Source organism: Pleurodeles waltl, chromosome 2_2 (assembly GCF_031143425.1).
Source record: "Pleurodeles waltl isolate 20211129_DDA chromosome 2_2, aPleWal1.hap1.20221129, whole genome shotgun sequence".
Classification (NCBI taxonomy): Eukaryota; Metazoa; Chordata; class Amphibia; order Caudata; family Salamandridae; genus Pleurodeles; species Pleurodeles waltl.
Window position 1 is genome coordinate 908,751,520 of NC_090439.1, and position 144,179 is coordinate 908,895,698.

A 144,179-nucleotide genomic window follows, 5' to 3' on the forward strand; every position below is an offset into this window, starting at 1 on the left:
TCGACCATTAGGGAGTTTAGTTTAGGGGCAGAGGTGGACTTAAGGATACTGACTGCTGTCATGAGTTCTGAGAATTTTTCAGTGTGGTCCTGCAAGAAAAGCTCCACTGCTGTTTGCGACAGGTCCGTGATGGTGTGCATGTGGACACCGTCCCTACCTTCCCCTGTCTTTCCTTCAGCTATCATAAGATGAAATAGGATGGTCAGTGTCAATGTAGAACAGGGAAGAGACCACCAGTTTCAGGCCAGACAGTGTTAGCACATATAAGCTGGCAACCAATAGTTTATGGATCAGGCAGTGTCCCTTCCCTCACTTGCAGCACTCTGTGTGGGCTTTTGTCCACGCAGGCGGTGCTTCTAAGATATGAGAAGCATCAGGATAACAAGTCTAGTAGTGGCATCTGTGAGCCCAGAGCTAGCAAGTGTCCTGGTAGTAGGTTTATGCTGACAATACTTTGGTTAGATGAGTAGCAGGGGCCCCCATTCCATGAAGCAATCACACGGGGTGCATATGCCTTACCAAGATCGGGCGAATAAACAGTGCAGGATGGGGTCCCAATGTGAAAAGCAGGCAATGGAGAACAATCAGTTGGGCCTAACCATAGCCTCCCGGGACACGGCAGATGAGTGTGTCTGTCACAGTTTGGTTGTGGGAGGAGGGCCCTTAGGGGAGATCAAGCCATACCTCCTATCACACACAGTGGGGTCATTTGCCCTCCCCGATCGACATGCCTCATGTGTGCAGTCCCATTCACAGTTTGGTGCCCCTCTGCAAGCACCATCAGTCAATCCTCTTTGGGGGCACCCTGCGGCTCTCGACAGTCCTCCATGTGTGTGTCTGGCCGCATAATGAGGTACTCCCGTAAGCTGATTGCCAGGTGTGGAAAGGGCGCGTCTTGTATCTGCTCACAACATGGGCCACCAGCCGCAGCCACGCAATCTATAAGCGCTCGCTCTAACCTCTTTGTGCTGTGTGAATGCCTCTGATGTAGGCCACTGCAGTGCTCCCCACCTCTGTTACTCTGACAGGACTGGGATGTACTGAGGCCCTGTGTTCCAGTCACCGGAATCCAGCAGATTGGCACCGCAGACCACGACAAACAAACAGAAGTGCAGGCCGTGACCCCAATTACCTTGGTGGCACCAAGTACGATCAAGATGCACACACACACACTCTGCCGGTGGGGCGCAATCACCTCCACCCCTTTTCAGTGATTTGCAAGGGAGGTGAAGGTCAATAAATAACTGCAGCGGTCAGAATTCACGATTAGGCAACTGTCCCAATCGTCATTTTGGACACGCCCTTCTCACAATATCCCTTGATAAACCACAACAGCCCACTATGTCCACATTCAATGAATTTTTAAGTATGGTGGTCAGGCCGATGTGATGCTGACACCACAGTGGATGGACCACCATCACTGGCAGCCATGGCCACCTTTAAAAGTGTGCTGAAACATGGGGGCAACTTTGGTGGCATGCCCATCTTGAAGAGGTACGAAAATATATGGACCAACCTGGTTGGCTGTCATGTTAACAATTCCCAAAATGTCAATCTATGAGGCCAATGTTGCCTCTAAAGTGCATGTCAAACAGATAATATGTAACCAAGGTATTTGAGTACCAGAATTTCCCTTCTACTATGGGGACAGTAAACACCAAAGCCTGGCAGCAATGTTTCAGCATTCCTCATTGATAAACAGAGTAACTGGCCATGTGGGCTTTCCTACAATGTTTCTGCATACACTGAGCACACCCCATAGCATTGCTACTACATTTGCACTGGGTGTTCCTGATACTGACCATAGTTCTTAACTGTATTATGTGATTCTAAACAGGGAGTAACAAAGAAAAAGTGATGTTGCACCAAATTATTTCCTGAATTCCACGCCATAGGCTGTATAGGGCCTGTGTAAAAGGCTGCTTAAGAGGGTGTCAGAATGAGTGTTGTAGGCCCACTTATAACATTTCTTTTATAGGACCTGGTAATAGGTAGTATCACTTTCTGAGGCACTTGCAAGTGAATTGAATATGGCAGTTGGGTGTAAGTCAATGTTACTATGTTTTAGGGCGTGGACACACACACTTTACCACTGGTCAACAGTGGTGAAGTGCACAGAGACCTCTTCCCAATAAAAACAAGATAAAAAAATCAAGGAGTAAGGCAAAGGTTTGGGAGAAGCACATGCTAAGGCTGATAGTTCTAACTATCTAATGATTGAGGTACTGAGACAAAGTGTGACCTCTTGCCATGAGAAAAGCATTAGCACACATATCATGTAAGAAATATGTCTATGTCAACACATATGATATAGTACAGACAACTTCAAAAATAGAAGGACTTTGATCACCATTTCTACCTTGTGGAAATATTATTCTGGAAATGTAATGACATGTTAGTCAATGTTCATGTTACCATCTGTGGACAACAGTGACTAGATTTATTCTTATAGTTTGTTATTTTTTTCCCACCTGGTACTATAGACTGTTGCAAGGATTTTTAAATATATGAGTAACACTGTTATATTCATACAGTAGTATAAGATGTAAGAACACACACACACACATATATGCCATCATAAAAGATATATATGTCTCAAATTGTACACCTCACAATTTTTTTAGCACAGCTGGGTGGATCTGAGACTCCCTAAGAGAAATGGATAGACACTTTTAGGGCGTATATACTAGCTTCTGGAAGAGATAAGCTAAGATGACAGAAAACACGCCTGAGAATTTATCACACTCTACCACCCATGATACAAGACGAAGGGGAGCTATACTATTGTTGTGTGCAAAACTATTAAAGCAATTAGGGTTGTATTTGGGCAATAGAACTACTTTTATTTTAAAACATTATATATTTGTCTCAAGAGGTCAGGGGTAAGAAGAAATCAATTGACAGTGATATTACTGGCTGAAGAGCTTTATTAGACAAGTGTGCTTTCAGAGGTATACAAGATGACATACATGATCAATTAATGATGCACAAGTTCAACATAATAATTCAAAAGAAGTTATGGAATGCATGGAATTCTCCTTTAAAAGCAGCCTTTGAACTTGCAAGGGGAGAAAAATTGACTAGTACATGTGTTAGACTCATCAATGAAAAAGGACAAGCACAGTAATGTCAAAAGGTAAAAATTTTCAAAGGGAATCTGCTAGTGAAAAACACACTGGGCGCAAACTACTTAAGAAGAATTACCATCAGGGAACATGTTTAAGATGTGGTAGTTTTGAGCACTTGGGTGATGAGCCCCAGTGTCTTGCTAGGATGTTTACTTGCTTGACATGCAGGAAAAAGGATATTGCACAGGGTACTTAAAGGTACAGATGGAGGGATATCAGGTAGCAAAAATGTACATTCACTGGATGATGTTGGTCAGAGTGAAGGTTACATTGTTACCACAGACATAATGAACAACGCTAGTGATAGAAAGCAAGAGAATGTAGGATTGGATCAAGAAATGTACAGAGAAAAAAACATAAGAGACCCAAAATGTATTATATCCATTGATGATGTATAATTTAATGAATTGGTGGATGCAGGAGCATAATATTTCATTGAATAAATTCAAAGAATAATTTCAAATTATTCGAATAATTTCAAATTATTCAGAATGCTGCAGCCCACACACTATTAGGTCTTCCAAAAATGCAGTCAGATAGAGAAGCTCTAATATCCCTTCATTGGCTGCCCCTAAGCCACAGAGTTCAGTTTAAGGAACTTTTCATTGTACATCGGGCCAAACACAGGGTGGGTTCTAAAGTTCTTCATCATCTGACCACACCGTAGCAACCCAATAGGGGTCTCAGATCCAATAACCTTGATCTTACGTCTGTGCCCAAATTTGAGTACCCATGTGCTTTATAAGTATGGTGAATAGAATTGTACAGAAAAGACTGTTATGACATTTTAAATTTGGTACACTGAGATGTGCATAAGACTAGCATAAACCTGAGAGGTTACAGTGACAAAAGGTTTGATATGGTTGAGTACTTCTTGCCAGATAATGCTTGTAAGAATGGGAAGATACAAGGGAGAGTTTATATAGCTAAGAAAGGTGCAGTAATTCCCAGTTAAAGACATCCAGCTGCCATGGCAATTCAGCTACAGCAAGAGGCAAAGGAACATATCATGCTGGTTGAAAAGTCAGAAGGATCTGAATGTTGGATAAAAATATATCCATAAGTTTTTAATGAGAACAGGAAAATCGTTGGGTTTTGAGCACCAGATTGTATGGTAAAGGAATGGGCAACCCAAACTCCATAAAGTTTGAAATTTTCCCCTAACTATCAAAGAGCACGTCAAGCAAGAAATCAAAAAGTTATGCTGCAACAATATTATAGAATACATTGAATATTCAGACTGGGTTGTGGCCATTGTTGTGGTAGGTAAACTGGATCACTTGGTGAGGATGTGTTTCGCTTTTCATAAGCTTAACAATGCCATGTGGGTTGATAGCCATGCTTTACAGAGTATAAATGTCAAGTTTTTGTTAGACCTGACAGTATTAGGGTGGACTGCCACCAATGATTTGCCTGCCTCCCTCTATTTTTCTGATCTTGTTTTTGCTGGTTTTATGACTCTGCACACTTTACCACTACTGACCAGTGCTAAAGTACCTGTGCTCTCTTCCCTAAACATAGTAACATTAGCTCCTACCTTTTACCTGTAAGTCCCTAGTAAAGTGCATTAGATGTGCCCATGCACTGTAAATTAAGGCCCTGATTTATATTTTTTGACGCCAACCTGCGTTAGCGCAGGTTGGCGTCAAAAAGTTTACCACCGGCTAGAGCAATTCCTGGATGCCAGCCGGGTGTCATATTTAAGGAATGAGGCTAGCCGGTGGTAAGGCCCGGTTAGCGTCAAAATAAATGATGCTAACTGGGTGGGGGAAGCGTAGGGGAAACAGGGGGATGTGCGTCGTCAGGTTAGAGTCAGAAAAAGGACGCTAACCTGACTAGCGTCATTTATTGATGCACAACCCCCATGGACATGGCTCCTGTCTTAGTAAAGACAGGAGTCATGCCCCCTGCCCAATAGCTATGCCCAGGGTACTTGGGCATAGCCACTGGGCACAGTGCCATGTAGGGGGGCTCAAGTTAGCCACCCCCTGGCACTTGTAAAAAAAAAGGTAAAACTTACCTGGACTTACCTTGGATGGGTCCCCCATCTTTAGGTTTCCTCCAGGTGTTGGTGACTGTGGCTGTCCGTGGGGACAGGGAAGGGCATCTGTGGACTGCTTCAATGGTCTTCAACCATGGAAATGAGCCCACAGGTCCCCTAACACCTGCCCTGACCCAGACGTTAAATAATGGCGCTAAACAGGTTCAGTGCCATTATTTAAGGCCCTACTCCTCCTGTGCGTGAGTTTTGCACTGGAGTATAAATAAGGGGCAAGAGGCCTTAGAGTCATTTTTTGCCCAGGAACGCCTACCTTGCATCTCATTGATGCAAGGTAGGTTTTCACAGTAAAACAATTGCTTTAACTCCAATATTTTGACGCTAGACGTGTCTAGCGTCAAAATATACATAAGGAGTTAAGTTTATGCCAGATTTGTATAAAAAATTTACGCAAATCCAGTGCAAACAGAGTATAAATATGCCCGTAAATGCTGCTAGTGGGCCTGAGCACTGACTGTGCCACCCACATCCCTAGCCCCTTAACAATGTCTCAGGTCCGCCGTTGCAAGGCATGTATGTGCAGTTTCACTGGCACTTCATCTTGGCATTTAAAACAACTACCCAAGCTTTAAACTCCCCTTTTATCACATATGTCACCCCTAAGGTAGGCCCTATGAAGCCCATAGGGCAGGGTGCTGTGTATGTAAAAGACAGGTACTTGTAAGTTGTACATGTCCTGATAGTGAGAAACTCCCAAAGTTGTTTTCCACTATTGTGAACAGGCTCCTCTCAAAGGTCAGCATTGGAAATTCCCTTATGTACTTCTGATCTGAAAGGAGTGGCATTGTCATATTTGGTATGGTTGGAATGGCAGTAAGGAATACTGCTTACTGGTGAAGTTGAATTTAACATTACTATTTTAGAAATGCCACTCTTTGAAAGTAGGAATTTCTCTGCACTTTCAGCTCCCCTTGTGTAGTCCAACCAGAGAGCCATAAACACAGGACACTCAGCTGCATCTGCATTCAACTACATACTGATGGGTCTCCCTGTGCAGGAAGGATGGGGAGGGCTCTCCATTATACTTCAAAGGCTAGTGGCCTCACCCCACACAAAGGACTGATAATCCCTACAGAGCTTCTGGAAGACATGATTGAGTTGAAAAAACTATTTGAAGTCTCCTCCACTTCAAAAGCATATTTGGGTATATATACTGGTTCTGTGACCCCCTCAAATCAAACACTTCTGGACCTACAACTGTACCCAGTCAGAAGGGCTGTGGTGCTGCCCAAAGGACTCAACTGGACTGTTTTTTTAGCTTGCCTCCTGTTCCCAATTCCCAGGGACATCAAAGACTTGAACCATCTGCACCTGGACTCTACAAGCTGTGGGTCTGCCCTGCTTTTGAAGTGGGTCTAAAGTGCTCTACCTTCTGTGGTGTTCATTGGAACTGCTGTGAACCAATGCAAAGCCTTGTTGGGCAGCTGCCAGCCTCACCGGACTCAATGCCCCGCATCACGAAGCCCCGCAAAGCCTCGATGTGCAGCTACTAGCCCATCGGAACTTGCACACAGTGATGCTAAGCCATACAAAGCCTCGCCGCACAGCTCCCCAGGATTGACCCAAAGTGATGCCAAGCCCTGCAAAGCCTTGCCGCACAGCTCCCTGGGATCAAGGGCAAAGTAACGCCAAGCCCCTTTAAGGATTGACACAGAGCTTCTCAGAACCAACACCGGACAACACAAAGTCTTGCAAAACAATGCTGTCCAGACCGCACACCAGGATTTAGAGTACTGGTTTCAGTGGGCCCAAGTGGGTCCTTGTAGCAAGCCCGTGCTCCATCACAGTCATCCTGAACATGTGACTTTGTCTCGGTCCAGCAAGTCCAGATAACCACAGTTGGCACTTTACGCTATTGGATTTTTGTCATCTTGGTCTTGTTTTATTTATAAAATCCTAATCTATTTTTCTAACCTGTGGACTCTTTATGTGGTGCTTTCACTGACTTACCCTGTGGGGCAATGCTCAAATATTTTACACACTGCCTTCTAAATTAAGCCTGCATGCTCTGTGCCAAGCTGTCAGAAGGTGAGCACTGGATAATTTAAGCTGTGTTGTGACTTAACCTGAATAGGATTGAGGTCCACAGTCAATCAATCAGTCAATCAGAGTAGTTGTAGAGTGTGCTACTCACCCGTGAGGGTCTCAAGGCACTTTGGGGGGGAGCTGCTACTGCTCAAATAGCCAGGTCTTGAGGAGTCTTCTGAAGGTCAGTAAGTCCTTGGTCTGCCATAGGTGGATGGGGAGGGTGTTCCAGGTATTGGCCGCAAGGATCTGCCACCGAGGTATGCACAGAGACCCTACTAGAGACACAATTTGTAATATTGGTGATCAGCAGTGAGGTTAGAACTTGTGTATGTATAGTGTCATACAATAGCTACGTGTTCACTTCCTACACACATTTAAAGACAATTTTTTTCTTCTTCTGCAATTTTCCATGCTTTGCATTTCTTTAAACCTGTACATCATGTCTCTGGCTGGTTCTACAAGTGGAACCATGGGGCCCGGACCACAAATGTGAACTTACACTTTTGATCTACGTTTTCTACCTGTTTGGAATTCTCAAAGGTAAGTTACAAGGAGTATCTTTAAGTCCACACTCAGGTGGGATGCTCCGCACTCAGGGTAGAGCATCTGCACTTAATGAGGAGCATCCTCACTCAGGGCAGAGCATTTGACCCAGGGGAGGAATTATTGTAACCACATGCACCTGCACAGTATTAATCCCACCTGGAACACAGACCCAGAAGCCAGATAAAAGCAGCACACAAGCAAGGCATTGTTTTCCCCACTACCACACTGTGCCTTTCCTACAAATTCTGACGCCATGCTTCCCACCAGGAGGAAAAGGAATTGCACAGAAGAGGAGAACATCATGATGCTGAAATTTGTTGTCAGGAACTACAAGAGACTGCATGGTCTCCCGCCCTTCAGCAGCAGTTCCTCTGAGAAGGTAGCCTTATGGCAGCACTTGGCCACGGTGGTACTGCATTGGAAGGGGATATCCGGACTGTTAATGACATTAAGAAGAAGTGGCAGGATGAGAAGAGGAGGGTGAAGAAAAAGTACACCAGGATAGCGGTGGCTAGAGCCCTCCCTGGTTTAGAAACTGGAGCCCACCTCTGACTCACCCCACTTGAGAGGGATGTCCTCTCCACCATAGACCCCCACCTGCTGCATGGGCTACCTGTGACTGATGCCCGCAATGTGGTACCAGGTAAAATGCAATGAAACTAACAATGACACCACATTATTAATGTTTGTGATACTCTAAAAATGTGTCCATGAATGTTGTCCCAAGTAGGTACACTCTGTATGGTGTCTCATCCTCATGGGTCTCAGAAAGTCCAATACACTACAAGTTCCAAAATCCTTTGAAATGCCAATTGCAATTTACAATACCTCAGTCTCAAACAGTGGCCCATCTCTGCTGTCTCATTCACTTAACACTGGCGCATGGTAATAGATAATGTCCCTCATTCCTTTGCCACTGCTGTTGGCATGCAGATTCAAATGTATAGTATTGTAACAGGTTGCACATAAGCAAACATCTTGGTTGTGTCTGATGACCTTTCCCTTTTGTTGAAACATGCAGCCTGAGGACAGTCGCACACAGGAGCACAGGTCACTGCACCATCAGGGAGGCAATGTTTTGGAGCACAAAGACCCATACCATCAGCACAAACTAGTACATAACTATGGCCAAGGGAGGGTATCATCTCCTACATTGTTACCAGTTAGGTCACAGCTACAATACAAGGCATTCATGAGCTGTGGTAAACCTGTGAAATGAACTAGGTAATGTTGTGTATCACATGTGCAAACTAGTATAGTAACTTAACACACACATAGAATTGTAGGCCCTGTGACATTGTCCAGAGAGAAACAGCCAGCAGTGACCTCTGCAACATGTATGGGTGTGACATCTAGTCAGGCACCACACACTGGGCGGATGTCAGACACTGGTAAAGAAATATAAAAATGACTCTCCCAAATGCTAATGCTCCTAAACTGTCATGTAAATGTCAGCAGTGTGTGAAGTGTGTCTTACGTCACTGTTTTCACTTATCCCCATATGCTCCTATATGGATCACAACAGTATACCACAAACTGACATGTTGGCTAATGATAGGTCTAACAATAATGCATATATACAGTACGTACCTAAGGGTACATATTGCCCCTCATGTAGGTGGATATTGATTGGGTAGTGAAGCAAGTCAACATGTAACAGAACTGTGTGCCTCTCTTCAAAACATATAAGGTGTTTGTTCTCTCACAAGTATACATGGTTTTATAAATCTGGGGAAGTGTCACAGCTATTCCCATTGTACATTGAATGTGATTCAAGTGCAGAGTAAGGCAACACAGTGACTTGCTCAATCATGACACATTCCAAGAGGCCTGGCCTAGTAGACATGAGTTACTGGTGTGCGCAGCTGGAGTTGCACAAAGGTTTATCCTCAGGTGCCTTGTGGCGCTCATAAATATGTCCCCAAGTACATCATGTAGAGGTAGAGGCACAACCTATTTCTGAGTTCATGGATGAATACCAAAACACAACAGCTAATGCAATGATGTTGGTGAGTGTTGTACTGATACCAGCAGGCTTGCTGTTTGGGAATGTCGTAGTGGCTGGCAAGTTTAGTGTAGAGGGGTGAAGCCTACACATCTAACCCCAGACGTATGAAAAAGTGGTGCATCAGCACTGATGTGCCACTTTTTCTGTGCCCCCCTACCTGCACCTAACAACACCATGGTTGTGCCGTATTTAACATACGGCACACCATGGCAGTAGTTAGATCAATAGCATAAAAACTTTTGACACTATTGTGGTGCTTTGCTACACTAGAGTCAAAAATGGTGACGCTAGTGTAGCAAAGTGTAAGGAGGCACATTGATTTAAATGGGTGTGTAATTTTAATGCCTGCTCTGAGCAGGCACTTAAAATGACAGAAAAATAGGCACAGTGAAATCTGTTAATTTCACTGTGCCATGTTTTTGGGCCTCCTAGCGGCAGAACCGCCCCCTTGCATAATGTGGCACAAGGTTTTCCAAAGTGACACAATGAGTGCATTGCGCTGCTTTGTAAATATGGGGTGGCATTTTTGCCAACCTAACGCCACATTAGAGTCAAAACATATGACACTAATGTGGCGCAAGTTGGCGCTAAGGCCTTCTTAAATCTGGCCCCTAGTGGTTCAACTACACGATGTGAAAACAGTAACTGTGGGGATCAGCCCAGCTTTTCCACTTGACCAATTTGTGAGATCCTAGATCTATGTTTACTTTACTTTGCCAATATGATCACAAATGGGTGAACTCCTGAATAGAGGACTACACTTTGTGTAGTGTACATGGCCACACACAGTGTCAGGTAAAATAGACCATGATGTTGTGCACATACATTGGAAACACAGGCTAAATGCGAAGTGCACTGCAGAAATGGCTGACCTTACAGTAAAAGCCTAGTACTGTTGGGGATGGAGGGGTATATTAAAATACCTGTAACCTATACCTTGTTAGATAATTGTGTCTGTCATACATGTACTTGTCAATGTACTGACTAAATCTGATGTGCAAAGTTCATACAGCCCTGCATGTTCTGGAAGACTCGGATACAAACCAGCAGATGTCACATCATACAGAGGATGCATGATGCCACTGAACTTGTAGGTGTATCCAAAGTTGGCCAGTGCAGGATAACCAAGTTATTACTGTCCTTTAACTCTCAGTAACCGCCAATCAAATGTTTGCCGGTTATTGTGATACTTGAGTGATATGAGGGCCACCTGTAACTTGTAGATCACTGGTCCATACCTCTGAAATTTACATGTAGATTCATCACCACCATTCTTGGCACTCAGTAATGGATACGTATGTTACATTACAGCTGCTGCCAGGACTACTTCAGTGATTCAGATGACACCATCCAAGGGTTTAGGAGACATCCTGGCTGCAGCAGTCAAAACCACTGCCATCCATCCATGTCATGTACTGATTGTGTGGAAGGAGATGAGCAGATATAGCAATTGTGGCACCCTCCTGTAGTTGGTGTACAAAAGATACACAACACGTTCAGAGATGTATGTTGCTGGTGTGCATTATCACATATTATACATTCTGAACAGTAACCATGTTGTCACATGTTTCTGAAGCAGCTGGATCAGACCAGTTCTTTTGCAACACATCCAAGGAGCCTTGTCTAGCAGTTGACACTTAGGGGGATCTCAACACCACACGGACCTGTGCTGTGAACTGGTGAGTTTGCATTTGCATAGTACATCTGCATTATACATCTCAATGTCACAGTGTGAGCTATCACGTCTAAGGGTACACAAACCAGGTCACATGTGTCACATCTGTTGATGTGCAGATTAATTGACTCAATCCCTGTGTTGCACCACATCATGCTGCAAGCCAGTTACTTAGCCTGTTGCAAACTCTGTCTCATACGTGGTGAGGAGAAGGAATTGAGGTGGGAGGAAGCATCATCAACCAGTGACAGGCGCCGGAACCCACTCATCTTCCAAGCTGCCTTGTCAGCCACCAGCACAGCACCCGAGGAGGAGGAGGATGAAATACAGGAGGCAGGCGATCAGGGCCTGACTGCAAGTTATGTGGAAGCCAGTACCCTGAGCACACATGTTGGCTCATGCAGATCTGCTGTGGTTGGCATGGTGCCTCCTCCTACACCCCATGGGATTGCCCATTCCCCACCTACCCCAACCTCACTTCTTCACAGCCCTAACATCCAGGGTTCCCCTACACACTCCTACCCTGACACTGCCTCCCAGGCCTTCACTCCAACATCTGAAGAACATGCAAGCCCAGGTGAAGAACAAGTAGCCTCTAGGCACATTTCCGTTCCTCACAACCTCCCACTTGCCACTTCCTCACCTGCTGGTGGACGTGCTGGTCACTTCCAAGACCATAGCAGGTGGAGAGCGCTGGCAGATATTGATGTTGGAGAGTGGGGTAATGATTTCATCTAGCACCAGGCAGATGTGAGGCAGGACATTTGTGCCATTGGGGTCACACTGTCAGACATGTCTGCCTCACTACACAACATGCGCCAAATCCCACAGTTGGTGCACAGAATGACCCAGGTGTTAGAGAGGATGGATAGATCCTGGGAAAACATGGAGAAGAGGATGTATGACATCATAGTCATACAGAGGGAAGAGAGTGCAAGACACAATGCATTGGCTATGAGGATGTTGGAGGGCATAATTAAAATGATACCAAATCCTTCACAGTCAATGCATGAGGGGGAGCTAAGACAGCAGCCTGCATCTTCTCACCCCAACCGCTGGTCAGGGATCCTGAAATGGGCCCACAATAATCCACAATGGGAGCACACTCCTTGCAAAGGCCCTCAACTGAACATTCACATTCTCTCCCTGTACAGGGTCTGACAACCCCTGCCCAGCCACCCCCCCTCTATAGGGATCACCATGCTTTATCCAGGTAGATCCCCTCTCTGTACAGGGATCCCCACGCCCTGTGTACATAGACCCAAACCCTGTGCACGTAGACCCAACCCCTATGCATGCAGACCTTACCACCTGTGCACATAGACCCCGTTGTGCAGGTAGACCCTCCCCCTGTGCAGGTAGACCCTCCCTCGATGCAGGTACACCCTCCTCAGTACAGGAATTACAGCCACCTGCAACTAAGAAATCCAAAAATATTGCTGTGTCACAACGATCCTCACCACCTCACCTGAGAAGATGCAAGAGAGATCCCCCTTGAGCAATGTGATATATGTGTGCACAGCACTGTGTGAATAAAAGACATACTCCACATTTAAATTGAGTTGAGCTATAGTTGATGAAGGTCAGATGCTTATTGTGGCTGTAGGCCATATATGTGTTGTTGGAAAATGGGCTATTGGTAAGGGCAGGTAGGTTCCTACACTTAGCAATAGGCCACTAACCTCCAGTTAGGTCCAGTTAGGTCTCAGTAAATTAAACCCAGCTCAACCCTTGGTAGCTTGGCAACGAGCGTCAAGGCTTAACTTAGGAGACAGAGTGTAAAGCATTCAAATATCACAAAACAGTAATTAAATAAAACACAGGAAACAGTATAATAATCCAAAACCAATGTATAAAAATAGATTATATTTTTATCTTTAAAATGAAACAAAAACGAATAAAATCGGTTAAGGGGAACCGGAGATGTGAATTTTTAAAGAATTATTACTTTTTTAGAGCCTAGAAACAAAAAGCGCCAATCGGGTCATCTGGTTGCATATCGACCGTGGCAAAGTCAAAGTTTCAGGCCGACCGTGATGGAGCCCTGCTCGGCCACCTTCACACTTAGGGGGTCATTACAACATTGGCGGTAAAAGCCGCTTACCGCCGCGCAGAAGACCGCCAATACACCGCCGCTGCCACGGAATTCCGCCACAGCTATTATGACAAACATCTCGGAATCCGCCGAAATTCAGACACCCACACAAGTCTGCCACACCAAAGGTCAGTGATAAACTGGCGAAAACAAATCCTCCACCGTCACACCAACAGAATACGCCAGTATTCCATTGGCGGTACACACCGCCGCGCTCAAAATACACACACATCTCCAAAACACCGCCACATTGGACAATTCAAAATACACACACCTGATACACATACAAACACCACTCCCACACACCCAACACAATATAAAACACACATCACCCACAAACCCCTACAACTAAAAATTAGAGACAAAGGCGACAGAGAGAGCACAGCAATAGACAACCCCACCACACAGAGGCACACAACACCATCACCCACCACATACACCACCCCACACATCACCTACACCACCCAATGGCACACCAAAGACACCCCAGGTTTTCGGAGGAGGAGCTCAGGGTCATGGTGGAGGAAATCGTACGGGTAGAGCCACAGCTATTTGGATCACAGGTGCAGCACACCTCTATAGCTAGGAAGATGGAGCTATGGCAAAGAATCGTGGACAGGGTCAACGCATTGGGACAGCAGCCAAGAAATCGGGAGGACATCAGGAAGAGGTGGAACGACCTACGGGGGAAGGTACGTTCCGTGGTCTCCAGGCCCAACATCGCGGTTCAGCGGACTGGCGGCGGACCCTCACCTCCTCCCCCACAACTAACAACATGGGAGGAGCAGGTCTTGACCATTATGCATCCTGAGGGCCTCGGAGGAGTCAGTGGAGGAATGGACACTGGTAAGTCAAATCTTAACTATCATATCCCCCCACCCTACCTGCATGCTATCACACATCCCCACCTTCACCCCCTTTCCTATCACTCCAACTCCTCACTAATGTACTAATAACACAAACCACACATCCCAACACCAAGCCCTGCATGACACAACAAAGCATGGACACCCATCACTAAAACATGCCCACTGCACATACCCAGAACAACCCCTAACCATCATCACACAAGCCCCCACACAGGAATGCTAGCACTGGGGTACACGCTCACCCACCCATTGCACACCATGACACACACAGATGCAATAATCATGCTTTTATACCCCTGCAGGACCACTACCTAAGGTCACCAGACAGGAGGGTCCAGACATCTCTACCCCACCCACAGAAGAGGCCCACAGTGATGACAGCAGCTCTGGCCAACTGGATCCAGATGACCAGCCCGGACAATCGCGGGCCTCGGGACAGTCGGTTCCCCTCGCACAGGCACAGCCCAACACTGACCTTCCACCCTCTGGAAACACCAGTACAGCACCCACCCAGCGGGCCCATACCTCCGTCCCCAGGACACGTCAATCAGCTGTGTGTCCACCACTACAGGGAACCCAGGATAACCCATCACCCCAACAACAACAGTGACCTGGGGGCAGTGGTAGTGGGCACACAGTCCAGGGGACAGAGTCCCAGGAACACAGGGGAACTGGGAGGGATGATGTGCGACAGGGGGCGGACAGGCCAAGGAAACCCACTCTCCACGAGGCCCTCTCCTCCATCATGGGAGCATACCACCACTCCCAGGAGACGATGGCTATGGTCCTGGCCAAGTTTCAGGAGACCCAGCGCCTGAAGGAGGAACAGTATTTGGGGTTCAGGGAGGAACTCAGAACCATCAGCCCAGGGGTGCTGAAGGACATACAGAACACCATGAGGGACACCGTGGCACTCCAAGGGGCCCCTGACACTAGCCTGGACGATGAAGTGCCCACCACCTCCGCTGGCGCTAGTGGACAGGACGCCCCGCCACAGGACCACCTCACCAGCACCCCACCCCCTGCAGACAGAAAACCACCCCGCAAGCTGTCCCTGAGATCCAGGAACAGGACAGAGCACGATGGCAAGACCCCCGCCAAGAAATGAGACCACCCTGATTGTCATCCCACTGTCCCACTTTGTAACCCTGTCCATATTGGAACTGCCCCAGCTCCACTTCCTATGCCCATATAGGCAGTGCACCTGTGAGACTAATAGACTGGACTCTGCCATGGACATTCCTCCACCATCACCCATCACCATTTTACCACCCCCTCCAATAATTAGCACTTCAATAAACACCCTTGAACCACAAAACAATCTGGAGTCAGTCTGTGATTTTGAAAATGTGTATTAGCTATGACAATGACAAAATCCGTTCTCAATAGTTATGTCAACATACCTATGTCACACATCACAAGTCCATGATGGATGCAAGCAGATGACACACATTGGTAACCACACCTGTGAAACCGTAATGGAAATGTACAACTCAGTTACCAAATACTGCTTGAAATTGACAGACAGGATAGAGGTAGAAGTTTGAAAGTACTTGTAGTAGGCAAGAAAGTGTTCTCACCTGTGTGTCACTGGAAATATTGCTGTATGACTGAGTCCCTGTTGTCAGTGTCTTCTTCCTCTGCTTCCTCCTCATCACTGTCCACAGGCTCCACAGCTACCACAACACCGTCATCTGGACCATCCTCCTGCAGAAAAGGCACCTGGCGTCGCAAAGCAAGATTGTGAAGCATAGAGCAGGCGATGATGATCTGGCACACCTTCCTTGGTGAGTAGAATAGGGAACCACCTGTCATATGGAGGCACCTGATCCTGGCCTTCAGGAGGCCAAAGGTGTGTTCGATCACCCTCCTAGTCCGCCCATGGGCCTCATTGTAGCGTTCCTCTCTCCTGGTCCTGGGATTCCTCACTGGGGTCAATAGCCATGACAGGTTGGGGTAACCAGAGTCCCCTAATAGCCACACCTGGTGCCTCTGGAGTTGACCCATCACATAAGGGATGCTGCTATTCCGCAGGATGTAGGCGTCATGCACTGAGCCAGGGAACATAGCATTTACCTGCGAGATGTACTGGTCTGCCAAACATACCATCTGTACATTCATGGAATGATAACTCTTCCGGTTCCTGTACACCTGTTCACTCCTGTGGGGTGGGACCAGAGCTACATGGGTCCCATCAATGGCACCTATGATGTTAGGGATATGTCCCAGGGCATAGAAGTCACCTTTAACTGTAGCCAAATCCTCCACCTGAGGGAAAACGATGTAGCTCCTCATGTGTTTCAGCAGGGCAGATAACACTCTGGACAACACGTTGGAAAACATAGGCTGGGACATCCCTGATGCCATGGCCACTGTTGTTTGAAATGACCCACTTGCTAGGAAATGGAGCACTGATAGCACCTGCACTTGAGGGGGGATTCCTGTGGGATGGTGGATTGGTGACATAAGGTCTGGCTCCAACTGGGTACACAGTTCCTGGATTGTGGCACGGTCAAACCTGTAGGTGATGATTAAATGTCGCTCCTCCATTGTCAACAGGTCCACCAGCGGTCGGTACACCGGAGGATTCCGCCATCTCCTCACATGTTGCAGCTGACGGTGCCTAGGAAGGACAACAGCGACCACAGAGTCAAGCAATTCAGAGGTATGTACCCACAGCTACAAAGAACACGAAACAAAATCCAAAAAGTTGTCTGTATGTGTGTTGAGTCCAGGCCTAGGTATGTGTGACGCAGTTGAAAATGAAGCCATGTGGGCCCCTGAAATGGCGGATGCCTGACCTCTAAAGTGGGACAATGGGATGTGAGGTGCCTGCGCTGGCATTGTACACCGTCGCGGTATGCGGTCGTATAACCACGGCGCAATGCTGCATTGGTTAACATTGGACCCTATGGGTCCCAGGAGCCAATGACGAAGTGCGCAGGCAGTGATGATACGCACCGCCGCGGATGAGACCGCCATTTTCTATCTGTTCAATCACTCGATACCTGATCTTTGACAGGAGAGGACCTACACTGCAAGTGCTGCTGTGACCTCGGTCTGGAAGAGACAATGGCACGTGCGTCTGGGGAAAGGGCCCCTGCCTTCACTGCACAGGAGTTGGAGAAGCTCGTGGACGGGGTCCTCCCCAATACATGCTACTCTATGGTCCTCCAGACCAACAGGTGAGTACATAGAGTGCAAGTTGTATGGGCTACGCCTGGGTGGAGAGGGCTGGATGTAAGAAGGAAGGGGGCAGAGTTCTGTGAGCAAGAAGTAGTGTGAATGCATGTGCCACATGGCAAGGGCAGGGATGTGGGCCACTCACTTCGACGGTGCAGTTGGTAATGACTTCTCTTCTTCCCCTGTACATGTCATGTAGGTCAGCGCCCACCAGAAGAAGGATATTTGGCGTGCCATCGCCAAGGACGTCCGGACCCTGGGGGTCCACCAGAGACAGAGCACCCACTGCTGTAAAAGATGGGAGGACATTCGCCGCTGGAGCAAGAAGACGGCGGAGGATCAGCTGGTGATGGCCTCCCAACATGGGAGGGGTGCCTATTGCACCATGACCCCCCTGATTTCCAGATCCTGCCGGCGGCCTACCCAGAGTTGGATGGGCGCATGAGGGCATCACAGCAGACACAAGGGGATGAGTACACTCTCATTCTGCTGACTTTGCGCGCAGTGGAGGAGTCTGGGTGGGGGAGGAGGGCTGTGGGTTTCCCTAGGCCAGGGCGAGTTCCGTAGGCTAGGCCCCTCCGTAATGCAGTCCATGTGCCACTCCACCCCACCTCTGTAGAGTGCCAAGTACAGGTATACACGCCCCTGTGTCATCTATGTGTGCAGATGTCCACCATAGCCATGTAGGCCATATCCCAGATACTGCATCTGTAGAGCCCAAGAGCGCGGCGTAGTGCAGGGGGCTGCTGTGTCTGTATTGTCCGCCAACGGTATCGGTAAGTCATGCACTCAACCTGTCTTTCTTCTGTTTCCCCACCCCTTTTTGTGCTCTCCCTGTTCTTTTGTGCATCAGCATCATCAGGCGGAGGTACAGTGGCACCAGAGCACGAGGGGGCTGCATCCCACATGGCCATGGAGGGCCACACCACAGACTCAGAATACACCAGTGGGACGGAGGGCGAGGGGAGCTTCACGGCGGTCACCGGATCAGCAACCAGCGACACGGAATCGTCCTCCGATGGGAGCTCCCTTGTGGTGGCGGCACCATCTGTGCCCCCCACTTCTACAGGTACAGCCGCCACCCCCCCTACCAGCACCGCCCTCCCAGCAGCCCCTCAGCCTTCGCCCCGTGCCCGCTCACCCAGGAGGGTGGGCATCACCTTTGCCCCAGGCACCTCAGCCCCTGCCCATGTCACCCCTGCTGCCCTCAGTGAGGAGGCCATTGACCTCCTCAGGTCACTTACTGTTGGGCAGTCTACCATTGTGAATGCCATCCAGGGTGTAGAAAGGGAGTTGCAACACACTAATGCATTCCTGAAGGGCATTCATTCTGGTCAGGCTGCCCATCATCGAACCCTGCAATCTCTGGCCTCAGCACTGATGGCAGCTATTGTCCATGTGTCTAGCCTCCCCCCTCCAACTTCCTCCACCCAGACCCAATCCCCTGTACCTCAGCCCATCCCAAGCACACCATCAGACCAGCCTGCACACACCTCAACACACAAGGGCAGCTCAGGCAAACATAGGCACCACACATCCCACAGGCACTCATACAAGCATCACCCACATACAGACACAGCAACATCCACTGCCTCCACTGTGTCCCCCTCCTTGTCGTCTCCCTCCTCCCTCCCAGTGTCGTCTACACTCGCACCTACATGCACTACCACTACAGCCACTAGGACCCACACCAGAACACCCAGCACCACACCCGCTCACCTGCACTCACCACCCCCACTACCATTTACACGTCCCCTGTGTCCTCTCCCAGTGTGTCTGTGACGCCACCTCCCAAAGTCCCCAAACACGGGCACACACACACCCAACATCCATCCACCTCACGACAGCCTCCAGAACATGCACCTGCACCCAAATCATCAAAAGTTACACCTCCTACAACCACCTCCTCTTCCTCCACTCCCAGACCCCCTCCAACTACCCGTCCCAGTGTTCCTAAGAAACTTTTCCTGAGCAATGTAGACCTCTTTCCCACCACCCCCCCTCCAATTCATAGGTCCTGTAGTAGCACCTCAGCCAAAAAATCGCCAGTACCAGTGGTGCCTGTTAGAGGTATGTGGAGTGCACCGGGCACCAGGGCAGCCAGTGTGACACGGAGACAAAGCACAGCCAGTCCCCCCCCTGTGAAGCACCAGAAGTTGGACAGTGCCCGACAGGAAAGGGTGAAGACTCCTGCCGGCAAAGCCGCTCACAAGGGTCCCGGGGGGAGTGTCGAGTCAGCTGTGACTCCTCCCAAGGTGGAGAAGGGGCAGAAGAAAGCGCCAAAGTCTGGGAAGAGCAGCACGGCGGAGAAGGCCGCCATCATCCCCACTGCCCAGGACGCCACCGCCAGCCCCATTGTCACTGGTCAGGAGACCACCGCCAGAGTCAGTGCCCAGGAGGGCAGCCCAATCGTCACTGGTCAGAAGACCACTGCCAGAGTCAGTGCCCAGGAGGGCAGCCCAATCGTCACTGGTCAGGAGACCTCCGCCAGACTCAGTGCCCAGGAGGGAAGCACAATCGTCACTGGTCAGGGGACCACCCCCAGAGTCAGTGCCCAGGAGGGCCCCGGCAGCCACAGCCCCGCTTGGCAATGAGGAACCGCCATGGCACAGACCGCTGCACAGGTCAAAGACAGCAAAGTCAAGCACCGCTGAACAGGGCAAAGACCGTCAATGGCAAGCACCGCTGAACAGGGCAAGCACCGCTGAACAGGGCAAAGACCGCCATGGCAAGCACTGCTGAACAGGTCAGAAACTGAAAAGTCAAACACAGCTGAACAGGGCAAAGACCGCCATGGCAAGCACCGCTAAACAGGGCAAGCACCGCTGAACAGGGCAAGCACCGCTGAACAGGGCAAAGACCGCCATGGCAAGCACCGCTGAACAGGTCAGAAACTGCAAAGTCAAGCACCGCTGAACAGGGCAAAGACCGCCATGGCAAGCACCGCTGAACAGGGCAAGCACTGCTGAACAGGGCAAAGACCGCCATGGCAAGCACCGCCAACTCAAGCATCGCTAGCCCATGTGCGGCAGGGGCAGTGACGGAACTGGGACCGTCACGGGGAGAGTGATGCACTCTGGGCACCAGTCCCCCTCCAGAACCAGTGGAGAACAGCATCCACTACCTCAGTCCTTAACAGGATGAAGCACTCTGGGCACCAGTCCCCCTCCAGAACCAGTGGAGAACAGCATCCACTACCTGAGTCCTTAACAGGATGAAGCACTCTGGGCACCAGTCCCCATCCAGAACCAGTGGAACCTGTTATCCACTTGAGAGTCGGTGGCTTTACACTCCCCAGGATGGTACAGTGGGCAAACCACCCACTGCAAGACTTGTGAGACTGTGGCTTTGGACTCCCCAGGATGGTACAGTGGGCAAACCACCCACTGCAAAGACTTGTGAGACTGTGGCTTTGCACTCCCCAGGATGGCACAGTGGGCAAACCACCCACTGCAAAGACTTGTGTGACTGTGGCTTTGCACTCCCCAGGATTGTACAGTGGGCAAACCACCCACTGCAAAGACTTGTGAGACTGTGGCTTTCCACTCCCCAGGATACATCAATGGGCATGGAGCCCCGTCGTGGAACTGTCATGGTGCTGTCATCCGGCTGAGGTGCCCCCTCTCCCTTCCCCCTGAGGTGTCTGTTGTATTTCTATCTGATGCTCCTGCAGTTATCTCTCCGTTTCTGGACAGGTATCGTGTGTGGGCCTCGCCCATGCATTTTGGGCCCAGTGGTCCACGGACATTGAATGGTGCATACCTGCACTACTAATCGTGATGTATATTTTTGGAATGTGTATATATTTCTGTATATATTAGCTTACTGTATTTTGATACATTACAATGGTTGTACTCACTTCCTTTTGTCTTTGCATTCTTCCGGGGGGGTTGGGGGTTGTTACTGTGATGTTTGGAAATGCATTGGTGTGTGTGTTGTAGTGTGCGAGGGTCGGGGTGGGGGTGGGGGTGTTGCGTGTGTGTGTCCCTGACATTTGCCTCCCCCCTACCCTATGTCGTAGGTGCAGTACTCACTGTTGTCTTCGGCGCCAGAGTTGCTGATGTTTGTAGAGGAGCAGGAACACTATCGCAGGGAGTATTTGGAGTTCCTGCTCCATGGTGCCATCCTTCCTCGTGGAGTGTGTTAAGGTGAGCATTTTCCCATTGAAATGGCTGTTTGTGCCGTGTTTTTATCCACAGTGAATCCGCCCCGGAAAAGGTGGCGGATTGGCCTGTTGTAATACTGTGGGCGGTACTTTGTCTTCCGCCTGTCTGTTGGCGGTGACTGCCGCGCTGCTTGTCTGTACCGCCGTGGCGGTCGGAGTGTTAAAGTGGCTGTCTATGTTGGCGGTTTCCGCCACGGTCATAATTCCCTTTTTTTTCCGCCAGCCTGTTTGCGGTATTACCGCCGCTTTAACACCGTCCGCCAGGGTTGTAATGACCCCCTTAGTCTCTTTTTCGAAGATTTTCTTCAGCGGGATGAACCTGCCAGTCCAATCCGACCTCCTGGAGCCCTTCTCCGGATACGCGTCAAGGGAATCCTTGGTGGAGATTTTTACCTTCGGACTTAGTCGTTTTTTTCGAGGTGAAAATCCTTCGACTGGGGTAAACTTGAATCTTGATCTGACGTCCCTGGAGACCTTCTTGGATAGACTGGCTGGGAGGTCCCGGTCAACTTTTTACCTTTGGACTTAGTCTCTTTTTCTGAGATTTTCTTTACCGGGACGAACCAGCAAATCAGGCCGGGTCGCGGTTGAGGCAAGCTGGCTAGAGTTGCGGCGGCGGGTCGGTCCCTCTATGGAGCTTTTTTTTACAAAAGTTCTCCAAACTTCTCCAAACATCTGGGACTTTTCTCATATGTCCTTTTAAGGTTCTTTTGAGGTCCACAGCTCACCCCAAGGGTCCAGAAGCTCTGAGGTGGTCCTTGGGGCTGCGGACTACAACTCCCAGAATGCACCTGGCGCAAACTCCTTTTTGGCCACTGAGCAGTGGCCAGCTGGTTGATTTCTTCAGGGGTTAGTGTAGAGGACTCTGGTTAGCAATTTTTCACCTGTACCAAACAGGGGGTCCCTCCTTGAACCAGTTGAAGCCAGGCAAAGTCTTTCTTGTGCCCAAGTGTGCAGCTGGTGCAGTCCTTCTGAGTGCAGATTCCAGGTGCAGGCCAGGGGGCCAGCAGGGCAAAGACTTTAACCATCCTGGACTGTTGAAGCTGTGAGTCCGCCCTGCCTTGGATCACCTTTTCTGGTGTTCATCGGAAATGCTTCAAAGCAAAGCCAAGCCTCACAAAGCCTCGCTGCACAGCTGTCAGCCTCATCAGGCTCAATGGCGGGTAGCATGAAGCCCTGCAAAGCTTTGCTGCACAGCTGCCAGCCGATCAGAACCAACGCACAGAGGCACCAAGCCCTGCAAAGCCTCGCTGCACAGGTCCCCAGGATTGACGGAAATCGATGCCAAGCCCCCCAAATCCTCACTGCACAGCTCTCCAGGATCAACACAAAGTGACGCAAAGCCTTGCCGCACAGCTTCTCAGAACCGATGCCAGACGACGCAAAGCCTCGCAATGCAGCTCCGCGCAGACTGCTTACCAGGATTTAAGGTACTGTGTTCAGGAGACCCAAGTGTGTCCCTGTAGCCTGCCCCCGCTTCATCATGGTCGACCTGAACTTGTGACTTAGTCCTGGTCCAGCGCAACCAGATAACCACCATTGGCACCTTGCACTTCTATGCACTATTTTCACCTAAATGTTTAAAGTTGCATATCTCAGGATCCACGTATTGGATTTTTGTCATCCTGTTCTTGTTTCATTCATAAAATCATAATCTATTTTCCTAACCTGGTGTGGAGTCTTTGTGGTGTTTTCACTGTGTTACTGTATGAGTTATTGCACAAATACTTTACACATTGCCTTCTAGGTTTAGCCTGCCTGCTCTGTCCCAAGCTACCAGAGAGTGAGCACAGGCTAATTTAGAGTGTGCTGTGACTTACCCTGAATAGGATTGTGGTCCCTACTTGGCCAGGGTACATAAGTCTGTCAACCAGAGACCCAATTTCTAACAGTTTTCTACTATCAATTTATCCCTAAACCGCCTTCAGATTGAACTGCACCCATCATCCTGCATTTAAAGTAATGTATTACACCATTTGGTGTAATGCAAACATTCTTTAGTGATTTATCTGAAGTTTCTTGTTTTCATATTTTCAGGATGACATTTTAGTATTTCCAAACATGATAAACTAAGGGAATTGTTTTGGGCATGTTGCATTTTGGGTTAACAGTTAAAGCTGAAACGTGCAAGGTGAAAGTAGATAGTGTCACTTATTTACTCATCAATGCAAGAGGCATTAAACCCCGAAAAAAATGGTAAGTAGCATTCAGAATGCTGCATCACCAGACAGAAAGGATGATTTGAGGACTTTTTTAGGTGTAGTTGGATAATTATTACAAATTTGCAAGGATGTTTGTTGATAAAACATAGGCATACTTTATTAAGGAAGGGAAATACATGTTATGGTGTCAAGAGTGCTAGTTTAACAATATTAAATGTGAGATCAAGGAAGCACCACATCTAGGAATGTTTGACAGTAAAAATAAAACAGTACTGACAAATGATGCAAGTGGCCCTGGCTTTGGGAGGTGCAGCGTATGCCCAGTTAAGCCAAATACAATACAACAAAGAAATTGCCATTGCTAATAAGTTCTGTATACTGAATGATACTGAGAAACACTATTCCATTATCAAGAGGGAAACACTTGATGTATTTTATGCATTTAAACATTTCTGGAAAAACTCATGGTAAATTCACTTTATAGTGCGGTCAGATCATAATCTTTTAATGCACCTTTTGATGACCAGGGTGCCGGGTTTGGTCTCACGAAGGATTCCATGGAGGAATTCAAGTTAGTGCAGCAAAGTGCAAGGAGGCCAATTGATTAAATTGGGTGCATCACTTTAACGCCTCCTTTGAGCAGGCATAGAAAATAACGCCAAAAATAGTGCAGTGAAACCTTGTAGATGTCACTGTGCCATTTTTAGGGGCCCCTAATGCCAGAATGTGGCCCTTACATACATTTTCCCTTACGAAGGTATAATGTGGTGCAAGGGATCGCACATTGGTAAAATCCATGCATTGTGCCTCTTTGTAAATATGATGCAGTGAAAATTGCCTCCTTGAGCCACATTAGCATAAAAGAAATGACGCTAGTGTGGTGCAAGGAGGCACTAGTGCCTTGTAAATCTGTCCCAATGTGTTTGCGGATTGCCTATTAGGAATAAAAGTGGCAGAAACATACAAACAAGGAACTGGCATAGAGAGTACTATGGAACAAAAATGGGTGGTTAACAGAACTAATTTGATTTGAATGCTATATTAGAGGAAGAATGGAGTCAGGCATACAATGAAGATGGAGAGATTATTGTATTGGCAAAATGAGTGCAATCGGGGTGGCCCAATTCTAATAAAGGTTTTCAGAGATACCATTGTGTAAAGGGTGAGTTAAGCAAACATTTGTGGTATTTGAGGAGGTATAGTACATTTATATCTACACAAGCATTGAAAAGCAAACTAATTGTTTTTGCTTATCAAGGTGGTATTTGAAGAAGTAGAACCAAGAGGAGGTTGAGAGAGATGTTCTGGTGGCCAGACATGGATAGAGAGATTGAAGGTGAAGTTAAATAATGTGGTTTATATAGAAGTAGTGATAAGATAGATAAAATGCACACTAAACCCTTGTAGCCATAGGAATTTTCAGTGAGTCCTTGGGTCAAAATTGCCATCAATATATTTGATCCAACGAAGAGGATAGAAATGCAGAATAAAATTATCATGATGATGACATGTATTTTCCAAATGGTTTAAATTAGAATTTGTAGGATACATCTAATTCAGGGAGGTATTAACATTTTTAGAAATAATTTTCATGAGTCAGAGTTATCTGGAGATATCTCAGACAATGTTACCCAAAACTGTTCTGTTGCAATGGAGAAATATTTTGCAGATCACAATCTAGTGTACTCAAAAAACTCATGTTACAACATAAAGGATAATGGCTCAGTACAAAGGGTTAAACGAGCCACTAAAGACAGTAAATAGTTAGCATATGTGAATGGCAGGACAGCTACTGAATAAGTAAGTCAGACTGTGTGGTCATATAGAACAACTATTCATGATACCATGAAACATACTCCATTTGAAGTAGCAAGTGGTAAGAAACCTAAAACAATGTTGGTGATTGGTGTGTAGATTTGATGATTCGGAGCAAATGTGATAGTAGTGATGCTGGAAGGAATATGGTATAGTAAGAAAAATAGTGAAATTGACCCAAGTTTGTGTTAGTCAAAAGGTATGAGTGAAGTACTCATGGATGGCATGAAAAGGTGAAATAAAATTCTCAGAACCTATGGAAGTGATTAATGTGGGTAAAAACATGTCAAAGTGAAGGATGGACTGTATGAACAAGAATAGGATTGTGGTGGCTGAGGACAAAAAGAGTAATAGTGAAGGTATAATGTTAATAGGAAGGGAAGACACTAAAAGTGAAACACGTACATGTTATAAAAAATGGAAAAGAAGGATGCCGATTGGGGAACAACTAAACTTTTATCACTAAGATTCAAAGAGTATGTGTTGAAAGAATGAAGTCACACATGACATCTGTTATTTGAGGTTCATTAATAACAGAAGGATAGGTTAGATCCTGGCTTTGGTCCTGATTTAGAGTTTGGCAGGAGGGTTACTCTATCACAAATGTGATGAATAGCTCATCAGCCATATTGCACTTCCATTATAGCCTATGGAAGTGGTAATAGCGTGGACAGGATTTCCATCACATTTGTCTCGGGGTAACCCCTCTGGCAAACTCTAAATCACACCCTTTATGTTGAATGTAAAATTCCCAATCATATTTCAGAATATTGGAAAAGAAAGTTATCATATGACACCATTGTCAAAGTGGTTGAATGGGATGCTGTTGATAGCTGGCTGCAACGGTGGGTTAATTTAAATAAACCTTAATTATGTTTTCGACTTCTTCATTGTGAAATCAGGCTACAATAATAAACCATGAGGATTCATAATTAGATTACTTAATTAGAACAACTTCCTCATATATGCAATTTCACCAATGTGTGTAGGATCGAACTTACAACAGTAAATCTGTAATTCTGATCCCCTGCCCATATGTATGCACCTTTCCCAATGTTTACCATTGCACTTATATCTGTGTTATGTGTTATGTTTATATCAAGCAAAACGAAGGGGGTAAATTCTAAGCAGCAGTTGAAGTGCCATTCTACCAGCACAAATTTCAATCATAGACACTGTCTGCATATATCATCACTAACTTGGAGTACCTGCTTGATCTTGCCAATTAGCAAAGAATGATGAATGAAGGGTGCTACTGTTTGGCCCCTCATTGGATAGCCAACTTGGAAACCAAAGTCTCCTGCCTTCTTGGATTAACTTTACCATTATAAAAATCCTCTTTGTAAGAAATTGAGTTATTGGTTTAGGGGACAGAAGCCACACTCAGGCAACAACCACAATACTTGTCAAGGTGAACCACAAAAGTCACTAAATTAACCTGTGCTTAACCATTTGGTAGCTTGGCACAAAGAAGTGAGGCTTAACTTAGAGGCAAAATGCTAAGTATTTATGTAGCACACAACTAGTAATAAAATGAAAACACAACACAAACAAAATCCAAATCAGTTTAGAAATGTAAAGTATAATAAATGAAATGATAACAGAATTAATCAATTCAGTAGAACGTGGGATATTCAATTTCAATTTATTTAGGGAGATAAAATGCCCTGAAGCACAAAGCACTACTCATGGTTATCTAGTTCTACTACAAAGTGAAAACTCCCAAGAGTGGCACAGATACGAGAACCAGAATAGTTCCATTGAAAAAATTACCTTTGTAAAGTACATGTTCCATTCGCGGTGGAGAATACCTTAAGGAGCAGGGAGGAGAGTCATGGATGGCTGTCATTGTAGCACGAAGAGCAAGACTGGAATTGTAGACAGTCAGCGCTGTAGTACCTATATCTGGTCATGCGTCACAGATGGTCATTTCACTTTCTTCCACAGGAGAAGCTCAACTGTTGCCAGCCAGGGGTCCAGGACCTGGGGAGCCACTTCTTGCAGATAAGGAAAGGAACTCACACCTGCAGAGGTCAGCTGTGCTCAGGCAGGACCAGCTGCTGGTCCAGGCAGGCCCAGTGCATCAGGTCAGCTGAACAATTGCAGGGAGGACTTTGGAGCTTGTTGTGTCCCTATAGCTCAGGCAGGAATTCAGCAAACTGACCCTTGGAGTCACTCAGGTACCCTGGTATGAAACGAGCAGGTCCAATTTTCCTTCTCAGAGAGCAAGGCAGTCCTCACGGAGGAGGGTAATCCTATGGAGCAGCATGGCAGTCATCTGAGGAATAACGCGGGTCTCAAGCAGCAGGGTACAAGGAGCAAGTCAGTCCTTCTTCTGTAATGTCCACAGGTCCAGGAGTGCACTGAAGAGTGGCTCTGGAGTACTACTAATTATACCTGGTATCAGCCTTTGAAGTGAGGGGACTCCGTATACTCCCCCACATCTTGTTCTGAAATGTTTTTCACTTCACCTCTTTTGTGATGTCCGGGGTGACAAAAGACTAGTGTTCGGTTTTTTGTGTGTGTGCAGGAGGCACACGCCTTTCAAATGTTAGTAGAAATAGGTACAGCTCTGCCACCAACCATCCTGGCAGGATGGCATATTCTGTCCACGCTTAATTTACAGAGACCCCAACAACAGAGCGATTCACAGCCATGTTACTGAAGACACTGGCAGAAGACACAAATGGTTAGGACAAGAAAATGCCAACTTTCTAAAAGTGGAATTTTCAGAGTTGTGACTTATGACTGAAAAAACATATATAAAGCACACAGCTTCTTCCAGAAGAAGCATCCTGGTGCTCAAACCAGTAGGCAGATGGTGTCCCTATGACACGATTAAATTTCCCTGAAAAATGAGCTTTTAGTCTTGATTTGAAGGCAAGCTCAAAGTCAGTTATTCTCAGAGCTTTTGGTAAGAATCCCATAATTGTGCTGCCAGGAAAGAGAATGATCAGCCACCTTCTCTTACCATCCAAATTCTTGAAATGCATAAAATACATTGATTGGAGGTAGGACGAGCCCTGCGCGGCATATACATCCTAAACTTCCCTGCAAGCATTGAGGCCTTTTTTAGTGCAGTGCTCTGGAGGCAATCCGCAGGACCTTAAATGTAATTATTTGATTACTCATATGCCAATCCAATTGTTTGAGGCTCTCCCTTGTATAGTGCCTCTTAGAGCATTCCAAAATCAGGTGAGCACCAACATTTTGAACCAGCTGTAGCTTGTTCAATAGTCTTGCCGGAAGCCCAAAGGAAAGTAAAGTACATTTGCGTAATTCAGCCTAGCAGTGACCAGTACATGCACCACCACATTCCAAGTATGCCCAGGAAGGTATAGCAATGTCTCGCAGTGTCTTTTGGAACAACCTGAGCATTGAGAAACATGTGGCAGTAATTGGCCTTACTAGAGGTTTGATGGTTATCCTTATCAAATTTGATCCCAAGCTCTCTCACTTCAGATTAAGCTGTTGGAAGTTCACTGGCTTCTTCAGGCCACAAGGTTCAAATAGGTGTGGAGTAACAAACAATTCATAATTTCTGACTTCTCTGAATTAAGTTTCAGAAAACTGGATTTCATCCAATTTGCAACTGTAGAAAAACAGCCATGGAAATCCTCCACAACCGAGTTGTCTATTCACTGAAATTATGACATCAGCTGGGTGTCATCTACATAGGATATTAGGTTAAAGCCCCATTGCATTACAGTTATCATCAAAGGAACCCTATAGATGTTAAATAAAGTTGGGCGTAACATGGAGCCCTGAGAGCGTCTTATGAATTTCTTTAAAAGTTGATGTGAAAGGTGGAAGATAGACTACCTTCTCCTTTTCAGATAGAAAAGTCTTGAGTCATCAGTTTTTTGTACCAACTGTCCCATACTGCTCCAACTGCTCCAGTCAATAGGATGTCATGAGATAGCATAATAAAAGTGACTGAGGGCTCCAAGAGAATGACTTCTTTTTTACTGGCATCTAAGTTGGCTTTAAGAAACTCAGCAACCTCTAAAAGAGCAATATCCTTGATGGAGCCTGTTCAGAATTCAGATTGGATATCATTTGAAGTCCTTCTCCCAAATTGGGATAGCTGTTTATTAGCCACCTTCTCCAGAATTTTCCCCAGTGCTGGAAGAAGAGGAATGGGTCTATAATTACTCAGACAGTCAGGGTCTGCATTGGTTGTTTTTTATAAGAGTAAGAGCACTAACACTTTTTCCAGATTGCTTGAACTTTGCCTGATTTCAGAGTTCACTTGCATAGACAGTTATTATGCTTTTTTTAAATTGAAACTGCACATTTAAGCATTTTCATGCTTAACCATTCTGTGCCTCTGCCTGTCTGTGGAATCCACGTCTGGGTCAGACTGACAGTTGGACTGTTTGTGAATTCCCTCTAGACAGTGACACAAAGGGAGTTGAGGTGTGTCCTGCATATCCTGATGAGTCTTCTGGGCTAGAGTGGGGAGGTAACATCTGGCACCTGCACCTGAAAGGGCTCCACCTGTCCTCACACAATGCAGTCTCCAACCCCCTAGGGTGTGTCTGGGGCCAGGCTTTAGCAAGGCAGGATCTTGTGAATATCAGAGACTTTCCTTTGAAGTTTGCCTACTTCAAAGGCAGGAATGAGTATAAGTAGTAGACCCTAAATCCCAGATTTTTAGAACACTTCTGAATCAAGAGGAACATCTGCCAAGGAAAGGAGCTCAAGAGGTAGAGGAGGAGCACTGCCTCTTTGCTGTGTCTGCTTTGCTGGGCTGGCCTGCAGTTGCTGCTTCTGTCCTAAAGAGGACAAAGACTGGTCTTTGCTGTGTATCCTGCTTATGAAGTTTCTCCAAGGGTTTAGACTGAGCTTGCCTTCTGTTAAGAAGTCTCAGGGATATCAAAAACCTCACCTACCAGCCTCTGGGTTCTCGTGCTGTGGACCCTAACTCACCAAGTGGTGTCTATTCCAGTTTCTGGGCCCTCAGAGCGAAAGGTGGCCTAAAAACAAGAAGAACCAAGTGCACCAACTCTGGAAAACTCCAGGACCGATGCAGCTGCCCGACTCCGCGACTGCACCTGCACCCGTAGCCGTAGTCCCCACTAAAGTGGTATGGCTGCAACTGACACCGCAGGCCTGGAGCCACTGCAGCCCTACTGACGTCCTGTGACTCTGTGAGTCTGGAGTGCCGTGTCACCATCTATGACACCCGATTCTGCTGTGGTGCCTGTGGCCAGTGGTGTAACTGTGACCCCAAGAGGTCACCCAACGTGTCTTGACCTGCCAGAATCATCGACCCCACCGGATCGTCAGGAATCGATGCCTCGCACTGAAGCCGCATCACCTCCCCTGCTCTGCGATAAGAAACCAACACCACACCGGATCCAGTGACACCTCACCTCCCTGATTCCATGCACCAGCTTGTTCCCTCATTACCTGGGAGTCCATGAAACTCCTTGACTTGAGCCCCCCTTCTGGTGAGTTGCATCAGATTGTTGGGAACTACTCTGTCAACTACGCCGTGATAGCCCAAAGTGGAGCTATTGTGCTTCTAAGCGCGATATTGAAGTTTAATCTTTCAAAATTTGTATCTTTACTTGTGTGTGTTGGATTTTTGACATTCTGGTCTTGTTGTATTCAGATAAATATTGGCTATTTGTCTAACCTGGTGTTGTGTACTTTTGTGGTGTTTTCACTGTGTTACTCTGTGTGTTGGTACAAATACTTTACACATTCCATCTGAGATAAGCTTGACTGCTTGTGCCAAGCTACCAAGGGGGTGAGCAGGGGTTATCTGAGCTGTCTATCTGCCTTACCCTGACTAGAGTGAGGGCCCCTACTTAGACAGGGTGTAAACTGACTGTCAAATAGAGACCCCCATCTCTAACAATACACTTTAGGGCTTACATTAGAAATGGCTCATCAGTATGAAAAAGGAAGGCTTAGGCTTTATTTTGCAAGGTCGAAATGGCTGTTTAAATTGGCAATACAGGCTGCGTTGGCAGGCCTGGGACACATTTTGAAAGGTTTCTTCAAATGGATGGCACGAGTGCTGCAGGCTTTCAATCTACTGGCACTAGGCACATATAGTACTATTTACTACGGGCTTGCAAGTAAATTAAATGTGTCCATTAGGTCTAAGCTAAAGTTACCATGTTTGAAGGAGAGAGCACAAGCACTTCAGCACTAGTTAGCAGTAGTAAAGTGTGCAGTGTCCTGAAGGCAACAAAATCAATTTCAGAAAAACAGGAGTGAAAGCAAAACGTTGGTGGAAATACCATGTCAAGGATTTGAAGTCCAACACTCATCCTTTGGACCTGACTATATTTCAGTATCCTGCTTGGGCACTAACATTAGACATACCATTTTGCTTAAAAAAAATGGGAACATCCACAGCGATTCTAGCTTCACTAACTAATGTCCCCACCTGGACACATTTTTTTTTTTTTAAAACACCAACTTCCATAGTGATTCTACATTCAGTAACTAATGTCCCTACCTAGCCACCTACAGCTAGACATATAGGAGACGGAAAGCAATCTCTAATTTCCCAAATAATTCAAATAACCTAGTCAGCTCAACTTGATGCCAAGAATGGTAGAGCCCACCTAATCTTATTGGTTGATCTACGCCAGCCACTATCTATTTTAAAAATAGAACCATCTGTTCTAAAACCAGAGCCTTTCCTCTTGCCAGCACCTCGATAAATCTTGAAAAGTCATATACCGCTTTGGAAACAAGTTGAATGTCTCCAACAGGTTAGTACATAAGCATCCTTCTCGCTTCATACGTTTCTTGACACAAATACTCTTGTGTACAGCATCCACGTACATGATTCTGAACACTCTGAAAGTTTCACCTAAAAGGCTTCCCTTCCCACCAAGGCGGCCTTTCAACCAAGGTAAAAGATAGTGGAAGACCGCAATACTGGAATAAGTGCTGCACACAAATGGCAATATCAGTAACAAAACTACCTCTTTTTGGCATGTGTAAATGTATGCAACATGAATGAAAAAATAATGGCGGAAAAGACATTGCACAGACTGTAAATTAGTCACTAGCTAGAATATATTAGACCCAACCCAGGACCAAGAGTCAACACATGGATCAACACCAACACCATCTTATAAAATACAACCGTGAAAAAGACATGTATATGTTGTAAAAATAAACAACACGGGTTGCTGTATCATATTGCATAGCGTGGAAGAGAAAAAACATGTAATTAAATATCCAACAATTATGCTCAAATATTGTTTGTTGAGATTTCCCTGAACTCATTCACTTTTTAAAAATAACTTTCCATCTATCTTTTGGATGTACTTTAAAAAATATGGTGTACAATAGAGAAACTGATGAACACTTCCAGTGCTTCGCGTTACATTTCTTAGTGAGCATTAGGCAATATTAGAAATCTAAAATAATAGAGACATATAATATTTTTCAAAATGTCTGTAGTTTTTTAGCATTTTCTAAATATAAATCTTCTTTTGCATCGAAATAGTTTTGTTGTTCATGGTCATTACACTGGGAAATTCGGTCCATGAAGGTATTTAAACTTTGCACGGGGAGAAGGAGAGGGGGACATAAAACTTGCTGTGGAATCTTTACAAAAATATTGTGTAATGTATTTAACAAAATGTATTACACTTTAGCAAAGCACTATAGAGATCAAATTCCATTACACATGATGCAGATGTTCTACCCTTTTCAATTATATTCGTATTCCCCACTCGTTCCATCTTGATTTAATTATTTTTATTATCCATAATTAGCTGACAAAGCATTCTGTCTGCGCATGTACAATGTCAATCCCGTGTGAAGTACTGAGGCCCATAGTTAAACTTTTTTTGCGCTGCATTTGTGTCATTTTTTTACACAAAGGCGGGGCAAACTTACAAAATACAATTATAGTTTGTAGGTTTGCGACGCTTTTGCATAAAAAAATGACGCAAATGAGGTGCTAAAAAAGTATAAATATGGGCCTCGCTACTTAAACCTGGTCAGCAGGCTGCCTGGCATGTGGAACATAATTTAATGTGCCTGCTTCTTATTGAGGGAATTCATTAGAGTGAATATTTAAAACAGGCATTAGGCAAAAAAATCATATCGCTCCTTCATTCTCTTCATTTTGCCCCTTTTTGACTTTCTCTTTCTTTCTTTTTTCCTTTCTCCTCTTTTTCATTCATTAATTCTTTCTCTCTTTCTTTTTTTAATTCTGGTGTATATAACTCCTCCCAGCTCTTAACTTTTATATACAACACTTATGTCAAATATCTCTTCGCACACATCTTGAACAATATACATTGAAATATTTGCTCAACCTTTAATTTGTGGATCCGCATGAACAAAGAGTGAATAAAGTCACCTTCTTATTTCCCTAGATTTTGCCTCTTGAATACATTTCTATTGACTAATATGGCTTAGAAATGCAGCACTTGGTTTTAGAGTTCAGTGGATGAGCTACTCCATTACAAATGTGACACATATCCTGTCTGCTGTATTCTAAGTGCCACTGGATATAATGCACTTGTAATAGGGAGGTGAGTGTATCCGCTTCGTTTGTGACAGAGTGTTAGACCTATCAGACCTAGGGCGGTCTTCCCTCAAACATTTTGCTTTCCTCCATTTTTTTTGCTGATCTTGTTTTAACTGGCCTGAGGACTCTGCACACTTTACCACTGCCAACCAATGCTAAAGTGCATGTGATCACTCCTTAAAACATTGTAACATTGGCTTATACTCAATTGGCATATTTAATTCACTTGTTAGACCCTAGTAAAGTGGCACTACATGTGTCCAGGGCCTTTATATTAAATGCTACTAGTGGGTCTGCAGTACTGGTTGTGCCACCCCTAAGTAGCCCTTTAAACATGTCTCAGCACTGCCTTAGCAGCCTATGTGTGCAGTTTTGAAACTGCCATGTCGACCTGGCAAAATAAATCTTTTGACAGGCCCAAACCTTTCTTTTTAATTCATATGTCACCCCTACAGTAGGCTCTGGACAGCCCAGAGGGAATGGTGCATTGTATTTAAAAAGTTACAGATGTACTTTTAAGTTACACATGTCCTGCTAGTGAAAACACTCTGAAATGTGTTTTTCCTAGCAGCAAGACCTACCTCCCTTGCCATTTAGTGCCTGCAGCCTGTACCTGGGTAACATGACTGGGTGTAGCTGACAGTTGAGCTTTGTATAGTCCTCCTAGACAGCCACACAGAATAGAGAGCTTAGATATGCCTGAATGTGCCATCACTCGCAATATGGGGACGTGGAGCTAGACACAGCCCTACTTACACTTGTATAGGTTGTGTCCTGCCTCCACACAAAGGGATGCATATCCCCTGTAGTTAGACTAGAACCAGGACATTGGATGCAGGATGCCTGGGAACATCACAGGAAAACACCTAGATGCCCTCCCATATCTCAAAGGTGCAACTGTGTATAAATATTGGACCTCAGACACCACCACTTCAAAACACTTCTGGACCTGTGCATACTATGCCAGTAAGAAGGACTGCTGAGCTGCTGAAGGACTGCCACTCTGCCAGTCTGCTGCCCTGCTGAACTACTGCCTTGCTGTGCTGACCTACTGGCTGCTGCACTTTTGCCTGGATGAGAAGAACTGGAACTGCATCACTTGAACCCAAAACCCCAGATTGACACCAAGGGCAGCTGGCTGGCCTTCCAGCTTGAGCTTCACGGACAGAAGGCTTTAACAACCTTGACTCATCACCTGGACACTGCCATCTATGAGACTACCCTGCCAAGTGGTGCCACTCCTGTCCAGGACCCTTGGTAGTGGGCCTAAGGTGCTGTGCTGGCCTCTCTGGATTTAGCGGAACTGACTCATCTCCTCTGCTACACGGCACAACCCAGAACCGGTGCATCACTGCTACTGCATGGATCAGAACCACCACAAATATGTGCATCACAGCACATCACCGCACTAGAACCGGCACTGTGTAATGCATCCTCAGTGCAGTCCTTTGCATCCCTTGTTGATGACAGCCTCAACGACAATGCAGGACTCCGCATCACAGTTTTACAAATTCTCTATTCCGATGCATCACCTGGAATGTTTAGGGCATCAAAGACTTCGCATTGCAAGCCTTGGTGAATGGGCTCCTTCATGATGATGCACTAACTTACATTGTAGCCTCGTCACATCTCAGAACCAACGCAATGCTTTGGCTGCATGGTGCATCTTTGATGCAGATCCCTGCAACACTACGCAAACCAGGATTTAAGGTATCCTGTTCAGTGGGCCCAACTGGGTCCCTATATCCAGTCCGCAGCCTATGGCAGTCAGCCTGAACTTGTGACTTTGACCCAGTCTGGTGAGACTAGATATCCAGAGTTGGTGCCTTAGACCGTTTGGCTCTATTTTCTTTCAAATCTTTAAAATTGAATACCTCTGGTTCTACTAATTGGATGTTTGTCATTTTGGTCTTGTTTCATTTATTAAAAATGACTCCACGTTTTGACATAGGCTAGTTTGTTTCACTGTGTTACTGTTTTAAGTGTTTCACAAATACTTTATACATTGCCTCTGACTTAAGCCTGACTGCTCTGTGTGCAAAGCTACTTGAGGGTTGAGCACAGGTTAATTTAGGCTTGTGACTTCACCCTCAGAAGAATTGCAGTTGCTCCTTGAGAAGGATGTGACCCAATTTCTTACACTGAGTAACCAGCCGGCAGAACTCTAAATCAGGCCTGTACTTAGTGTGTTATTCTGTGCTAAGCCAGGAAGAATACTGGTCTCAGTTCCCAAAATACTTCATCAAATTAATTAACTAACACAAGCCAACCCACACCTTCATTTGGCTTCTCATAACTGGAACGCCTGTTCTCCTTTCAATATGAAGGGTTTTGGTGGGGAAATTCATGGAACACCAGTCCACATGCAAACGTCTGGATTAAACTGGGCCCATCCTTCAAACACAGTAAAGGTGTTTCAAGTTCAGCAGAGAGATAAGAACTATCTAGTTTTACTGGCCTTCACAAATACACCTTCCTTAGGCAGATTTGATAGTGAATATATCTGTGAATCAGTGAATCCCTAATGTACTTAGCAAATGGACCTAAGCCTGCTGTAATCAAACCATAACCTTCTTCCTCAGCCATTAATCAACCTCTGCTTTCTGGACGAATCAGAGGATGAACACATACAATGGGCCCTACCCACAAGTATCTTTTTGCAAGTTATTTTTGTAGTGCCCCAGGCTTAATCCTGGCAAGACATTACACTGGCTTAATCAGGAATTCCAGGAGAAGTCCAGTAATAGGTGGTGTTGATTGAAGTGTAGTGGGTTTGAGTGGATTAGAGTGAGTGTGCTGAAGTAGAATAGAGTGAATTGGAGTGAAGTGGATTGCAGTGTTTAGAGTTGAGTGGATTATAGTGGGTTACAGTGGGTGGATTGGAGTGGAGTAGATTAATGTGGACTGGAGTGCATTAACGTGGATTGGAGCTCATCAGAGTGGATTTGAGTGGATTTTATTATAGTGGCATGGATTAGAGTGGAGTGGGTAGGAGTTGGTTAGAGTGGTGTGGATTAGAGTGGCGTGGATTGGAGTGGATTAGAGTGGAGTGAAATGGGTTAGAGTGGATTGGAGTGAATTAGACTGGAGTGGATTAGTGTGGATTGGAGTGGATTATAGTGGAATAGAATGGATTGTAGTAGAGTGGAGTGGATTAGAGTTGAGTGGACTGACATGAATTAGAGTGGAGTGGATTAGACTGGAGTGGACTAAAGTGGAATGGATTGGATTGGTGTGGATTGGAATGAAGTGGCTCAGAGTGAAGTGGAAATGAGTGAATTAGATTGGAATGTATTAGAGTGATAAGTGGATTGGAGTAGAGTGGATGGGAGTGGAGTTAAGAGGGTAATAATGGAGTGGATTAGAGTAAAGTTTATAAGATTGGATTGGAGTGAATTGTATTGAATGGGAGTGGTGTGGCCCCGAATAACTCAGAAGTACAATAGCTTACTGCTGAATTCAGTAGTACACTGGCTCAATAAATGACAGCTATTCATTACAAAACTGTTGAGAATCGGCCCACAGTCTCAGGACAACATAAATGGCAATGCAACTCTCTGACATCTGTGAATGTAAGCTATTTTGAGCTTGTGCTCTATCTTTCATTCCCCAATGTATCTTGTGAACAATCTCTTTTTCTTTCTTGTCACTCTGAAGTGCTGTTCTAGTGCCTCATGATACAACAAATATATTTACACAAAGGGGATAAATGAATATTGTTATCTCAACAATGAAAATATTAATTTATCATTGGATAGAATTCTACTTCTTTTGACTCTTTTATTTACCTTTCTTAATCTGTGTCTCTTTTTGTATTACTCCCATATACATACAACATAAAAAAACATAGAAAACATGACTAATTCCCTAATTTACACACCATATACAAAAACCTTTATAAATATACTATTACATATAGTTAGTGAAGCAATTTAAAACAACGATCTATTGCACCGCACCTTTCCAGTTAGCAATTCATAAACAAATCCGCTGCTAAGCCCTTTCCTCAGGTAAGCAATCTTTGGAATTAGGTAGTCTTGTTTTGGTACCAACTTTAGTAGGATATTACTTCCTGTTGTTTATGTCTGGTACTGTCACATTCTTCTTTTTTACTTAATAATTAACTTGATGCTCCTCATTATTGTGGTCGACGAGTTTCGGCCTTACATCTTTTGGCCTCCTCAGGACATCGGAAAAGGTGCCTATATATACAATATTACGCAAACTTACACAAAATGACATACTCATATCATTTTAAAAAATAGTTCTAGTGTTTCATGGCACCTAATATATCACATATAAATAAATAATATTGCTGTTCATATTGACATTTCAGTAAACCTTATGTCGTATCAGGCCAAGAGCGGTGGAAGGACCTCAATTATGTTTTTTTCTTTGCCATTCTGGTAACTAGGAGGAGGAATGCGTCCATTCATTCTTTCTGCAGTGTGAAAGCACTCTCTACGGAATCTCTTGGATATGTTTAATGAGTCGGAGAGCGAATGTCCATCACTGGCCTTTTGAAGTCTCAAGGAAGGAGAAACCGACTCACTGTTGGGAGCTAGGTGTAGCGTCCTCCACAGCCTGGATACCTGCCAATGACTATTCGACACACTGTGTTGTAAATCACACATCTTCATTATTCTGTGTGTACCTGTGAACTCCAACATTCTAAACCAAGCTTTCATTACTCCGTATTCTAGTGATTATGTCACACTGCTATGGAGTCTGTTTGGCGCTAAAAAGGTTCCGTCATAAAACTTGCAAGACATTACACTAGTTAGGATCTCGACAGACACTGGCAGTATGTGGTGTACTTTTGAATTTACTCATAGGATGGGGTTGTATGGAAAAGTGTGGACATGTTCTAGACCAAACCTCACTGACTTTCTTGCTCTAGTGTGATGTAAATGTTAGGTTAGTAGAGTTTTGTTAGTTTGCCAGAATTGCTCAGCAATAGTGGGTGGTTCATTCCTGCAGCTCTCATGAATGAGTCCAAGAGATAATGTAGATGTCCAATGAAAAAATAATCCTTCTCCCTCACTTATTGTCTTGAAACAACCCTTGCATCAGTGGCAGGCAGAAGGATCAACTCTGGCATGTAGTGACTGGGAAAATGACATTGAATCCAGACTATTTGTGAGGACTGACCCAAATGTGCTCCAATTGCATCCCTGCCCATAGATTTGGGAGGTTGTCAGAAGAATATATTATTGGATATGTAGTATTGGAAATACCAGTGCTTCTGGAAAATAGACTGTGAGCAAAGTCTGAATTGGGCACAGTCAAATTTGATGCTATGTCAAGGCTGCTGGTTACCTTTATGCATTCTTGTTGTCGCTTTAAGCAGCCCTTTAATAAATAATAATGACACAACTCTTCCTTGCCAGCTAAGTGCCATTCTATTTTCTTATTCATATTTAGCTTTAATGTTGAAATGTGAATAAAGATGTATGTAAAGTTTAAAGATAACTTCTCTGAAAAGCCAGATTATTGGTTTGGTCAGATTATTTGGAGTACGTTAAATTGCTTAAACTTCACTGCTTCTATATTGGCATGCAATCGCATATTGGCAGTTGAGGGAAAAGTTGGGAACTTTGTACATGTGGTTGTTTTAATGGGCCTTTTTGATGTTGAGTATTGTTTAGGGTGACTAAGAGAACTACCATGATAACTGCAACTATTTTCTATCTGATATTTAATGATCACCCAACTTTAAGTGTGGTACATTGCATTCAAGATTAGGAATGAAGGAGACTGGAAAGGATGAGGCAAGTCAGGTTTTGTGTTAGTAGGATAAAAAGCTTTATGGTGTGGTGTGGATAGCCAATCTTGATAGATGGGTTTGAATGGTGATGGGCGAGTGTGAGGTGGATTTGAGAGAATTCGCCCCCCAAAAAGTGGAAAGTAAATAAAATGGAAGAGGTAGTTAATTATTTTTGTCATGCATTTTGGGTTTGTATTTCTTTTGGTAGATGGACAAACAAGGGCAACTATGTCACTTGGAGGTGTTTTGGAAGTCTTCAAGAAATAAAAGGAGGAAGTTATTGTTCTCTTCAACTGTTGTGTAGTGATGCAAACAGGAAGAGAGAGGAGAACTGGAGGATTGTGTGGGCAGGAGTGGTCTGAGTCTAGACTTCTAATTGTGCCAGTGTTTAGTTTTAATGGGCTTCTTGGAGGCAGCCGCAAAAGGTGTTATGCACAATATTAACCTCTGTGTCTTTAATAAAATTCAGTTTCTTCCTCACTGGAACTTAGATAATCTATATTCTCAAGTAAGTCTATCCCACTGAGTTGTGCAATGAGTTGTACAATGAACAAATGCTGAAATACTAAAGATACTGCAGAAAATAAACTCATCACTTGTATATTTGGGATAAAGTAATGTCACAATTAGGGCCATTTTCACAAATGTTTTTTTCTTGTTGCTGATAAATTTGAAGGCCTGTGTGTAAAATGTATTTGATCCACAATAAATTCAATAGATCTTGACCTAGCCAATGCTTGTAGAGAACTGTCCGGAAATACACCTAAAAAACGTAATCTAAAAAAAAGCTGGTACCTCCAAGAAATAGAAGCCTACACTTAGCCAAATTCCTTATACTAATTGGGAAAAGATGAGAATCTGCAGGTATGCTCACGGGGACCTTTATGAGCAATTTAATCCTTCACCACGGGTCTTCTTCCATAGCACCCCATTGGGACACCAGCAACAACTTTCTCCCTGATGCCTAAGAAGTAGTCTCCAGATCATTTGTATACCACTACAATACCCTCCTCTCTATTACTCAAGCAGTTGCGCCCTAGGTTTCTCATGCTAATGTGATAGGAGCCCCTACAGACAATTGCATTTGATGTAAGGTACTGCAGATCTGTAGTAGACAGCAAATGAGCTGTGGAATGTTGCTAGGTTTGAGGATACATGTGTGTGTGATCTGAGGCAGTATAGTACAAAGAAACCATTGTGAATTGTGTCAGTTAAGGGTTGTGATGGCAGTTAAGAGGTACCGCTTTACAAAAGGGCAGATACAAAGGAAAAGCACTGTGTGTGGACCAGAGAAACATAGGTCTGACCAAGCAGGCTGTAAGCTCCGTATGCCTGTCCAGTGTGTGTGGGGAATGGTGATGGCAGACAGTGTGTGCCATTGGGGTGCTTGAGTAATGCATAACACAAGTATGTGAACAAAGAAAAACAGACACACATCACCAGACATTTGTCACATGAACACCTCAGCCTGGAGGATATTTGCTGCAGCCCCATGCCACCCCTCCCATTGATTTATGTCAAACAATGTAGGAGCTACAATTCTGGGTCATAGACCTTCAGCAAGACCACCAGATGCAAGAGAGCTAGATGGAGCTGTAACCAACTGATTCCATTAAGATGAAACAGTGGCCATCTTAACAGTCAAACCTTTGACCTCTTGAGTCTTAGGGCAGTGAGCATAAGTACAGAGCAAGCAGGAGGTGCAAACACAATCCTGCCACTTGCAATGTGAGTGCAACAAGTGCAGTTATGATGCAGAATTCCTTTTCCACTATTATTGAAGTGCTAACTTTCATCAACAATAAGTTGTTTTCAGGGTGGCAGCTGGGAAACCTTTTAGGCATGCATCTGTTTTTCCATACTGGACCTCAGACAGAATGGGTCAAGGAATGTTTTAGTGTAGGTCAATGAATTTTTGAAAGTAGTAACAGATGAAATAGCAATAGCAACTGTGCTAGATTTTGTGTTTCTATAAATTGCATTAACCCATGCATTTGCATTTGCATTTGCACAAACTGATGGCCTTCATGGAATAGTGGGAAAAACCTTTAAGATGGCTGCCCAACACTAACATGTAGAAATGTGCACTGAAGAACATACCTCAGTGCATATTTATGTTGGGTTATGTTGTGTATGCACCAAGAAACATGTCACATGTGTGACGCAAACCTTACATGTGATTTATGAAGAGACACAAGGCCACCTTGCATGGCCTTGAGTGTCTCTATAAATATGGAGTAAGGCAACGCAGTGCAAATTTCTGCATTGCCTTGCTATTTTTTGGGAAGGTGTTCCCTTGGAGTTGCACAGGTGTTCCCACGCAACTCCCATGGTTTCTAATGCATTCCCAGATTTAACAAGACTGGTAGACATGGGAATGCGCCAAAAAGATACACCTTCTCAGGGGAGGCTTAACAAGGAGAAATATCTTTATTTCTCCTTGTTACTTCCTCTTTTTCCCAGAATGAGTCCCTTCCTGCACAAAAACAATCATGGATGCAACTCAGGCACCCTTGCACCATGATGCAAGGGTGTCTGCATTGGTTCTATGCAGCCTATTGTGCACCAGCTCTGGGGAAAAGGACAGGAATGCCCCGTATTACTTAAAATACAGATCAATCCAGCCCTATCCCTGTGACGCAGTGCAGCAAGGTGGCTTGCTGAACTGCACTGCGTCACATTCTCGTAAAGAGGCCCCTGGGAGTACAAGTTTCATGCAAGGCACAAAACTTTTAGGGGCATATTTACAAGAAACTTGTGCATCAGTGCTGATGCTTCAGTTTTCTTGCTTCGCCCCCACCCCATATAACGACATCATGGGTGCAGGAGGCCATTGATTAAAATGGGTGCGTCATTTTAATGCCTGCTTTGAGCAAGCATTAAAAATGATGCTAAAATGGCGCAGTAAAATCTGGTAGATTTCACTGCACCATTTTTGTGGGCCTCCTAATGCCAGAATGCCCCCCTTGCATACAGTATGCCTGACAACGGCATAATGTGGCGAAAGGGGTCGCAAAGTGGTACAAAGCATGCTTTGCACCAGTTTGTAAATATCACACTGAAAAAAATGCCTCCTTGAGCCACATTAGTATAATAAAAGTGATGCTAGTGTGGTGCAAGGAGGAGCCAGGGGTTGTAAATCTGGTTCTTAGTATCCTATAACAGCACACTACTAGCATGAGTGACGGGGAGGACATCACTGGCGCAGACTTTTCATAAAATATAGTGGAACTCATTTTTATGTCATTGGTGCATTACAACACTCTGTACTATACTCTATATTGCGGCGTCCATGATTATTTTTTTGCATTTGTAGTAACTTTTTGGTTTTATTCAATGCAACATTTCTTATATGTTTTCTCTATTTCTTTTGGCAATAAGCAGTACAATAACAGCACAATGTTTTTGAACATACTCCATTCTATGTGCGTGTAAATCCGTTTGAATGGCACGGGCAACTCTTTAATCTTCAATCTACATACCGTGCTGGCTTGTTTCTAGGATATTGGATATTTTGTTTGTTTCCCAGAAATTATTATACATATTCCATTTGACACCTATCATAAATAATAAAATTGGCCCCTTCACTACTTTTTGTTACCTAGTACTATTATGGCTCTCTAAGATTACGGGGGATAAGGCAATTATTCCTTTTCCCGTGCTGGCTGACTTGGTTCTCTTTTGATTAGTGAGGTATATGGCAGGAATTGGATTTTGTTGCATAAATATTTTCTTTCTACATTTATGCATGTTTTTTATTTTTGGCACTTTTTATTTCATTAATCCACCCTTTCCTTCAAATTTTAATATCATCTTGGAGTCTTTCTTTTTACTTCTGTGATAATAATTTTGTCCTCCATTAATAACTATTCCCGTACATTTTCTAATGCAATAGGATTAGGAACTTCATTTTTTATAGTCAAACATATCATCGTTCTATGAACTGCTTTTCATACTTTTTTGATACACTGTTTTCCTCGAATAAGCTTGATTTTTCACTGTTTTTTCAGACTTGAATTTAAATATTGGATTACTTCACACTATTTTTTCCAGGCCTGATCAAAATTTTAACTATGCAAGTGAAAATCCTGGAATTCACAAGTTTCATCTTACATGAAAATCACAAAATGTTTCGAAATTGTGCATTATATCATTTCGCATAACTTTGTTAAGCAAACTTGTGCCTTATGTAAAATAATAGATTTAATGTATTTATTTGATTTGATACTCATCATAATTACCCATCTTCAAAGCCACCTCAACACTTATTAACCCTAAAGACTACCCTTCCCTGAACCCTAACAAAACTCTTACTACCCCTATAGACCAGTCATCCCTGAACCTTACAGCCTCTTTATTGGCCCTATACACTACCCATTCCGGAACCATAAAACCCTCTTATTACTTCTAAATAGCACCATCCCTGAACACTAAAAATTCTTAACTACTGCTACACACTAGCCATCTCTGAACCCTAAAAACTCCATACTACCCCAAAACACTACTCATTTTTCAACCCCAAAAACTCATTACTGCCTCTGAGCACTATCCATAAACCTTAAATAATATCCTAACCTTAAAAGCTCCCTACTACTCATGTACTCTACCCAGCCATGCACCCTACATGCTTCTTACTACCCCTAAACAATACCCATCCCTGACCTTAAAAACTCCTTACTACACCAATACTCTACTCATCCATGTATCCTAAATATTCCTTACTGTTCCTGTACACCACCCATTCTTTACCCCTAAAATCTCTGTATGTCCCCTATGTATAATTTTTCCTTGATTTCTAAATAATCCTTACTACTCCTGTAAAAACCTGTTCCTGAACCATAAGAACTCCTTATTATCTGTATACGTTACCCATCCCTGAACCCTAGAATCCATACTATCCCAGACATCTACCCATAGCTGAACCCTAAAAACTAGTTAATACTTCTGAACACTAACTGCTGTTGGGCCATATAAATTATTTTCTACCCGTAAGCACTACCCATCTCTGAACCCAGAAACAGATTACTAAAACTATACACTACCCATCTCTGAACCCTGACAACTCCTTACTGACCACAAACACTACCCAAACTAAAATCCTGGAAAGCCGTTGCAACCTCTAAACAAGCATTTTCTATGCAACAGGTCTCGCATTTGCTTGAGTTAGAGCTATTAGCGTTGTAAACTCCTAACCAGAATTTTCTTGCCACACAAGTTAAAAGAAAAAAAACCGCATACGATCGCACTATGTAAAATGCAGAATGATCGTGCTGAAATTGAAAATGGAAAAACCGAGTGCAATCGCGTTATGTAAACCCCAGTGCGATCGAGCTGCGTGGAAAATAAACAGATAAAGTAGTCCGGACACCATGCTGAAAACATCGAACATCGAGCCTCATATGTTTTCTGTAGTTTACTGGTACCTTGTAGGTGGCTAAACACTGGAAAAGGTATGACGTATGCATGCCCTTCACAAATGAAAGCAAGCTGATTTTAAATAGCAAGCCCATGAACCAATGAAAGTGACTGACGTGACATGGGCGTGGTTGGAAGCCCAAAGAGAGTTTACTACAGGGGACAGAGGGCATTGCGTTCGCCCCTAAAAAATGTATGAAACATAAAGCAGTAACCCAATATTAAATTATAATTTTAAAATATTTAAATAAATGAATGTTTATAAATAATAAGCAATCCTATGTTTAATAGTTTATTCTTTATAAATGTCATACCTTGAATTTAGTTATGCAAAATGAGATTATTTTTAACAATTGTTTATTTTTAACTCAAATTGAATTATGAAGTACTATTACAGGGAATGGGGAACCTTAACAATATCTGTGTACACATGCACATGTGCACACAAGCACACACACACACACACACACACACACAGTTAAATGTATAATAATAAACAAGTAATTTACCAGAAAAGTAAAAACCTGTGAATCAATACCTGAAAATGTACCCACGAAGTCAAGACACATGATCTAACTCCCACAATGTAATGACTCCTAATGTGGAGCCTGCTAAGTAATGCTAAAACACCATTTATAGGATATACATTTTCCTTTTGCATGGCTGGATCCATAATTGTGCAAGGTTTATAATTATGCCTAGTGGAATGCTAACATCGTTTACATGTCCCACAAAATTGCTTCTTTTTTTTCCCCTGTGGATAAACTGGTTTCCCTGGACTCAGCAAAGTTTGAGTGAATGATTGTTCATGCATTGTTATCCTGTTTTCTCACAACTGGACGTCTATCAGTTTCTTCACAGGATCTTGTTGGGTGTTCTGTAAATCTTTTTTGATTCTCTAGGATTTCTTATTGTTTTTTTTTTTCAAATCATTTTGTATCTTTCCCAGCTACTCTAGTCATCAGATTTGATATTCACTATCATCAGATTTTTATAAGACTTTGAGGTGTTTTGTTGCTTTTGTAATGCAAAATGTTTTGATGCAATATTTATTTGTCTCTAATACACAAATGTTAATATTGTAATCTTTATTTTTGTGTAGAATCCCACAGAAGGCAACCTTATACTCAGTCTCTAAGCTAAAGCAATCTTTTGAGATGGATGACTATTAATGCCTGATTTTGATAGAAGTTCCAGATGATCCTCTACCTTTTACCTCATTCTTTCTCTGAGAATTGGGAATTGAGAATTGAGAGTGATCAATTACACACTGAAATTAAACAGCAGTGGTGACACAGCCACCTGATTCAATGATAGTGGTTTAGGTCATCATCGCCAAAATATGACAGCTAGAGATCAAATCATGTGGAACCAATCAGAAATGGCCTCACGGTGGTGTGGCACCGTGGTAATTCTCTGGAAGCAAAACTCCCCACAAACAAAATGGGAAAGCAAGTCACAACTTATTCTTTGCTAAACAGCGTGGTTTTGTGCCCCACCAAAGTCTGGTGGCACAAATGAGAGGTTTTGTTTTCTTCCTTTCTGACTATTAGCAAATACAAACATCAAAGCTAAAAAGGTGACTGTGAGAATGTGGATTCTTAGTATTCTCTATATTCAGACTTAGTAACATTTCATAAAGTCACAATCCTTTTTATGGGGGAAAGTGGATAGTTGGATCCAACTGGCAGACGTGGCTTTAGAGTTGGGTCCAGTCTCTGCTGGATTCTCTGGACTAAAAGGTCTGAAAAAAATTCCAAAAATCTAGTTTTGAACGTTTAAGGTTCGAGGAGTAGACTCTATCACAAGGGTCCAGGATCTTGTCAGAACCACTTGGGGGGTTAGGACTCACATTCACAGAAGCCACCAGCAGGGTCCACAGCAAAACCAGCTGGAACTGTTCAGCTGGGCTCTTGGAAAATATCAGTTTTTTTGCAGTGTGTGTGGCCCTGTAGCTCAACAGATGGTCAGCCAACTGACACTTGGAGTCCACTTCTTTGTCCTGGGTACACGTGGGAGCAGGTTCAGCCTTGGGGTCTTTCTCCACAGGTTCAGCAGGAGGTACAGTCCATCTTCTCTCCTCCACAGGTCCAAATGTGTTCTCAAGAAGGCATCACGGGGTGCCATATTTATGCCTGGCACCACTCCGTGACCAATAGGGGAAAAGTTCCTAGGACAACTCCACCCACTTTGACACCACTTCCTAGAGGGGTGGCCCTAAACATTCACACAGTTCACTGCTCTGCCAAAATCTAACAAGGCAAAACCTTTATTTTCCTGGGCAGAGCTATGGGCACAACCCTGTGGTGTGTCTAGGGCTATGAGAAACACCTCATGCAAACACGTTCAGAGACAGGTTTTCCATCCGCTGAGACTGGTCCCAGCTACCTGGACAATGGAAATGGCAGTCCTAGGTGTGAGTTACATCTGCCTGTGTCAGGGGATGCCACTTTGAAGTTTGTGAAGTTGGTGGGCACACCCTAAGGCCATCATATCAGGAGGAAGTAACACCTCTTCCCACCCAAGGACCTTTTGTTTCCTGTCCTGGAAGCCATTCACACCGCCTTGCAGGGGGCCACTAGGCTGCCAGGTGACAGTAGATAATTTACTCTGGAAAGGCTATCAGAAGCTTAATACAGAAAAATAGTGACTTTCTAATGTCGCTATTCCTGAAATTTTGACTTTAGTATTAAGATGAATTTTGTTTACCCACAAAAATTAGTGTTTGAAGTATTTTCTTAGCTGATGAAAATCTGAAGTCAACTTTATTAAGTATAACAAAGTACCCCATTGTTTTCTGTGGCACAGCCAGTCTTGCTACAGTAAAAAACAAGTTTGGGACTTTTTCACTGTAGGGACATCAAAAAATATTAAATACATATGTCCTACTTTTAAATATCATACACTCTGCCTTAGGTCTTATAAGGTCTGATGAGTCTGATAAGGTAACTTCTCACTATTTAAATGGAAGGTTTAGACCTCTTAAAAAGGTGATTTTATCAGATCAAAAAGGCATTTTTACAATTGCCCAACTAGGCTGCTGTGGCAGACCTAGAGTCATGTTTTACATGGTCACTTAAGTAGTGGCACAATGAGTGCTGCAGTCCACTAGTGAATTTCAACTTGCTGGCCCTTTATATGTAAGGTACCATTTACTAGGAACGTATGTAAGTTAATTCAGCAAGTTTTTAGGGGGTCAGAGCACTAGTGCCAGGTTAGCAGATACCAGTGTACAGAGTCCAAACATCAACAGCATCAGTTCAAAAAAGTGGGGGTGATCATGAAAAAAGGAAGCATTTTCTTAAAGTGATATTTTCCAAATTCTAACATTTATTCTCTACTAGTGGAAGTGATCTGAGTCCCTTAGCATAGACATGGACATAAAATAGGGGTTCTCAGGGGTTGCAGCTGTCACCCCTGGCACTTCCTTTGCAGCCCCTGGCTTCAGAGGTGGCAAACTCAGCGCCAGGAACACAGTGACAGCTTGTGCTTATGGACATCAGTTGGGACTCGCTTTCTTTGCTTTCTGTCAATTTGTATTACAGTCATAGTGAATAATAACATATCATTCACTATGAGTGTAATAAAAAAGGGACAATTAGCTTGAATATGCCCTTCCATGGCAGCTGAGGAAAGTAAAAATGTTTTCAAATATAGGGGGTACATATGCTTGTGGGTCTGAGTGTGTTTATGTGAGAGAGTTTGTGTGTAAGTGTGAACTCATGTGCATGTGTAATTATGTGTCTGTGAGTGAAATTGGAGGTGAGAGGGCTTGCAATATCATTTCTGCTACCCCTGGCATTTTGGTGACTTGACATCCATGGATCAACCTAGAGACCGCTTTCTTATTTGAACTGTATATCCATTCTGTCTCTAACCTTAGGGACAAACATATCTATTTAAAACAGCCATTTGGTGTATGATTTCACAATACATCTCCAAAGCCCAGCAGAAATCATCAAACAGCAATAACTTAAAATGCTTGTTGGTTTTGTTAGAGATGTATTGCTAGGAGAAGATAATTGTTATTTTCTTTACACTTTGTGGCCCTTTTAAGTAAGCCTGTGTGGAACTCGTGCAGTATAACTCCACAGAATTCCACGAAGTTAAAAAAACACTTTGGGAGATTTCATGGAATGCTGCGAAGGGGCTGAAATAGGCATTCCACGCTGTGTGCGCTGTGATATGGTGAGGGAGCTTGTTCCGCAATGAAAGAGCAAACAGCACCACGTGGCACGCCAGAGGGTACAACTTCTTGAATTCAGTTTTGTTGTCACTCAAGAAGATTTTCTTCTCAAGTGGCAGCTTTCAGACTGCAAATAGTCGTGACCTCCTGATCTCGCTGAGTGCCCTCCTAGTGACAAAGAACCGCACTAGGAGACACTAAGACTTGCCTGCGCTTTCCAACTTACCAGTTGCGAGTCACACATAAGAATAAACTCTGCCACGCAGTCGTTGATGGAATTTGGCCGGAGCTCCTCATAACAAGCGTAATGCGGAGTGGCTAAAACTCCACCAGCTCTGCCGATGGGCCATAATATATCGCCCAACCCTACTTTTAAGCACTTGCCTGCATGCATGGTTGTAGGTCCGAATGAGCACAGTCTTTAGCATTCTTTTAGATAATCATGTTCTTCTGGCTCACCCTAAGCACAAAACAAATGACTGTGTGTGCAGGTGAAGGATCAGCACATGGTGGACACTCTTATGCTCTCAGAATATTATGTCCCAGATTTATAAGAACTTGTGTTATTCTCGCATCATACAGTCAATGCAGGGCCATCGAAGTATTCAAGTGATATTTACTAAGCCATGCAGCGCATGGTTTGCTTTGCCTTGAATAACTTTGTAAAGAAATGTAACACAATGCAGCAGCTTGTGCGGCATTGCCTTACTTTTCATCGTGGTAAGCATTCCTTGGGTGGAGCATGGGAATACTCCTGCATCCATCCACCCATAGAATTTAATGCAACACTAGATTTACTAAAGTCTGTAAACCTGGAATTGCACCAAAATGAAGCTCCTCCAGATGATGTAACTCACATACAAAAATAAAATTACGTCTTAGGATAGATTTTTTACATTTGTGTGCAAAAAAAAAACATCCTGTCTGTAAAGCTAGCACACTTGCACCATGGCGCATGGGTGCCTGCATTGGCACGTGGCAGCACCCCAATGCAAGGATGGAGGAGAAGTGCAACCATTTGTTAGTGGATATTGTAGGAAAGTACCATCTTGCCTGGCATGTTACCCCCATTTTTCACTGTATATATGTTGTTTTAGTTGTATGTGTCACTGGGACCCTGGTAACCCAGGACCCCAGTGCTCATAAGTGTGCCTGAATGTGTTACCTGTGTAGTGACTAACTGTCTCACTGAGGCTCTGCTAATCAGAACCTCAGTGGTTATGCTCTCTCATTTCTTTCCAAATTGTCACTAACAGGCTAGTGACCATTTTTACCAATTTACATTGGCTTACTGGAACACCCTTATAATTCCCTAGTATATGGTACTGAGGTACCAGGGTATTGGGGTTCCAGGAGATCCCTATGGGCTGCAGCATTTCTTTTGCCACCCATAGGGAGCTCTGACAATTCTTACACAGGCCTGCCACTGCAGCCTGAGTGAAATAACGTCCACGTTATTTCACAGCCATTTTACACTGCACTTAAGTAACTTATAAGTCACCTATATGTCTAACCTTTACCTGGTAAAGGTTAGGTGCAAAGTTACTTAGTGTGTGGGCACCCTGGCACTAGCCAAGGTGCCCCCACATTGTTCAGAGCCAATTCCCTGAACTTTGTGAGTGCGGGGACACCATTACACGCGTGCACTAAATATTGGTCACTACCTATATGTAGCTTCACAATGGTAACTCCGAATATGGCCATGTAACATGTCTATGATCATGGAATTGCCCCCTCTATGCCATCCTGGCATAGTTGGCACAATCCCATGATCCCAGTGGTCTGTAGCACAGACCCTGGTACTGCCAAACTGCCCTTCCTGGGGTTTCACTGCAGCTGCTGCTGCTGCCAACCCCTCAGACAGGCATCTGCCCTCCTGGGGTCCAGCCAGGCCTGGCCCAGGATGGCAGAACAAAGAACTTCCTCTGAGAGAGGGTGTGACACCCTCTCCCTTTGGAAAATGGTGTGAAGGCAGGGGAGGAGTAGCCTCCCCCAGCCTCTGGAAATGCTTTGTTGGGCACAGAGGTGCCCAATTCTGCATAAGCCAGTCTACACCGGTTCAGGGGACCCCTTAGCCCTGCTCTGGCGCGAAACTGGACAAAGGAAAGGGGAGTGACCATTCCTCTGACCTGCACCTCCCCTGGGAGGTGTCCAGAGCTCCTCCAGTGTGCTCCAGACCTCTGCCATCTTGGAAACAGAGGTGCTGCTGGCACACTGGACTGCTCTGAGTGGCCAGTGCCACCAGGTGACGTCAGAGACTCCTTCTGATAGGCTCCTTCAGGTGTTAGTAGCCTATCCTCTCTCCTAAGTAGCCAAACCCTCTTTTCTGGCTATTTAGGGTCTCTGTCTCTGGGGAAACTTTAGATAACGAATGCAAGAGCTCATCCGAGTTCCTCTGCATCTCTCTCTTCACCTTCTGATAAGGAATCGACTGCTGACCGCGCTGGAAGCCTGCAAAACTGCAACATAATAGCAAAGACGACTACTGCAACTCTGTAACGCTGATCCTGCCGCCTTCTCGACTGTTTTCCTGCTTGTGCATGCTGTGGGGGTAGTCTGCCTCCTCTCTGCACCAGAAGCTCCGAAGAAATCTCCCGTGGGTCGACGGAATCTTCCCCCTGCAACCGCAGGCACCAAAAAGCTGCATTACCGGTCCCTTGGGTCTCCTCTCAGCACGACGAGCGAGGTCCCTCGAATCCAGCGACTCTGTCCAAGTGACCCCCACAGTCCAGTGACTCTTCAGTCCAAGTTTGGTGGAGGTAAGTCCTTGCCTCACCTCGCTGGGCTGCATTGCTGGGAACCGTGACTTTTGCAGCTACTCCGGCTCCTGTGCACTTCCGGCGGAAATCCTTTGTGCACAGCCAAGCCTGGGTCCACGGCACTCTAACCTGCATTGCACGACTTTCTAAGTTGGTCTCCGGCGACGTGGGACTCCTTTGTGCAACTTCGGCGAGCACCATTTCACGCATCCTCATAGTGCCTGTTTCTGGCATTTCTCTGGGTGCTACCGGCTTCAGAGAGGGCTCCTTGTCTTTCTCGACATCCCCTCTCTCTGCTGGTCCAATTTGCGACCTCCTGGTCCCTCCTGGGCCTCAGCAGCGTCCAAAAATGCTAACCGCACGATTTGCAGCTAGCAAGGCTTGTTGGCGTTCTTTCGGCGGGAAAACACTTCTGCACAACTCTCCACGGCGAGAGGGATCTGTCCACCAAAGGGGAAGTCTCTAGCCCTTTTCGTTCCTGCAGAAACCTCAGCTTCTTCTGTCCAGTAGAAGCTTCTTTGCACCCGCAGCTGGCATTTCCTGGGCATTTGCCCATCTCCGACTTGCTTGTGACTTTTGGACTTGGTCCCCTTGTTCCACAGGTATCCTAGATTGGAAATCCACAGTTGTTGCATTGCTGGTTTGTGTCTTTCCTGCATTATTCCTCTAACACGACTTCTTTGTCCTTAGGGGAACTTTAGTGCACTTTGCACTCACTTTTCAGGGTCTTGGGGAGGGTTATTTTGCTAACTCTCACTATTTTCTAATAGTCCCAGCGACCCTCTACAAGGTCACACAGGTTTGGGGTCCATTCGTGGTTCGCATTCCACTTTTGGAGTATATGGTTTGTGTTGCCCCTATCCCTATGTTTCCCCATTGCATCCTATTGTAACTATACATTGTTTGCACTGTTTTCTAAGACTATACTGCATATTTTTGCTATTGTGTATATATATCTTGTGTATATTTCCTATCCTCTCACTGAGGGTACACTCTAAGATACTTTGGCATATTGTCATAAAAATAAAGTACCTTTATTTTTAGTATAACTGTGTATTGTGTTTTCTTATGATATTGTGCATATGACACTAAGTGGTACTGTAGTAGCTTCACACGTCTCCTAGTTCAGCCTAAGCTGCTCTGCTAAGCTACCATTATCTATCAGCCTAAGCTGCTAGACACCCTATACACTAATAAGGGATAACTGGGCCTGGTGCAAGGTGCAAGTACCCCTTGGTACTCACTACAAGCCAGTCCAGCCTCCTACATTGGTTGTGCAGCGGTGGGATAAGTGCTTTGAGACTACTTACCACTCTTGTCATTGTACTTTTCATAAGAGAAAAATATACAAAACAAGGTCAGTGTATATACACATAGCCAAAAAGCTTTGCATTTCCTCTTTTCACTCTTTTCTAAGTGCTGAAAAGTACTTCTAACTTTCTAAAAAGTTCTAAAAAGTTTTAAAAGTTTTTTTTCTCTGTCTTTCTAAAAAGCTCTGACAAACTTTTTATCTTTTACTATCACTTTAACTCTCTCTAAAAATGTCTGGCACAGGCCAAAATGTTGATCTGTCCAAACTTGCATATGATCACCTTAGCTGGAAAGGAGCAAGGAGTCTCTGCATAGAGAGAGGTTTGAGTGTAGGGAAGAATCCTTCCTTAGAACTGTTAATTAACATGCTTAGAGTACAGGATAAGGCCATAAGTGCCCAATCTGTAGAAAAAGTAGCTAATGGTTCTCAATCTGATCCAGGGACTCCCCCAGGAAAATATTCAGGAAAGAAACTTCTCAGCCTGCCCATTACTAGACAGTCTAGCATAGTTGGTACAGAGGTTGAATCACACCATACTGATGGTGTGCACTCACATTATACTGTTAGCCAAGCTGTTAGGGTGCCCTCTGTAAGGGACAGGTCTCCTTCTGTCCATTCTCACCATACTTCTGTGTCAAGGCATGTCCCTCCCACCCACCCTGATGACAGATTGTTAGAAAGGGAGCTCAATAGATTGAGAGTGGAACAAACCAGACTGAAGCTTAAAAAGCAACAGCTGGATTTGGATAGACAGTCTTTAGAAGTAGAGAAGGAGAGACAGAAACTGGGTTTAGAAACCCATGGTGGCAGCAGCAGTATTCCCCATAGTCATCCTGCAAAGGAGCATGATTCCAGGAATCTGCACAAGATAGTTCCCCCTTACAAGGAGGGGGATGACATAAACAAGTGGTTTGCTGCACTTGAGAGGGCCTGTGTTGTACAAGATGTCCCTCAAAGGCAGTGGGCTGCTATCCTATGGCTATCATTTAGTGGAAAAGGTAGGGATAGGCTCCTTACTGTGAAAGAAAATGATGCTAATAATTTCCAAGTTCTTAAGAATGCACTCCTGGATGGTTATGGCTTAACCACTGAACAATACAGGATAAAGTTCAGAGAGACCAGAAAGGAGTCTTCACAAGACTGGGTTGATTTCATTGACCATTCAGTGAAGGCCTTGGAGGGGTGGTTATATGGCAGTAAAGTTACTGATTATGACAGCCTGTATAACTTGATCCTGAGAGAGCATATTCTTAATAATTGTGTGTCTGATTTGTTGCACCAGTACTTGGTGGACTCTGATCTGACCTCTCCCCAAGAATTGGGAAAGAAGGCAGACAAATGGGTCAGAACAAGGGTGAACAGAAAAGTTCATACAGGGGGTGACAAAGATGGCAACAAAAAGAAGGATGGTAAGTCTTCTGACAAGGGTGGGGACAAATCTAAAAATGAGTCTTCATCAGGCCCACAAAAACACTCTGGTGGGGGTGGTGGGCCCAAATCCTCTTTTAATCAGAACAAGGAAAAGAAACCATGGTGCTATTTATGTAAAATAAAAGGCCATTGGACAACAGATCCCAGTTGTCCAAAGAAAGGCACCAAGCCTCCTACCACTACAACCCCTACTGCTACACCTACTGTCCCTACTAATAGCAGTGGTGGTGGGAGCAAACCTACTAATAGCCAATCCAAGGGAGTAGCTGGGCTCACATTTGGTAATTTAGTTGGGGTTGGCCTTGTAAGGGAGGCCACAGAGGCTGTGTTAGTCTCTGAGGGGGCTATTGATTTAGCCACCTTAGTTGCTTGTCCCCTTAATATGGATAAGTACAAGCAGCTACCCCTAATAAATGGTGTTGAGGTTCAGGCCTACAGGGACACTGGTGCCAGTGTGACTATGGTCATAGAGAAACTGGTCCACCCTGAACAACACCTACTTGGTCACCAGTACCAAGTAACCGATGCTCACAACAACACACTTAGCCACCCCATGGCTGTTGTTAATCTCAACTGGGGGGGGGGTTACTGGTCCAAAGAAAGTTGTGGTAGCCACAGATTTACCTGTAGACTGTCTACTAGGAAATGATTTGGAGACATCAGCTTGGTCAGATGTGGAGTTGGAGGCCCATGCAGCAATGCTGGGCATCCCAGGGCATATTTTTGCTTTGACAAGGGCTCAGGCCAAAAAGCAAAAACGACAGGGAAGCTTGGATCCTGGAACAATGGACCAAGTGCTCCCTAAAGCTAGGGCTAGTAGAAGCAAACCACTTCCTACTATCCCTCCCTCTACAGTGGATTCTACTTCTGAGGAAGAAGAATTCCCTCCCTGTGCAGAACCTACACCAGAGGAGCTGGAAGCAGACACTGCTGAGCTTTTGGGTGAAGGGGGGCCTGCCAGAGAGGAGCTGAGTGTGGCACAGCAAACCTGTCCCACATTAGAGGGTCTCAGACAGCAAGCTGTCAAACAGGCTAATGGGGATGTCAGTGACTCTCACAGAGTTCACTGGGAGGACAACCTCTTGTACACTGAGCATAGGGATCCTAAACCTGGAGCTGCCAGGAGATTAGTGATTCCTCAGGAGTACAGAAAGTTCCTCCTAACCCTGGCACATGACATTCCCCTAGCTGGGCACCTGGGTCAAATGAAAACTTGGGACAGACTGGTTCCATTGTTTCATTGGCCTAGGATGTCTGAGGACACAAAGGAATTTTGTAAGTCCTGTGAAACCTGTCAAGCCAGTGGCAAGACAGGTGGCACCCCAAAGGCACCCCTTATTCCACTGCCTGTGGTTGGGGTTCCCTTTGAAAGGGTAGGGGTTGACATAGTTGGCCCCCTTGACCCTCCTACTGCTTCAGGCAATAGATTTATCTTGGTGGTAGTGGACCATGCCACAAGATATCCTGAAGCTATTCCTTTAAGGACCACTACAGCACCTGCAATGGCAAAGGCCCTCCTGGGAATATTTTCCAGGGTGGGCTTCCCAAAGGAAGTAGTATCAGACAGAGGAAGCAATTTCATGTCTGCATACTTAAAGGCCATGTGGAAGGAGTGTGGTGTAACGTACAAGTTCACAACACCCTATCATCCACAAACAAATGGACTGGTGGAGAGATTTAATAAAACTCTCAAAGGCATGATTATGGGTCTCCCTGAAAAACTCCGCATGAGATGGGATATCCTTCTACCATGCCTCCTTTTTGCCTACAGGGAGGTACCCCAGAAAGGAGTGGGCTTCAGCCCCTTTGAACTTCTTTTTGGACACCCTGTTAGGGGTCCACTCACACTTGTAAAGGAGGGTTGGGAACAACCTTTAAAAGCTCCTAAGCAGGATATTGTGGATTATGTACTTGGCCTCAGATCAAGGATGGCTGAGTACATGAAAAAGGCCAGTAAAAACCTTCAGGCCAGCCAAGAGCTCCAGAAGCAATGGCATGATCAGAAGGCTGTTTTGGTTCAGTACCAACCAGGGCAGAAAGTGTGGGTCTTGGAGCCTGTGGCCCCAAGAGCACTCCAAGATAAATGGAGTGGTCCCCACACAATTGTTGGAAAGAAGGGAGAAGTCACCTATTTAGTTGACTTAGGCACTGCCAGGAGTCCCCTTAGGGTGCTCCATGTCAACCGCCTGAAACCCTACTATGACAGGGCTGATCTCACCCTGCTCATGGCAACTGATGAGGGACAGGAAGAAGAAAGTGATCCTCTACCTGATCTCTTCTCTTCCACAGAACAAGATGCTATGGTGGAAGGTGTAGTTTTGGCTGATTGTCTTACTGCTGAGCAGAAAGACAATTGCATAAACCTCCTAGATCAATTCTCTGAACTCTTCTCTACTGTGCCAGGTACCACTTCTTGGTGTGAGCACACTATAGATACTGGAGACAGTTTACCTGTCAAAAGTAAGATCTATAGGCAGCCTGACCATGTCAGGGACTGCATAAAGCAAGAGGTCCAGAAAATGTTAGAACTAGGAGTGGTTGAGCACTCTGACAGTCCATGGGCTTCTGCTGTGGTACTGGTACCAAAACCCCATTCCAAAGATGGAAAGAAGGAAATGCGGTTTTGTGTAGACTATAGAGGTCTCAACTTGGTAACCAAAACTGATGCTCACCCTATACCCAGGGCAGATGAGCTCATAGATACACTGCCATCTGCCAAGTATCTAAGCACTTTTGACTTGACTGCAGGGTATTGGCAGATCAAATTGTCAGAAGATGCTAAACCTAAGACTGCATTTTCAACCATTGGAGGACATTACCAGTTTACTGTAATGCCTTTTGGTTTGAAAAATGCACCTGCCACTTTTCAGAGGTTGGTGAACACAGTCCTGCAAGGGCTGGAAGCTTTCAGTGCAGCATATTTGGACGATATAGCTGTCTTTAGCTCCAGCTGGGATGATCACCTGGTCCACCTATGGAAAGTTTTGGAGGCCCTGCAAAAGGCAGGCCTCACTATCAAGGCTTCAAAGTGCCAGATAGGGCAGGGTAAGGTGGTTTATCTGGGACACCTTGTTGGTGGGGAACAGATTGCACCACTTCAGGGGAAAATCCAAACAATTATTAATTGGGTTCCCCCTACCACTCAGACTCAGGTGAGAGCCTTCCTAGGCCTCACTGGGTATTACAGGAGGTTCATTAAGAACTATGGCTCCATTGCAGCCCCTCTTAATGACCTCACATCCAAGAAAATGCCTAAAAAGGTATTATGGACAGCAAACTGTCAGAAAGCTTTTGAGGAGCTGAAGCAGGCCATGTGCTCTGCACCTGTCCTGAAAAGCCCTTGTTATTCTAAAAAATTCTATGTCCAAACTGATGCATCTGAATTAGGAGTAGGGGCAGTCCTATCACAACTTAATTCTGAGGGCCAGGATCAACCTGTTGCTTTTATTAGTAGGAGGTTGACCCCTAGAGAAAAGCGTTGGTCTGCCATTGAGAGGGAGGCCTTTGCTGTGGTCTGGGCTCTGAAGAAGTTGAGGCCATACCTGTTTGGCACTCACTTCATTGTTCAGACAGACCACAAACCTCTACTTTGGCTAAAACAAATGAAAGGTGAAAATCCTAAATTGTTGAGGTGGTCCATATCCCTACAGGGAATGGACTATACAGTGGAACATAGACCTGGGAGTAGCCACTCCAATGCAGATGGACTCTCCAGATATTTCCACTTAGACAATGAAGACTCATCAGGTCATGGCTAGTCTTATTGTCCTTCGTCTGGGGGGGGTTGTGTAGGAAAGTACCATCTTGCCTGGCATGTTAACCCCATTTTTCACTGTATATATGTTGTTTTAGTTGTATGTGTCACTGGGACCCTGGTAACCCAGGACCCCAGTGCTCATAAGTGTGCCTGAATGTGTTACCTGTGTAGCGACTAACTGTCTCACTGAGGCTCTGCTAATCAGAACCTCAGTGGTTATGCTCTCTCATTTCTTTCCAAATTGTCACTAACAGGCTAGTGACCATTTTTACCAATTTACATTGGCTTACTGGAACACCCTTATAATTCCCTAGTATATGGTACTGAGGTACCCAGGGTATTGGGGTTCCAGGAGATCCCTATGGGCTGCAGCATTTCTTTTGCCACCCATAGGGAGCTCTGACAATTCTTACACAGGCCTGCCACTGCAGCCTGAGTGAAATAACGTCCACGTTATTTCACAGCCATTTTACACTGCACTTAAGTAACTTATAAGTCACCTATATGTCTAACCTTTACCTGGTAAAGGTTAGGTGCAAAGTTACTTAGTGTGTGGGCACCCTGGCACTAGCCAAGGTGCCCCCACATTGTTCAGAGCCAATTCCCTGAACTTTGTGAGTGCGGGGACACCATTACACGTGTGCACTACATATAGGTCACTACCTATATGTAGCTTCACAATGGTAACTCCGAATATGGCCATGTAACATGTCTATGATCATGGAATTGCCCCCTCTATGCCATCCTGGCATAGTTGGCACAATCCCATGATCCCAGTGGTCTGTAGCACAGACCCTGGTACTGCCAAACTGCCCTTCCTGGGGTTTCACTGCAGCTGCTGCTGCTGCCAACCCCTCAGACAGGCATCTGCCCTCCTGGGGTCCAGCCAGGCCTGGCCCAGGATGGCAGAACAAAGAACTTCCTCTGAGAGAGGGTGTGACACCCTCGCCCTTTGGAAAATGGTGTGAAGGCAGGGGAGGAGTAGCCTCCCCCAGCCTCTGGAAATGCTTTGTTGGGCACAGAGGTGCCCAATTCTGCATAAGCCAGTCTACACCGGTTCAGGGGACCCCATAGCCCTGCTCTGGCGCGAAACTGGACAAAGGAAAGGGGAGTGACCACTCCTCTGACCTGCACCTCCCCTGGGAGGTGTCCAGAGCTCCTCCAGTGTGCTCCAGACCTGTGCCATCTTGGAAACAGAGGTGCTGCTGGCACACTGGACTGCTCTGAGTGGCCAGTGCCACCAGGTGACGTCAGAGACTCCTTCTGATAGGCTCCTTCAGGTGTTAGTAGCCTATCCTCTCTCCTAAGTAGCCAAACCCTCTTTTCTGGCTATTTAGGGTCTCTGTCTCTGGGGAAACTTTAGATAACGAATGCAAGAGCTCATCCGAGTTCCTCTGCATCTCTCTCTTCACCTTCTGATAAGGAATCGACTGCTGACCGCGCTGGAAGCCTGCAAAACTGCAACATAGTAGCAAAGACGACTACTGCAACTCTGTAACGCTGATCCTGCCGCCTTCTCGACTGTTTTCCTGCTTGTGCATGCTGTGGGGGTAGTCTGCCTCCTCTCTGCACCAGAAGCTCCGAAGAAATCTCCCGTGGGTCGACGGAATCTTCCCCCTGCAACCGCAGGCACCAAAAAGCTGCATTACCGGTCCCTTGGGTCTCCTCTCAGCACGACGAGCGAGGTCCCTCGAATCCAGCGACTCTGTCCAAGTGACCCCCACAGTCCAGTGACTCTTCAGTCCAAGTTTGGTGGAGGTAAGTCCTTGCCTCACCTCGCTGGGCTGCATTGCTGGGAACTGCGACTTTTGCAGCTACTCCGGCCCCTGTGCACTTCCGGCAGAAATCCTTTGTGCACAGCCAAGCCTGGGTCCACGGCACTCTAACCTGCATTGCACGACTTTCTAAGTTGGTCTCCGGCGACGTGGGACTCCTTTGTGCAACTTCGGCGAGCACCGTTTCACGCATCCTCGTAGTGCCTGTTTCTGGCACTTCTCCGGGTGCTACCGGCTTCAGAGAGGGTTCCTTGTCTTGCTCGACGTCCCCTCTCTCTGCTGGTCCAATTTGCGACCTCCTGGTCCCTCCTGGGCCTCAGCAGCGTCCAAAAACGCTAACCGCACGATTTGCAGCTAGCAAGGCTTGTTGGCGTTCTTTCGGCAGGACTCTCCACGGCGAGAGGGATCCGTCCACCAAAGGGGAAGTCTCTAGCCCTTTTCGTTCCTGCAGAAACCTCAGCTTCTTCTGTCCAGTAGAAGCTTCTTTGCACCCTCAGCTGGCATTTCCTGGGCATTTGCCCATCTCCGACTTGCTTGTGACTTTTGGACTTGGTCCCCTTGTTCCACAGGTATCCTAGATTGGAAATCCACAGTTGTTGCATTGCTGGTTTGTGTCTTTCCTGCATTATTCCTCTAACACGACTTCTTTGTCCTTAGGGGAACTTTAGTGCACTTTGCACTCACTTTTCAGGGTCTTGGGAGGGTTATTTTGCTAACTCTCACTATTTTCTAATAGTCCCAGCGACCCTCTACAAGGTCACATAGGTTTGGGGTCCATTCGTGGTTCGCATTCCACTTTTGGAGTATATGGTTTGTGTTGCCCCTATCCCTATGTTTCCCCATTGCATCCTATTGTAACTATACATTGTTTGCACTGTTTTCTAAGACTATACTGCATATTTTTGCTATTGTGTATATATATCTTGTGTATATTTCCTATCCTCTCACTGAGGGTACACTCTAAGATACTTTGGCATATTGTCATAAAAATAAAGTACCTTTATTTTTAGTATAACTGTGTGTTGTGTTTTCTTATGATATTGTGCATATGACACTAAGTGGTACTGTAGTAGCTTCACACGTCTCCTAGTTCAGCCTAAGCTGCTCTGCTAAGCTACCATTATCTATCAGCCTAAGCTGCTAGACACCCTATACACTAATAAGGGATAACTGGGCCTGGTGCAAGGTGCAAGTACCCCTTGGTACTCACTACAAGCCAGTCCAGCCTCCTACAGATATGGCGTCTTTCTGCTTTCTGTGGTTCACTTAACTCAGAACAGCAACTCCCCTGGCTGCTTTGAGTTGCATGAAACTTTAGTGACTTTTGGCCCTATATATTTTAGCCACGTGTGTCCAGTAACAGTGAAATGAAAATCATTTTGACTAAGGGGAAATTAAAAATGTAACATGAAGGCTAAAGAGCAATACTTGTATCTGTTTTCGAATGAAAACACTGAAGTTAATCTTTTCATATTGTTCCTAGAAGGTGCCTGTGAGATATGCTAACATGCTTGGCAACTCTTTCTTGGAAAGATAGAGGCTAATATAACTGAAAACCCACCAAATCAAACAGAATGCATCCAAGATTGACAAAGGAGGTTGGGATGGAAATGGGAGTCCATTTTTTGATAATAGTCTCTTCATTCATTTTTTCAGAATCCACCCCCATGGATTTAAATACAAATTTGGAAAAGGAGCTCTGTTTTGAAAAAGACATTTAAAACTTCCTTGGGAACTGCGGATTCATTTATGTATGTTTTATCGAAACCAGTTGAATCTACTCTTCCATCATATCAACGTAGGGCACCTGCGAGCCACATGCAGGCGTGAACAGCTGAAGGCATACAACTTTTATTTGTGTCTTGGACATAGAATGCAGCCCTGAGAGGGTGTGTGTGCTGTAGACAACAAGGAAGAATGTTTAATTTACTGTTCCTCTTTGCAGCGGATAGCTGCTTCCAACTTTTTTTCTAGCCACACCGTTCAAATTTTTAGGTTTTAGAACTTGACGAAGTATGGAAATGCTTTGCCAAATGGTAATTTCCTCTGTACCCGAAGCCGTTTATAATTAAATAAGATTGAAACTAGTATCTAATTCATACATTTATCCTAGCTATGTCTTTCAATAAATCCCATGGAAGGAGAGACCTGATTAATTTTTGGGGTATCTCCTTATCAGCCTGTGTCTCATTGAAACTGACAGAAACATTAAATTAATCTGGGATAATTGGATTACACAACATTTCTCGCAATGAACTGATTCATGGTAATGTGAGGTTATCACGTCAACCTGAATGAGCTTCTTGTTATTGCATATCCGCTAAAGAAAAACAAAAGGTGAATATTGCCATGAGAGTCAGTGAATGAGAAAACAACTTTACACAGGTCGCAGTACAACATATGTTCACCTCCGATTTTTGTTACTAATATGTTAATTTCTTTTATTTTTCTCTTCATCCCCCGAGGATATTTTGTAGCCACATAGGGCCATATGTACCAAAGGTTACCGAACCATGAATCGGTTGCAAATGTGTTTGTCGACAGTAAGGGCCATATGTACGAACACATTTTCCCATTGACACAGAATGGGAAAAACCCTTTGCTACATCTAGCCCTAAATTAGTAATTTGCAATGTACTAAGGCTTTCTTAATATGCGTGTTTCTTCATTTTTAACACAGAAACGCCTCTAACGAATCACTATTTGGAGAACGATTTTACTGAGTTGCAAAATAGAAATGAGAACTATGGAATTGTCAATGATATGTAGGAAGCATTTCTTTACACTGATTTCCTAAAAACAATGTAGTTTGCCCTCACAGAATACCATGGATCAGGGGTCAGATGTATTAGTGGTTTCAAACGGAGATTTGGCCCGTTTACAATCACTAAAAAGCATTGCAGTATGTACCAACCCTATTTTGCGAGTCTTAATCTCTTACTGACTCTCAAAATAGGGGATGTACCATTGTTTTGTCGACTGGGAATGCGGTGGCAAAACAATCACAGTTACCAACAATTTCAAATGGTAGTAACCCATTTGCAAATGGAAAGGGGTTCCAAAGGGACCACTTACCCTTTGTGAATGTGGGCATCAACATTTTTCAGAGCAGGGAGTGGTCCCACGAACCAGTGCCTACTTTGAAAAAATGAATATGAAAATTGTCATATTTTTACTTTAAGGAAAACAGGCTGCATTAAAAAAAACTGCTTTCTTTAAAAAGCAGTCACAGACATGGTGGTCTGCTGACCCCAGCAGGCCACCATCCATGTCAGTGCTGTCCATTCCCAAATGGGTCACAAATTGCGACCTGCCTCATGAAAATTAATAAGGCAGGTCCCTTGCGATCCATTTGAGAATCATAAACAGTGTCTGAGACACTGTTGTACATCAGCATTTGTGATTTGTAAACTGCAAGTCGCTAAAAATCACAATTTGCAAGTTACAAAAGCTGACCATCATACATCTGGCCCCAGATCTCTGTGGTAAAAAGAAGTACTTCAAATAAATAATTATTAATTATTTTAAATGATTTGGAACATATACTTTTATAATGAAAATTAATCCAAAATGGTGAAAACTGCATACAGCAATCACTATATATATATATATATATATATATCCCAGAATACAATTCGGTTTGTGGAAGCTGTACTGCAGCGGTCCCAGACGGGTTCCAGAAACTCCAAACACATCTATTCAATTCCTTACGTACAAAGAAAAGTCGGGACACTTTCGTACTGCTGTGAATTTATCACTTCATGAATACAGAAAAAAGTTTCCCCTCCAACTCCTCACCGATGGCGCGGGAATACCATTACACATTTAAATAACACAAATAAAGGACAATATTTTGTAAGCCATACAATGAGCCCTAGAACGGTGGCAGCCATCTTAGAACTGTGTTTCATAATGTTCGTATAGTAATTAAATATATTCATTGTGGGATTCAAGTTCACATCCACCTACATAAAATGCATCTTTTTTAAACATACTCATATTATGATGAAATCAAAGCCATGATTGACAATAAGCCATATAAGTTACCAATGTTAAATAAAAGTGCAATTTTTACTAGTTCTAGTGTGTGTCACACACTCCCTGATTCTACATATGACTTTTCATTTCATCCCAATCTAGCCCCTGTGGGCACTTCCCAATGTCATTTCCAGATATAATGATTTATATATGAAATTGCAAAAACAGCTACCCTATGTATTTGATAATGACTAATCCTATCTCTCCCTACCTCACCCATTGGAAAAATCCAATAATCAATCAAACCCAAGTGGGCGACAACTAGATTAAATGTCATATTTATAATGAGTAGGCAAAAAACATAAATACCCAGAATAGTTGTCCAAATGAATTATTCCAAACTGTTCAAATCACAGAAAGAACATTGGTGTAGATAAATTGACCACTTATAACTGACAATAATATTCAAAATGTATAACCATGATGATCAGAATAATTCACCATAATATCAAGATCACATATGTTGATAAATCGAACACAAAGCAGTACCACCAACATTCAGATTATCATCACTTGTGTAAAGTAAAAAAACATATAATGAAAACTTCCCCACACACATAATAATATTAATAAAATTCAAACATCTTTAAAAACTTGTTCAAAGAAGCTCAATGCATTAATCCGTAATTTATCCCAGATGAATACTTAATTCCTCACTCAAGTACAATCCCAGGGAATCAAGTGTGTCAAAGTTTATTATGTATTTAGACTCCAATATTCTTAAACCATGCTCTCCTCCCAGAATATTAATCTCAATCTGGTCAATCACTACAAATCGAAGCAAACTTTCATTTCCAAAATGATGTTCGTGGAAATGTCTCACTACGGGTAAACTCTGATCATTTTATTCTTTTGTTTCAATATTCTTTTCTTTGCACAGTGAATTATACTACCCACATATACCTTTTCACATGAACATATTAAACAGTATACACTGAAATCTGTGTTGCAAATGTAGTGTCCTTTAATATGATGTTCCTTGTTATTGTTTCCCACTCCTAGTTTCTTACAGTGGTCACTGTTCTTACAGGCATGACATTTCATACAACGATAAAACACAGATGGGAGTGTATCATGCTCATCATCTCCCTCTCACTTGTCACTATATTGTGACTGATTTAATCTCTGAGTGATTTACTGTTGCAAAATGTAATCTGCGGTGTTTCATCTATATAGTGTCTTAATATTTGGTCAGTTTGTAAAATATGGCAACTTTTTTCAAAGATTCTTCTAATATTATAGGATTGGTTATAGTAAGGGGTAATAACTTTCACTGTACTAGTTTCCTCCTGGATAACACCGGTCTTATGTAATACACTTTCTCTAGAGATTTTATCAACCTTCTGTTTAGCCTGCACAATGGTATTCATACCATAACCTCTTTCCTTGAATCTCTTCCACATGACATTACTCTCTACTTTATAATCCTTTGTGGAGGTACAAATCTGTTGTGCTCGCAGTAACTCACCATAAGGAATACTGTTAATTAAACTGGATGGATGAGCACTCAGAGCATTAAGTAAGCTGTTCCAAGCCATCTTTTTTCTGTGTAATCTTGTGGTCAAAGAATCCTTATCCACCACAACCTCTAATCCAAAAACTCAATATGCGAAACACTATTGTGTTCAACAAATTGTAAATTGCAATTGTTCTGATTTTATTACAGTCTTGCAATGTTGACTTAAAGTGGCAGTTCCATCTTCCAAAACTGCAACTGTGTTGTTGATGTATATGTATGGATATGTATGTGTAAGGGACTATACAGAGATTAGTGCTTCTTTCCACTTTCAACTGTAGTATAAAAATGTTATACAAGAGAGAGATTTTGTCACAGAGACAAATTTATCCTCATTGTATACTGCACACTGCTGTCAGCTGGAGTAGATGGTAGATTTTTGCACATTTTTGTATATCTGCTTGTCACTCTGGAGACAGCTTCAGTGCTAGCGTCTTTCTCGGTGTACACCTTACCACGCATGCCTGTCCTCATAAAGAGGTGTTTGAGAGAGAGTTGAGTGTGTCCTTACATTCAAATATGCATGCTGGTTGTCCAAAGCACATTTGGTGATGGAGAGGGTGCTCCATTTTATAGTTTACTAATGACAGCATTCTACCTGTACCTTAGTCTGTATGCTTGTCATCCAAGAGAAGCTTCTCTGTTTAGAGCTTAATTTCTTTCTGCACCCTAGATGTACATCTATCCTTTTACAGAGGTGTCTCAGCAGAGAGGCCAATCAATCAATCAATATTTGTAAAGCGCGGCTACTCATCCGTGATGGTCTCTAGGCGCAATCCATACCAACACACTACTATATATCTACTCATGATCCAAGAGGGAGATCTAAGGATCGGGGCAATCGCACCCCCTATGACATGCACCTGTCATCCCAGACAGAAGTCTTAGTGAAGAGTCCAATACCTCCTCACACCCTATGAGGTACACCTGTGACCCTATCGTGGTCTCAGTGTAGAAGCCAGTTTCTTCGTACACCCTAGTATACACACTCTTCATCCAAGAGAAACTTCTCAGTGTTGAGGACAGTCATTCCTCAAACTGAATTGTGCATTCTTATTGTCCTAAGAGAGAGGGTGCGGCCTAACTTCCTGACCTGCCGACTTCGGTGCTAGGGAAACCAGGTTCAAGTCAGTATCAGCTCAACATCCCCAGTTTCTGGGCAAATCACTTGATCTCGCAGTGCCTACAATTCAGCAACTTGAGACCCTTACGGGTGATCTGTTGCACGTTACAAATCCTTGATTTACTTATTGCCCTGGTAGGAGGTCTTAGTGGAATGGTCGGTCCCTATTATAACCTACTATGTAGAGTGGTTATCCTGTGATAAGGTTCTTTTGAAGAGACCAGTCTCTCCTCTCTACCTGCTATACAGTATTCTGCTGTTATACTGTAGAAGATGAGACTAGAGTGGGCACTTTTTTCCTAAAATTCTAGGAGAAGGAAGTATAAATTGTGAGTACTGTAATGAAGGAGAGTGTCCATTATGTGACTTAATCAACTTTATGATCTTGAGAGAGTCTTGCAAGATCATCTTTCAAAAAAAGGGCAGCAAAAATCTGGTGCATGTAAATTATACCAATTATGACTGGGTATGTTCAGTGTAAATGCAATTTCAATTATAAAAGTACAGTCTTGCAAGACATTTGTGAACACAAGCACAGCCTCCTCGCAGTAGGCATGGAAGACTGTGCACCTGACGTTCGTGAGAAGCTTGCGAGAATCACCCATGCTATGTATGGGAGCAACATGGCTCTCACAAATGACTCGCAAGAGTCATCAAGATGGAAAAAAAAGAGGTACATTCTGCAAACAACATACATCATGAAAGTGTAGGGTAGCTCTGAAAATAACTTTTTCAAGTAACATTTTGAGCAACTGTATTTGTGCTTTTTAACATGTTTAATTTTTTTTTTTTAAAGGGATAGAATAATAACAAGAAAATGGGAGTAAAAAGCTAAATCTTCAAAACAAAGAGGAGAAAAATGTAGAAACAATATAAAAAAATAACTCTGTTGGGTAGGTGGAATTTCTGATCTTGGGCAAGCCTTTCCTGTGCAGTCCTACTTGTCTCAGAAGAATAAATAATATGCTTGCATAAGCACCAAAAAAGGGCTTTTTTCAGATATGCCATGTTGTTATCTGCTTGCACAGTGAGTACCTGGGCAGACACACTGTCACAAAGTTGAAAAGATGTGGATGCCCGGGAGAAGTTATGAAGCTCTGCCGCACGGGCTAACTCAACCCGAGTAAGGTGTTCAGAGCACATAGCGCCCACATGTCACCACATCCCAGAGGTGGTTATGGAATATAGCTGGTTCCTGGATGCCCTTGCTGAACTCTTTATTGCATATGTTATAAATTGTATATTTGGCAGACACTTTCTTCCCACCTAGCCTCATCTGAAAAAATTGCCAGACCAAGGACTACCTTGGTGGCTGAGATGGCTCACTTACAGTAACAGGAGTAGGGTTCTCATCTGAATTAGATGATGACATTCTGATCACAGAAAATCAGCAAAGTCAGAGAGATAGCGAAAAAGGTGTAATAACAGAAAACCCAAAAGGCAAATGATGGAATAAAGAAGGAATCTTTTTTTGCAAACTAATGACATCCATATGAACAAATCACAATCCTTCCTTAGGATGTCTTTCTTCTCTCTGGAGTCTCACAGGTGTCTCACGAGAGGCCCACGAGATCATAAAAAACAGAGAACTTTATTATTATCTCAAATGCAACAACACATCAAATGTTTTTTAGTTTAAACAACACTTATCATGTTTTACTTTCTTCAGAACTGTAAGAATAAAGTGTTATGAACTTAACTCCAGAGATCGCAAGAGGTGGACAGGAAGTACAGTCCCCTGTAGTCCATTCAAATATTTAATACAATATACATACTGTATTGACTTTATTATAAAACATTAGTATTAAATAATAATAGACAGGGTGGAAAAGAACACTATAAAAAAGATAAGAAAACATGTACAACTCTGCGATCTCTCAAAAGAGATGCACATTGTGAAAAAACTGATCAGTAACTTTCTGAAATATAAATATGAAGTTTATATAAAGAAACATACAAATGCTATGGAAACTATGTTGGGAATATTTCTGTATATGTGAGTTGCAAAAACTAAGAAGTTCAACATTCTCAGTGCAAACATTATTGAAGTAGTTAGTGTCTTTGTATTTTTAACTATATTTTTATTTAAAAAAACAAACCCTATAAATTCACCAAAAAAAGCCAAATTTAAAGTAACGTTATAGTTAGATGTAATAAAAATATGAGTTTCCGATTAATAAAATGAAGTTCACTGAAAAAAGCAAAGGTTTAAATAACATTATAGTTAGGTGAATTTCTCAGTAACAATGTTAAAGTTTTGAACTGAAAAAACACAGAGATTTCTCTGTTATAGTTAATAGAACTAACTATAACTTGTGCCCCCACCATGCAGTTCTTATGACCTCACATATGACATCCCTTATGACATGTTCTATGCCATCATTTATGAAATGACAGATGACATCTGAAATACCATCGCTGATTACATCATGCAAGATTTGTTTTCTCACATATTGCCATATAAATTGCTTTGGCTTTACACATACTATAGTTCACATTCATAATCAACTACAGATATATTTGAAACCCTCATTGAGTATGGTGTTCAATCTGTATACACCCGTTCAGAGAAAGCCAACATAGTGAATGCCACTTCCAAAACAAAGCCCTACTATGGGCAGTTTGTATCTGTATGAAAGCCCTGACAGCCACTTAAACTACATTATGACATGAAGTTGATATCAGTAGAGAACAGAGTATTGTGAACAGTGTTTACTTAATGGAAACAGGTCTCTCTATACCACACTGTTTGCAAACAGTGAAACTCTCATGAAAAATACACCACAGAGTACTCAAAAGAATCTACAAAGAACAGTGTACATTCTATGTAACAGTTCTAAAAGAACTACTATGTGCTAATAATAACCAATATCTGGAGGTTACAAAGATGAAACTGCTGCACTCTTCAAACTGTGCTCAAAACTTCAGAGATCCCCCTTCCTCTAAGTACAAAAAGCACACATACCTAGGTTAGTGCCTAGTTGGTACCTGGTGCACACACTTGTCCACGCTAAGTATAAATTACCATGCTGACATGATTCTCTCTAATAATTCAAGGCTGCTTTCAAAAGTTAGAATCTACCATGTAGAATCTTTTTCCTGTTAGAAACTTTTTCTGCATAATGAATGCAAGACAACTGTCACTTGCACACAGAGCTACTCTTGATTGCAAGCATTTATAAAATGTTCAAACCTTTATACAGCTATGGTGCATGAGGAACACACATCTTTTGTAAATACTTACACCCATTGGCTGCACCCAAGTTGTACAAAAATATGTATGATTAATGTGGAATTTACTTGCCACTAAGTAAACTGTAAAACAAACTAGCACACTCATTGGATGATGTAATCTGTGATGTAATCAGTGATGTCATCAATGATGTTATTTGATATGTCATCAGCGATGTCATAGAACATATGAGTGATGTCATATGTGAGATCATAAGCAGAGCAAGGTGAGGGCACAAGTTATAGTTATTGCTACTAACTATAACTGCTGAATTTCTGTGGTTTTCTACGTTCAAACCATTAACGTCACTGTTTGGCAGACAGAAAACTCTATCCGCAAAACTCCCCATAGGGTGGGCCTCGCCTACGCAGCAACCACCACGCCGGAGCGATTATAGGTTTCCTACTAGGTCGGTGGGCGGAAACCTAAGTTTTTGCCCGCTTGCCTAGCGGGAAACAGGGTACCGGATTGTCTCCAGGTCGTAATCACGCCGGCAACAATTCTGTCGCCTGTAGGGTGCACCAGCAGCTTTGCATTGTTCACTGTCTGCAAACCAGACAGCGAACATTGCGATGGAGCTGGCCAGGGGGGGGCATGCATTGCCCATGCCAAGTGCATGGGCAGTCCAAGGGCCCCCCCTGTGGACCCATGCACCTGTTCTCTGCCAGTCATTTAATGGTGGTGCCACCGGCATAAAACCGCTGGCAGAGAATGAGGTCGTAATCCCCATGGCAGCACTGCTTGCAGTGCTACCCTGGCAGGTTAGGACCTCCGCCACAACCAGACTGCCGGGATCCAAGAACTTGGTGGAGTCGGCAGTTCAGGGTTGTAATGTGGCTGCAGACCGTCTCACTGGAGTTGGTCTATAGACCACCACGCTCGTAATAAGCTGCAAAGTCTTTACTTGCAGACACACACAAACTCCACTGTAGGTTGGCAAAGCTTCTGTTTATTGCTGGCTGGAGAATCTATAATATTATGGCTTTAACCCCTTCGCTGCCAGACCTTTTCCCCCTCAGGTGGCAAGCCTTTTTTTGGCTGTTTGGGGCGGTTCGCGCTTAGGCCCTCATAACTTTTTGTCAACAGAAGATACCCACGCCAAATTTGCGTCCTTTTTTTCCAACATCCTAGGGATTGTAGAGGTACCCAGACTTCATGGGTTCCCCTGAAGAAGACCAAGAAACAGCAAAAATGTGTTTTGTTTAAAAGAAATTGGAAAAAGGGCTGGAGAAGGAGGCTTGTGGTTTTTTCCCTGAAAATGACATCAACAAAGGGTTTGCTGTGCTAAAATCACCATCTCCCCAGATTTCAGGAACAGGCAGACTTGAATCAGAAAACCCCATTTTTCAACACAATTTTGGTATTTTACTGGGACATCCCCTATTTTTACTATTTTTTTTGCTTTCAGCCTCCTTCCAGTTAGTGACAGAAATGGGTATTAAACCAATGCTGGATCCCAGAACGCTAAACATTTCTGAAAAGTAGACAAAATTCTGAATTCAGCAAGGAGTAATTTGTGTAGATCCTACAAGGGTTTCCTACAGAAAATAACAGCTGAAATAAAAAAATATTGAGAATGAGGTGAAAAAAACTGCCATTTTTCTCCACGTTTTACTCTGTAACGTTTTCCTGTGATGTCAGGTTTTTTAAAGCAATATACAGATATATCTGGTGGACTCTTCAAGTTATGGGGATATATAGGGTTTGTAGGTTCATCAAGAACAGTAGGAACCCAGAGCCAATAAATGAGCTGCATCTTGCAATGGGTTTTCATTCTATCCTGGGTATACAGCAATTCATTTGCTGAAATATAAAGAGTTAAAAATAGTTATCCAGAAAAACCTTTGTATTTTCAAAATGGGCACAAGATAAGGTGTTGAGAAGCAGTGGATATTTGCACATCTCTGAATTCCGGGGTGCCCATACTAGCAAGTGAATTACAGGGCATTTCTCAAATAGACGTCTTTTTTACACACTGTCTTACTGTCTTTCCTTTCCTTTGATTCCTTTCTCGGCCCCTCCACGTGATCGGAGGGGAAATGCAGAAGCTAAGCTTCCAGCGCAGAGGGACAGGCCTCTGATGAGGTCATTGTGCGATCGCACACTGATGTCATCAGATGACATGGGAGGATTGGGGGGGGAGCAGGGTTACATCTCAGCGCCACAGCCAAGGACGTAACTGTTAGGTCCTTGGCTGCAAAGGGGTTAAAATCATGTGAATAGATTTATTATGTTTAAGAAATCTATGTCTGTACAAACATAATATATATTTTATGTAAAAGACTTAGCTAATATTAGAACAATTAGGATTGTATCATACAAATAAGAATTTTTCAGACAGACGCAAATACTGTTTTAAATGTTCAAGTCATATGTAATGTTTATTCACACTTTTCAAATGGACTATTTTCAAAATATACTTTGAAGTGGCCCATGAAAAGATAAACACATTAGAGAAAAATACTTGACTTTATAATGTATAAGGTGAAACTTTCTAAAATGTTGTCACATATGTTTCTAATAGTAATTTAAATTATTTCCAGGAACATCTGATTTTGAGGTTGCCAGTTTGTCTAACGCAGAAATGGCAAGTTAGAAGAACACACCACACATGAAAGGGTAACTATGGTCATTTATTGACAACCCTGTGGTACAGCATTCTCTCTTCACCAGTTCCCAGAACTGCCAAACATTTATACAGATTAACAAGGTTCTTGATGCTGTGTTCCATGACATGACTGTGTGTGTGATGTGATATGGAACCTTGCTTTACAAGTCTATACACATCTATGCACATCTTCTGGGTAAACAATAAAGAGAGTGAGAAGGATGGGGCTGATTCATCTTCCCACATATCAACAGCAAACATAGGAAATGAGCATGTTACCAATTTTATCAGAGAAGCTCCATACCCTCTACGTCTGGAAAACACCATAAGGTATTAAATAAAACACCCTTTGTTTTTTTTTAAAAAGACACCTCACACACTAACCTAGTTGGTGGCATGCTTTATCATTGGGATATCAACCTGGATGCCTAGCGTGTCCGGGGTATACTTCAATGCCTGATTACAACAGAGCAGATGTTTTGTTGATCGGTTTTCCAATGAGTGAAGTGAAGTTACAATTGTTTTGCCATTACCCACAAGAGAGTGTAATTTAATCGTGGTGCCCTTTGACAAGGGTTAAAAACGTGCTTGATGTATGTTAAGGGAATGATCTCCTACATTCTCACTTACAGTCGACATGTTTCAGCTATATTGTCTAAGCTCCAATGATCAGTATGGCTTTCATCAGGACCAAATAGATTGCGTGTGCTCTCAAGCATGCAATAATCACACAGTGCTCACACAGAGCTTAACTTACGATCTGATCTCCATTTGAGATGAATCTGATCTGCATCTTACTCCATTTGAATCTCTGCATAGAGTGTAGAAATTAAAAGGAGATAGACATCATAATAAACTGTAGTAAATTACATCAAGATCAGGTGCCCGTGGCACACTGCCAATCATGCATATGTTCCAACCACAATGAAACCACCGAGCCCATTTGATTAAGAGATCACAATAGTCTGCTAAGAGTGGGTCTGTTGAGTACCTTCATGCAGTATGTGCAGATAATTATCCCCGCCGAAGTGATTGTGCAGAGTCAGCTCCATATTATGTGTGTGCAAGCCAAACCGTGGAGCCAAAAATTGTCTGCATTGTGATTATGCTTTTAAAAATAACAAAAAGTGCAGCATGGTGACGTGAGATTTCAGCTTATGATCAAACATGGCACACTGTGGTAAGACTTGTTTAAGCACTTTCTAATTACATACTTGCTTTTAGGCGAACAATTACACCATGGATGCTCCATGGGGGCAAGCCCTGTACACCTACACTTAATCAAAATCATAAGCATCTTTAGTAGTCTCGCTCATTCCTGAGGGAACCAAATAAAGGCTGCCCCCCTGCCTGTGCTTACACCATCAGGGGATTTCACACATCATTTTACCTACATATAGCCATCAGAGCTCCACATTGTAACTCAGCCTCTGGCCGCCTCTGATTAAATAGGCGGCACCATAAAGACATGTATGCCTGCAGCATTCTAGCCACCTCCCTATGCTTCCGCAAGAACTCCTGTGTTCTTCCACGTTAGAGGGCAGATTAGAGGGTGGATGTACGTAATGCCAATGTTGTCAGTTGTTGGCAACAATGCTTTGCTGGTAAGGGGATTGATTAGCTTTGTATTTCTTTCTTGCACATAAGTGGTTGTGCGTTGGATTACGGCACACTTCTGAAAAGAGTCTTCTTACTAATTACAACCTAAAAGTTGCCCTTTGCAAAAAATTAAGAAAATGCTTTTTCAAAAAAGAAAGTGGATTTTAAGGGATGCTTAAATTATTGAAGGGAGCAGGGTAGTGAATAGTAAGTAAATGTTCGCTATTAGTGGTACTTAAGCATTTATTTTAATGGATGAAAATTCAAAAGGCTCTAAAATATTGCAGGGAGCAAGGTATGAGATAAAGAAGGGAAGGCAGCTGCCCATTCAAGATGGTCTAAGATTTTTTTTTTTTTGTCATCTCATTATTGCACATGTCCACTCATCATATCTGCACATCTATGGATTTTATTACAAGAACGGAGGCTCCTATTATGCTTCCTTTTCTTGCTTAATTATCAATAGCAGAAAAGATAAAACACGCAAACTAGAACTACATATCCCATGAATCAAGAAAAAATGTATGTCATACATGATGTCATAAACAAATAACCAATAGAAAGTGCCCAATCCCAATAACTGTCTTAACTGCGAGCAACAAGTCCTCTTTTCTTGCTGCTCGCAGTCAAGAGAAGTTCTATTTTAATCCTTACATATAACATTGCTGTGTTTTCTTAATTTAAGTATTTTATTTTGTGGTATGCATAATCTGTGTTTTAACTGACTCATTTTTCCTGTTTGTTTTCTAAAATTTAAAGCAAGCGCTTTGTTCGCGTGTCGCTTGAGGAGCCGAACGCTCTTTTGAACGTTCGGCTCTCCCGCCTCACTCTTGTGAGGTACGCGTCTCACTCGAGCGGAGCGCTAACCTCAGAAGAGCCTGCATCGCGCGTCTTGGCAAGCCTTCCTCTGAGTTTTTTCCTGCGTTTATAAACGCGTTCTGCTTTCTGGTTCCTCAGCGGTTTTTAACATTGCGTTTCTTCAGCGTCTGTCTCCAGCCGACACTTCCTACTTCGGGCGGAGTCGAGGAGTGAGTCGCGCCTCCTCAAGCCCTATTTGGTGTTTGGGGGAGTGTCTTTCATTTTTTACACTCCCCCTGCATACGCCCATAGCCCACAGCAAATTTTTAACCCTTTTTCCACTGGTTTGATTTTAGTATATAATTTATTTATTCTTTTTCCTACCTTTTTTCAATTTGTGAGCTTTTCTACCCCAGACTTTATTTAATATTTCTAGAAAATATCTAAGAAAGCTTCTGAAGATAATAATAACGTTGACATTGATAATTTTCATGCTGATTTGAATACTTTTATTCAAGATACAGTTCAGCAGGCTGTGTCAACATCTATGTGACATATGTCTAAAAAGCTGGAACTTTCTTTTAAAAGATTGGCTACCCAAAATGCTAATGTTTCTGAGCCAATTAAGAGGAAAAAGCGCACCATTTCTAAGGTACAGGCTATGTTGAGCGCTGATGAGTCTCCCCAATTTGCTGGTCCTTCTCCTCGTAAGGAGTTTCATACGGTGGAAATGGGTCCCTCTTCTTTTAATATTACACACTTGAGGGACACAGATGATGATATGGAGTATGATGATGGGGAAAATGATGATACTCAGGGTTTTGATGATCCCTGGCAAGGGCCTCTGGGGAAAAGGCAAAAAATGTCTCTTTCTGATTCGGACCTATCTGCAAATATAAATGCTTTTACTGTTCTTGATGCTTTGGGGGAACCAATGTTTGATCCCACTTTGATACACCACCCAAACTCTACCGAATGGTTTCCATCTGAACATGTAGCAGAATATGTTTCGCTTCATTTAAGACACTCTTTGGACAAGTCGACGAGAAACAAATTGCGCTCTCAATGTCCCTGTCCCTCCCTTCCTCACAACATCACTTCCACTCCCGTTATTGATCCTAATATGGTTTTATTTTTCTCCAAATATGGGAAAGATCCTAAGAAAGGGGTCGATAGGGCTTGGTCCGTTTGCCAAGACAGGTTTTTAGATCTGGTTGGTCCTCTGACCAGAATTCTTGATTTGGCTGAAGAGGCCAGGTTGGAAGACTCACAAATTGACCCTGCTACTCTTTCTAACTGGGCCCAATGGGCAGTTTGCATTTTGGGCAATGCGAGCACCTCTATTTCTCAGGAAAGACGAAAGAGTCTTTTGCTTAAAATGGACCGTAAATTGGGCAGCCTGGCCGCCAGAGAAGAAGGACAGCAAGCTAATGGTCTTCTTTTTGGGGACTCGTTTATAAAGGAACTCAGTAAATACGTTTCTACCTTCGCGACACTGGATAAGGCTCAAGTCTCACTAAAGAAGATTTTCAGCTCCAGGGTTTTTGGCAGGGCCGGTAAAGGGAGGAGCCGCTTTAGCAGCCGCTTCACCTCCCGTGGTGGCAGTTCCCTCAGAGGCTCCTCGTTCTACTTCCCTGAATTCAGACCTCAGTTCTACCCTCAAAGAAGGAGGGGGTTCAGGAGTAGAGGTTACCGTCAAAGAGGAGGACAAGTCTCAGGTAAGAAATTTAAGTTTTGGCCCTCTTCCTGTTGGAGGTCGATTGGCGCATTTTCTTTCAAATTGGTATCAAATTACTGCGGATCCTTGGGTTCTTCAGACCATTCAGGGGCATTGCATAGACCTGTATCAGGTTCCCAGCCAACCCTGTCCTCCCCCCCCCTAAGGTTTTCCCAGGAACAATCATGTTTAATGAAATTAGAGATTCTATCTTTGATTTAAAAAAACATAAGAGAAGAAACTTGCTTTCACCCCTCGGGTTTTCTCAGTACTATTTTTCTGGTCCAAAAGAAAAACAAAAAGTTTTGTCCAGTGATAAATCGGAAATTGTTCAACAACTATGTTGTTTACAATCATTTCAAAATGGAGACTATTCTCCGTCTCAGAGACATCTTGATGGAAGGCGATTGGTTCGTTCGTCTAGATCTCCAGGACGCTTATTTTGCGATTCCTGTCCATCCTTTTTACAGGAAATTCCTACAATTTCAGTGGGAAGGCTCGATTTTCCAATTCACGGCTCTCCCTTTCAGCCTCGCTTCCGTTCCCTGGTGTTTCACAAAGGTGATGAAGCCAGTGGTAGCTTAGTTAAGAGCTCAGGGAATAAGATTGATCATCTATCTATATGATTTTCTCATTATGGCTCAGAACAAGGACACCCTGTTAGAGCATTTACACATCTGCCTTCATCTTTTGCAGTCCCTAGGTTTTCTGGTAAACATGGAAAAGTCATCTCTTGTTCACTTGACTCAGGTGGAATTTTTTGGGTTCCTCATAGATTCCAAAACAACATCCCTGTCTCTACCTCAGCAGAAAGTAAGTCGAAAAAAACACGAGCTTCGGCAAGTCCTCAATGTTCCCGTTCTCTCTCTTCAATCTCTGGCAAGAATTGTAGGCCTCTTGGCCTCATCCATTCAGGCCATATTTCCAGGTCCTTTACATTACAGAGCCCTTCAGAGGCTAAAGATTCGACATCTCCGCAGAGGTCTTCGGTACTCGGATGTAATTCAATTGGATAAGGACTCTCGAGCAGAGATACAGTGGTGGCTCGATCATTTGGAAGCTTGGAACGGGAGTGCAATTTTCTCTTCGGCCCCAGAACTAGTATTAGAATCCGATGCAAGTTGGACAGGTTGGGGCGCAAGATGTGGCAACATCTCGACTGGGGGCGTATGGTCAGAGAAGGAGTCTGCACTGCACATCAATTGTTTAGAGATGCTTGCAGGTTCCTTTGCACTAAAGACTTTCGCAAAGGACAAGGTAAGTTGCTCTATTCTTTTCAAGATGGACAATATTTCTGCAGTAAAATATATCAATCATCTTGGAGGAACAAAATCCAAACCTCTTGCGGATCTAGCCAAAAGCTTTTGGGAGTTTTGCCTTCTTTGGAATATTTCGGATCAACCTGGCGAACCCCCGGAATTTCGGAGGAAGCTGCCCAGTACATCCAGGGGCTCCAGGAATGACTAAGGCTGCCTGGTTGGTCTGGTGTGGCTGGTGCTTGGACAGGAATTCCGATCCCTTTTCAGCCGATGTGACTTTAGTCATTAATTTTTTTGCGTCCCTAGCCTCCCAGGGAAAAGCATACAGAACAGTGAATACTTATAGGTCTGCTATTTCTGCCGAACATGTTCAAATTGATGGAAAACCTGTTGGTGAACATCCTTTGGTGTGCCGTCTTTTGAAGTGAGTAAGATTTTCCAGTCCCCCTGCTTCCTGATATAATTATTTATGGGATGTGAATTTGGTTTTAAATTTGTTTAATTCTTGGCTCGATAATGAATTGCTCTCTCTGAAATGCCTTTCAGCAAAGTTAACTATGTTGCTAAACTTGTTTCCGATGTTAGAGCTTTAGATGTATCCTCCATCCAGTTTTCTTCTACTAATGTGTCTTTCAGAGTTCATAGAAGGACAAAGACAAATATTTCTGTGATTCATTACCCGTATTTTCCTTTGCATCCTAAACTCTGTGTTTGTAACTGTTTAAAGGTGTACATTGCAAAAAACGCAGATTTAAGAACGTCCTCCTCTCCCCCATTGCTTATTTCTTTCTCTAAACCTCATAAACCCGTCTCTTTTCCTACCCTCGCTCGATGGGTTAAATGGGTTATGACTCTTGTGGGTATTGACCCCAGTTCCTTTGGAGCACAATCCGCCAGAGGGGCTATGGCTTCTAAGGCCCTTTGGGCTGCAGCTCGTTTGGAGGACATTCTTAGATCAGCAGGCTGGTCTAATGTTTCCACTATTAGAACTTTTTATTGTAAACCAATTGCTTCTGTGGCCGATTCTGTTATTAACATGCTTTAAACAAGCGTAATAGGAGCCTCCGTTCTTGTAATAAAATTCTGATTTTCCTAGCTTTAGTGAAGGAAAGTCTAGATTTTATTAAAGACACGGAGGCGAGTATTATCCCACCGCTTTTATTAACTCTCCCATTTCTATTTCAGTGCCGGCTCCCCCTGCACCACTCGCTTCCTCTTGAAGATGTTTGTTCAGTTTCCAAGACCCTTCCTCAGGAAGTCTCTCCTTCTGACATCCTTCACGATCATCACTTAATGCTTTCCGGTTGTTATGGGGACCTCCTGAATCCGATTCCTCCATCAGCCCTGGACTTTGCAAAAGACTTGTTTACGCTATTGATGGCTTTTTCCATTATTTTGGTTATTATTCCTTTGTTTTGATCACCTTGACCTGGTCTCGCAAGAAAAGAGGACTTGTTGCTCGCAGTTAGGACAGTTATTGGGGTTGGGCGCTTTCTATTGGTTATTTGTTTATGACTTCATGTATGACATATATTTTTTCTTGATTCATGGGGATTGTAGTTCTAGTTTGCATGTTTTATCTTGGCTTCTATTGATAATAAAGCAAGAAAAGGAAGCATAATACTTGCCTCTGTGTCTTTAATAAAATCTAGACTTTCCTTCACTAAAGCTAGGAAAATCTGAATTATTATCATAGATAATTCAGACAACAGGTGTTATGTTTGGATACTGTTCCACAGGATATTGTCATTTAGCTCAGTTTTTTGTGTCAACAGCCGGTATCTGTGTTCTTGTCATTGCCTTCCAATTGTTCAATTGTCACTGACTTCATGCAATTGGTGGTATGGCCTTCTCTCATAAAGTGTTTGGTCACCTTTGTTGTACTTCCTTTGCACCTGATGTTACTCCGATGTTCACAGATGCATATCTTGATCTTCTGTGTTGCCATGCCCATGTAGCTGAGATTGCAAGGACAAGTACTAGATATATAACATGTGTTGAGTTGCAATTGGCATGTTTTTTGATAGTCAATTCTCGAGTGTCTTTGTTGTTCCTGTCAGATGGCAAATACATGAATGGTGTCCTGTGACATTGAGAAGCCCCCATGTATCTGGACTACTGTTAGGACAAGTAAACACCAAAGGGTCCTTAAGACTCCTAGCTCTTTTAAAAGAAAAGTACTTTTTTTCTGATTTCAGTTTGCCTGTTCCAAGTATTATTCAGTGTTTAATTATGATTTTTGTCGTTAGAAATGGTGTTATAAGTGGTGACTCATGCAACAGGGCAACTGCATTGTCCCATATATGACCTTCCAAGAGTGCATCTCTATTTTGGTTCTTTGCTCTTTTTTGTGTTTTTTTATGACCCGTTCTGGACAATTGCAATCCTACAATTTTTCAGTCAACTCCTTGACTTTGTGATTAAAGTTAGATAACTTGTTCCAATTTCTTCTCTGCAGGAGGAACATAAGGTACACTTTCACTTTTTTAGTGTCAGAAATCCCCAAAGTGCCTCCTGCATTATCTGTCAGCATCCCCAGGGATTAGGGCTAAATCATATCTCTTTTCTTGGTTAAACCTTCATGTTTCTAAGTAAACATAATGTGCTGTGTTACGCAATTGGTTTTATCAATGCTTGTTTTACTAATGCTTGTTTGCTAATCTGAGCAGGTGTAGACATGTGCTTCTAATTGAGTGTGTTGACTCACCCACATGTGGACACTCAACTGCTTTCCTGATTGGCTATAAATAGCAGAGTGAAGCATGCCTCCCTGCTTGGCTTTGTTTTGCTTCCTGATCTCAGCATCTGATTTGGCAGTCCATCCCCTGCTGTCATCCTCCAGCACTCCGGAAAAGACTGCAGCTATGTGACTAGTATTCTCCAGGGAGTTTGTTCTTTGAGCGCCGTGCTTTCCTAGAACAGCTGGTGTATTTCAGACCTCGTATTGTGGCAGAGTGCTTATCTTGAAGAGACAAATGCATTTCTGAACATTGTACATTATTATTGTAGTTACTTGCCTAAATGTGCTTCAGGAAATCAGCTTCAGCTCAATTTCTACGAAAAGTGACAGTGCAATTTTAAAAGAGCATTTACGTGACATTTCTTCCTCCTAATAGCATAACTCTTGGATTTTTTGGGAAATTGTATCATTCATGCCTGTGTCTCGCATTTGAAGAATTTGCTTTTGAAGGGTTTTTGATCCACACAATGAAACCAAACCAGACTATGCCACCCTAACTGTTTCAAACCCAGAGTGAATATTTGTATTTCTTGGATTGTTTTTGTTCCTTTTAGTTTAACCCTATGCATGCAGGAATGTTATATGTGATATAATTAATGCCCTTGTTTGTCTTTCTTGTGCATGATAGGTGCAACCACAGTTCTAATTGTAGTGTGCAACAGTGAATCTCTGTGAAGCCAGCCCTAGTGTTGCAGTACTTATTGTTATGGTACTCACTTTGGGTTTTTGGTAATGCAGTGCTAGCAATTGTGCCAAAAGTTATTATTATCCAAGAAAAGTGCTGGAGCATCCCAGTGTTCTTCTACCGCTCCCGTGCCCATATCAGAAAGAGAGATTCAATTTCAAGGAAATTGAGTGCACTAACTCTACTATCACTCTGTCAACAACGACCTGCCCCTGAAGATACTGGGTGCCTGGCTAGACCACCAATACATGGCAGTGTTTTGTCTCTTTCTCCTCCACTCCCCCTTTTCTTTTGGGAGACCTGCCTAGAGGTGCACCTGGAGGTCAGGGGCATACCATCGCCCCTGCAGACATCCTGCTTTTCAGGTGAGTGGCCCCGTCTCAACAGTTAGCAAGGATGGAAACTATCAAACTGTTGGGAACCCAAGTTGGAAAAGCGGGGATTTAAGTGCTGTGCAATTCCCATATGATTTACCTTGTTCTGCAAAGATAGTGACATGAAGGAATGTGATGGATGCCTTGTCCATGATGTGGGTAAACGTCAAATTGAGGTCAGAACTATTAACCCATGTTAGAAAAGGATTGAAGTGCTGCCCCCTTCCCATATGACGAGAATGTAATCTATATAGCATTTCCACAAAACATATTTGGTCTAGAAATTGTCTACATACAGACCTGCCACACTCAGAGAAAAAGTACTCCCCATGGAAGTTCCAAATGTTTGTATGTATCTAGTGCCCTCATATTAAAATAGTTCTTGGTAAGGGCAAGTTGTACACATTCGAGAATGAATACATTGGGAGTTTGATGCTCCCACACCCCTCGATCAAGAGCCTTTTTGATCACTACTAGTGTGTCTTCCTAGGGGAGACTAGTATACAGACTGTCCACATCAAAACTCAGTAGAGTATGTCTATCTGGTTCATAGTGTAGTTCCCGTAATTGACATAGGTGGTTCTTGGTGTCTTTTAAGTCATGGTGTCTTGGTGTCATGGAGAGGATCATACAGTTCTTTCTCTTTCAAGGAGGTGGAGGCATTCCACAAAGAAATCATGTTTGTCCTGGATTACAACCCTGCACCCTTTATCTGAAGGTTTTATTATTTTACTCTTGTCATCTTTTAGTCTCCTTAATTCCTTGATTTTAGTTTTGCTCATTCTGTGGAAGGTATTATTGTCATTCTTTCATAGAGTCTCACTTTCGTGGAACACTGCAAACTCAAATGTTAGGACTTCTGTAGGGACAGTAGAGGCCAGAAGACAAAATGTCACTCTGAGACCTGTGTCACCTTTGTCTGTGGTGTCTGGAGTTTCCGATATTTCAAAAAAGGTCTTCAGTTTGAGTTTTCTAAAGAATTTGATCAGTTCACAATGTAATCGGATCTTTTCCAGACGTGGTGCTGGTACAAATCCCAGTCCCTTGTTCAAGACTCTGCATTGCATATCAGTCAGTGGTATGCTTCATATGATTGTTATAATGCCGGGTCCCTGCTTTTCCCCACAAGACCCTCCCTTGACATGCTTCTGGTCCATACTCCTGTGTTTGTTTGTCCCAATGTTCCTATTGATCTTTTCTTCTCCACCCTCTTCCCTGTCCTTCCCTTGATTAAAAAAAGGGAACCTTTGGTTGGGGAAGAATCGTGGTGGTGGACCTTGTGGGAAAGAGGCACCCCAGCCAAATAATTGGTGTGGTTGAGCTGAAGGGAAGTATTGTTATGGAGGCTCAATGGGGTTATTATATGGATCAAACCTTGCTATTACGTCTACTATGGTTTCTACCTAATTGTCTCCGTCTGCTCTCGTTCCCAATAGACCAGCTGTCTGTTTCTGAGGATCTGCAATCTGAAGAGTTTATCAGCGATATAATTTTGTTTATCGGTATGGACATAGTCTGGTGCTGAGTAAGGATATATCTTTACATAACAGAATTTCTTGAAATCCTTCTGAAATTTGTTGATTTTGGTCACACTAAATGGTCTTTATATTTCGTCATTTCTTTGTTCACCTCTTCCAGTTTCTTGTTGTATGAGGTTAGAGTAGCCTTGAAATGATTTTCCGTGACCTGTGTCTCCACTTGCATCGCCATGCTATCTGGGCCCAATTCCATCTTAAAGAGGCATCTTCTAGCAAGATCCTATTTGCATTGGTCACTAGTAGCCCACGTGGAGAGGAGCTCAATCTCAAACATTGGTGATATGCTTGTGTGCACATCCCCCATCTTTTAATTGAACAATACTATAAGCATTAAATGGCTAACATTTCAAAGACAAATAAGCATGAAGTCATCATGTATAGAGTTGGGTTAAAAAACAAATACATTTACAGGATTAAATGTAATATGATTACAAAGGTCATTGTGAAACATATCCCTAGAGTTATGTAGGTACGTTTTAAGGAATCAGGATCTACCAGCATTCTGCTCAGAAAAATTAGATAAACACAAACTTAATTTAACATATAATCCTGGAGTCTCATATGTAATCTTATGGCTCAGGATACTCAGATAGTAGAATTAGATACAGTTCTAGATACATTCAAATCATATTCAGAATAAATATTTTGACCAGTGTAGTTATTTCAGTGATTTCTGGTGCTTCCATTGTTCTGATCTCTTCAAATCAAATCAAAATACCAAACAGTATACTCCCCAGGAAAATCTGAAGACGTACCCTTATCTGCATGACTAGACCTTGCAATACATCTTAAATGCCACACCTTGCCATCACTTATGCAAACTGAAGCCTTCAAACTTTCCAACACCTTTAATTGTTGTGAAAAGAATGACCCCCTTTGGGGAATTTGTCCATTTTCTTAACAGTTACCCATTTCCCTTCTGACAATGCCACTTCAGTGCTTGGACATTTTCTATCATAATGGTTCCTATAAACGTCTTGGGGTTTCAGATTGTTACTCCTTACCACACCTGTAAACCAATCTATTTGACTAAACTCATTCATCTGTCTTACTGTATATTATCCTTAGTGTAGGGTTTCCTACTTCTCATTAAATTCTATGGATTATGTCCTGTGACTGAAGGGATAGTCCGATACGCCCAAAGCACTTTTGTCACTTCTACTATCCAATTCCTTTCACTCACCACTGCTAGCTGGATAGTATCCTTGACAACACTATTACATCTCACAATAGCTCCACTTCCTGCAGGATGATACACAGAAGTATAATGTTATACAATACAATGACCACCATGATAGAGCCAAGCTATGTTCTATTGTCACTTATAATTATTTTTGGTAATCCATCCCAAACAAAAACAGTCCAACATCATAACCTTCAGCTCTTTCAATTATCTCCAGTCCCAACCATTTTGAAAAATGGTGAACCATTACAATAGTATATTTGTCCACTTCTTCTTCCTACCATAGTCTCCCATACCGTCTTTGGGCATTCTAAAAGACTCAAGGGCATATTTATGAGAGGGTTGCGTCACTGTTGCACTGTGGGTATATGTGTGACGCAAACCTCTAAGTCAGATTTTTGTAGCCATACAAAGCCACTTTGCGTGGCTTTGAGAGGCTTCAAAAATCTGAAGTAGCGCTGCGCAGTACAAATCACTGTGTTGCCTTACTCTGCCCTGGGAAGGCATTCCATGGCCTTTGCATGGGTGTCTCCCACAATTACCATGGTTTTTGATGCATTATCCGATTTATCAGACCTTGTAAACCTGGGAATGTGCCTAAAAGATACACTTCTCCAGGAGATGTGAAAGAAGGAGAATATCTTTATTTCTCCTCATTACTTCCTCTTTCATAGATAGAGGACTATGCCTATCAGGATTGTTTTTGTGCAGGAAAGAATCTCTTCCTGCACAAAAACAATCCTGTATGCATTCCAGGCACCCTTGCTCCATGGTGCAAGGGTGTCTACATTGTTGCTAGACAGCGAAAAAGGTGCCAGTGCAGGGGAAAGGACAGGAATGCACCTTATGTCCAACATACCTTGAATCCCATCCCTTTCTCTGTCACACAGCACAGCAAGGTGAGCCCACAGTGTAGGGCACAGAGTATTCAAAGTCTTATCAGCATTGCAACACTCAGAAAAGTTGCTTATACATTGTTCAGTATCAATATCAACTCTCAGCCATCAATTTGTTCATTTAATCCTTTTATTTGTGTTAACTATGACAAGATGCCCTTCTTGGCACAATTGGAGGAAGTTCTTTCTTAATTCTATAGGTGTTACTGTTTTGCCTCCTCTCCATACAGACGTCCTACTCAAACCCAATTAATTTCTCACTTCCCATTTTTTTTTTATGTGACTCAGCTCATTTTTGTGAGGCCAATCTTCTTTCAAATAATTTTTAATCTCAATTATCTCACTGTTACTTTCATAGGAGGATCTCCATTCTTCATTGTTAATACCTGCTTCCTCATTGACATCAGTACTTGCCACTTGACATTTCTTATGATCATTTATAGGAAATTCTTTTAAAGGAAGTGGCAACCTGCTAAGGCAATTGGCACTTCTATTCTCTGCACCAGAAACACAACACTCTAAAATGTTGTTTCACAATGCGTGCTCATATTCTCTTTGGCCCACTAGTGATGAAGATCTAGTGAGCAGTTTGTGATCAGTAGTAGCAACCAAACTCTTTACCCCATGCAAACGGCTTAAAATGATCGATGCCCCATATGCATGCCAACGTCTCAGGTTAATTTACCTATTATGTTTTCTCACTGGATGATAAACTGTCTGAAGTGAAAGCTACTACCAATACAATTTTCTTCCAATTGAGAAAGTACTGTACCTAGCCCTGTACAACTTGCATCAACTGTAATCACACTTTGGAGATTCTGATCATAGCCATTTAAGGGGGTTACTGATGTTAACCTTGATGCTTTCAAAGGTATTTTGCAATCAACAAACCAAACAAAATAAGACCTATTTTTTAATAGTTGCCTAGGTATGTTTTCTCTGTAATATTCAGCTAACCTTAAGAATGAACAAAATTCTTCCTTATTAACCAGAGTAGGAGCATTCTTTAATACTCAAATAACTATTTTCTTGCTTTTATGCCTGATTAGAAATGTGGGGTGAGATTTGCAAACATTTTGCAATGGGTTTGACACTAACTAGCACGGAATGTTTTTTCCTAATTTATTTTCCAGGCGCAAAACTTGTTTTGCAGTGGAAAGTACCCTAAAAGTAGTGCAAAGCAGAGCGAAGCACTGCTTTGCATTACTTAGTGCCGAAGGGGCATTACATGGGTGGTACATGGGCATTCCCATTTAACCGCTCATGCCTTTTTAAGCAAAACCCTATTGACAAACGATAGTGGACAGGGTTTATTAAAAGGTGTGTGCGATGCGCACAGAGGCTGAAATCAGCACTAGCACTAGGAAGGGGGTGGAGAGTGTCATATCTTTGTAGATATTGCACTGTCCTACTCCCTCTCTGTCATACAACAGAGCACAGCAGTTTTGACTACTGCACTGCGTTCCCTGCCTTTGCTGTATATCTGGGCCTTCATGTGACAGAATAAGAAGCAACATTTCTCTTCTGAAAACCTGCTGTGAGACCTTTCCCCTATAAAAACACAACACCTTTCTCAGTCTAAGTTCCTGATCTTTCTTATCTTTCCAACAATCAGAATGTCTTACTGGAAGAGTAAAACTCCTTTCACTCCCCTTCAAAATTTGATTCATCAACCTCCCAAAAATTGCCACAGCCAATGCCAAGTCAAATGGCATTCCAAGTTTTTTTGATGAAATATCACTTGATGATGTGCCAGACGATAAGTCAAGCCATTAAAACCAGTTGCTACCACTAGTTTTCAACAGAGGTTCATTAATCCTTGGCAGACAAATGTTTTTTGATCAAATTGTACTAATCATTGCATAATCTAATCTTTCCATTTGCTGAACATGCCTCCACTGCTGGAGAAATCCGTCTGAAGCCTTGATAGAAGATTTGCTTAACTCTTTTTCAACTTATTCACCTATCTATATGGGAATGTTTCCAACTTTACGAACCATTGGGCATGAATTATCTCTCAAAATTATTTTCTGTTGGAAACCTTCAAGCTTTGCAACTTTTCTTGAAAATACTGGAATATTATTAGAAAATTACTTTTCCATTCATTAGTTTTCTTTCACAACACTTTCACCTATCGCCAACACTTGCTCATGACTATTGAGATTAGGGATTACATCAAGCAACCATGATCTAGTAGTTAACTTTAACCTTTAGTTGCAGATAGATAGATGCCACCAGCGCTTGCTTTCAGAGACTAGGACTTATTTTTCTGCATCAGATATGTACAGAGAGCAAGAGAGGAAAAAACACACAGATGGGAAAAGAGTAAGAAAATGATGGAAAAAACATCACAAATGGAATAAAAAGGCATGATGTTGTTTTAAGACTTGGTATTAGGCATTCTGGCCTTTGACTGGATGCAGGCCTCTGAGCAGAGTTTTGGGCACTAGCACATGTTCTTTTACAAATTAAACACTGACCGGATCCACCTATCCCAGATCTGATGGTCCATGTTCTGTCACATACAATTTCCCTCAGCTCTTCTACCTTTAAACTCAAATGTGACACACCTGAACCACTTCATTGGAATAGTTTCAGCTGTGAAGCTATCAGGGCTTATATCTCTAGGTTCCAAAGCTTCTTTGTAGTTACCACAAACTTACCCTTCCCACACATCTTGTATTAGTATGGCATATGGGGATCTGGAATCTTCAATAAACCATATCTGTATCCTTGCAATACAAATTTCACAGATGGTTTTGTTGTAGATTTGTAAGCTTAAATCTAGCACACCCTCATTCACATGTAGCACACAACTATCATTGACAGATTAATCTCTTCCTGATATATCTGGCTCTTACTTTTCTTGCACATGCTTAACTTTTTGATTATGCGATTTCTGTTTGTCTTTCTTATAACACAATCTTACAAAATACCCAATTAATCTACAACCTGAACATTTCTGAGTCCTAGTTAGAGAATTCCTGCTATTGACAAAATTATCATAACTGCCTCATCCATAACAATTAATAGTAGTAATTCCAGGTGTAGTTTTACTAAATTTCTTTTTAGGGATTTCATTTATTAACTTCCATAAGTTTCATAACTTTATTCTTCCCTTTGGCATTTATTCTACCTACAATTTCAGCACTTTTGTAAGATTGCATCATATCTTTTGTGCATCTTTCAGAAATCTCAGCCCTTCTCACTGTCATTTATTCATCTTTACGAATTGCTTCACCGTGACCTCTTAATGTTTCCTACATGGATTTAGTTATTGAATACATAATAATCCGTTCTCTAATTACCTCATCATGAAACCGCCTAAAATGACATGAAATCGCCAATTTCTTCAGGGCTGAAACATAATCGTCTATTATCTCCTTTTGTTCTTGTTTCCTTTTGAAAAATGTACATCTATCAATGGCAACACAAACTGTAGGTAAATAATTGCAACCCAAATCATCTAGTGTTTTGAAGTCGACATCATCCATTCCAAGTGCCCTCACTTTCTTTGTCATTGGATTGTATTGTTGAATTCCTTCCAGGCCTAGAAAATGTAATACAATCCCTTTCTTTTTCTCTGATGTCAATGAATCATGTTGTATTGTTTCAGTATGTTACAAAGTATCTTTTCAATTAGAAATCTTCATGAAAAGAATTCACGAAGTCAATGTAAAATTCTGTGAAACGCACAATAACATCTTCCTAAATTACCTTACACCTCAGTGTAACCATAGATGTGCTTATGTTTATTGGGATGGAAACGCCAGGATTTCACTTGCTTTTTTTACCCTCTCATAAATAAATAGTTAGAAACAAAATATCACAACTTGAACGCTACAACAATTATTTTCTCTAGATTGTGCACACACCTCTCTAACAGCATAAAATAGTGAATGTCACTTGTCTGATATGCCTAGCAACAAATGGTCAGTCAAGATAAGCTTTTGAACATACTATAAAAGTGACAGTAACAGTTCATAAGAAGGTGTGCAAAATCGCATAAATAAAAGACATACCCATTGATAAGACTAAAAGCAAAAGATAAAAGTCATAAGAAAAACACACAATGAAAATGTTAAGAATCTTCCAAGACCTCCATATAGATGTGTGGCCCAAGTAACATGAATACACTCACCACTAAACTTATAAAATGAATGATCACTACTATTTCTCAGTTTCGCTGCAGCTTTCAAAAAAACTACTTACATTTAAAATGATTTCTCTCAATAACATTTGGAGGTATATAAGCACCGATCGAACTTGGGTAAAAGTTGCCTGCTTTAACAATGGGAAGATGTAAACCTTCCAAAGAAACCACGTAAACATTACAGAACATAGAATAATGTAGGGAGCCCTATGGAGACATATTGTCAGAGCCGCAGGGCTTCACTATATAACCTGTGGGCTTGCCATGGGGAAAAGCCAACAGATAGTGCAGTGTACCCATCCTGAACCTGGTAAGCAGGAAGCGATCAGCATTAAACCCATCCTGAACCTGGTATGCAGGAAGTGATCATATGTGCCCAGCATGACTTAGAGGTAGGCCTCCATAGCAGGGACTGATTTTAACAAAAATGGCTTTGAATAAAAGGCATCTTTAGAGCAACTTGTTCCCTGACCGAGGACCTCTGTCACATAAAGTGTTCTCAAACACCTACAGTCAGACTTATCTATTCTCTCTGGTGTAATCAGTAGGTCAGCCATACTAAGGCTCTGGAAAGATTACATAATATACATGAGTCACAGAATGTGCTGCGAGGGATCTAGGTACAAACAATCCTTTGTAATCTCTTTATTCAGTTTTGTCTTGACCCTGGACCAAAATGTTGATCCATAGGGAAAGGGGGTGGAAGGCTGTAATGCCCGTTATGTAACCAGCTCAATCTTCAAGTACTGAAAACGTGGGGGCACTTTGAGGAACACATAAGGTACATCGCAAAAAGTAACTTTCTACGGCCTGCATCAAGCTATGCTCAGCATACCCCCAAACATTTACTCCCATACACTACTTTGGAGACACATTTGGCCCTGTTGACCTGCAATAGAGCCCTATTGGGTCTTTTACCTAACCACAAGTTGAAGTTCAAGACCCCAGCTTTGGCGTGACCAGATTTCTCCTTTTTCCTGATCACCCAAGGACTGCAACTCAGGGAAGAGTCAAACAGCATGCCCAAATATCAAAACACTCTAGTCATTGGTAATATTCTAGACCCCAAGTGGAACGTTTTGGTTTTTGGGGAGTGAGGGCCAACCACCATTTCAAAAGGTTTGTTAATGTTGACTGCCAGGTCCAGGTCATCCATGAAAGTGTCAAGGGAGTTCATGAGGGATTGCAGACCCCTTGCGATCTTGGCCATTATTACATCATCATCTGTATACAAGAGCACCAATAAACAATGAAGCTCAGTTTGGGGACAATCTATATTAGTGGCAATCAAGATGTGCTCCAATTTGTTAATGTACAGAATAAATAAAAAGGGGGCTAAGATACAACCCTGTTGCCCACCTCTGTGGATACTAAAACAACATATGCATTTTAACTCTTTAAAATAACACACCAAAGCTACAGTATTCCTATATAAGTCCCTTAAGAAAAAGACAAAGTCACGATCAACCATCTTGGATAACATGAAGTGCCACAACTTGTCTCTGCTTACCCGGTCAAAGGTCGAGGTAAGATCCATAAATGCTAGATGGATGGAGCCTAGGTGGGCAATTGCGTATTTGTTGAGGACCATATATAAATTCAGACAATGGGCTGCATTTGACCAGCCTGATTGAAAGCACTACTGTACGTCAGATAAAACATTGCATTCCTCAGCCTCAGCCTCATCTCTCTAGCCTATCCAGGGTAACCCACCCGCACCACCTTCACAACTGAGTCAAAGAGTGAGATAGGCCTGTAACATAGGGGGCTGTCCCTGTGCCCCTTTTTAAATACATAGATGATAATAGAGGTGGCCCAAGACTGCAGGGCTTCCTTAATCACTGCCACATTGCTGACTGAAGTCAACACTGGGGCCCAGACCTCAGCATCGTTGATATATAAATGAGGAGGAATTCCATCAGGTCCTGGGGGCTTTGCTCGTTGTCAACCCAGCTATCAACTTTTTAACTTCCTCAAGGGAAAAAAGCAATTTGGAGACAAAAAAAATGGTTATCACATAGACTCTGGCCATCCATTCTGCTATTGACAAGATCCAGCATAATGGAAAAAGCATTGTGCTAGGGAGAGATTAACATCTCCCCCAAATGAGAGAAGGGTGTCAATTTTTTTTATCAGGAAACACATGTGGCATCAGGCAATTAAAGACCTGAATCCTCAGTGGACATCAAATCGACACAGAAAAAAGAAAGGTGTTTTGGGTTTCAAACCAGAGCACCTGGATCTCCTATAAATCTCATTCACTTCTTCTTAGTGCTGGGGAATCTACCCAAACCTCTTGACTGATCTCTCTATCTATGTGTAAAAATCGTGCAAGATCAAAAGTTTTATGTAACTCCCATGATTGTGTTTCACTGTGAAGATTATGCATTGAATAGGTACAGACCATCAAATACTTTGATGTTTTGTCTGTCGTGTCCTTGAACCATTTAATAGGTCAAAGATCATATTAGGGAGATTCCTAAATTGAGGTATAATATGCTTTTAAGACTAACCTAAAGCAAGTGCTCCCTTCCCAGCATTGCCTGGTTCTTTTGTTTTTGCAAAAGCCTTCTCATACAGAACACATTTTGTTCTTTCCCACTATAATTTAGATGGGCTACTACTGCTCTGATGTTATGGTCTACTTCTGCATGTGACAAAGTCTCAATAGGTGTCCTGTCATCTACCTCTTCTCTGCTAGCATCCCTTGGAATAGTACATTAAATTCAAGGCCTTTTGTGCCACATACAGGTCTTTTAATTAGAGACATGATTCAGCCATATGTGCCAGCAAGAGCTCTTGGGTCGCTAGCTCTAACTTGGTAATCCAATATAGTTGTAGGAGGGTGAGAGCCAGGGGCTAGTTGTTTAGCTACCTGACCTCCAAACCTTGAAATTCTCTCACATCTTAGCTTCACTTTAGCCACAGTGAAGCTTTCTCTAGTAAACAGCTTAAAACCTGGTTCTTCTAGGATGGCGTCAACATGTAGAACAGAACTGCAGCAGAGCTGGGAAGCCCTGGTTCAGTAGTTATGTGCTTTATGAAAAAATAAACATAAACATGGTCTGAGTTAGCTGGAAAATGAATACCTTGCTATTTCCTGGAGGCTTAAAGTCCAATCTGACATCTATGGTGTGATAGTCCCCCAAACATTTTGCCTTCACCCTATTCTATTTAACGGAATTCCTTTCTGTTGGCTTTAGAACTCTGTGCTAAAGTGCTTGTTTTCTTTTCTTCAAACACTGTGAAAATTGGCCTATACCTGATTGGCACATTTATTTAACTCGCAATTCCAAATAAAGTGGAACTTTATGTGCAATGGGCTTATAAATTAAATGCTACTAGTGACCCTGCAGCACGTATTGTGCCACCCAATAAACAATGCCTTAAATCTGTCCCAGGCCTGCTGATTGCACTGTGTGTGCAGTTTAATGCCGCAGTTTCAACCTGACAAAATACACCTTTTGTCAGGCCTAACCATTCCTTTTATAAGACACCTCTAGGTTAGACCCTAAACATCCCATAGGGCAGGATGCACTGTAGTTAAAAAGTTGGACATGAGTTTTTATGTTTTGCATGTCCTGATAGTGAAAAACTCTCAAATTGGCTTTTCACTACTTCAAGCTCTTGTTTGGTCTCTGAAGAATTGTAATTTGAAACACTCTTTTAATAATAATGTTGCATTTCAAGTCAGAATTCCGAAAATGCCACTTTTAGAAAGTAGGCACTTTCTCATCATAACTAGGTGGTGCCTGCAGCCTGTTCCTGGGTTACATGACTTGCTTTAGTTGGCAGTTGGCCTTGTGTATTCCTCCTAGTCAGTATCAAGACAGTATTACAATAAATAGGGTGTCTGGATGTTTGTAGGATGAGCCGTTTACACTGGATGAGGAAGAAGGAGCTGTCACCTGTCACACTAACACTTCAAAGACACTGCCTCAGCTCACACATAAATAACTTCACACTAGAAGTATTGTGCCCCCAGACAGACTGAAACCAGGGCAGGGAGGAAAGGAACTCCAGACATCTCTCGAAGCTTCTCTGACTTCCAAGTGGGTATCAGGTATGAATAGTGTACTCACAGACCTAATTTTTTAGATCACTTTTGGACCTCTGGAAGACACAGAGGAAGGACTGCTCTGCTGCCCTGCTCCTCTGCTCCAAGAAGGCCTGCCCAGATGTTATGCTGCTTTGCTGCTCTGGAGCTCTGCTGCAAGAAGGACTGCCCAGCTGTTCTGCTACTCTACCGCCCTACTGCTCTGCGCACAAGAAAGACTGCTCTGCTGCCCTGCTGCTTGACGCAGAAGGACCAAACCTACAAGTTAAAATCAGAACCCCAACAGTGACTCCATGGGCTAGTTGTCTGGCCTCCTGTTACGACCTACGGGGATACAACAGGTTCCTCTGTGCTGATGCAACTCAATGCATCTTGGCGCAGGATCGTTCATCGCAGCTTTTGTTTGCCGGCTTTGGAAGTACTGACCCAGCGTGACATATCTCAATGTCCACAACTGGCCCAGCTCGACGCATCCTCATGCACATTGATATAGGATGCACATCGCAGCTTCTGTTCCCTGGCTTCGGAAGTATCGACCGAGTGCGACACATCTCAATGCCAACAACTGGCCCACCTTGTTTCATCTCGACTCAGAGTGACAGATCTCGACTCAACTTCTCGCAGCAGCTCCATCAGCCTCAACGCAGAACAACACACCCCGATGCCGGCATCCCAGCGATGCATCTCAACGCATGACCTCGCACCACAAGCTCCTGTTGACAGCTCCTTGATGGCCTGCACCGTGAAGGCCAACGCAAGAACTTCACATCTTGATGCCCAGTACACAAGGTACTTTTAGCAGTGAACCAAACTCAGTGCTGTAATAGGTCCATAAAACATCGCTGTTGGTTTGACTTTGTGACTTGGATCCGGTCCTCGACGAGCAGATAACCACAAATGGCACATCATGTTTTGAAGTGCAACTTTTCTTCAAAACCTTTAAAAATAAATATATCCTGTTCTAATAATTTGATTTTTGTTGTTTTGGTCATAAACTATTTTTCCAGATTGGTATGGGATTTTTTTTGTGTCGTGTTTTGACTTTATTAGTGCTAGAAGTGCTGAATAAATATATTACACATTGCCTCTAAGGTAAGCCTATCTGGTTTGTGCCAAGCTACCAAAAGGTTAAGCACAGGTTAATTTGGGGTCTTCTTGTATTTCACCCTGAAAATAATTGTGTTTGTTGCCAGAATAGGATTTCACTGCCCTCAACCAAGAACCCAATTTCATACACTTAAATACTGTGCCTGTACTAGAATATTTTTAACAACTCTTGACTACTTCTATGACGTTACTTCTGCTAAGGATGCCACAATACATCCATGCGTATTCACAAAACTAATGAAGCATCCAGTGATGCCTTGGAAGGGTCTCACCTGAATCTGATTACTTGAGGAGTCCTTTCTACAGAGGACTGTATCCTTGCTTGAAGTGGCAAGTTCTGCGTTGTAAGGCTCTCACCTGAATCTGAATACTTGCAGTATCCCTCGCTACAGAGAATTGTATCCTTGCTTGAAGTGGCTGTCTCCTCAGACTGCCGACTTACAGTGCCATGTAATGACTAAACCTTACAAGAATTGATATTTAGATTGTCTTATTTAGAATTGGAAGCACTGTCATGAGGTGTACTATATGATTCTCTGTAAGTGACATAGAAGGCAGTAATATCACAAAGCTATTGAACCCTTGGAGACAAGGCCAGATACAGTTGCATTTTAGTAACCATTGGCCAGTGACATCTGTTAAACTTTACTGTGCCATTTTTGGCGCAGGCATAATGTGGCGCTAGAGTTAACAAAGTGGCATAATGCATGCATTGCACCAATATGACGCAGGGGAAAAGCTGCTTTAGCGCTGCCTTAGCATAATAAAAATGATGCTATGGCAGCGCTAAGGTGGCAATAGTGGCTCTTAAATATGCCCCACAGAGTCTAATAAATCAAGACATTTTGGGGCAGATTTAAGAGCCCCTAGCGCCACATTAGCTCTGGCATAGCATCTTTTTTTTTACGCTAAGCTGGTGCTAAAGTGGCATTTTTCCAGTGCCATATTTACAAAGTAGAGCAACACATGCATCGTGCCCCTTTGTGAACCCTTGTGCCACATTATGCCTGTGCCAGGCATAATGTATGCAAGAGGGGTGTTCCCCTGTTAAGGGGGGTACTGAAAAAATGATGCAAGGAAATCTAAGACATTGCCTCGTGCAATTTTTATCAGCACTTTTAACGCCTGGTCAGAGCAGGTGTTAAAAGGGGGCATACCATTATTTATAATGGGCCCCTATGTACTCTGCAGGAGTAGCACTGAAATGTTGGTGCTACTCCTGCAGAATACATCAGAAGCGTCCAAAACAATTACCCTATTGCCCACTGCCCTGCGTCATTGTGCACATCGGGTGCAAGGAAAGTGCCGCTGCACTAGGTGCAGCCCCACTTTTTATAAATCTGCCCCTTTATTTTCTATATTACTGCAACATTTAGGTTACTTGCACTTTGCTCTGAAATCACATTTCCATGTATTGTATAATGTATATCGTTTCTGAATGCTGCGCAACCCAAACAAAAAAACGGATCACATTTCATTTTACTTTACCAGGCATCTCCAGCATGCTTATGTGCCAGCTTTCTGAACAATCAAATGGAACACACTGTTAAATGCCTAAACTGTAAAACATAAAGACATATCTATCCATGTGTATTTCATTTCAAGTTGACGTTTCCAACGTGCATGGTATGTATAAACAGTAAACCCACTTAATGTAGCGTATCAGTAATAAAAACATCGCATGTGATCATTTTTACTGCAACTTTCAGTTTTGCTACAATAGTGAAATATGAAGGTCTTATTTAAGTGGCACGACTTTATAAACACATTCACAAAGTTGGTTAGGAAAAACTCAGATTTCGACTGGCTGTACAGGTAACACAGATGCCCATAAGGCACTTTTTAATGACTGTATGAAATCTGGGTCACCAGATCCCATGAACGACAGGAGACTCTGGGCTCTAATGGTTATTTTAGCAACTGGAGTCCTTGGACACCTCTTCTTGTGGACCTCCAAACTGGGACCCCTTTTAGTACTTAAGTCGCAGGGAAGCGAGTCTAGAGCTTCAGAGGGTGATGTGTGAGCTAGAGACTCAGTAGTCAGCAGCACAACACACAACACTTAACAAGTTGTTGTCCAGGCAGTGCTTCTGCTTATTAAAATGAGAACTACTATACAGAACACAATATACTATGTACTGTGTACATACATTTTTATGCAGCCATTAGGTGTGTAAGGTATGATTTGCCAGTCTGCTGTGCGAATTAAGGCTTGTGATCAGTAGCTTTTCAGCTTTTATCCACAACCAAAATTCAACTTTGACTGTGGATTTTAGGTGAATTAGAAAGGATATTGTAATCCTCATTTAAGATGTTATAACCAAAACTGTCAATAATGAAAAGACACACCGGTGTTGTTGCTCGTTTTACATGATATGCTTTTATTTCCAAGTATAAGTAATACATCCAACCCTGGCAGGCTCCTCTACCAACTGCCCTTCCAACCGCTCCCAACATTCTGACTACTTCATCACATCACTAGGCAACAGCTAGCTGCACATTCCACTACATTACAACACATCTCCCCCTTTTACCCATCAACAAAATAACATTAAGCCTAAATAAACTACAATACAATGCATTTTGCAAAATAAACTATACACATTTATCATACTACAACAAACCTACTGACTTATAAATATCTATCATCCTTTAATTAAAACACCCCTTTATCTTTATTTAATATAAAACTATTCATGTTACATAGTCATTCAAACGTGCTGGTCTTTTCACCAATCTTCTTTTCCTACCTTCCTCTTTATTAACCTCTCCATACGTAGCACCATTCCTCATCCCACACCACTTCCGCACTTCTGCTTTATTACACTTCGTTATCTTACTTGCATTCCATCTTCTACCGTCCTCCAACTCCACACTATAATTATTCACCTTCACCACACGCTTAGGTGTCGACCATTTTGACAAACCCTTTTTTGCTTTGTCCCACACCCTCGTCCTCACGCAATCCCCGATCTCTAACCTTCCTCTCCTCCAACCTTCCTTGTTCCTCTCATCATATGCTTCCTGCTTTTCCCTCACTGTGTTGTAATGTAGTGGAATGTGTCAGCTAGCTGTTGCCTAGTGATGTGATGAAGTAGTCAGAATGTTGGGAGCGGTTGGAAGGGCAGTTGGTAGAGGAGCCTTCCAGGGTTGGATGTATTACTTATACTTGGAAATAAAAGCATATCTTGTAAAACGAGCAACGACACTGGGGTGTCTTTTCAGTGGCGACGAGGATGGCTCAATTAATCAACCCTGGTGGTGCTGAAAAACTTGCCGCAGAAGTGTCGCAGTGAATGTAGGTGGACGACCAATTTGGATTTTGTTTATGCTGCGTTTCAACGTGAACCGGCCGTGTGGAAGGACAATCTTTCATCTGCCAAACAACTATTGAAAAGTACAGTGAACATGGTGGCTCGAGCGGAGAGGAGCGGAGCAGTTGAGGGAACGATACAGTAGAGCAGAAATGTGCCAAATTGATGACGGAATGCAGAAACGTGCAGGCAGAGACGAATAAGGAAGAAAAAGAGTATTTTGTTTTCTTTTTTCTTACCTATTGGTAACCGTTGGCTGGGTCGCGTGGTTCCCGTGGTCGCGCGGTTCCGTAGAACTGGTTGCTGTCCCGGTGAGAGTGCACGCGGTGACGTGGGCACGTGAGCGCTCTCATCAAGCGTCTTCAAGGCATATTTGTTTACAGCGTTTCCAGGGCAACAGGAGGAGACGGCACGTGAGCGTTCCCTGTGTCCAGCGTCTCCAGAGCAACAGTAAAAGGAAAAACAGCGGAAAAGCGGAGTTTGGAGTAGCATGTTGCGTCCAGTGTTTCCAGGGCAACAGAAAAGGGAAAAACAGCGGAAAAGCGGATGTTGAGTAATGGGAAAGAAACGAATTCGAGAAGACACATCAAAACTTTACCAATAAACTGTTTATAGACAATCTGATGGGTTGGTAGAAATGTAAACCCATGTACTGTTGTACTAAAATAACCTGATGTGGATAATTTTTCCTTTCTTTTAAACGCAGCAGAAGAAGGAAGAATTGGTATATAACCATATACCGTGCTTCATATGGTTATATGTTAGAGACACTGAACAGTATATAACTTTATTTATTTATTATTGTTTCAGTTTGAACGTGTATAATAAGGAAAGTTAAGTGGTGCGGAGAGAAACATGCAGTCAATAATGCCACCTCCAACATTTTTGAGTTTGCCTGGTGAACCAAGTATGCCTTGGGAGGATTGGCGTGAAGCATTTGAAACGTATTTGGAAGCGCTGGGTGGGGCTATTTTTACTGCTAAAAGAAAATTAGCTTTACTTAAACATAATTTAGGTGTGGAGGGAAGGAAAGTATTGAAAGCATTACCCAGTAGCGAGGTGTTGGAGGACGTTTGAATGACTATGTAACAAATAACTTCCCTTTTTCAGTGGCTTTTCACGTGCCACATGCAACATTTCCCTGCACGCAAACTGCCACAGACAGTCAAACCCTACTACACACAGCCTTTGACCCTGGACAGCGGGTGTTCCCTATAGAACCTGGCTGTTCTCAACTCCCCATGTGCTACCAATCCCTAATATGAACAGCTTTTGACTGTGCACAGTGGAAGTTGGCTGAAACGCCTGGTCTGCAGCCAAGGCTCGCTGCCAACCTGCCATGTGCAGCTAATCTTCAGCTGGTGTCCAACATCAGCTGCACCAGACTACAGGACAGGCTGTGGGCAAACCCTCCCACTTGTGGCCACTTCAACATGTGGCCATTGACCAATCACAAATGAGCGTGCTAAAATCTTTTTCTATTTTTTCCAGTATTTTCGAATCCTGTGCTCTGGTTCGGGAATCAGGACCCACAGCGTTTAGTCAGTGTCCAGTATTTGTGAATCCTACTGTAAAAATACTTTCTAACTTTCAGTTTAATTTAGTTTTTTTTTCATCTCCATGACATAAGACTGAGGGCTGGGTAGGCACCCTGTCCCCTTTTGCCCATTTTTTTTTTTTTCCAAGTATGGCGATTAGTGCACTCTATTGGGTAATGGTGGGGGCAACAGAATTTTTTCTGTGATGGTGACGAATCAGAGTGAGGCTGATTTGCAAGCCATTAGTCATATTTAGAAATCCACAGTGGTGGGTAGAAGAAGTTCTCTTGTTCTTGCTTTTTTCATTGTTTTTGTGAACTACTCTGTGGCATGCATATTGTTGAGGGATCTGTGAATTAACAGTTCGGATTTCTGCCTTTTAACACTTTCAAGCTCACCCCAAAAACACAAAAATAAACACTAATTTGTCATAAACTACAGAATGAGTATACACAAAAACTGTCAAATGCGATTTTGTGAGTAAAGTTCTATTTTAAGGTGTGTAATTGTGTTAATAATGTTTTTATTAATGTACAAGGAAAAAAGAATCCTATCAGCATTAAAATGTGACCAGTCCTGTTGACACTCTTCTAAGGTTTTGGCTTCCACTTGAAGGTTCTTCATAAAATTTGCCATGTGGAAACTAAAGAGTATGTACTTTTTTGACAGGTTTCATAAAGATTAATCAAATGGTATAAAATCTATTAAGAAAACAAACATTCATTGTCAAGTAAAATGCTGACCCATCAAAAAACATTGAGTATCACTAGTGTGATCTCCACATGTTGAAGTGCCACCATTATGCCAGGCTGGACATCATAGTGACAAGAGTACCAGCAATGTGAGAAGGAAACTCATTGTTATGCTTTTGCTTGCCACCAATATTTCAGTCATAACTGCAATTAGTGCAGCGATGCACACACTGTGACAAGGATGGCTTGTCTGGCTACTACTCTGTGAACAAGGAGCTGAGATATGCTGTCTCTTGAAGGAGGTGGCAACGCTTATTTGCAGATGCTTTGGATGAGGTAATAAGCTGGCTCCATATCCATAATCTATTTACTAGCAGCTGGTGAACTGCCAGTAGCCCTTAAGCTACATGATGGAGAGTCCTGTGTTTTGCAGGTAACATGTCCCAATGTGAATTTGCACTTGATAGCTGTGTTGTGATTTTTATGATGGTTTTAAATATCAGATGGAGTAAGCCGAAGAGGGTGAAATCAAAGTTAGGTATTCTACCCATGGTGGTGAGTAGTTGCAGCGCAGGTCTAATGATAGTGGATTTAGGTAACATGTGATTACCTTGAGACACGAGCTACTATATGTAAAAAGAGTGTTTATATTAATCCTAACAAAAGATTTGAAACTCTTGCGGATGAACTGCACAATATGGATCGAGTTCTGAAGATTAGCATTAATTTCTACATAATTGGCTGGCAATTTCAATGTGTGTTTACAAATTATCTTGTGCACATTATAAGTAGTAGAGGAGACTCTAAGGTTCCCAAGTTCCAACGATTTTATGTTATGAGCATGTCAGTCAATAATTTTCTATGTTTTAGTAGTACTTAAGTAAAAATTGTGTTAGCTTTCAGATTATACTTAACATAGAAAGTGCCCATGAGATGGTTGCCGCATCCTTTAAGTGGCTTGCAAACTCTAAATTATGTTTGTATTATTCACAAAGCATTCTTTAATAATTTGTCCACAGGTTACTGCTAGAATCTCCCTAAATGTGTATTCTGGTAAAGTAATCATTTACAGCAATAACATTACAAGTTTCTGTATGATTAAATGTGACGCCCCTCCCCCTCCCCCATCAAATCCACAGTAACTGAGAATTTGAGAAGACAGTTTTGACCGTCTTTGAAGGTTACTTTGAAACAAATATTGCAGGAGAGTCCGGGGGAGCTCTCAAGGGCTCTCCCGTGGTCCCTACTTTGAAAAATATATATATATATAATAAACCCTTTTACTGGCTATGTGGGCCCACGAGGGAGCACACAAGGGCTCCCCCGTGGTCCTTATATTTTTTTAAATTTTCATTTATTTTTACAATGCTCTTACGGGCTACCTGGCACTGCAGGGGAAGCATAAGGCTTCCCTACAGTGTCAATGCTTCAGCAAGCATGGAGCTGCTTTGACAGCAGCTCCCTGCTTGCTGATGCATTTCATCTCTGTGCCCTGCATGCATGCAGAGGACCAAGATGAAGCTTCGGATTTTGACTGTGGGACCTGCTTTAAAGGTCCTGCTGTCAAAACCCAAAGTGTTTGATGTGGCTTGGCCAAGCCACAGCAAACAGCTATGTCCCGAGGGTGGGCATCCCGTGACATTGCAGGAACCAAGCCTGGGGGGTGGTGGTACCCAGGGCCATCAGAGGCCCCAACGAGAACTTAGCCCCGGGTGGTGGTGGTCCCCAGGGCATAGGGGTCCCATACGGACCCCCTTTAGTTTTTGAAACATTTGCCTAGGGCGGTGGTGGTCCCTAGGTTGCGGGTGCCACTTGGCCCTCTGCTTCAACTACAATATTGCCAGGGCAACAGGGGGGCAACAGGGGCCCCCTGCATTAATTACAAGATCACCCTTGGGAGGAGGTGGTCCCTGAGGGAGTGGGAGGGGGGGCAGGAGGCCCCCTCCGTCATATTACAATAAATCCCTATGGAGGTGGCGGTCCGCGGGGCATCCAAAAAAATGAGCCCCAGGGAGGTGGTGGTCCACTTTTTTTTTTATAAATGACTGCAGGACTTGGCCCACCCAGGGCTAAGGGGTCACAATCTTCCTATCATACATGATGAGATTTTCATAGCAAGAAAATTTATATTTCACTTGTTTCTTTACTGTGAAGTGGCTTGAAGACTGTCCTTAGAAAGTAATATCCTGGGGCCCATTTGCAAACCGCATTTTGTAGTATGCTTAGTTGTACCATAATAGTACTACTCTCATACTACAAAATACTATTTACTACCCTACCTGCAGAGGTCTACACCTGTGTCTTTTATATGCTAAGATCGCCACTCCAACTGCAGAGACCTTCACACATGCACAACTATGTTTTTAGCAACAAATGTGGAATGGGTCAAGGGAGTGGCTGGAACACAGAGAATACTTAATACTAAATGGGAGGGGTTTAGGAAGGAGTTAGGGTGGCTTAGGAGAGGGCTACCAAGGGGATTTGTGGGGGACATGTACCCACCCTCAAAAGAGTAAGCCAATTGCTACTCACAAACTGTTCATAAAAGGATCAAAAACAGTTGTAAAACTACTCAAGCTAAGATTTGGGGTAGGTCCAGCATCACAAACGGCCAGTCGTTAGTTCTGCATCACCCTCTCATTGAACGTAATGGAGACAAGGACACCATAGGAAATAATGTTAAAATGAATTACTTTTAATAATAATTTTATAGTAAAATACACTTTTTAAAATAAGTAAACGAATTGAAATTAATTCTATACATAACTTTTAGTAAATATTAATACATAATAAATAAATAGAACTATTATGCTTAAGGTGGCTATTTTAATACATCTGTTAAACAATAATTTTAATTTGATTTGATGACAGTTCATACCTCATTATGCTATATCACAGCTGTAACTTATGAACTGCAATTAATAAAAACATCTGTATGGCAAACGCACTAACCGACTGAGCTATCCACAACGTACAGGTTCTTTGCAGCAGGCATGCTAATCCTCTGCACTACTTCAGATTATTCAAACTCTCACCAGGCAATCTCTGATCCTTCTCCAGCAGAAACATTAATCAGAAGAGTTATGTTGAGATTTTTATTGTTGTAAACTGCCAGTTCGACCTGGCAAGTATACCCACTTGCTATGCCAAAACCTTCCCTTTTTGTACATGTAAGGCACCCCTAAGGTAGGCCCCAGGTAGCCCCAGGGGTAGGGTGCAGTGTATGTTAAAGGTAGGACATGCACTGATGTGTTTTTCATTTTCTACCAGTAAAATACTGCCAGATTCAGTTTGCACTGCTGCAAGGCCTATCTCTCTCACAGGTTAGCGTGGGGGCTGCCTTTAAATTTAAGTGTAGTTTCCCTTTGGAAGCAGAGAGAGATATGGAGCATGAGGTCTCCGAACTCACAATTTAAAAATACATCTTTTGGTAAAGTTGGTTTTTAGATTGTCAGTTTAAAAATGCCACTTTTAAAATGTGGTCATTTTCTTGCTTAAACCACTCTGTGACTCTGCCTGCTTACGTATTCCCTGTCTGGGTCAGACTGACAATTGGACTATTTGTGAATCTCCACTAGAAAGTGACACAAAGGGAGTTGGGGAGTAGCCTGCATATCCTGATGGGTCATCTGGGCTAGAGTGGAGGAAGGAGCTGACACTTACACCTGAATGGGCTGTGCCTGCCCTCACAAAATGCAGTCTCCAACACCCTAGTGCACGTCAGGAGGCAGGCCTGGTCAACAGAGACTTTCCTTTGTTTTTTGCCTACTTCAAAGGCAGAAAGTGGTCTAAGTAGAGGACTAAAAACCCCAGATTTTTAGATTACTGCTAGAATTCAAGAGGAACCTCTGCCAGAAGAGCTGAAGAGCTGAAGGAGAAGTGCTGCCCCTGTCTGTGACTGTGCTTTGTTGGGCTATCCTACAGTTGCTGCTTCTGCCTGAGAAAGGGGACAAAGACTGGACTTTGTGGTATATTTCTGCTTCTCCAAGGGCTTAGACTGAGCTTGCCTCCTGTTTTGAAGTCTCACTCCATCAAAGACTCCCTCTGCCAGCACCTGGACTCTCTGCTGAGACTTCTGCCCTGCCAAGTGGTGCTCTATTCAGTCCCTTGGCCCTTGAAAGGTGAAGCTGATAGAACAAGGACTGAAATCCATGCACAGGAAGCTGTGCGGGGAACATTCTGATACACCACCTGCAATGCAGCTGTAAAAACGAAGCGCCACCGTCCTCACGGCTGAAATCGACACACCACCTGCATCTCATCTGGGAATTCGACACATCCCCTGCGTTGCGACTGGAGAAACGGCGCAACACCGGCTTGCGTATGCTGAAAAAGACGCACATCCCATGCAGTGTGGTTTTCCATCACTGTGCGGCAGGATTTCGCACGCATCATCGCTGGGTGGCAAAATGACCGTGAACCTGCGAAGTGTCCCATCTGGAAACTGACTTATCACTTTCTTGCGGGAGAGAAAAACTACGCATCACCTACCCGACCTGAGAAGAAACGACTCATGGCATCACTTGCAAGTAAGGAATAGATTCATCGCTGACTTCTCTGACCTACGCTCACCCGTGCAGCTTTATTTTTGACGCAAACCAGGTACTTTGTGTAGCAACAATGTTTCCAGTGTTTTCTATAAAGTACGATTTTTTTATTTTGAAAATTAATATCTTGACTTGCGTATGTTCGTTTTTTTTCGTTTTGGTCTTGTTTGATTTAGATGACTATTGGCTGTTTTTCTAACTGGTGTGGTGTCCATTTTGTAGTGCTTTCACTGTAGTACTGTGTGGGCTGGTACAATTACTTTACACAATGCCTCTGGGTTAACCCTTTCTGCTCATGCCAAGCTACCAACAGGGGTTAACCAGGTGTGTTTCTCCTTTTCCCTGACTAGAACAGGGGGCAATCTGACTGCCACTCAGAGACCCCATTTATAACAGGTTGAGATATTGCTCTAGTACTTTCTTTCCTGTGCTGAGTTGTGCTTGATTATGTAGCAGGTTTTAAGTGTGGTTTGACAGTAGCACAATGACATCTGCACTACCTATGAATTCATATTGGTTGCATCTGTCTAATACTATCTTTTGGCAGTTGTAAATGATGGTTGCCTCTTGTGTTTGCTGTTGCCAGAAGCATTGGTAGTCTGGTCCCCCCCACTTAAAAATTGTAACAGAACACTCTAATAAAGTCACAAAAGTATGGATTCCTGTTCACTTCATTGTGTACCAATTCTAAATTTTATCTTTGGAGGCCACTGACTTGCAAAGGCAGATGGAGCCACTACATACAACCAGTGCAATGCCCATGACCAGGGCAACCACATCCAAAGGAGCACAGGCTCACAAGAAATCCTCAAGTCCAGTATCATATAGATACTGACCACGTTACTCACCCATGGTTCGTCCATCCAGGGGCTCCACAATTAGGGCCCCGTTTAGAGTTTGGCACAGAGGGAACTACATCACAATGGCGACGGTGTATCCTTTCCACCAAACTGTAAGTCCACCTACTTCATTTACAGTTGTGTGGACCTCCAGTATGTTGACAGCAAAGGCTTCTTTGTCTTCACATCTGACATACACGTCCGACAGCTCAACTGAGTAATGGCCTTCAGAAGTTTTGCTACATGTCCACCCATCCTATTTTGACTTAGGGACATATGGCAAGTGTTCAATGTCCATCACCGTCACATAAAATCTGTCAGTAACAAGAAGTGAAAACTGCAAAAATGATCCCCACACCATGGGAAAAAACTCCCATGGCAAGGTGGAGGGCCATTGCTTTTTTATTTAAATATAATATATATATATCCCGATTTTGCTTTTGAAAATTAAAACAGGTTGAAAGTTTGATGTACGGTTCCTTCATGTTGGCGACAAACTTTCAATTAATTTACATCAACTGCCATGATGGTGGTTCCTGATAATGCAAGCGCTGTCTGCTGGGCTGGGCTGGACTCCACCATGGCAATGGTATTTAATCTCTCCACCACAGTCTAAATAAGTCCCAAATCCCTTAGATAAACAAGAGTTTATTGAATGAGAAACATTAGTAGATATTTCTGTGTGAGTATTAAGTTAGAATATGTCAAACTTTGAGTTTGCACCTGCTTATGCCACTTTATATCGTTATTAGCAGATGCAGGGACCACTGGCGGCTTCTCAAAAATATTTTACTACATTCACAAAGGCGAAGGGATTCCTAAGGCATCTCTTAATGTTTGTGATAGGGTTAACACCTCCTTTGAGGTGTTGGTAACCTAGCAATGATTTGAGACCCCAACTATTGGAACATGACATAAGAAATCACAAATTGGAAGGGATGCCCTAAGCACATGCTAACGCTGATTTTATTAATGAATATTCATGTATTTTGAGTGTTGCATTTGCATAAAAATTTTATTAACTTAGAGAAAAATAATGCACACATTTGAAGGTGCGATCACATGAGTGGCCATCAATGTTCACGAAGTGTACTTATTAATGGCCTATTAATATGAATTGATGAGCTTATGTTTGATTAAATTGGTAAAATGTCATATTAAGGGTTATGCATTATATGTTAGCTGTATTAATTTTAGGCCTTAACTTAGCGAGGTCTTAGCCTAGTGGCACAGCCTCATGTCAAGCTGCATTTCTTAGGCGTTGAATAAAATATCTGCTTAGAGAATTATATTGTAATTTTCCACTGTACTGTCCATGTGCTCGTAGCTAGAAATCTTTCTCATGGAAACTGCTTGCTAGAAGATTCTGTACATGCTAATGCAACAATGTTTTATATAATGTGTGTAAGACTGACTTTCCCAGGTGAGGACAATGGAGACTCTGACTGGAGTATAAGCTACAACAAAAGTGTTACCTGACAAGCTGAATGATAGGTGGACAAGAGGAGCCAATCGTCGACATGTGAACCATGCACTAGTAGAAATGTAGATTTGATGTTTTAGTTTTATTGGACAAAGTGTGAAAATGTGATCTGTGAACCAGTTAGGATGTGGAAAGTAGGTTTAGGAAATCTAACTTACTTGGACTTGCCAAGGGAAGATGCACCAGTATCTCTTTTCTTTCGACTGTCCAGATACGCAATTCTTCCCATTCTTCTTGAGTGTTTAGTTATCCCTTTGAACTGCTTAGAGAGACTTTGCTTTTTCTGAACTTTGATGCTGTATCCTGATGCTTTGCTGACCGGACTGATGTCCTGATGACAAAGACTGTCACAGTTTGCTGATCCTTACTGAGGAGAGGTATATTGTCTATGATATTGAATGCTATGTCTATTTGCTTTTTTTTTCTAGGTACCAACCGCTATTTTGACAGAGTCATACATAGATGTCTTTCCAAATATGTGATGACTAAATTTTTTGCATGAAGCCCAAACATGCTAATTCTAATCTGGTGTTAGTTACTGTCCTCACAGATGAAGTTCTCTACATGTAATAACAACTGATGTCTTTTCTTTGCTGAATCTAGATGTATGTAATTTCATTTGCGCAGTTATTCTTGCTATTAATCTGTACTGTAACTTTAGAGTGTGTAGTAGCTCAAGCTTTGATTAGATTGCGTTTCTTTCGCCGCTTTGGACAGCCAGTGTTGTTTCTGTACATTTATCAATTGATTTTGATATTTTCTTACATGACATTAGCATTGTTAGTATAGGGAACTAAATATTCTAATTTTTAAATAAAGGTGTGGTTATTAATGACTGCAAGGTCATGGTGTGTGACAATTACTTACTCTTATTGACTACTAATGTTATTGACTGTTATTGATTATTGATCTACATGTATGTGTATATGGTGGGAAAACCTTGAAGCGAGTCAATAGGTTCATCGACCTATTCGCGTCTCTTTGTAAGTTTACATATTAAGGTCTGACACGATAACAGACATGGTAGCAGAGAGTGATGGTTAGTCTCCTTGAGAGCCCATCATAGATGCCCGGTACAGGTTTGTCTCCTTAAGAGCCCATCATAGATGCTTGGTACAGATTGTCTCCTTTAGAGCCCATCATACGGTCCAGAGAGAGGTAGCAGAGTATTTGGTCCCAGAGATTGTAAGCGAGAAATAACAGGTGTCCCCAGAGATGGTAGTAGCGTAAGGATTAGTCTTCTAAAAAGAACAAAATAATTCACAGATTTTGCGAAATAGGTGAAATTTTGGATTTTTTCTAGATTCAAAAGACCTTAAAATGACTTTCCCAGAATCATGGAGCTTGCCAATGGTTGTTTGAGGATGTTCTCAGTATGCTAGTGGCAGTGTGAATGAAGTAGGGTTTTGCACTTGCACAGCTTATGCAAATCACAGTTGAATTGTGATGTATGTGAGGGTTTAAGGGGTTTGCGTGCTCCAAATTAAGTTGTAGAAGGAGTGTGCGTACTCCGCAGTGTGAGAGTAGGGAAGTCATCAAACTTCACGTGTGTGGCGTTCTGTGCTAAAAAATTGCCCACGTGGTTGTTCGTATACGGACCCTGTGTGGTTTAAGACTCCGGAGTATATTGAAAAGTGCATGAGACACTTGTTTTTTGTTGTAATTTGTCTGGTTTAATAGGTCGATCGGGCGTAGTCGACAAGTCAGAGTGTGAGTCAAACTGAGTGAAATAATCTTTCGACTGAGATCTGGCGAGTCCTATGTGCACCAGGACAGACCCAATGATCAGTTGAGAGTGAAATTTGCGGGTTGAAGTTTGCTTGTGAATCAGGGAAGCTGAGAAAGAAGGAGTATCTGCTACAGTGAAAGCCGTCAGTGAAAAATCCGTAAAGCTTGTGAAGTGATTATGTTACCTTACCTGTAGTGAATGGACAAATTGGGTTTTGATTTTGTTTAGTGCTTGTTAGAAATGGGGTCTTTGGTTGGCATTCAGGTTACCCCCTGCCCAAGCAAGGACCCTCACTCTAGTCATGGTAAAGGAGAATTACCCTCAGTTAATCCCTGCACACCCCCTTGGAAGCTTAGCACAAGCAGGCAGGCTTAACTTCAGAGTCTAGGTGTAAAGTATTTGTTCCAACACACACAGTAACTCAGTGAAAACACCACAAAATGACACAACACAGGTTTAAAAAAAACAGGAAATGTTTATCTAAACAAAACAAGACCCAAACAACAAGAATCCACCATACACAAGTCAAGTTAGGAATTTAAAAATCAAAAAGAGTCTTAAATCCTTGAGAAAACAGTAGAAACACTGTTAGCGTTGAAAAGTACCTGGCTGGTGTCAAAATAACACGCATGGGTGAGTGTGCGTCAGAAAAAGGTTATTGATGCGTCGATTTCTCACCTGCAAGCAAAACTGTGCGTCATTTCTCCTCCTACGCTCGGGTCGACGTGCACTGTTTTTCATCTCCACAGGAGAGCGATGCATTCATTCCGGCAAGCACTCGGGTCTGGGCCGACTTTACGTTGTTTTTCCGTGCCCAGCAAGGTTTGCGCCGAAAATCCTGCTGCACAGTATCAGCAAAACCGCGCTAGGTGGGTTGCGACATTATCAGCCTCCATCAGCGGGTGTTGCGCATCGTTTCTCCAGCTGCATACGTCGATCTTCCAGCTGCGATGCCGGTGGAGTGTCGATTTTTGCAGCGAAGCCGGTGGCGCGTAATTTTTCAGCCACGTTTCGGAAGGTGCGTCAATATTTTCCCCGCACAGCAGTCTGTGCGTGTACTTGCAGTCTTGGTCTGCCAGCTTCACCTTCCAAGGCCCCAGTAACTGGATAGGGCACCACTTGGCAGGGCAGGAGTCTGAGCAGAGTCCAGGTGATGGCAGGAGAAGTCTTTGATGTCCCTGAGACTTCAACAACAGGAGGCAAGCTCAGGACAAGCCCTTTGAGATTTCTTCACAAGCAGGAATGCACAACAAAGTCCAGTCTTTGTCCCCTTGCACAGGCATAAGGAGCAACTGCAGGGTAGCTTCACAAAGCACAGTCACAGGCAGGGCAGCACTTCTCCTCAGCTCTTCGCCAGGAAGAGGTTCCTCTAGATGTCCAGGAGTGATCTAAGATCTGTGGTTTTGGGGGCCCTTCTTATGCCCATTGTGGCCTTTGAAGTAGGCTTACTTCAAAGGAAAGTCTCTCTTGTTTGTGAAATCCTGCCTTGCCCAGGCCAGGCCTCAGACACATACCAGGGGGTTGGAGACTGCATTGTGTGAGGGCACGCACAGCCCTTTCAGGTGTAAGTGACCACTCCTCCCCAACCTCCTAGCACAGATGGCTCATCAGGATATGCAGGCTGCACCCAAGCTCCCTTTGTTTCGCTATCTATAGAGAGTTGCAAACAGCCCAATTGTCAAACTGATCCAGACAGGGAATCAACAAACATGCAGAGTCACAGAATGGTTTAAGCAAGCAAATTCCCACTTTCAAAAAGTGCCATTTTCAAACACCTAGGGCCTCATTACAACCCTGGGGGTCAAAGACCGCCAGGGCTGTTTTGACGATTGCACCGCCAACAGGGTGGTGGTGCAATCTTGGGAATGATGACCGCTGTGAAAGCGATGCAGTCGCACCGCCGGGACCGGTTGTAATCCTCCAGGACAGCGCTGCTTGCAGCGCTGCACAGGGGATTACGAGTCCCCCTTCCGCCAGCCTTTTCATGGCGGTAGGAACCGCCATGAAAAGGCTGGCGGAAAGGGGTGTCAAGGGGTCCCCTGGCATAACCCCATGAAGCTTTTCACTGTCTGCATGGCAGACAGTGAAAAGCGCGACGGGTGCACCTGCACCCGTCGCACTGCCGCAACACCGCCAGCTCCATTTGGAGCCGGCTCCCATGGCCACCCGCCAATGTTGTAATGAGGGCCATAATCTCAAAACCAACTTTTCTAAAATATCTATTTTTAAATTGTGAGCTCAGAGACCCCAAACTCCACATGTCTATCTGCTCCCAAAGGGAATCTACACTTTAATCATTTTTAAATGCAGCCCCCATGTTAACCTGTGAGAGATAGGCCTTGCAACGGTGAAAACCGAATTTGGCAGTATTTCACTGTCAGGACATGTAAAACACATTAGAATATGTCCTACCTTAAACATACACTGCAACATGCCCATGGGACTACCTGGGGCCTATCTTAGGGGTGTCTTACATGTAAGAAAAGGGAAGGTTTAGGCCCGGCAAGTGGGTACACTTGCTAAGTCGAATTGGCAGTTAAAATCTGCACACACACACACTGCAGTGGCAGGTCTGAGCCATGTTTACAGGCCTACGAATGTGTGTGGCACAACCAGTGCTACAGGCCCACTAGTAGCATTTGATTACCAGACCCTGGGCACCTCTAGGGCACTGTACTAGGGACTTACCAGTAAATCAAATATGCCAATCATGGAAATCCAATTACACATACATTTTACATAGGAGCACTTGCACTTTAGCACTCAATAGCAGTGGTAAAGTGCCCAGAGTAACAAAAACAGCAAAAACAGAGTCCAGCACACATCAGCAACCTGGGAAACAGAGGCAAAAAGTTCGGGAAGACCACACCAAGGATGCCAAGTCTAACAGTGCTCGCAACAATTTGCAATAGTTTAGTGTGAAAAGTTTTGGATGACAATGACTTTGTCAGCTCCAGTACGTGTGAGTATGACGTCATGGGAGCTGCGCTGGGATATGTTGGTTAGTGAGAAGGGTTGCAAATGGATTGGCAGCCGTCCGTAAAGCGCAATTGGTTGTGAAGGTGGGTTAAGAGAATTCTGAAATTAAAAGTCACTTCCTGATTTGATTTAGAATACCAAAGGTAGAAAAGATTACATTTTTCAAAGCTTTAAAGAGTGCTTTAAGGGGAGATATGTACATTACATTGAGCACAGGGGATATTATGCTGCCAGAAGGTACACAAGCTTACATTGTGATAGAAGAAAAGAGTGTTGCACCATGTTTTTGGTTGAAGCAGTGGTGTAAAGTGGCAGAGAATAATGGGAGTCTAGCGTTTCCGGTAAACCGAACATTTAATTTGAGGAGCTTAGAGCATCTGAGGAGGATGCTGTATGATCGGAACCCCCTCCGAGACCAGCACAGTTTGAGGCATTTGCGATCTGGGAGCTAGTAGCCAGACAGCAACAGAAATTTGAGAGAAGAATGAGAAAGGCAATAAAGACTCTAGCGGAGGCTAGATGGGACCATGTTCAGAAACTTTGAAGAACCGAGACTTTACAGGGAAGAAGATATTCCCAGTGATCACTCAAGACAGCGAAGGAAGGAAAGCTACTAGAAAAACAAAGAGGAGCCCTTCTGAGAGTAGGGAGCAGAGAGAAAAGGAGTCCAGAGGATCATTGACATTTGAGGAAGAGTCAGACGATGATGAGTTTATTTTACAGTTATTGAGAAACCGTCCTCCACCGTATGCAGCACAAGAGAGTGGTCCAAGCACTAGTATGAATCCCACAGCTCCGACCCAGGTTAATGGAACAATAAGTCCACTATAGGTTGATCCAACTATGACACAGAGCCTGATGCAGAGCAGTCTTAATATACCTATTACTCCGGTGGCACAGAATCAGGTGCCACAGCCAAGTGTCCCGAGAAGTTACCCTGATGTAACTATAGTAGAAACTGCCACAAACCTAATAGTGCAAACAGGACAGATTTTCCCGACACCAATGTTGGTTCAGACAGAGCCAACTCCACTTTTACTGTTGCAAGTGCAGCCACAGGTAATGCCAAAGTACACTCCAATTACAGGGACCCAGACAGAGATGCCTGTACTGCTGAGCCAGAATATGGGAACTATGCACCCACAGAATTTGAGTATCAGACCAAGCCCATATCTGTATCTGTACCTGTTACCACTGGTCCAGTCGTACCTCTGTTCGCACAAGAGAAACCCAGTGCAAATGGACAGGGAGTCCTGAATCAGAGTTCAATGAGGGGAAGTCTTAATGACAATATCCGAGTAGTCTCTCCTGTGGGACAGACAGTTGAGGGATCAAGATCATTTCTAGACCTTAGTCCATTCAGAGTTCCTCCGGATACTGTGATAGGGTGGAATGTTAGTCAGAGCCTGAAGTTATTGACACCGCAGACCCCAAATGAAGTTGTACAACAAGTGTCACATGCCCAGGCTAATAACAATTTCATTGCAAGGTTTGACAGCCAGGCAATTGACTGAATGGTTAGTCTAGCTGAATACCCTTCAGAGTGCTCTTAAGGGAGAGAAGTACTTGAACTATAAACGAGTAGGAAGGGACCATGGATGATAACAGTTTATAGTCCTACACACACGCAGAGATGAGGTATCTGTGCCTGAAGATTACGAGGGAAGTGAGCAATGTGCATCAAAATCTAGCAGACCTGGTCTAGAAATACGGAATACACTAGAGAAAACGAAGCATTTGAAAAGGAGTTACAGGTTAGATTTTGAGACCAAAGACTTTGAACACATGAGATCCTCCGGAATGAAGGCACATCTTAGGGAGTTACTTCAAAGTGCCCCGACCTGGGGAGCATTAGACAAATGGGAAGGCAGATGGGTAAAGGAAAGAGATAAGAGAAAAAGAGATTCTGCGGAGCTGACTGCAAATGTGCAGCAGGATAAAGATCCCGTGAAAATGTTACCAATGAGAGAGATTCCAGGAGGACATTTTGTTCATGTCCCTTGGAGCAGAAGTGATATTCTGTTGTTTACAAATGATTATCCCAGGTTCAGAGAGAAGCCGGTAGAGTGGTACCAGCAGACAGACAGGTTTGTGAAACTTGCAAAATGCCTGTGGGAGGACTTCAGCACTCTGTTAGAGATAGTAGTTCCAGCTGATCTGTGGATGGAGTGTAAGAGGAGTATAGATTGGCCAACAAAAGAACCAGAGAGAGATCAGGTTACAGGTACGCCATCTCCTGAAGTAATTAAATATTATTACAAAGTGATTTCATTTTTTTAAACAAGAATTTCGCCCCAAAACATTGACTAGCGGCGAATAGACAGGACAGCTCAGGAAGCAAAGGGGTCAATACATGTCTATTATGAAAGATTGTTGTAGGCATTCAAGCATTACAGTGGTGCAGAAACAATTGAGCCGAAAGACATGATTCATTCTGTGTTCAGGTTTGTGGAAGGATTGAGACCTGAAATTAGCCAGATGATTAAGAGTCATTTAATTTGCTGGCAAGCAAAGCCGGTTGATGAGGTGTTGCAGTATGCAAAGTACTGTAGTGATGAGATTGAGTTGAAGCAGAGAAAGTTGAAAGAAAAGGCGATGGTGATGCAAATTAAAGCAGCACAAATAGGCATGCAGGGAAACTTTCCACAGCAGCAGCAGGGAAATGTGGTATTTCAGAACCAGATGGAGTTAAAGGTCACAGGGTGGTAATGGAAATGGTAGTCCTGATTTGAATACTGTAGTTGTTCAGAATGATGTGCAGGTAATGAAGAGAGTGTTGCCTTGTCACTCTTGGGGAGAGTTGGACATTGGAAACGGGAGTGTCCGATGATGGTGCAACAAGGTGTCATTCAACAAACAAATGACATCAATTTGTTTCAAAACATGAGAGGATCGAGAATGAGAGGTTATAATCAAAATTTTCAAAGTCATGGGAATCAAATGCAGAATTTTCAACCCATGCAGCAGGTGCAAATGCCACATGTACAAATGACACAGTTGCAGTCGATGCAACAGCAGGTTCCAATGGTACCTAGACAGCAAATTCCAATACCTCAAGCCCCAATGGAACAGCAGCAGGTGATACTTCCTCAACAGGTCATAGGTCAGAGGTCCAACCAAAGTAATAACACTGTACACTAATTCCGGTTACACAGTGAGATTGGAATAAAATGTGATTGAGTGAGTGAGAATTTGGATGAGGAGGAATGTGTCCTTGCAGCTTCTTTAGAAGTAGATCAGAAAGGTCCCTGGACCCTATAAAAAGTCATGGGTCAGAGTTTTACTCTTGGTTGACACAGGAGCTACGTGCTCTACAGTGAGATGTACAGAAGTTCTGAATTTGCTCCTTTGAGGAAAAACATTCCAGATTGTAGGAGTAGCAAATCAGTATTTGACCAACACGATTACAGAAGCCGTTCAAGTTAAAATTGGCATCTTAAATCTTAAAGTATTGCAGAAATTCGTAGTCTGTGATTCAAGTCCAGTATCCCTACTGGGAAGAGACTTGTTGTGTAAAACCAGGTGCTCGATTACTTGCTCAAATGATGGAATCGAGATACAGATGAATAGTGATGATGAGAATGACTCAGCTCCAGAGAACGAGTGTGAGACAATAAATGAGGAGTATCCTCTGATTAATTTCTTTCCAGTGTTCACAGTGAAGAAGTTTACTCCTGATTTACAGGGAATGATTAATGAGAAAGTGTGGGACCTGACAGGGAAAGCGATAGGTCTGATAAAGGGAGTTGAGACAGGTAAAGTTCCTGTAAAGGGGAATGCAATTTTACCTCAGATTCCCCAGTACCACATGCCACAGGACATTCTTATAAAGGTTGCTCAAATAATTGCAGAATTTGTGAAACAAGGGGTCTTGAAAGAAGTGTTGAACAGCCCATGTAATTTACCGATAATGGGATTGTAAAAGCCCAGTGGGAAAGTTTGAATTGTCCAGGATTTGAGAAAAATAAATGACGTTGTGATCAAATGTTTCCCCGTGGTGCCAAATCCAGCTGTGATAATGTTTCAGATTCCATGTGATGCTAAGTGGTTCACTGTCATAGAATTGTCATAAGCCTTCTTTTCTGTGACTCTTGATGAGGAAAGACAATTCCTCAAGGGTTTTCGGAGTCACATTCCATATTCAATCAGATCTTGAAAAATAATTTGGAGTAGTTGGAATTGCTTTTCCAATCGACCTTGTGTTAGAAATTGGGTTTTTGGTTGGCAGTCAGGTTGTCCTCTGTCAAAGCAAGAACCCTCACTCTAGTCAGGGTAAGTCACACACAATCCAAAATCAGCCTGTGCCCACCCTCTGGTAGCTTGGCACGAGAAGTCAGGCTTAACTTAGAAGGCAATGTGTAAAGCATTTGTGCAATAAATCATACAACACCATAATATAACACCACAAAAATACACCACACAGTGTTTGGAAAAATATATAATATTTATCTGGATATCTTCAGGTCAAAACGGTCAAAGTTGCAATATGAATTTGTAAAGATATCACTGAAAAGTGATATAAAGTGTCTTAAGTCTTTAAAAAGTAAACAAAGTCTCTTTCAAGCACAAAGTACCTGGTTTCTGGTGGAAAATCTCCTCAGAGGGCCACAGAAGAAGAGATGCGTGGAAAAAGGGTGTATGCATCGATTTCTCCCCAGCACACACGGACTTGCGTCGTTATTTTTCACGCGGGAAGTCGGGCGTCGTTTTCCAGCGCGCGGACAGTCTCTTTCTGTGGATCGCGGGGATTACCAGATGTCCCGGGTCTGTGCGTGGATTTTCCTGCTTGTTTTCCGGCTGCGCGTCGTTCTGCAGGGCTGTGCGTCAAAGTTTCGATCTCACGGCAGGCGTCGCGTCGATTTCTCCTTGGAAGTCGGGCGGCGATGTCCTTGTGGGCCGTGCGTCAAAGTTTTGATCTCACGGCAGGCGTCGTGTCGATTTCTCCTTGGAAGTCGGGCGGCGTTGTCCTTGCGAGGCTGTGCGTCAAAGTTTCGATCTCACGGCAGGCGTCGCGTCGATTTCTCCTTGGAAGTCGGGCGACGTTGTCCTTGCGAGGCCGTGCGTCAAAGTTTCGGTCGTCCCGAAGGCGTCGCGTCGATCAGCGTCGGTGTGCAGCATTTTTCTTGCCGCGGAAAAAGCTGTGCGTCGAAAATTTCGCCGCACGAAGCGTCCAAGTGAAAAAGAGAAGTCTTTTTGGTCCTGAGACTTCAGGGAACAGGAGGCAAGCTCTATCCAAGCCCTTGGAGAGCACTTTCACAGCCAGACAAGAGTTCAGCAAGGCAGCAGGCCAACAGCAAGGCAGCAGTCCTTTGTAGAAAAGCAGACAGGTGAGTCCTTTGAGCAGCCAGGCAGTTCTTCTTGGCAGGATGTAGTTTCTGGTTCAGGTTTCTTCTCCAGCAAGTGTCTGATGAGGTAGGGCAGAGGCCCTGTTTTATACTAAGTTGTGCCTTTGAAGTGGGGGTGACTTCAAAGAGTGTCTAAGAAATGCACCAAGCCCCCTTTCAGTTCAATCCTGTCTGCCAGAGTCCCAGTAGGGGGTGTGGCAGTCCTTTGTGTGAGGGCAGGCCCTCCACCCTTCCAGCCCAGGAAGACCAATTCAAAATGCAGATGTATGCAAGTGAGGCTGAGTACCCTGTGTTTGGGGTGTGTCTGAGTGAATGCACAAGGAGCTGTCAACTAAACCTAGCCAGACGTGGATTGAAGGGCACAACAAGATTTTAGTGCAAAGAAATGCTCACTTTCTAAAAGTGGCATTTCTAGAATAGTAATATTAAATCCGACTTCACCAGTCAGCAGGACTTTATATTACCATTCTGGCCATACTAAACATGACCTTCCTGCTCCTTTCAGATCAGCAGCTGCCACTTCAACAGTGTATGAGGGCAGCCCCAATGTTAGCCTATGAAGGGAGCAGGCCTCACAGTAGTGTAAAAACGAATTTAGGAGTTTTACACTACCAGGACATATAACTACACAGGTACATGTCCTGGCTTTTACCTACACAGCACCCTGCTCTAGGGGTTACCTAGGGCACACATTAGGGATGACTTACATGTAGAAAAAGGGGAGTTCTAGGCTTGGCAAGTACTTTTAAATGCCAAGTCGAAGTGGCAGTGAAACTGCACAGACAGGCCTTGCAATGGCAGGCCTGAGACAGGGTTAAGGGGCTACTGAAGTGGGTGGCACAAACAGTGCTGCAGGCCCACTAGCAGCATTTAATCTACAGGCCCTAGGCACATATAGCGCACTCTACTAGGGACTTATAAGTAAATTAAATAGCCAATCATGGATAAACCAATCAATAGTACCATTTACACAGAGAGCATATGCACTTTATCACTGGTTAGCAGTGGTAAAGTGCCCAGAGGTCAAAAGCCAACAACAACAGGTCAGAAAAAATAGGAGGAAGGAGGCAAAAAGTTTGGGGATGACCCTGTCAAAAAGCCAGGTCCAACATGACCCCCTACCAGCCTAAAGCCAGGGGAGAACAATCACTTTCCTGATGTACTTCACTGTTTGAGGCGACAGAACAAGGACCCAGGCCCACAACAGCAGGGGCATGCTCCAGTTCTTCGCCTTCCTGACTCCAATTGTATCCCTCTGTCCATACTCTCAGGGCCCACTAAGCCAACCCATGGGGAACCTTTCTCCTTACCTGCGGATCCCATCTGTGCAGCACCTAACCTTACTTTGCTCACAGATGTATCCCAGGAGCAGGATAGTACCACCATGACCAACACAGTGGTGTTGCCCACTCTACCCCCCGGGTGTGACACTTGTCCCCTCCCCAGGGATAACTCTGTCCACCCGGACAGTAAGCCACAGTGGTTACTGACAGCTGCCAGGGATGAGAGCCAGGCCCCAGGACTCTCAAAGCTCTCCCACCACTGTGGCTGTGGAGAGTGGGGGGCGGTAGCCCCAGGTGCTGGGCACCCTTTAACCACTCTCCCTTCCACCAGGTCAGGGATGATAGCCTGAACCTGGTCCTCCCCTCTGGGGCTCTGTACCCTCCCTCCTGGAGCGGTACCCCCAGAGTCCAACATGGTCAGGGTGCTTATAGAAGTCACCCTGTACCATTCCTCCACCAGTGCAGAGCTGTTAACCTGCAACTGGCCCTCCAACCTGGGGTCTGTACCTTCAGGTTGGACTAGGGCCCGGGGTGAGGCTTCCCTCCCCCTGCCCTCCCTTCTGGGGTCCAGCACCCTCCAACTAGGAGTGGCCTCCTCAAAAGACAACATGGTAGGGGCACTGTTATCAGTAGCCCCTCCCTCCAGGTCCGGGGGGACACCCTTAACCTGGTCTTCCAGCCCAGGGTCTGTACCCTCAGACTGGATCACTGCCTGGCAAACCAGGACTTTCTGGGAGGCACACCTACCCCCCACCAGGTCAGAGTTTAACCTCTGCACCTGACCATTCAACTCAGAGTCACCACCCTGAAGTTGAACAATTGCCTGGCATGCCAGGACTTCCTGGAGGGCACACTTACCCTCCACCAGGTCAGAGTTTAACCTCTGAACTTGGCCATCCAACTCAGAGTCACCACCCTGAAGTTGAACAATTGCCTGGCACGCCAGGACTTCCTGGAGGGCACACTGACCCTCCACCAGGTCAGAGTTTCACCTCTGAACTTGGTTCTCCAACCTAGGGTCACCACCCTGAGGTTGGGCAACTGCCTGGCTCACCAGGACTTTCTGGGAGGCACACCTACCTCCCACCAGGTCAGAGGTTAACCTCTGAACCTGGTTCTCCAACCCAGGGTCACCACCCTGAGGTTGAACAATTGCCTGGCACGCCAGGACTTTCTGGGGGGCCCACCTACCCCCCACCAGGTCAGAGTTTAACCTCTGAACCTGGCCATCCAACCCAGAGTCAACACCCTGAGGTTGGACAATTGCCTGGCACAGCAGGACTTCTTGGGAGGCACACCTACCTCCCACCAGGTCAGAGTTTAACCTCTGAACCTGGGTATCCAACCCAGAGTCACCACCCTGAGGTTGAATCTTTGCCTGGCATGCCAGGACTTCCTGGGGGGCACTCTCACCCCCCACAAGGCTCACACAAGAGTCTGGTTGGCGCAGGTCTCCCGACCTCTGCCCATCCGGCAGAGTCTGGGTTTCCCTCAAACCAGAAACGGTTTCACCTGGGTCATTCCTGGGGGGCTCTGCTCTCAGAGCTGACCCCTGACTCTCAAGGTCCTCCACTGGGGTCTGCAACCCCCTCTCAACCCTATGTCTGGACTTCTGCACCCCCTCACTAGGAGGGGTACTGGCAGACACCAGAACTGTTGGGATGCTGGCTACAGTCACCCCCCCCAAGTTCTTCTGACACTGCGGGGCTTCCCTCAAAAGGTGGCCCTACGGTACAGGCTAGGCTTCCCTCCTGGTGTTCCCTCATGGAACCCTCTAGGACATGGGACCTACCTGGGACACTACAATCCTTTCGCACCTCACTCGGTTGGGAACCACCTAGACCACTCCCTTCAGGAGCACCCCCAAATGCCTCTTCAGACTCTCTGGTACTCACCCAGAAGTCTGCCTCCATTGTAAGTTCCCTGGGGTCAGAGAATTCACACTCCACCTGGGCGTAGCTCTGGAAAATAAGGACCAGACATATGCTCTCCAGCAATTACATCACTCTGCCCTTCACATGTATTAACCACAGTACCCTTCACCCAACCACCCAGTAACTCAGCCTTGGAAAAGCACTCTACCTCACCCTCCTGAGGCTGGTGAGACAGTATCTGTCTGTCCCTGACACTCAACCCATACTCTTCTGGGATGTCTCTACACTCTATATCCAGGACGTCCACCAGGGGGGAACCCTTTTCTCTGTCACTCTCTGCTAGAGTCAGTAAAGTGTCCCTCCCCCCAGTAGGAATATGACTCCCTGTGCCAGTTCCCCAATCCTTCTCAGGGACCCTGTGCATAACGGGAACTACCTCATACCCTTGAACCGCCTGGGGTGTGTCAACTCCCTTCTTCAAGTTGGGCACCACATCTCTGGGCTTGTGCCCTTCTTCAGCAGTACTAGATGCAAGATTTTTGCTGCCACCATCTGAACTGGACTCGGCCCTTACGGCTTCCAGTTTCAGCTCTTTACAGCTCAGCTCTTGAGCTGCAATCTTTTCTTCTTCCAGGGCTAAGAGACTTGCTGCCTCAGCCCTTTCAAGAAACTCATGTAGCTCTTCCATCCACCGCTCTTGAGCCTGGAGCCATTCATCTCTCACTGGTTCTCTCTCCTCATCTGAGTAGTCATCCTCCTCATTTGAGCAGTCCCCCTCCTCATCTGAGGGGTAATTAGTCATTTGTTTTTTTTCTGCCTCTCTCTCTGCCCATCTTTCTTCCCCCCAGACTATGTAGGCATGTAGCATTTCCATCTTAGTAGATTTCCTTGATACAGGAAGGCCCCATTTTCTGCAAAGCCTCCTTAGGTCAGCCTTAGTGAGGTGGTCAGTAGGCACAAAGAGTGAGTAGGTAAGCAATCTCATTGCTGATAAAGTCTTACCGGCAAAAACCAAAATCCAAAGTCCAAAATATCAATAGTATATCCAGGAGGCCATCAGAGAACCAAAAGCAAAAAAAAGATGAAAAATCAAGTTGACCTTCAACTGTGGGTAGGTAGTGAAATACTTAGTTACTGTATGTCACTGCACAAACATAAGTCCTATCCTCACCGCTGATCACCAATGTTAGAAATGGGGTTTTTGGTTGGCAGTCAGGTTGCCCTCTGTCCAAGCAAGAACCCTCACTCTAGTCAGGGTAAGTCACACACAATCCAAAATCAGCCTGTGCCCACCCTCTGGTAGCTTGGCACGAGCAGTCAGGCTTAACTTAGAAGGCAATGTGTAAAGCATTTGTGCAGTAAATCATACAACACCATAATATAACACCACAAAAATACACCACACAGTGTTTGGAAAAATATATAATATTTATCTGGATATCTTCAGGTCAAAACGATCAAAGTTGCAATATGAATTTGTAAAGATATTACTGAAAAGTGATATAAAGTGTCTTAAGTCTTTAAAAAGTAAACAAAGTCTCTTTCAAGCACAAAGTACCTGGTTTCTGGTGGAAAATCTCCTCAGAGGGCCACAGAAGAAGAGATGCGTGGAAAAAGGGTGTATGTGTCGATTTCTCCCCAGCACACACGGACTTGCGTCGTTATTTTTCACGCGGGAAGTCGGGCGTCGTTTTCCGGCGCGCGGACAGTCTCTTTCTGTGGATCGCGGGGATTACCAGATGTCCCGGGTCTGTGCGTGGATTTTCCTGCTTGTTTTCCGGCTGCGCGTCGTTCTGCGGGGCTGCGCGTCGAAGTTTCGATCTCACGGCAGGCGTCGCGTCGATTTCTCCTTGGAAGTCGGGTGGCGTTGTCCTTGCGGGCCGTGCGTCAAAGTTTTGATCTCACGGCAGGCGTTGCGTCGATTTCTCCTTGGAAGTCGGGCGGCGTTGTCCTTGCGAGGCCGTTCGTCAAAGTTTCGATCTCACGGCAGGCGTCGCATCGATTTCTCCTTGGAAGTCGGGCGGCGTTGTCCTTGCGAGGCCGTGCGTCAAAGTTTCGGTCGTCCCGAAGGCATCGCGTCGATCAGCGTCGGTATGCAGCATTTTTCTTGCCGCGGAACAAGCTGTGCGTCGAAAATTTTGGCGCACGGATCGTCCAAGTGAAAAAGAGAAGTCTTTTTGGTCCTGAGACTTCAGGGAACAGGAGGCAAGCTCTATCCAAGCCCTTGGAGAGCACTTTCACAGCCAGACAAGAGTTCAGCAAGGCAGCAGGCCAACAGCAAGGCAGCAGTCCTTTGTAGAAAAGCAGACAGGTGAGTCCTTTGAGCAGCCAGGCAGTTCTTCTTGGCAGGATGTAGTTTCTGGTTCAGGTTTCTTCTCCAGCAAGTGTCTGATGAGGTAGGGCAGAGGCCCTGTTTTATACTAAGTTGTGCCTTTGAAGTGGGGGTGACTTCAAAGAGTGTCTAAGAAATGCACCAAGCCCCCTTTCAGTTCAATCCTGTCTGCCAGAGTCCCAGTAGGGGGTGTGGCAGTCCTTTGTGTGAGGGCAGGCCCTCCACCCTCCCAGCCCAGGAAGACCCATTCAAAATGCAGATCTATGCAAGTGAGGCTGAGTACCCTGTGTTTGGGATGTGTCTGAGTGAATGCACAAGGAGCTGTCAACTAAACCTAGCCAGACGTGGATTGAAGGGCACAACAAGATTTTAGTGCAAAGAAATGCTCACTTTCTAAAAGTGGCATTTCTAGAATAGTAATATTAAATCCGACTTCACCAGTCAGCAGGACTTTATATTACCATTCTGGCCATACTAAATATGACCTTTCTGCTCCTTTCAGATCAGCAGCTGCCACTTCAACAGGGTATGAGGGCAGCCCCAATGTTAGCCTATGAAGGGAGCAGGCCTCACAGTAGTGTAAAAACGAATTTTGGAGTTTTACACTACCAGGACATATAACTACACAGGTACATGTCCTGCCTTTTACCTACACAGCTCCCTGCTCTAGGGGTTACCTAGGGCACACATTAGGGATGACTTATATGTAGAAAAAGGGGAGTTCTAGGCTTGGCAAGTACTTTTAAATGCCAAGTCGAAGTGGCAGTGAAACTGCACACACAGGCCTTGCAATGGCAGGCCTGAGACAGGGTTAAGGGGCTACTGAAGTGGGTGGCACAACCAGTGCTGCAGGCCCACTAGCAGCATTTAATCTACAGGCCCTAGGCACATATAGCGCACTCTACTAGGGGCTTATAAGTAAATTAAATAGCCAATCATGGCTAAACCAATCAATAGTACCATTTACACAGAGAGCATATGCACTTTAGCACTGGTTAGCAGTGGTAAAGTGCCCAGAGGTCAAAAGCCAACAACAACAGGTCAGAAAAAATAGGAGGAAGGAGGCAAAAAGTTTGGGGATGACCCTGTCAAAAAGCCAGGTCCAACACCTTGGTACAGTACATTGATGACCTACTGATTGCGTCCAAAACAAGGGACAGGTGCAAGTATGACACGATTGCCTTGCTGAACCATTTGGGAAAGAATGGTCATAAAGTGTCACCACTTAAATTGCAATACTGCCAGAAAGAAGTGAAATATTTGGGTCACCAGATTGAGAAAGGATCAAGGAAAATATCCAGAGAAAGGGTCACAACCATATTGCAGATGAGTCCCCTAACCACCCGGAGAGATGTCAGGATGTTTCTAGGGATTGTAGGCTACTGTTGTCAATGGATTCCCAATGTTTTAGTCATTTCAAAACCATTTCAGAAGCTGACCCACAAGGAAGTCACCGATCCCATAGTGTTAGATCAGGCTTGCATGAATTTGATTTCTGAATTGAGAGGAAGTCTGTGCAAAGCTCCAGCTTTAGGTATGCTTGATTACACGAAGTCTTTCACATTGTTTTGTCATGAGTGTAATGCATGTTCTTTGTCTGTCTTGACGCAGGTCCATGGATGTGTAAACCGCCCAGTAGCATATTTTTCAGCTACTTTGAACCCAGTCACAGTAGCTTTACCAGACTGTCTGCGTGCAGTTGTAGCAGTTGGACAGAGCCTCACACAGTGTGAAGGCATTGTGATGGGACACCCCTTAACTATCATGGTCCCTCATTCTACTGAAATCCTGCTCACAAAGACAAAAACTCAATACCTGACAGTTGCAAGATTGACCAGATATGAGACAAGTATTCTGGGGTCACCAAATGTGCCATTGAAAAGATGCACACTGCTTAACCCAGCAACCTTACTTCCAAATGAAAATGTTGAAATTGAAGAGTTGGAAGACATTGCACATGACTGTCTTAAAGTAACTGATCTGCGCACAAAACCGAGACCTGACATTAGAGACACCTGATTGGAAGAGAATGACCAGTTTATCTTTGTTGATGGTTCTTGTCTAAGAGACAATACAGGAAAACTGAGAGCAGGATATTCAGTGTGCACAATTTCTGGATCCTGGAAGCGTCGTGGCTTCAAAAAGGATATTCTGCGAAGGTAGGGGAACTGGTAGCCCTTACCACAGCTTGCCATGTTTCTGCTCAGCTAAATGTTACCATCTATGGAGATAGTCAATATGGATTTGGGATAGTCCATGATTTTGGCCAGATGTGGTCACAGAGAGGTTTCTTGACCTCTTCTGGCTCACCAGTGAGAAATAGTGAGAGAATTAGAGAATTGTTACATGCTATCCAAATGCCTCAAAAGATTGCCGTGGTGAAATGCAATGCACAAATGAAATCGCAAGATTTTGTGTCAATGTGAAATGGATATGCAGATCAAGTCGCAAGGTTTTGTGCATTGAACTGTATATTGTTCAAAGATCAGAGGGAATTGTTACCTGAAGAAGATGAAACATGTTCAAGTTTTATATTGCATGTAATAGATACATCTGAAGAATTGAAAACACCGCAGATTAATGTTGACAAGGAGGAAAAACGATCATGGAACAAAATGAAATGTGTACAGAGACAGGATAAACTGTGGGCTTCAGAAGAGGGACAAGTGGTTTTGCCAAACAGTCTGTTGTCTCAAATGGCTAGGTATTATCATGGTCAAGCACATATTGGGAAGAATTCCATGATTCTCTTGTTCAAGCAGAATTGGTTCAACCCAAGGTTTAGACAAGTTGCTGAAACAGTTTGCCATTGTTGTGTCATTTGAAATGAACACGGGAAAAGGGACAGTGGTCAATTTGAGCCACATTGGAAGAGCAGGAGGTCCATTCAGCAGAATGCAAATGGATTTCATTGAGATGCCTATGTGTGGAGGTTTGAGATATGTGTTAGTGAGTGTCTGCATTTTTAGTCACTGGCTTGAAGCATACCCTACATTAAGAAATGACAGCTTCACAGTAGTGAAACTACTGCTTAGGGAACTGATACCATGTTTTGTGTTTCCGATCTCTTTAGAATCAGATAAGGGAAGTCACCTCAACAATGAACTAATTAATTTCCTATGTGCAGCATTGAAAATTGAGCAGACGTTGCATTGTAGTTACCGCCCTGAAGCATCAGGACTAGTGGAACAGATGAATGATACCTTGAAGTCAAGAATGGAAAAGATGTGTGCGTCCACGAATCTGAAATGGCCTGATGCACTGCCGTTAGTTCTGATGACAATGAGAAACACACCTGACAGGAAGAAAGGATTGTCACCACACAAAATATTCATGGGCAGAGCAATGAGGTTGCCAGCGGTGCCGTTAAATGTGCTTGTGAACATTACAGATGATATGGTGTTGGACTACTGCAAAGGTCTGGCTGATGTGGTTTGCTCTTTCCCTCAGCAGGTGGAGCCACCACATTGCCACCAATTCATGACCCAGGACACAACCTGAGAGCCGATGACTTTGGTCCGAAAGCACGTGCGGAAGATGTGTTTGGAGCCTCAGTAGAAAGGCCTGGTCCAGGTGGTTTTGACCACTACCACAACTGTGAAGTGCGCTGGAGGTCCGAACTAGATCCACTCTAGTCACATGACGAAAGTGGCATGTCCTTTGGACGATGAAGAAGAGTTGTTGAGAGTACCAACAACTACAACAAGGCAAGCCTCAGGGGTGGAAGGAGGAGAAAGAGGAACTGAAACCGGATCTGAGACCATTGAGGACGGTTAAGTCACTCCTGTGAGTGACGCAGGAGAAGACCTTCAGGAGGGTAACAGTAAGCCAATCTCAATTGAGGCAGCAAGAGATTCCAGTCAGAGGAGGGCTTTCCCAGAAGTAGACAAATTTGAGAGACAAACAGAGCACACACCAGACTCTGAGGGGGAAGGAGTTGAGGCGGATCAAAGCCAATGAGATCTAACTCCTCCTGCAAAATCCTGCAGAGCAAAAAGAACTTTCAAGTTCTACACTGAAAAGAGCATTGACCAAAGGTTCTCTGAAAGGAGATAGGTGGCTGAGTCGCAAGCAAAGAGAAAAGAAGCAGTTGGTGTGACAACAATCGAAGAAGAAGTCGATAAAACAAGGAGAGAAGATCTAAGTGAAGGAGAATTGAATGGTGATCGAAAGTTGAAAAGAAAGAGAATAGCAAGTCGAAGGTACGCTGGTCCTGAATGGGAGTATGCAGTTACAAGTGAATGGCAAAGAGAATTTTTGTCTTTTTGTTTTGATCAAGACATTCCAGGTCAATATTTTGGCACTTGAAGGAAAGTGACGAACTGAACTGTTGAGACAAATTTGAGAAAGTGCAAAGTGAAAAAGAGACTGTTGGAAGTAACCGGAAAATACTTTGAAAACCTGATTTGACAAGGTAACCTGATTTGACAAGCTGCTAACCCGATTTTTGACAAGGGATCCTGGAAGTAAACTGAGAGCTGCAAAATAACTGCTTAAAGATGATTTTTGTTTTTGTTTTTGATTTTTGCTGCATTTTGCTAAATTTTCTCTTCTACTTTCTGATTCTTTACAGATCATGGTAACATCAGCCAGCAGGGTAGGAAGAACAGGTGCTGTAAATACACGAGTGTTGGTTTGGCAATTGTGTGTGTGAGATTGTGTGTGATATTGATTGTGGGTATAACTGTTCTTGACAAGAGTAGAGCCAACCATACTTCAGCTTTCGAGACCACTACTGCACTAACTACAATAGAGAAATTTAGGTTAGATGAGAAGTATCTGCATGTAGAGAATGCCCAAGGGGAACTTTCTTCTAATGTCTTCTATCGCTTATTGAGTGAAGTATGTTGAGACGATGGATGCGAAGGATTGTTTTGTTTACATGCAGATTCCTTCATCAGTCGAAGGAGTTACTTATTAAGTTTTCCTTTTACTTATGGGATAAGTTGTAGTCTGTTACTAACAAGATTCTATAGCCAAGAGTACATTCAGTACTTTTACTCCAATCACGATGTTGTGTTTTCATTTGTCCCTATAATTAGGTATCTGAGTAGAGTAGCTATGGATAATGACATAGTATTAGTTAGAGGATTCTTTGAGCCTACATTAACTTTTGGCACAGCTTCTGCGCACAGGAAAAATCTGACATGCTCGCTTAAACCTTTAGAGAAGAGCTTCTTAGATCACGCAGACGGCAGGAGAAAGGCATTGAAGGAGAAGTTAGAAAAGATCTTAGAGAAACGCACTTTTAGAAATGATTATGTTTATGGTGCAATAAAAGCACTAGGGAAATTAGCTTTAGTTGGGCAAAATACGTAGGGAAGCTTTGCATATATAGGTCTAAATCTCGCACAGACACTTTGTTTGTGGGAACAAGTGAATGTAGACATGTGTTTTTGTTTCAGAGTAAATGGACATTTATGTTGAATGGACAGGATCCAGTGATTCCTGGCATATGTTACATGTGTGGGTCTAATGCTTATTACTGTCTTCCAAGAGGATGATATGGTACATGTAACTTAGGGATAGTTATCCGAAACATTTTTCAACTAGACGACTTAAAGAAATTTCCGAAAGTGACTGAGTTGCATCACAGACAAAGGAGAGAGTCTCCTTCTGCTATAGAGGTAGAAATACTTGGAGCAATGATACCTTCAGTAGGTTTTGTTCTGAATTTGATAAAGATTGGAAAGTTGTCTGCCATTGTGGATAACATGCTGACAAATTTTTCAGGTGCCATACTCCTGATAGATACTGAATTAGCTGCTGAAAGAGCTATGACTCTTCAGAACCACCTTGCGTTAGACATTCTTTTAGCAAAGGATGGTGGAGTTTGCAAAATGCAATTGTACGCATTGCTGTTCATTTATTCCTGTTAATAGTAAAAACAATTAGAAGATTACTTACTAATCTGACTAATGAGAGTGCTGATTGAAAGAATTGAAGGAACCAGGTGTTTGGGAGAAAGTTGGCAAAGGATTTGCTTCAGTGGGAAATTGGCTCAGCAACATTGGCAAAGGGATCTTATTGAAATTAAGACAAGGGATATTGATTATTGTGATTTGTTTAATTGGAATATGGTATATGTGTAAATTGTTTAAAAGGTTCAAATTGAAGAAGAGGAAGAATAATCAGAGGAGGGAAGAAAAGAAAAAGGAAAAAGTTGTTCAAGGTGAATTTGAAAAGGGAAAGAAGATTTGAAGGGATTCAAATGACAGACTTTTAGCAGAAGCAAATATTTGTGTAAAGAAGGGTTAATGTGATGATATATTTAGTCATCAGAGGCGGGATTGTTAATGCTGATTTTATTAATGAATATTCATGTATTTTGAGTGTTGGATTTACATCGAAATTTTATTAACTTAGAGAAAAATAATGCATGCATTTGGAGGTGCGCCCACGTGAGTGCCCACCATCGTTCACAAAGTGTACTTATTAATGGCTTATTAATATGAAATGATGAGCTTATGTTTGATTAATGTAGTAAAATGTCATATTAAGGGTTATGCATTATGTATTGGCTGTATTAATTGTAGGCCTTAACATAGCGAGGTCTTGGCCTAGTTGCATGGCCTCATGTCAAGCTGCATTTCTTAGGTGTTTAATAAAATGTCTTCTTAAAGAATTAAATTGTGATTTTCCACTGTACTGTCCATGTGCTCGAGCTAACAATCTTTCTCATGAGAAACTGCTTGCTAGAAGATACTGTACTTGCTAATGCAACAATGTTTTATGTAATGTGTGTAAGACTTATTTTCCCAGGAGAGGACAATAGAGACTCTGAATGGAGTATAAGCTGCAACAATATTGTTACCTGCCCCCCTGATGAGCTGAATGACGGGAGCGGGACAAGAGCAGTGAATCGTCAACATGTTAACCATGTACTAGTAGAAATGTAGATTTAAAGTTTTAGTTTTATTGGACAAAGTGTGAACATGTGATCCGTGAACCAATTAGGATGTGGGAAGTAGTTTTAAGAAATCTAACTTAGCCGGACTGCACCAAGGGAAGAGGCGCCATTAGCTCTTTTGTTTTGAACTGTCCAGAAACATCATTCTCCTCATTCTTCTTGAGTGTTTAGTTATCCTTTCTAACTGCCTAGTGAGACATTGCTTTTTCTGAATTTTGATGCTGTGTCCTGATGCCTTGCTGACCAGACTGATGTCCTGATCACAAAGACTCTCACAGTGTGCTGATCCTTACTGAAGAGAGGTATATTGTCTATGATATTGACTGCTATACTTATTTGCTTTTGTCTCCAGGTACCAACCGCTATTTTGACAGAGCCATAGTTAGATGTTTTTCCAAATTTCTGCTGACTAAATTGTTTTGCATGAAGCCCAAACATGTTAATTCTGATCTGGTTTTAGGGTCCTCACTGATGAAGTTCACTACATGTAATAACAACTGATGTCTTTTCTTTGCTGAATCTAAATGTATGCAATATTGTTTGCGCAGTTATTCTTGCTATTAATCTTTACTGTAACTTTAGAGTGTGTAGTAGCTCAAGCTTTGATTAGATTGTGTTTCTTTTGCCGCTTTGGACAGCCATTGTTGCTTCTGTATGTTTATCAATTGCTTTTGAGATTATCTTACGTGACATTAGCATTGTTAGTATTGGGAAATACATATTCAAATTTTTACATAAAGGTGTGCTTATTCATGACTGCAAGGTCATGGTGTGTGAAAAATACTGACTCTTATTGACTACTAATGTTATTGATTGTTATTGATTATTGATCTGCATGTATGGGATGTATGGTGGAAAAACCTCAAAGCGAGTCAAACCTATTCACGTCTCCTTGTAAGTTTACTTATTAAGGTCTGACGCGTTAACACTCACCTTTCAATTTGCGATTTGGTATCTAATCTCAAAACTATTTTGTCATTTGGTAACACGTTCCTCAATCAAAGTTTGAATTTTGAACATACCAAAAGCTATATTGCACTCACAAAGGCTCCGATTTTGTGAAACACAGCATTTGTGACTGTGAAATAGCTTTGAACATAAGGCCTAAAGGGCCAGATGTACAATAAGTAGGAATTGGCAGACCACCAAGTCTGTGACTGCTTTGAAATAAACACTATGGGGGTCATTCCGACCTCGGCGGTAAAAGTCGCTTACCGCCGGCCAGAAGGCCGCCATAACACCGCCGCGCCCGCGGGAAACCCCCACGGTCATTCTGACCCGCAACTGGCAAACCGCCAAAAACCCGACATCCACAAAAGTCCGCCACACCAAAGGTCAGCGGGAAACTGGCGATGACCAAACCTCCACCGTCACGCCAACAGATATACGCCCATGCCATTCCGACTCGCAAATCCCAGCAGCGGTCTTTCAACCGCGGTATTCCATTGGCGGTACACACCGCCGCGGTCAAAATACACACACCTTTACAAAACACTACCACATTGGAAAATTCAAAATACACACACCTGAGACACATACACACACCACTCCCACACACCCAATTAACTATGAAACACACACCCACATCACCCACAAACCCCTACGACCACAATTGCGAGTGAAGGACAGAGAGAGAGAGCACAGCATAGAGTACACCATCACACAGAGGCAAATCACAACATCAACCACACAATTTCCACGCACAAAACACCATACACCACCACACTCACCACACTCTACAACACATACACCACCCCTCACCTCATCCACACCACCCCATGGCACCCCAAAGACACCCAAGGTTCTCTGACGCAGAACTCAGGGTCATGGTGGAGGAAATAGTTTGTGTAGAGCCCCAGCTCTTCGGTGCACAGGTGCAGCACACCACCATTGCCAGGAAGATGGAGCTATGGAGCAGAATAGTGGACAGGGTCAACGCTGTGGGACAGCATCCACGCAATCGGGACGACATCAGGAAGCGGTGGAACGACCTACGGGGGAAGGTGCGTTCCATGGTATCAAGGCACAACATCGCGGTACAGCGGACTGGCGGCGGACCCCCACCTACTCCCCCAGAATTCACAGCGTGGGAGGAGGAAGTCTTGCATTTCCTGCATCCTGAGGGCCTCGCAGGAGTAGGCGGAGGAATGGCTCCACTACTTCATTCCCCCCACCCCACCTGCATGCCAAATCATACCCCCACCCCCATCACACCAACTCCTTGCAAATGGCTCACCATCACATCCCACCCATCCCAAAACCTAGCCCTGCGTGCGTCCCCAAAGCATGGACACCCATCCCCAAAGCATGCCCACTGCACACACCCATCACCCCCACAAGCCACCGTCACAAAAGCCCCCACAAGGGAATGCCAGCACTGGGGGACATGGCCACCCACCCATTACACGAAATGCCACACACAGAAGCAATAACCATACTCTTATACCCCTGCAGGACCCGAACGCCACCACACCGCCCAGGAGGGTCCAGAGATGTCCATCCCACCCCCAGAAGAGGCCCCCAGTGATGACAGCAGCTCTGTCTCCCTGGACCCTGACGACCAGCCCAGCCCATCGGGGACCTCGGGACAGTCGGTTCCCCACAGACACCCACAGGCTACACCAGACCAAACCCCCTCTGGGAACACCAGCACAGCTCCCACCCAGCGGGCCCATGCCTCTGTCTCCAGGACACATCAATCAGCGGTGTGCTCACCACTACAGGGCACCCAGGTTGACCCACCACCCCAACAACAACAGGGACCTGGGGGCAGTGGTAGTGGGCACACCGTCCAGGGGACAGAGGCCCAGGGAAACAGGGGAGCTGGGAGGGCTGCGACAGGGGGGGACAGGCCCAGGGAACCGACTCTCCAAGAGGCCCTCTCCTCCATCATGGGAGCATACCACCACTCCCAGGAGACGATGGCCACGGTACTGGCCAGGTTCCAGGAGATCCAGGTCATGCAGGAGCAACAGTACATGGGGTTCAGAGAGGAACTGAGGAACATTAGTTCCGCAATGGGGACCATCGTCGTGGCCCTAACCGAGATAGTCACCACATTGTGGGACCATGTGGCACCACAAAGGGCCCCTGTCACTAGCCTGGACCAGGAACAGCCTACCACCTCCGCCGGCGCTAGTGGACAGGAGGCCCCCACACAACGACGGGCCACCAGGACCCCACCTCCTGCAGAAGAAGAACCACCCCGCAAGCGGAACCTGAGATCTCACAAGAAGACAGAGTAGGATTGCAAGACCCCCGCCAGCAAACGATACCCCCTGATGTCATCCCACTGTCCCACATTGTCACCCTGTCCAACCTTGAACTGCCCCTGCTCCATCCTTCCACAGGCATATGGACAATGCACCTGTGCGACTGAGAACTGGACTCTGCCATGGACAATACTCCACCATCACCCATCCCCGTTTTACAATCATGTTCCTTAAATTTAGCACTTGAATTAAATCACTTCTTGCACCCAAAAAATCTGGAGTCTGCTTGTATTTTGAACAAATGTATTAGACATAACAGTGCCAAAAAGTTCAGTTACATTGTGATGACAACATACCACTGTCACACAGCTGTAGTCCATGGGCAAACAAAGCAGAGGTCACGCAGTGGGGCCCACAGCTCTTAAAACGGAAGGGAAAGTCACAACTCAGTTAACAGGAACTGGGGGGGAACTCAGACAGTAGAGAGGCAGGAGACTTTAAGTAAATGTAAAATGGCGTGGTTGATTCGTACCTGTGTGCTACTGAAAATACTGTTGTATCACTGTGTCCCTGTTGTCTGTGTCGTCCCCGTCGTCTTCCTCCTCTTCACTCTCCACAGGCTCCACAGCTGCTACAACACCACCATCTGGACCATCCTCCTGCAGGAAAGGCACCTGGCGTCGCAAAGCCAGGTTGTGAAGCATACAGCAGGCCAAGATGATATGGCACACCTTCTTTGGTGAGTACATTAGGGATCCACCTGTCATATGCAGACACCTAAACCTGGCCTTCAGGAGGCCGAAGGTTCTTTCTATAACCCTCCTAGTTCGCCCATGGGCCTCATTGTAGCGTTCCACTGCCCTTGTCCTGGGATTCCTCACTGGGGTAAGTAGCCACGACACGTTGGGGTAACCAGAGTCACCTATTAGCCACACACGGTGTCTCTGTAGCTGTTCCATCACGTAAGGGATGCTGCTATTTCGCATGATGTACGCGTCATGCACAGACCCAGGGAACTTGGCATTTACATGGGAGATGTACTGGTCAGCCAAACAGACCACCTGGACATTCATCGAATGATAACTTTTTCTGTTCCTGTACACCTGCTCACTTCCACTGGGGGGAACCAAAGCCACATGGGTCCCATCAATGGCACCAATGATGTTGGGGATATATCCAAGGGCATAGAAATCACCCTTCACTGTAGCCAAATCGCCCACCTCAGGGAAAACAATGTAGCTCCGCATGTATTTCATCAGGGCAGACAACACTCTGGAAAAAACCTTAGAAAACATAGGCTGAGACATCCCTGATGATATGGCCACTGTTGTTTGGAATGAGCCACTTGCCAAAAAATGGAGTACTGACAGAACCTGCACCAGAGGGGGAATCCCTGTGGTTGGCGAATGGGGGACATCAGGTCTGGCTCCAGCTGGGCACACAGTTCCTGTATAGTGGCTCGGTCAAGTCTGTATGGTCAGTATGACATGTCGTTCTTCATTGTCGACAGGTCCACCAGCGGTCTGTACACAGGAGGATTCCTCCATCTCCTCGCAAGTCCCAGCGGACGGTGCCTAGGAAGGACAACATGGAGCACAGAGTCAAGCAACCCACAGGTACGTAACCACAGCTTGCACAAAACACGATTCGCTATGCATTGAATGGCTTGTATGAGTGGCAATGCAAGGCCTAGGCCTGTGTGACGCAGTAGAAATTAAGCCATGTGGGCCCTTGAAATGGCGGCTGCCTGACCTGTGAAGTGTGACAATGGGATGTGAGGTCAATGCGCTGGCGTGGCACACCGTGGCGGTAGGCGGTCGAAGACCATGGCGCAAAGCAGCATTGGTTAACATTGAACCCTATGGGTCTCAGGAGCCAATGACGATGTGCGCCGGCGGGCGTGGTACGCACTGCCGCGGTACGCACCGCCACGGGCGTGACCGCCATTTTCTAACTGCTTAATCACTCGAGACCTGATCATCCACAGGAGAGGACCTATACTGCAAGTGCTGCTGTGACCTCTGTCTGGGAGATAGAATGGCTGCTGCGACTGGGGAAAGGGCCCCTGCCTTCACATCTGAGGAATTGGAGAAACTTGTGGATGGGGTCCTCCCCCAGTATGCGCTACTCTACGGTCCTCCAGACCAACAGGTAAGTACACAGGGAGCACGTAGTATGGGCTATGCCTGTGTTGAGTGGGGTGGGTGTAAGATGGTGGGGAGGGGTGCGAATGGGGAGTGCAACACACAACAGATGAGAGCATGTTCCACATGGCAAGGTTGGGGAAGGGGGGCCACTCACATCGACCATGCAGGAAAGTGATGATATTTCTTGTTCCATCCTGTCCATGTCACATAGGTCAGCGCCCATCAGAAGATCGACATTTGGCGTGCCATCGCCAAGGACGTCCGGGCCCTGGGGGTCCACAACAGACGGGGCACCCACTGCCGCAAGAGGTGGGAGGACATCCGCCGCGGGAGCAGAAAGACCGCCGAGGCTCTGCTGGGGGTGGCTTCCCAACCTAGGAGGGGTGCCACACGGCAATTGACCCCCCTGATGTCCCGGATCCTGGCGGTGGCCTACCCCGATTTGGATGGGCGCGTGAGGACATCACAGCAGACACAAGGGGGTGAGTATCAGCACATTCTGCTATATTAGCGCACAGTGGAGGTGTCTGGGTGGGGGAGGAGGGCTGTGGCTATCTCTAGGCCAGGGCGGTTTCTGTTGGCTAGGCCCCTCCGTTAGGCATGGCCCTGTGCCCCCGCCCCCCACCTCTGTAGGGTGCTAAGTACAGATATCCATGGTTGGGCCTCACCTATGTGTGCATTTGTCGTCCATTGACTTGTAGGCCAAGTCACAATAATTGAGTAGTGTACCCCAAGTGCGCGGCGTAGTGCAGGGGGCTTCTGTGTCTGTCCTCTCCGCCAACGGTGCCGCCAATGCATGCACTCAACATGTCTTTCTTTCTTCTCCCCCCCCTTTTTTTGGTTTTCCTGTTCATGTGTGCATTAGCATCATCAGGCAGAGGAGAAGTGGCATCGGCGCATGAGGGAGCTGCATCTCACATGGCCCCGGAGGGCCATGCAACCGACTCAGAGTACACCAGTGAGACGGAGGGCGAGGGGGGCTCCACAACGGGGACCCGTGGAGACGTCAGCGACACCGACATGTCCTCAGAAGGGAGCTCCCTTGTGGTGGCGGCACCACCCGTGGCCACCGCAACAACAGGTACAGCCGCCACCCAGCGCACCAGCCCCGCCCTCCCAGCAGCCCCTCAGTGTTCGCCCCGTGCCCGCTCAGCCAGGAAGCCGGGCATCTCCTTCCCCCCTGGCACCTCAGGTCCTGCCCCAGTTACCCCTGCTGCCCTCAGTGCGGAGATCATTGACCTCCTCCAGACGCTCATTGTTGGGCAGTCTACCCTTTTGAATGCCATCCAGGGGGTAGAAAGGGAGTTGCATCGCAGCAATGCATACCTGGAGGGCATTCATTCGGGTCAGACTGCCCATCAGCGATCGTTCAACGCTCTGGCCTCAGCACTGACGGCAGCAATTATCCCTGTGTCTAGCCACCCCCCTCCAACTTCCTCAACCCAGTCCCACTCCCCTGTTCCTCTGCCTATCCCAGACACACCTACAGACCAGCCTGCACACACCTCAACACCCAAGGGCAGCTCATCCAGACATAAGCACCACAGATCACACAAGCATTCACCCAAGCAACATCCACATGCAGACATGCCAACAGCCACTGCCTCCTCTGTGTCCCCCTCCTCCTGGTCTCCCTCCTCCCTCCCTGTGACGTCTCCACTCACACCTGCATGCACACCACCATCAGCCAGTACGTCCATCACCACCACATCCAAAAGAACAGTCCGCACACGTGCAGTCACCACCCCCACTGCCATTTACACGTCCCCTGTGTCCTCTCCCACTGTGTCTGTCACCCCCTCTTCCAAACCACACAAACGCAGGCAGTCACCCACCCAACAGCCATCCACCTCACGACAGCCTCCAGCACAAGCACCTTCACCCAAAGACAGCACACTTGACTCTCCTACAACCACATCCTCTCCCTCCACTCCCATACCCACTGCACCTACCCTTCCCATTGCTCCTAAAAAGTTGTTCCTCTCCAAAATTAACCTCTTTGCATCACCTGACCCACCCCCTCCATCTCGTAAGAGTCCAAACAGCACCTCAGCCACCACAAGCCCTGCACCTACTAGGACCTTCGTTCAGGGCTATTGGAGTCCACCAGCTCCTAGGGCAGGAACATCGGCCAGCAGCAAGGGGACAGCCAGCCCACCCCCTGGGAAAAGAACCAAAAAAGGGAAGGGTCGGCGCGACAGGCCTGAGACGGCTGCCCCCAAGGACACCACCCTTGCACCGTCACCTGGCCCATCCACAAAGGGAGGCAAGGGCCCCAGAGATTCCGCCAAGGGGGGCAAGGGCAGCAGGGCGGACAAGTCCGGCAGCAGGCGAGCTGCCCAGGAGGGCCCCACCAGCCCCATTTGGGGTGTGACGGAGGACACCCAGGGGCCCAGGAGTCCTGCACAGGAGGGCCCCGCAAGCGATAGGTCGGATGGCGACTGAGCGGGAATGATTGCCCAGATCTGGTTCCCTAGGAACACAAGACAAGCACCGCTGAACAGGGCCCCGCCGTGAGAAGCCCCGCTGAACAGGGCCCCGCCGTGAGAAGCACCGCTGAACAGGGCCCTGCCGTCTCTGCACCGCTCCGCTGGGCCCTTCATCTCAAGCACCGCTCCGCTGGGCCCTTCAAGTCAAGCACCGCTCCGCTGGGCCCTTCATCTCAAGCATCGCTCCGCTGGGCCCCGCCGTCTCTGCACCGCTCTGCTGGGCCCTTCATCTCAAGCACCGCTCCGCTGGGCCCCGCCGTCTCTGCACCGCTCCGCTGGGCCCTTCAAGTCAAGCACCGCTCCGCTGGGCCCTTCATCTCAAGCACCGCTCCGCTGGGCCCTTCATCTCAAGCACCGCTCCGCTGGGCCCCGCCGTCTCTGCACCGCTCCGCTGGGCCCTTCAAGTCAAGCACCGCTCCGCTGGGCCCTTCCTCTCAAGCACCGCTCCGCTGGGCCCTTCCTCTCAAGCACCGCTCCGCTGCGCCCTTCATCTCAAGCACCGCTGGCCCATTGGCAGGGCCGGATCTGTGTCGGGCAGGGCATCACGAAGCACTCTGGGCACCATGCCTCCTCCATAACCAGTGGAGTCTGTAATCCACCAGATGGACTGTGGCTTTGCACTCCCCAGGATGGTACAGTGGGCAAGCCACCCACTGTAGAGACTTGAGAGACTGTGGCTTTGCACTCCCCAGGATGGTACAGTGGGCAACCCACCCACTGTAGAGACTTGAGAGACTGTGGCTTTGCACTCCCCAGGATGGTACAGTGGGCATGGAGGCCCCTCGTGGATCTGGTGTCGTGGACTGATGTGGCTGAGGTGCCCCCCCCTTCCCTTCCCCCTGAGGTGCCTGTGGTTTTATTATCTGATGCCCCAGCAGTGTTCTCTCCAATGGAATCAGGTCTCGTGTGTGGCAGGGCTTCACGAAGCACTCTGGGCACCATGCCTCCTCCATAACCAGTGGAGTCTGTAATCCACCAGATGGACTGTGGCTTTGCACTCCCCAGGATGGTACAGTGGGCAAGCCACCCACTGTAGAGACTTGAGAGACTGTGGCTTTGCACTCCCCAGGATGGTACAGTGGGCAACCCACCCACTGTAGAGACTTGAGAGACTGTGGCTTTGCACTCCCCAGGATGGTACAGTGGGCATGGAGGCCCCTCGTGGATCTGGTGTCGTGGACTGATGTGGCTGAGGTGCCCCCCCCTTCCCTTCCCCCTGAGGTGCCTGTGGTTTTATTATCTGATGCCCCAGCAGTGTTCTCTCCAATGGAATCAGGTCTCGTGTGTGGGCTTTGCCCATGTGTTAATGCACATTGGCCCACGAACAATGGCATGTACCCAATATGTGCCGGACTTTTGGACTATGTATACATTGTTCATGTTGTGATTTATTTATTTTAAATATCTCATATTTCACTTCAGTTCAAATATGCTTTAATATACTTCTATTTTAATGATCATTTTATTGTGTCTTTGAATTATTCCGGGGGGTTTGGGGGGTGTAAATCTGAGTTGTTGCTCTGCTTTGGTGTGTGGGGATTTGGGGGGGGGTGGGTGTGTTGCCTATGTGTGTGCCCGTTACCTTTTCTCCTCCCCCCTCCCCTGTGTCGTAGGTGCAGTACTCACCGTTGTCTCCTGCGGCGGCGTTCGTGCTCCTGGTAGAGGAGCAGGTAGACAATCGCTGGTAGGATGTTTAATTCGGGTTCCATGCTGTCCAGATTGCTCGTGGAGTGTATAAAGGTGAGCGTTTTCCCGTTCGTGGTCTGTTTCCACCGTGTTTTTATCGGTGGGGCTCCCGCCCCGGAAAAGGTGGCGGATTGGTGGGTCGTGATACGGTGGGCGGTACATTGTCTGCCGCCTGTCTGTTGGCGGTGACCGCCGCGCTGTTTGTTTGCCCCACCGTGGCGGTCGGAGTGTTAAAGTGGCAGGCTGTGTTGGCGGTTCCCGCCAGGGTCAGAATTCCATTTTTTTTACTGCCTGCCTGTTGGCGGGTTGGCCGCCGCTTTAACACCGACCGCCAGGGTCAGAATGACCGCCTATATAGCTATATGTTTGGAATGCAGCCTGTTTTCCTTAAAGGAAAACATGATGCATTTCAGAAAAAAATGTTAAACATTTAAGTTTCATTTTTTAAGAGTAGGCCGTGGTCTGTGGGACCATTGTCTGCCTATTAAAAAAAATTCTTGTTTTACATTCTCAAAGGGGAATGGGTCCTATGGGAATCTCTTCCTATTTTCGAATGGGCTACCACCTCCTTTAAGGTGTCAATAAAATATTAATGTTTTAAAACTGGAATGTGTTCACAAAGCATTAAAACATCCCAATCAGATATTGTATTTGGAAGGAACGCCCTAAACACGCCCCTTTCAAATACCGAATTGATACGTACTCGCAAGTCTGAATTGCAAATTGGTAACGTGTTACTGAATCGAAATTGGGGATTAATAGGTACCAGAATGCTTTTTTTGCATTCACAAATGTTTTTTCATCAGACTCAATGTTTATTACTTGAAAAGAGCATTTATGACAAATCATTGTTTGTTAATGTAATGTGTTAATGTAAAACACAAATATTGTGATTTTAAAGAAATGCATTCTGGAGGGGGCGTGGCAAAGCAGCCAAGATGGCGCACGCTTGAGAACGTGGCTCCGGAGGGGCCTATTATTAATCCTGAAAATAGCCCACTTTCAAGGACCATCGACTTGTAGAGTCGGTACCCGGGGGCGCCAGGGGTCCAGAGGAGTCTGATTCCGGAGTGTGGGGGCCCTCGCTGGAACCGGGCCACTGAGCTTGCGGCCGTGGCCGAGACCGGGGACTCGCGTAGTGACGCGGTCCCGCCGGCGGCTTCGCCGCTTGCCAGAGGAGCACATTGAAGGGCGGACTCGTCCCGACTTAGCATAGAACACGCTGCAGTGCATAGGATAAAGCTCCCGTGTGCGCTGGGAGCGCGGTACGCCGGCGGTAATGGTGTGGGCCCCGCACCCATAACAAAGAAGTAACATCAGGGAATGAGGAACGAGGCGTGGAGCAGACCTCCAGGGGACTTGTAGAGGACGTTGAATGGTGGTCCCCACCCGGGCTGGCAGAAAATACGCTACAGTACATCGGACAAAGCGCCCGCTTTCACTGAGGGTGCAACGGAATGCGCGATCCACCGGCGGTGTCGGGGCTGACCCAGCACCTACAACGAGGAAGTAACGCTGGGGAACAAGGATCGAGGTACCGAGTGCACCACCAGGGGAAATGTAGAGGTTGTTGAAGGGCGGTCTCCCCCCGGACGGGCAGAGAACATGCTGCAGTGCATCGGATAAAGCGTCCGTGTGCGCTGTGGGCGTGGCGGAGTGCGCGGTCCACTGGCGGTGTCGGTGCGGGCCTTGCAACCACAACGAAGAAGCAACGCTGGTGAACAAGGACCGAGGTATGGAGTACAGCCCCGGGGGACTTGTAGAGGACACCGAGGAGTGGCCTCGCCTTGGCCTAATAGAGAACACGCTACAGTACGCCGGATAAAGCTCCTGTGTGCGCTGAGGGCGCGATGGAGTGAGCGGGCCGCCGGCGATGCCGACACAGGCCCTGCATCCACATCGAGGAAGTAACGCTGGGGAATGAGGAACGAGGCACGGAGCAGGGTCCCAGGAGACTTGTAGAGGACGTGGAAGGGCGGCCTCCCACCGGTTTGGAGGAGAACACGCTGCAGTGCATCGGATAAAAGCGCCTACGTGCACTGAGGACGCGAAAGAGAGCACGATCCGCTGGCAGGGTCGATGCAGGCCCAACACCCACAATGAGGAAGTAACACTGGGGAACAAAGTACGAGGCACGAAGTGCGCCCCCAAGGGACTTGCAGAGGACGTTGAAGGGCGGTCTCACCCCGGCCTGGCGGAAAATATGCTGCAGTGCACCGGATAAAACGCTCCAGGGCCCGACGGAGTGTGTGGGCCGTCAACGGTGTTGGTACAGGCCCGACACCCATAACGAGGAAGTAACGCTGGACAACAAGGACCGATGTGCTGACCACAACCCCATGGGACTGATAGTGGACGTTTAAGGGCGGTCCCGCCTCGGCCTAGCAGGGAACATGCTGCAGTGCATTGGATAAAGCGCCCGTAAACACTGAGGGTGTGGTGGAATGCGTGGTCAGCCGGTGGTGTCGGTGCGGACTTAGCGCCCACAACAGGGAGGGGACGCTGGGGAACGAGGACCGAAAGTAAGTGAAACACCTTGGTGAGTAGAGTAATCTCACACTACGCACGAACCTTAGACACCAGGAGTGAGCCCAGCTCCCTATAAGGACGTAAAGCAGAAGTGAGGGGGTGAATCCTACAGAACTTAGCTGGAAGGAGGGAGCGCACTTGGACTAAGGTGAAGGTGGAAATGAGAAAGCCTGTAATAACCACTGCTACCCTGGGTAGTGTACTACACCCGATAGAGGAAACGCGAGGAAGTGGAGAGCAGTAAAGGCCTGGGCCCGGTGCTTAGGGCAACAATAAGAAGGGGCAGCTAGGCCTCTAGGAGTAAGAGAACCAGGTGGAAGAGGGGGAACACTCTAAGAGAATTGCAATACTACTGAGTGGAAGAGTTGAATTGGACTGCTGGATGTAACTGACTGGCCCAAGATAAGCCTTTGAACTTATGTGAATAAGTGCAATATAACAGTTCAGCTCACCTTCCCGTTAACACCGAAGTGAAGCACTGCAAGTCCGATGTCATCCAAAAGTCGGCACAAGACCAAAGATATGGACCGTCCAACACACACTGATCCTAAAGAGGGGGAACCTCTGAACTTCTCGCAGGCTAGAGTGCAGGATACCCTAGACAAGATCCTGGGGGCTATCGAAGACACCAAAGCCACACTACAGCACGATATCAATCAAGTGGCTGTAGAGGTGGGGCTTCTGAGGGCAGACCATCAAAAACTAACTGACAGTTAAAGAGGCGGAGACCGCATTGGCGGATATCACTCCTAAACAAAGAGACACAACAATTATGGTAGAGAATCTCAATGACAGAGTGAAGTGGCTGGAACAGAGAGCTAAGGACGCAGAAGGGAGGAACCGAAGGAACAATATCCGAGTGGTAGGCCTGCCGGAGGGAGCGGAAGGGACAAATATGGTGGCATTTCTGGAAAATTGGTTGCGCACGGTTGTAGCAGCAGACAACCTGACTCAGTTTTTTACGCTTGAACAAGCACACTGAGTGCACTCGAGACCCCTTGCCCCAGGCAGACCACCCAGAGCGGTGATAGTCAAAGTTCTGCATTACAGAGACAGGGATGCCCTAATCCAGTGGGCCAGGGAGGCAGGCCCCTTCAGAGTTGCGAACGGAGAGGTGACGTTATTCCCAGATTTCACCTTTGAGGACCAGATCAGACGAAACTCGTACATGGCAGTCAAAAAGGCCCTCAGAATGGAAGGAATCCAGTATTCGCTCCTCTTCCCGGCTCGCTTGAGAGTGACACACGAGGGTAAATCTTTGTTTTTTCAGAACCCCAAGGAGGCCTGGGAATGGTTTGAAGCTCATGGAGGCCAGTCGGCCCAGAGCACAAAAGTTAACGTAAAAGAGACTGGAAAGCGCAGAGTGCTAGGAAGGCGGAGGAACAGGGACCGCTCACGTGGGATGCCAACGCAGACACAGAAAGAACTTGGAAAGCGAGCGGCCCTTGAGGTGGTGGCATCAATGGGCAGAGAGGAATCCCCCCCGGAAGGCTCCGGGGTAGACTCAGATGGCACGGCCGGGTCCTCCATAGGATGCACGGAGTCCTTGCCGCGGGCTCCGAAGGTGACCCCACAGACATCAGACGAACTTGTGTAACAGATGTGATACCACGACCCTGGGGCAGAGTGAATTGTATGTACACGTGGCCCCTCCAGACTATGCCCCCCACACAAGTTCTCATCCAACCAATCAGACTGGCGAGAATTTTAAATACTCTGTTGAACATGTTGCACTGTTGCACAGTTTATTGGGCATCCTACTGTTTGCGAGGCGCCCTGGGGTTAGGGAGTTGGGTTTTACAGTTACAACTTTTGCAGGTGCGATGGGCAAGGTGGAGAGAAATACTTATGTACACATTCCGAAACACAGGGAGACTGTACCCAGGGCAGGGGTGGGCAACCTGGAATGCTAATAAGACAACCCTATGGCGGAATATAATATACTAACATGGAATGTACGCGGTAAGGGGTCCTC